At 39.6% G+C, this 103,857-nt stretch overlaps 2 protein-coding genes and 1 long non-coding RNA gene across 3 annotated transcripts; 1 reads left to right on the top strand and 2 right to left on the bottom strand.

Moving 5' to 3' along the window:
* Positions 1-1,666: 1,666 nt before the first annotated feature.
* On the bottom strand, positions 1,667-10,739 carry sgk2b (serum/glucocorticoid regulated kinase 2b). Its single transcript, XM_062985241.1, has 12 exons — positions 10,498-10,739; positions 10,290-10,365; positions 8,930-8,993; positions 8,676-8,707; positions 8,512-8,569; positions 8,295-8,378; positions 6,607-6,738; positions 6,387-6,499; positions 5,758-5,977; positions 5,500-5,655; positions 2,621-2,710; positions 1,667-2,484 (listed from the first exon to the last, which is right to left on the bottom strand). Exons 1-12 carry the CDS (start codon positions 10,562-10,564, stop codon positions 2,350-2,352), a joined length of 1,227 nt encoding a protein of 408 aa, XP_062841311.1. The 5' UTR covers positions 10,565-10,739; the 3' UTR covers positions 1,667-2,349.
* A 9,254-nt stretch (positions 10,740-19,993) lies between these two features.
* Positions 19,994-22,349, bottom strand: LOC134301293 (uncharacterized). The gene is made up of 2 exons (XR_010007430.1): positions 22,202-22,349; positions 19,994-21,971 (listed from the first exon to the last, which is right to left on the bottom strand). It is a non-coding gene; the product is annotated as an uncharacterized LOC134301293 (long non-coding RNA).
* Positions 21,921-100,143, top strand: ptpn3 (protein tyrosine phosphatase non-receptor type 3). Its single transcript, XM_062985942.1, has 26 exons — positions 21,921-22,107; positions 54,484-54,649; positions 54,989-55,096; positions 55,934-55,976; positions 57,120-57,198; positions 57,284-57,328; positions 57,474-57,526; positions 57,637-57,754; positions 59,219-59,306; positions 59,456-59,544; positions 60,115-60,178; positions 60,265-60,395; positions 60,484-60,609; positions 62,915-63,028; positions 63,926-64,019; positions 65,717-65,794; positions 67,293-67,349; positions 67,449-67,605; positions 73,490-73,653; positions 73,761-73,851; positions 77,561-77,625; positions 85,329-85,469; positions 85,756-85,884; positions 98,998-99,143; positions 99,227-99,362; positions 99,468-100,143. Exons 2-26 carry the CDS (start codon positions 54,506-54,508, stop codon positions 99,543-99,545), a joined length of 2,538 nt encoding a protein of 845 aa, XP_062842012.1. The 5' UTR covers positions 21,921-22,107; positions 54,484-54,505; the 3' UTR covers positions 99,546-100,143.
* The last annotated feature ends 3,714 nt before the right edge of the window (positions 100,144-103,857 follow it).

Raw genomic sequence — 103,857 nt, 5'->3', positions numbered from 1 at the left:
GTGTGTTAGTGTGTGTTGTGCTGGTATGAGTGGATCAGACACAGCAGCACTGCAGAAGTTTTTAAATACAGTGTCCACTCACTGTCCACTCTATTAGACACTCCTACCTAGTTGGTCCACCTTGTAGATGTAAAGTCAGAGACGATCGCTCATCTATTGTTGCTGTTTGAGTTGGTCATCTCCTAGACCTTCATCAGTGGTCACAGGACGCTGCCCACGGGAAGCTGTTGGGTGGATATTTTTGGTTCGTGGACTATTCTCAGTCCAGCAGGGACAGTGAGGTGTTTAACAATTCCATCAGTGCTGCTGTGTCTTATCCACTCATACCAGCACAACACACACTAACACACCACCACCATGTCAGTGTCACTGCAGTGCTGAGAATGACCCACCACCTAAATAATACCTAAAAAATAAATAGTAAATAGTGGTCCTGGGAGAGTCCTGACCATTGAAGAATAGCATGAAAGGGGGCTAACAAAGCATGCAGAGAAACAGATGGACTACAGTCAGTAATTGTGGAACTACAAAGTGCTTCTACATGGTAAGTGAAGCTAATAAAATGGACAATGTGTGTAGAAATGTTAATGTTATGGCTGATCAGTGCATACCACTTATATGGCAGGAATGTTTTAGAATCCCCTCAAACCAGCTACGTCCTAATTATAACTAATTTTGGATAGTAGTTTGAGGTAAAACTGCATATTAAGTCTAAAGTTTATTGCCATTATAATGAAACAAACCCATGTCAGTTGACCCAGCTATCCCCTCACACTCAAAATTAAACTAAAGCAAAACTAAAAACAAAATAATAAAACTCAGTATTCTGTCATCTGTAACAACTATTTTATCCTAATCAGAGCAATAATGTGTCTGGAGCTTACCCAGAAGCATTGGCTACAAAGCAAGAATGTACACTGGATATAATTACAGTTCATTGCAGGACATCACACGTTTATCCATTTACCTAGGCCTAGGACAATTTAAAATAATCAATGTATTTTCTGACGTATGTATTCTGAATTCTGAATGTATTTGGAAGGTGGGATGAAACCAGAGTAGACACACGCGTAGACACACGCACAGACATGCCAAACTAGTCTTTTAAAGTAAAATGTGTCAATGAAGCCTCAAGACATTGAGCTGCACCTATTCGCAAATAAAGATTATTTTTTTGTCTAGATTTTGGCCTTTAAACTTATTTAAGTTATTTAATGTAACTCAATGTTTAAAGGCGTGTGAAAGTATTGCTTAACTTCATATGGAAACATTTGAACTGTTGTGAGATGTTTGTATATAAGAAAGGCAAATAAAATGTCAACAATTGCTAAAGTTGATTCTTTAATCTAGGAGGCACAGTGGCTCATTGGGTAGCACTGTTGCCTCACAGCAAGAAGGTTCTGGGTTCAATCCCACGGTGGAGTGGTCTGGGCCCTTTCTGTGTGGAGTTTATATGTTCTTCCTGTGTCTGCGTGGGTTTTCTCTGGGAGTTTTTGTTTCCTCCCACAATCCAAAGACATGCAAGTGAGGTGAATTGGAGATATAAAATTGTCCATAACTGTGTTTAACATTAAACTTGTGAACTGATGAATCTTGTGTAATTAGTAACTACATGTTCTGTCATGAATGTAACCATAGTGTGTAAAACATGACGTTAAAATCCTAATAAATAAATAAATGATTCTTTAATCTCGGCCATAATACAAAATGCCATTAGAATACAGTAAAATACATACTAAAATACTGTTAAGCTAATACATAAATACGTCCTGTGAAAGGCTAATAGAGGTCATTTTCTTAATCTTCAACCCTAATAATCCTAGAACAATTTAAAATAATTCTAACTGCTAAATAAAAATGCTGGAATTTGTGTAAACTCAAGTATTTGTTTAAAAAATTGCATTGCAGATGCCTTATTTAAAAATTACAATATGCAAAAAACAAGACATTTTATTTATTACAAACTTAACACAGTTAACTTCTTAATATTTGTGCTAATATTCTTACATGTACAAATTTGTATCATATAAAATGCTAACTATCTTTGTAAATTCATTTATTAAAAAAATCCCAACACAAAATACACAGATATAAAAGATGAAAACCACATTGCCATACCATAAGAAAAGAATAACAGTGCAGTACAACAATTATTTGCAAATGTAGTGGTCCAAAGAGTTCCTAAGTATTAACCAATAAATAAATAATTTTCAAAAACCCTTTGCACTTGATGTGCTTTTTGGTGAAAATACATATAAACTCTTAAGAGGTATAGTCATTTTAAATTAGGCACAAAAAGTTCATATTGTAATCACATGACAGTAACATTTTAACTCTGTGTCCGCTGATCTACAGAGATACAAAGTTAGATGTGTAACTAAAGCCAGAAAAGGTAACACCAGCCTCCTCACACACATCCGAAGAGTCTGGAACAGGAAGCTTTGTGAATGCAGGGTCAATGTTTGTCATGTCATCAGGGCCAGACTGAAAAAAAAAGTGTAGTCTTTTTTATGGTGCATAGGTTAACAACTGTACGGTAGCCAAACAGAGAATGCCAAAACAATTTGTATTTATCTTCTGTTCATAAATAAATGTCCTTACAAGTCAGCACATTACTTACCAGTGAGGGAATGAAAGGGGGTGGGATTTTCTTTGCCACAAGGTCATCCCATTGGAGGGAGGAGAAGAACGAGTGACACTTCAGCTCTGCCTAAAAAAAGAAGTGGACAGTGACACTTAAACCTAGTGTACATTACACAACCTAAAAAAACCTGCTGTACTATATTACACACACTTTCAAGTTGCAATCACTTGGGCTCAGTCTTCTTGTGATTATGTGGAAGTGCACAATATGAATTACTGATATGGGATGTTTTAACTGCCAGTGCAGAACACCTAACAACATTTTGCTGTCAAGCACATACTATATAAGGCCAAAGGTACAGTATATGGACCCCAACAGTTATTGAGTTGAGGTGTTTCAAGGTTTAGAAAAAAACTTTTGTTAATATTTAAACTTTGTGGCAACAGTTTGGAAAAAGCCTTCTCCTGTTCCAGCATGAACTGTGTCCCTGTGTATAAAGAGAGGTTCATACAGTCATGTGAAAAAGTTAGAACACCCCATGAAAACCTTTGTCGTTTTGAACATATTTAAACAAATGAACATTTGAGCTTCATTTGAACAGTATTGAGAGATGGAGCTTATATAACTAAACAAATAAAACTGAAAAAATTACTTTTAAACACAAGTTGTAAAATGTAATAAACAAAAAAGAAAATTTATTGTGAGGAAAAAGTTAGGACACCCTATGTCCTAATAGCTGGTGTTTCCCCCTTTGGCTGAAATAACCTCAATTAGACGTTTCCTATAACCATCTACCAGTCTCTGACATCGACTGGAAGAAAGTTTTCCCCACTCCTCCATGCAGAATTTCTTCAGCTGTGTGAGGTTTGATGGGTTTCTTGCATGCACAGCCAGTTTCAAATCACTCCACAGCATCTCAATAGGATTAAGATCTGGGCTTTGACTTGGCCATTCCAGAACTCTCCATTTATGTCTTTTGAGCCATTCCTTGGTGGATTTACTTGGATGTTTTGGGTTGTTGGCATGTTGCATGATCCACCTCCGCTTCAGCTTCAGTTTTTGGACAGATGGTCTTAAATTTTTCTCAAGCACCCTCTGATACAGTGAAGAATTCATTGTGGATTCTATAATGGAGAGCATGCCAGGCCATGCTGCTGCAAAGCAGCCCCAAACCATGACATTTCCACCTCCATGCTTCACAGTTGGTATGAGGTTCTTGTTCCCAAATGCTGTGTTTGGTTTGCGCCAAACATGTCTTCTGTTACTGTGCCCAAATAATTCAGCTTTGGATTCATCTGTCCAAAGCACATTGTTCCAGAAGTTCTGGTCTTTGTCTAGGTGTTCTCTGGAAAACTTTAGTCTTGCCCTGATGTTTTTTTCACAGCAAGGGTTTCCTCCATGCTCACCTCCCATGAAAATCAAACTTGTGCAGTCTCTTTCTGATGGTAGATGCATGTACCTTGACATCAACTGTGGCAAGAGCTAGCTGTAGGTCCCGTGATGACATTGTAGGATTATTGGAGACTTCTTTACGCATCTTGCGGTCTGCTCTTGGGCTGAACTTGCTAGGACAGTCTGACCTGGCCATGTTGGCAGTTGTTTTAAATGTTTACCACATGTAAATGATTTTCCGGACAGTGGAATGGCTGATTTCTAATTGTTTTTAGATCTTTTTAAATCCCTTCCCAGACTCATATGCATTTACAACCTTATTTCTGAAGGCCTTAGAAAGCTCTTTAGATCTCACCATGGTGATAACACTCACTTCAACAATCAAGAGCAAACCAAACTAATGTCTGAGGTTTAAATAAAACTCCAATGTACCCTAACGATGGTCTAATCATTGCAGCTGATATGGTGCACCGGATTCTAATTTTAGACATTTTAAGTAGTAATAAATGTGGGGGTGTCCTAACTTTTTCCTCACAATAAATTTCCATTTTTGTTCATTACATTTTACAGCTTGTGTTTAAAAGTATTTTTTTAACATTTTATTTGTTTAGTTATATAAGCTCCATCTCTCAGTACTGTTCAAATGAAGCTCAAATGTTCAAATGTTTAAATATGTTCAAAAAGACAAAGGATTTCATGGGGTGTCCTAACTTTTTCACATGACTGTATATCCATGGTTTGAGGAGTTATATTACAATATATTATAATATATACAGTATATTAGAATTCCAGTGGCACCTATATTAGAAACAAACCCTCCCCTTGCTTGTTTACCAAATGTAATTGATTAGACAATTTAGTAAATGAAACAGGCTTTATTTTATCCAGTCATGTTAAGCATGAATAAAAAATAAAGTTTTTTTTACAGGAACACTGTTATGTACAACTATTTCAGAAGAACTAAGAAAAAGAAGTTGTATCAGCCTGAAAAGGGCTGCAAAGTCATGTCTGAGCTTCAGGATATCCTAAACCTTAGTATAGCCAGGTCTCTATATGAAGGGAACCATGGATATTGGTAATTCAGAAGTATCTGCTAAAATGTCTCAGACACAACTCTTAAAGATCTTAGAACAAATGTTTAGATGAATGGTTAGGCAAAGATTAGAGTGTTAAAAAGTTTAACCGGCACTTATTTTCATATATAAGTGATATGTTAATTTAATGAAATCGTTTTTTACAATAATTTAGTAAATGTATTGTAATATGCTTTGCTCTATAATCTGAAATCATTTAGTCTGACAAGTGCACAAATACAAAGGCAATAAGAATATTTGGAGGAGACTTTAGCTTAGAAGTTGGAGGAACAAACCAGTGTCCAATAGAATCAAAAGTAAGAAGTATTTGTCTTACTAAATTAAGCGGAACCAAATATAACATAGGAACAGTGGTGACTGGAAAAATCCAGGTAAAAATTGTCTAATGTGAACTAAGCATTAATACAGTCACTATGTGTTCAGACTTACAACATCCCGTTTAGCTCCTAGCCTTTTAGCTCGATCTTTGTGTAACAGTCTTTTGAGAAGATCTCTTCCACTCTTTGACACCCCAGTCTTTAAAACCAGTGGCTCATACATAATATTGCCCAACATCTTCATGCGGTCTGGACTGTAGAAAGGTGGCTAAAAGGAAACACACTAACATTCCTTACTATTTAAACTACTAAATGTATCATGAATATATGCTTTTGTTCAGCTCACTTAGCTATTTGTGTTTTTACTTACCAGACCATAAAGCATTTCATGTAGCACAGCTCCAAGTCCCCACCAGTCCACGGTGCGGTCGTATTCCTGCTGAAAAAGAACTTCGGGAGCCAGGTACTCTGGGGTTCCACAAAAGGTTCTGGTGGTTGCACGGCCCGCTATACCTTCCTTACACAAGCCAAAGTCTGTTAGGACCACATGGCCAGCAGAATCAAGCAAGATGTTCTCCGGCTTCAGGTCCCTGTGTTTGGTGAAACAGGTACATTATGGTTATTTTTTTGGAGTGTATGCAAATATATAATTTTATATGTATCCAAATGCGTTGCTTATGCAAACGTGCCACCCTGTATTCCAATATTTTACTGTTCATTTAAGAAATTGTGTATGCCCACTGAAACATTTGCAATCACACCACACAAACAGTGGTAAGTTACATTTTTGAATGACCAAACCCATTTAACTAAGAACCTAAAAGTACATTAAAACTAATTTACAAATGCAGTTTAAAAAGGTAAAGTAACTTTAGGTAAGTAATTAAGGACATAATGTAGCACATTATTACCCACCATTAGGTGTTGGTTTAGACTGCAGCATTTAACTTAAGTACTATTTAAGAAAACCCTAGTTAACAGATATGGGTGTTTGTTTACCTGTAGACAATATGCAGGGAATGTAGGTATCCCAGAGCACTGGCAATTTCTGCAGCATAGAACCTGGCTCTAGGCTCCCTGAACACACGCTCTCTTTGGAGGTGGTAAAAGAGCTGCCAACAAACACACATTGACATTGTTAGAAAGTCTGCCAGCATTCGCTTCCAATAAACACATGCATCCATTCATAAACAGCGGTGTGTATTTTGTGTGTACATACCTCTCCACCGCTAGCATAGTCTAAGACTAGATAAAGCTTCTCTTTGGTCTGAAAGCTGAAGTGAAGTCTCACCAGAAACGGATGATTTAGAGTCTTCAGCAATACATTACGCTCGCACATGATAAGGTCTTCCTGTTAAAGTTCAAAATATTAAATTATACTTTAATAAATACAGGAAATTTTTTTAATTACTTAAAATACAGGAAATCACAAAGGCTTCTTAATGCGTAAGAATGTTAGTTTTAACATTATTTTTTTAAGTTATTTATTTGTAAAAGCCAAAGATATCTAGACCAATGGCATAATTGTGTTTGTATCAGCAGGGAATCATAACCTAGAAGGCTGATTACTTAAAAGTCAAAAGGCAGTCTGTGGAAAATCTGTTCATCAGTTCACAAGGTTATATCAAACACAGTCATGGACAATTTAGTATCTCCAATTTACCTCACTTGCATGTCTTTGGACTGTGGGAGGAAACCGGAGCACCCGGAGTAAACCCACACAGACACGGGGAGAACATGCAAACTCCACACAGAAAGGTCCCAGACCGCCCCACCTGGGGATCGAACCCAGGACCGTTTTGTTTTGCTGTAAGGCATCAGTGCTACCCACTTAGTCAACTGCATAACTGCATTTATTTGTTAAAGAAGGTCATGTGTTTTTAACAGTATGCCACACCATTTTTTCTTAAATGATAGGTACGCTGCATAAGAAAAACAGTTAAAATTAGGGATGCATCAATAAAAAAATTTCCCAACCGAGTACAAGTACAAGTGCATGTATTTTTTTACTTGTCGATACCGATACCAATACCTATTTAGAATGATGGAGTTAATGAGTTAATTGAGTTGGAGGTTAATAAATATTTTTGCAATGTTGGTGTTTTGTTATGTTTTGTAGAAAACGATCAAGTCAGAAATACTGTAAAACATGTGTGTGCCGGTGTATTCTGATATAAACTATATTATCCCCGTCCCACCTGTTTACACTCCTCTCCTGCATTTCCCCTCACACCGTATCCTGCGTTCTCATTGGCTGTTCGACATGTCACTCATTCCCATTCGCACATCTCAGATCAGATATCTGACGTGATAGAAAACTCGATCTGGTCGCCGAGCGCCGACCAGTCGCTGAGCGAAAATTAGGGCAAAAATCGTGTAGTGTGAACCAGGCATAACGCAGCAATGTGCTCTAGGAACACGGTATCGGATGTTTAGTAGTGGAGCCTCGTTTGCAAGTACGAGTACAAGTTAATGAGCGCGGTATCAGGCAAATACCCGATACCAGTATTGGTACTCATGCATCTCTAGTTAAAATGCATGCAGATTAAATATCAGCATTGAGATTGTACAGCGTTTGTGCTGGCAGTAATAAACAGGATTTGCATGTATTCATTGATAAGTATTTATGTTCACTGACGCTGTTCTGAAAACAAACTGCTTATATGAATATGATTTTATTAAATACATAATTATGTAAATCATTCACACTTCTGCTTCTGCTTAATGCCAATAGAATAATACCCATAAAATGAGGTCTTCTTTCACATTGCTAACACTGCTGTTATATCAACTTAAAGGGAACTACTTAAAGTACTTAAAATGTATACACACAGGGCCTGCTAGTACCTCATGCCTTAAGTGCCTGCACACACTCACACACAGACACACACACACAATAGGACCCACCGCTTCTTTCTTTAGGACGATATGCTTCTGTAAAACTTTGACTGCGTAGTGTCTGTTGTTCTCCCTACGTTTAGCCAGTAGAACCTAGGCAAAATTATATTAAAACAACCTTTAGTGGAAAAACAGGTGTTTGACATGGTCATAATTTAACTTCCTTATGTTATTAAGCAATATATAGGAATTAGAATGTACATGCATTAAACAAAATAAGTTTTACCCTCCCAAAACTGCCTGTCCCAATTACTTTTAGGTAGTTAAAATCTGCTGCCGACACCCTATACACAGAGAAAAAAATATACATGGTTTTGTAAATGTACAAACAATACTGTAATAGCCTCTATCTGTTATGTACCCCAACACACAATAGTGTAGCCCACTTACCTTTGCAGCTCCTGTGATGTATTGGTAAAACACTGCGATTACAAAAAAGAACAAAAGAAGAAAAAAGAGAGGTTATGATAAATACAATTCATCATTTAAAACCTATGTAGTGCACTTAAATGAAAATGTAATAATTCTATTTAGGATCCAATCTAGTTTACTAACTTTATGTTTCCTGTACATTTGAACAGCTACCAATATTGGCTATATCTTATAGTAAACAGAGAAGAGTGGATCATGTGCATCTCACTTACAGCAGCTGCTGCAGACTCATCAGATAGAATTCCTGCTGGTCTCAGAAAGCATTCAGAATTCATGCTACAAGGAAAGTCATAGAAAGTTAACATTTAGTGTAAACCAGCTATTAATTACTTCAACTAATGCACAAGTTAGATAACTCTGCAGAGTTATATTTACAACATTTACATTTCTATTCAAATTATTCATTTATTTGTTTGAAATACACTAGACAAAGAATTTGAAAATTATCTAGTTAAAATGTATGGTCATAAATTGTCCAGCCTACTAAATAAGAATTACTTTTTTGCTGTTGTTTTATTATTATTATTATTACAATGAATAATTCTTGTATGTCCTTACAGTGTCATGTCAAGCATGTCCTAATTAGGCTGACTAATTCTTGACTTCACTTCACTGTTTTATGCAAAAAAGAAAAAAAATCTAGCTTTTTCTATTACATGCTTTACATTGTAAATGTAATTATATAGACAATAGAACCGCTAAAAATTAGACGAGGTTATAATGGAGCAGTAAGCGCCTTGCCAGAGGTACTAGCTGAAGCCCCGCTCCTGCAGTGTTATAGAGAATGAACCCACTGACATGATACTTGACAAGTAGGCGAATGAGTTTGTTGAAGTAGAGATCACCACACCTTACACATTTACAGCAATATTCAAAATGGCAACAAAAGAATACTAAGCGACCAGCTGAATTCCCAGAAACAGTAAAAAGTACAGCCAAAAGAGCCAGCCAAAAAAAGTACAGGCATAAGACCTCTAGCCCAACGTATCGGCCTTAAAAGCAAAATAAGTGGACGCACAAACAATATGTAGGACAGGAGATTAGTTAGCAACAAGCTAGCCAACATGGCCGATATATAAAGGACGCTGACAGGCTGCAGCGAATGACCACTTATTGAGGCTATACTTGAAGTGCTGAATAAAGGATCCAGCACTGTCAGTGATCTGCACCTCAATGACCCCTGCCAGCCCATAATGGCATGACAGGTGGGCATGATACCATACTACAAACCCCCTGCTGGTCTATAAGACAGAACTGCCCAATACACAAGGTCATGTATTAAGACCTACTCATAAAGTGACAGCACAGTCAAAATCATAGTACACTTCTCATAAGCCAGAAGGTTTTATGAAAAGAAAAGTTATTTTAGAGGCACGGTGGTATTTCTATACTCACTACAAAAATAGAAAACAGAAAAAAGTAGCAAAGTAGATCATTTTATATTGACATTATTTATTCAGATATATAATCATTAAACTGTAATAACATTCTAGTTGTAGTTACATACTGTCTGTAAATACTGTACCAATTAAAGCATGTGTATGCAAAATATATTATTAATATAAAACTTACTGGTTGTAGACTGGAATGCTGGTCCCAAGTTTCAGAGAACATTCAGTCGAACATTTCTTTCTTTCTTTGATTAAAGCTGTTAATTCAAATAAACAAATGTTATTAATGGATAAATAACGAAACAATAATAAATAAACTTTTACATTAATACAGAAATTTAACATAACTGTTAGCCCTACACACCTAAATATGTGAATATTTTCCTTACCAGTGAAGAATGAGACAATTCCCTTCATTTTAGCATAAGTTACTGGACTTTTGGTCTTTCTCGCCATGTTTAGCAGCAGCAGTAGTAGTGTGTGCGCCGGAGCGGTTGGTCTGAGCAGGCTGGTTCGGTGGTGGTATAAGTAACTGTACGAGCTCGTGAACAGCAGGCAGGCTCGCGCCTCGCGCTGTACCGGTCAGTTCTGGTTAAGCGCTGCTGCGGTCACGTGACGGATATCGTCTATTTGTTGCTATGCGCGTTGATTGAGGGAATGATGACGCCACGTTCCCGCTATTGGAGTGTTCAAGTTCTAAACTTAAACCCGGTCTCTCAGTTCAGGAACATCTCGCTCTCTCTCTCTCTCTCTCTCTCTCTCTCTCATTCCAATGAACTTTGGCACTACTGTTTGGCACTACTTTGGCACTACTTGTACTACTGTTACAGTTACTATTACATAAAGATTTTACAAACCACAGAACAATGAATAGAAAACATCTCAAATATAATAACAGCAAAATAAAATCACAAAATAAAAGCACTAGTTGTTGGATGTAATTAACTAATAATAGAAACCTGTGCAAAGGTGAGACACGACAGTAAATATGTTTTGTGGGACATTTTTGGCAATTTAGCATATTTTATCCAAAGCGACTTACAGTTGAGACCATATACAACGATCAGGCATAACTTTATGACCACCTCCTTGTTTCTACACTCACTGTCCATTTTATCAACTCCACTTACCATATAAGAGCAATTTAGGCCTGCTTTTGCCCTGTTCTTCAATGGTCAGAACCCCCCAAAGGACCACTACAGAGTAGGTATTATTTGGGTGGTGGATCATTCTCAGCACTGCAGTGACACTGACTTGGTGGTGGTGTGTTAGTGTGTGTCATTATAAAGCCCTGAAACACCAAAAGCTGAGCAAACATACCAGTCCCCTCATCCAGCTGGTCCTGAGTCACTGCACCGATACACCACTAACACACACCGATACACCACTAACACACACCGATACACCACTAACACACACAGACAATCTAATAACACACACAGACACACCACTAACACACACAGACATGTTACTAACACACGCCGACACACCACTAACACACATTAACACAACAGAGACTCAGGAACAGGAGAAATCTGCAAACCCAATTAGAATAAACCAAATTACACAAAGACTAGAACTAAATATCTGAATTATTGGGAAACTGAAACTAAAGCTCAAAGTAAAATGCAGTGCTATTTGGCCCTAAACAGACACTACAGTGCAGCAGATTATCTGAGCACAGTATCCGACCCTAAATTAAGAAACACCCTGACGAGGTACAGACTGAGCGCACACGACCTGGCTGCCCCGGGAAGAGAGGTTGTGCCAGCACTGCACTCTCAGTACAGTAGAGGCGGAGCTGCACTTCCTCACTCAGTGTACCAAGTACCACCACATCCAGTCCCAATTCTTCCCTAAATTTAATAATGTCATCCCCAACTTTACCTCCCTCCCAGACCCCGACAAACTGCCCCAGCTACTGGGGGAGCACAGAGAGAGCTGCACACTAGCAGCACTCTATACACACACCTGCCACCAGGTGAGGGACAGTGGGTGATCATGTCCCATACACACACACACACACACACACACACACACAAACTGATCGTTATTACTACCTCATTATTGTAAATATTATAATTTTTATTGTTATTATTTTGCACTGTTTTTATTAATATTTTATTCTATTTTATATTTTTTGCACATGTAACTGTTTTGTATATTTTTGTTCTATTTTTATTTTTATTATTTCTTTGTAATTTGCTTTGGCAATACGAATGTCCTTATTTGTCATGCCAATAAAGCTTCTTTTGAGTTTGAGTTTGAGTGTGTTGTGCTGGTATGAGTGGATCAGACACAGCAGCACTGCTGGAGTTTTTAAACACCTCACTGTCACTGCTGGACTGAGAATAGTCCACCAACCAAAACTATCCAGCCAACAGCGCCCTGTGGGCAGCGTCCTGTGACCACTGATGAAGGTCTAGAAGATGACCAACTCAAACAGCAGCAATAGATGTGCGATCGTCTCTGACTTTACATCTGCAAGGTGGACCAACTAGGGAGGAGTGTCTAATATAGTGGACAGTAAGTGGACACGGTATTTAAAAACTTCAGCAGGGCAGCAGTGTCTGGTCCACTCATACCAGCACAACACACAGTAACACACCACCACCATGTCAGTGTCACTGCAGTGCTGAGAATCATCCACCACCTAAATAATACCTGCTCTGTGGTGGTCCTGTGACCATTGAAAAACAGGGTGAAAGCAGGCTAAAGAAGCATGTAGAGAAACAGATGGACTACAGTCAGTAATGGTAGAACTACAAAGTGCTTCTATAAAATAAGTGGAGCTGATAAAATGGACAGTGAGTGTAGAAACAGGAGGTGGTTTTAATGTTATGGCTGATTGGTGTACATTGCAAGCAATTGAGGGTTAATGGCCTTGCTCAAGGGCCTAACAGTGGCAACCTGGAAGATGTGGGGCTTGAACCAGCAACCTTCCGATTACTAGCTTTTTACCTTAACCTTTTAGCTACCACTGCCCTGATAGTGTGCCTAATTTTCTTCAATTCTTTGTCTTCAATATGTCTAATCGCCAGATTGATGCCTCCATTACTGTGAGTATGTTAATTCCAGGAAGGTGTTTAATGCTGTTTGTGTTTCACAGCTTCTAATTGCTTTTCTGGATTTCCTTTGAGCTGTGTTGGGCCCATTTGTAAAGTCTGATATTATACAGCTTACTGGGCTGTGTGTGTTTCATTATTAGTCTAATGAACATAGTAATGTGACTGTGACCAGACTGATGGGTTTATGGTTTAACTGTAAATGCACTGACAGAGAATGGATCTGTTTGAAGTCTGTTTTTTTATCTGTATAAATAATCTACTTTACTACTGCCAAGAGATGAGCAAAAAGTCCCCAAAGGGTCCCCTCGTAACCTCCCGTTGACAATATACAGATCCAGGCTTTGGCAGAGTTACAGCAGGTCCTTTCCATTTTTGTTGATCTGTAAGTCTGAGTTTCTGGGGTGCTATTGTTTGAATACGCAGGCGTTACCTTGTATAGTGTTGAGGTCGGGTAGAGATCCAGTGCGAGTGTTTAGGTCCCTACAGATCAGAACATTTCCCTGGACCTGGAAGCTGGAGATTTTAGTGTAGAGCTGGAAGAGGATCTTCTCGTGATAATACAGGGAGTCGCTGGGAGGAATGTACGGGAGAAATTTACATTGCCCATAGAAATATATTCTTCAGACTGTTCAGAGTAAGTTTTTACTGATTTTATCCATTTTAAAGTCTACTTTTGTAAAGTTTATGTGTTTGGATAATTCAGATTTAAACCATATTCTGATTTCACCGGATTCTTCAGCTCTCCTAATTGCTGGATTGTTAGTAGAGGAGATAATAATTTCTTTGTAATTTTTGGGACAGTGTGTGCACGAGGTTGTTGGAATTGCATAATATCTGTTCTTTTGGTAGCCAGCCAGTACTGACTGATACTGGCTTAGTCTGTGCTTGTCCAGTGTAGCTGTCAGGTTTCCGTCACTAGGCTTAAGCACTAGGCCACACTGAGCAACAGTCAAGCATTTATGTACACTTGTAGGAAAGACACACATTTGCACTGTCATATCTAAGCCTACTTATTTCTCTTTGATATTTTCATTCATTCTTATATTTATACATACAGGCGGCACGGTGGCTCAGTGGGTAGCATTGTCACCTCACAGCAAGAAGGTCCTGCGTTTGATCCTCAGGTGTGTGTGTGGGGGGGGGGGGGGGGGGGGGGGGGCTTTTTTCTTTTGTGGAGTTTGCATGTTCTCCCCGTGTCCACGTGGGTTTCCTCCGGGAGCTCCGGTTTTCTCCCACAGTCCAAAGACATGCGGTCAGGTTAATTGGAGATTCAAAATTGTCCATGTTTAACTTTAAACTTGTGAACTAATGAACCTTGTGTAACGAGTAACTACCGTATCTACCGTATTTACCAAAGTGTAAAACATGATGTTAAAATCCTAATAAATACATTTATACTTACATGTATATATCTTTTATAATTTATATTATCATTATCTATATATTATTATTATCTGTATATTACTACTATTATACACATCCATACCTATATCTGATAGTATATTTTTATATTTAATATGCATACCAATATATACCTATATGCATAAAGTAATGTATGTTATGGCTTCTATTGTCGTGGGTTTGATCTCAAGGTGGGGCGGTTTGGGTCCTTTCTGTGTGTAGTTTGCATGTTCTCCCCATGTGGGAACGTGGGTCTACCGTTCCTGTTATGAATAACCCTAGATTTTATAATACATTTTATTTAACAAATATGCAAAGCTAGTAGGGCCACTGTAACTGTTATACTATTTATTTATGCCTGCACCAAGAAGTACAGGCAACATTGATTTATTTGAATCTGAAAGATGATTCCCACTAACACAAAGATACATATTACAGCTATCACAGCATTAAGGAAATGCTTTTACGTCAACAAACTTGGATGCCTTATGGACAACCAAACATAAATTTATGTTATGGAATCCATTTTTAAAACTGGTGACATGATAAATAGGAGTGGAATGTAGCAGGACCTGTATCAGTTGCACACTTAGTGAGTTTTCCCAGTACATGAAGCAGTGGGCAGAAGTTAGCATGAGCACTTTGACTTACCTGCGACTTTACAGCTCCATATGCAGAAGGGTTTGATGCACTGCATATTGTGACACATTTACCTCATTACAAATAATAACATTATCTGCAATTTTAACCACAGTAACCTTTCTGTTGGTCTGTATTAGATGTTACAACCTGTCCTCTGTCATCTAATGTTTTGCCTCGTTAGTGTACTTTCATATGTTTTATGGTGACTAAATAACTTGTTAATGGTAACTAATGCCTTAAGTAATATTTGTTATTTTGGAAGTAGTGAAATATGTAGTATCTGACACAAGGTTAAGGATTTGACAGTGTAATTATTTAAGACTAAAGGTATTTCTTAAAAAAAAACCCAACAACAATGCCGCTCAGGTGGCGCAGCGGTAAAATATGCTAGCACACCAGAGCTGGGATTTCGAATACATTGTATCAGATCTCAGCTCTGCCATCTGGCTGGGCTGGGCGGCTACATGAACAACATTTGGCTGTTGTTCATCCAGGGAGGAAGCCGGATAGGGACCTCATAACTGATGCAATAACAACCACTGCTGGCTGATTGATGGCGTCTGCACAAAGTAGAGGATGTGGCTGATCAGGGTGTGGCCCTCCATGCACAGGGCTGATTCGCATATCAACTCGGCTGGTGCAGGTGAAAAAAATGCAGTCGGCTACTGCTCACGTATCGGAGGGTGTTTGCTCTCCTCAATCAGGGGTCAGCACCAGTAGAGATAACACAATTGGGTAAAAATTGGACGCGCTAAAAAAAAATCAGGAGAAAATGCATTAAAAAAAACAATAAAAATGAGCTAATTAAATTATGACTATGCCTGCCCCACTAGTAGGTGTTCTAGTAGATTTTCTTTCCTGTCCATTAAAAAGAAAATCAAGAGAATTTGAGCTCTGTGATGGATTGGCACCCTGAAACTGGACACACAGCGACCAGGATATATTGTTTGATTAAAATTTAATGAAAATGAAATGAGCAATTTCCATAAATATACTTTTTATTTATGTTTTCAATCAATCAATCAAGAGACCTTATTTACAATATAGTGAGTAAAAAATAATGAAGGAAGAATAAAAGACCCAAAGGCAGTGACAAAAATAAATAAAAATGACAATTTAACACAAATAAATCAAAAACAAGAACACACAGAAGTGAAATCAGAAAATTATTAATAGAAATATAAATTGCCTTAAGAATAAAAAAGAGGTAAGCTTTAGATTGTTCTGCGTGTTATTTTAGGTTACAGCTGCACAGAGAGTGAAATAGGATTTTCCAAGCTCATTAAAAACAGCTGGCAGCTGCAATGTAATCCATTCTTTTGTGTTCTGCAGGAGCCTGTATTAAAAGTAAGCAACAAATAAATGTAAGGTGGTAATAAAAACATTAAAGATTATAAAAAAATTCAATGCATTTTATGCCTTACAGAGAGTTAGGCCCAGCTCTCATACATGTGTAAAATGCCATTTTAATCCAAGACTGAGAAAAAAAAACTGCACAATGGTGTTGGATTTTGTGCACTTGCTTTATAGTAATTAAATGCTTATAAGTCCTTAACCTTAAGTAGAGTTAAGGTCCTTAACCTCAACTCTACTTAAAAGTTTCTTTGTTTGTTTATTAGGATTTTAACATCATGTTTCACACCTTGGCCACATCCATGACACGAACGGTAGTTACTCACCACACACGGCTCTTCAGTTCACAAGTTTATATCGAACACAGTCATGGACAATTTTGTGTCTCCAATTCACCTCACTTGCACGTCTTTGGACTGTGGGAGGAAACCGGAGCTCTCGGCGGAAACCCACGCAGACACGGGGAGAACATGCAAAAACCACACAGAAAGGACCCAGACCACTCCACCTGGGGAATGAACCCAGGATCTTCTTGCTGTGAGGCGACAGTGCTACCCACCGAGCCACCCCTGCTCAAAAGTACTAAATTGCCCTGAATTAATTTTTCTATGGGCAGCAAGGTGGCACTGTTGCTTCACCGCAAGAAGGTCCTAGGTTCGATTCCCAGGTGGAGTCCTTTCTGTGTGGAGTTTGCATATTCTCCCCGTGTCTGTCTGGGTTTCCTCACTGCTATCTAGACCAGTGGCTCTCAAACTTTTTGTATAAATAAATATATATAATAATTAAATAATAATAACAATTAAATACATTTTTAAAAAACCATTGGCTTTCATAGATTCATTTTATGAAAACAATTGTTTTAAAGTGAAAGACATTAGTATGCATTTTATTAATTAAACAGTTTTTTATTAGAGATGAAGCACCTAATGGATCTGGCTTGTAACACACAGTCACTTATGTTTAGTTTCTCCACCAGAGGCAGCTGTTAACACAGTTTTAACCAACGACAGTGCTTCATTCAGCTTTAAAATTAGGTGTGCTAGTAACTTGAATTTCTTCAGTTTAAGTGACCAGTCAAGTAGAAAATGCAATATAATAACAGTAATATAATAATATAATATAATTACAGCAGGTTAAGTCTTAATTAGTTGGTCTTTTTACACATTCAAAGCAAAGGTGAGGAACAGAAAGATAACTAATTACATTCTAACTAAGTACAAAGGGCTAAAGGTTGTGCTATCGAAGTAGTTAACCTGTAGAAATGAATCTGTCTTTAAATTGCACTGGTATGACAAATAAAATCTACATTTTATCAATTTGGCAGGTTTATACACCAATCAGCCATAACATTAAAAGCACCTCCTTGTTTCTACACACATTGTCCAGTTTATCGGCTTCACTTACCATATAGGAGCACTTTGTAGTTCTACAATTACTGACTGTATGTAGTCCATCTGCTTTGTAAGCCCCCTTTCATGCTGTTCTTCAATGATCAGGACTCTCCCAGGAGTACAGAGTAGGTATTATTTGGGTGGTGGATCATTCTCAGCTCTGCAGTGACACTGACATGGTGATGGTGTGTTAGTGTGTGCTGTGCTGGTATGAGTGGATAAGACACAGTAGTGCTGATGGAGTTTTTAAACACCTCACTTTCCCTGCTGGACTGAGAATAGTCCATCAACCAAAAATATGCAGCCAACAGCGCCCCATGGGCAGCGTCCTGTGATCACTGATGAAGGTCTAGAAAATGACCAACTTAAACAGCAGCAATAGATGAGTGATCGTCTCTGACTTTACATCTACAAGGTGGACCAACTAGGTAGGAGTGTCTAATAGAGTGGACAGTGAGTGGACACAGTATTTAAAAACTACAGCAGCACTGCTGTGTCTGATCCACTCATACCAGCACAACACACACTAACACACCACCACCATGTCATTGTCACTGCAGTGCTGAGAATGATCCACCACCTAAATAATACCTGCTCTGTCATGGTCCTGTGGGGGTCCTGACCATTGAAGAACAGAGTGAAAGCAGGCTAAAAAAAGTATGTAGAGAAATAGACAGACTACAGTCAGTAATTGTAGAACTCCAAAGTGCTTCTAAGTGGAGCTGATAAAATGGACAGTGGGTGTAGAAACAAGTAGGTTAAAATTTTATGGCTGATCAGTGTATAATACTCTGTTTTTTCATCTGGGCTACTTAGAAACAGTACATGACTTGCATTTAGGCATTAATAATGATATAAGTTGCCAAACTTTGACCTTTATTATAGTTTAGAAATTTTTGTGTACATTCAAACACCACGTCACAGGCCCCATTTTGAGAGCCACTCATCTTCATCTTAATATGATTTTTACATGTCTTTTAAGCAGAATACCTATTAAACAAGAGCAATGTCAGTATGGCAACACAGGAACTAGATTTTCAATAATGGAGATTGAGGTTTAGCTAATTCCAGCTCTATCAGGTTTAATCTTTAAACTTGCTGTATGGAACACAGCTTCTCTGTAAATTAAAGTGTTTCATACAAGTTTTATAATAATTAATTAAAATAGATTATTTTAATGTAAATGAATCAAAACTGTCTTTATTTAGGCATTTTAAAATGGTGGAGAGGGAGGTGATTTAAGCTGCATTTTATGTAGACAAGGGTGTAACCCTAATCCTAGATCAGTTTTTATGTTTGGGTTAATATAAGAAGAGGGAGGTGATCGAAGATGATGTAAACTGCATTGTTTTATGTAGGCAAGGGTGTAACCCTAATCCTAGATCAATTTTTACTGTTGAATTAAAAACAGAGTACAGAAAACTGTCTTTTACTTAGTATTGTTATTTGTAGTCTTAGGTGTCTTGCGTACAGTGATTAAATCAGGCTTTTTTAAACTGACTGGACAAATTGACTGTAAGATCTTGCATCCTAGACTCTTCCCATGGGTTTCAACCTTTAATAAAAAGAGCCAATTGCTTATAGTAAATCAGCAGTAAAAACCCAAAAAGAACTTTGAGTTGTCATGCCAAGATTCACTTAAAATGAAGCAAATAAGGGGGCTGCAAGGTGAAGCATACTTATTAAACAGTATGTTTCATTGGCGTCATTGGGAGACTAGTCATTTTTTTGGTAGACTATGTAGTATTTGGGATACAGCAACTTGTATGCACTTTAACTTGACCTCACATTAGTGTCTGATCTTTAATATTCTTTTTGATCCAAAAAAAATCTTAGAGAAGCGGAGGCTGTTATGGGGTCTACTCTATATTAATACCCCTTGGTTAATAATTGTACACCAAAATGCCCATGGTTAGGTGTCTACATATTATAACCATTATACACCGAATAGGCATAACATTATGACCACTGACAGGTGAAGTGAATAACACTGATTATCTCTTCATCACGGCACCTGTTAGTAGGTGGGATATATTAAGTCAAGTCAACTTTATTTATATAGCGCTTTTTACAATAGACATTGTCTCAAAGCAACTTTACAAAATCCAGGACCAACAGATACAAAAACCCCTGTTGAGCAAGCCGAGGGCGACTGTGGCAAGGAAAAACTCCCTGAAAATTACAGGAAGAAACCTTGAGAGGAACCAGACTCAGCAGGGCCCATCCTTCATGGGTGGCCTGGAGGATACTTTAAATAAATACACGATTTACACAAATCATACAAACACAGAATTAAATGATCTAAAAGTCATAACTGGTAATAAATAGATAAATAAACAATTAAATAATAATAGAGTTGTTATCCGCTCTAGTCTTCAATAAAGTCTGTAGTGATTTCTTGTCGTTGCAATTACTCCAGACCCGTCACATCTGACAGGAGAAGCATCGTTGTCCCGGCAGTCTCGACTTCAATCCTTAACCTCGGCGGGTGAACAGGTTTCCATCAGAATGCCCTCGGGGTAAAACAACAGAGAATATATTATAATATATTAGGCTGCAAGTGAACATTTTATCCTCAAAGTTGATGTGTTAGAAGCAAGAAAAATGACTCGGTCAGAGCATCTCCAAAACTGCAGCTCTTTTGGGGTGTTCCTGGTTTGCAGTGATCAGTATTTATCAAAAGTGGTCCAAGAAAGAAACAGTGGTAAACCGGCGACAGGGTCATGGGCGGCCAAGGCTCATTGATGCACGTGGGGAGTGAAGGCTGGCCCGTGTGGTCCGATCCAACAGACCAGCTACTGTAGCTCAAATTGCTGAAGAAGTTAATGCTGGTTCTGATAGAAAGGTGTCAAAATACACAGTGCATCGCTGTTTGTTGCGTATGGGGCTGCATAGCCGCAGACCAGTCAGGGTGCCCATGCTGACGCCTGTCCACCGCTGAAAGCGCCAACAATGGGTACGTGAGCATCGGAACTGGACCACGGAGCAATGGAAGGTGGCCTGGTCTGATGAATCACGTTTTCTTTTACATTACGTGGATGGCCGGGTGCGCGGGTGCCGGGGACGCTTACCTGGGAAACACATGGCACCAGGATGCACTATGAGAAGAAAGCAAGCCGGTGAAGTCAGTGGGATGCTTTGGGCAATGTGCTGGACAAACAGGTTAAATCCACGGTGGCCCCACATCGCAACCTACAGGAGTTAAAGGATCTTGGTGCCAGATACCACAGCACACCTTCAGAGGTCCAGTGCCTCGACAGGTCAGGGCTGTTTTGGCAGAAAAAGGGGGACCAACACAATATTACGAAGGTGGTCATAATGTTATACCCAATCAGTGTACATAGGCCCTGCACCTTGCAAAAAGTAGACTTGGGTTGTGGTGCGTAATAAGTTGACTTTGATACTGTGGAGCCAGTTCATGTACCACTTAATGTTAGCAGAGGTATGTTGGCAGTCAATGCAGGGTTAATAAAATAGGACTAATATGATAAGACTTTCTGTTTTTGTGAGTGCTCGAGCTGCTGCATTCTGAACTAACTTGAGCTGGTTGACAGGTTTACCACAAAGGTCTGTTACTATCGTTCTAAACGTTTTAAGTTCTACATGTATAAACCGGGTTTCAGGGTAATAAACAAAGTATTTTAGTTCCACTTTTTTATACAAAAAAGAAAGGCTTTTAACGTTACTGCCAATGTGTGTTTGTATAGGAGCGCGATGTTGTTATCGAAGTGTTTATACTCAGGTACACGTGGGCGTGGCGATTCGCGTGAGCCAGCGCCCTGACACGAGCACGCGCACCTGAAATGCTTTCTTCTTTATATGGTAAAATCTTTTCTTTATTAAAGGTGGTGAAATATCAGGAAGAAAAGTCTGTCAGCCTGACATAACTGTAAGTAGTTGTAGTAGTGGTGTGTTAAAAGCTGGGCATGTAACTGTCCGTAGGGCAGCTCAGATATCAATGAACCGATCTTGCTAGTCTCCAGCACCGCGGTGACGAAAGCTGCATTCCTGAAAAAAACCAAACAAAAAACTTAGCGGAAGTTTACCGACACCTGCGAGTGGCTCTAACATGGAAGCGACTGTCTTGTCGAGAAAAATATCAAGGCTACACCGAGAAGCGTAAGGAAGTGGACTTCAGTCGCAAGTAAGTCCTTATATAGCTTATAACACTTATGTCACAGTTCTAGTGTAGCGGTCACACTGAAAGTTTACAAACTTCTTTCTGTCAGTCCACCCACCAAACTTCTCTCTACATTAAGCTGCCTCGAATGGCGTCCGTTTCGGTATTTATGCTTCAGTTTTTTTTTTACTTAAACTTTGACTTAAATGTAGTTAACGACTGTATTTTGTTGACGTGTTTACATAAAACGAGTGTTCCTTTAAACTCCGAAACTCGCACATAGATTTCTGATACTTCTCAACAGACCAGAATGTAAGGCGGGGTTCAGTCCAATTAGAAACAGCGAAACATTGGCTAAATCCCAAATAGGACACTAAGTTTCATGTCGTCCACTACGTAAGACACATGAAAACCCCTTTTAAAGCCCTATCTAGTGTGCGTTTATAAGCAGTATGGATGTATTTGGGATTCATCCAAGTCTCATCTGAAAACCAAAACAAACATCGAATACAGTACAGAAACAGCAGAAAAAATACAGGATTGTAATGAAAAGTAATTAATCATATCTATGCAGATTTACTTACTGTTCTAAATATTTGCCTACATTTGAATTTAATTTGAATATAATGCTTTCGTTTTTCTTCTTCTTGTTTAATGCTGAAGAACCTACGTACAGTACATGGCAAAAACAATGTTCTAATTCAAACTCTAGGGTCCATACATATAAGTAAACAAGGTAATGAACGTTGATCCATGTTCTCCTTCCAGTTAAGGATGATCTAATGCTGCTTTACTCAGCATGGTACCCTATGGAATGGCACGTTTTTAAACCAGTGATCCAACATTTAGTGTTTTTTCCGTTGCCAAATGACCCGTACTGTACCTAAGTAACCGTGCTAAATTTGGTTACACCTCTTGACCAGGGTGCATGAGTGTACAGTGCAGAATGTACAGCTGTAGCCTAGTGCAGCTGTAGCCTAGTGGTTAAGGTACTGGACTAGTAATCATAGGGTTGCCGGTTCAAGCCTCACCTCTGCCAGGTTGCAACTGTTGGGCCCTTGAGCAAGGCCCTTAACCCTCAATTGCTCAAACTGTATACTGTAACTGTACTGTAAGTCGCTTTGGATAAAGGCGTCTGCTAAATGCAGAAAATGTAAATGTGAAACAAAATCACCACTCGAGTAAAAGAATACAAGCACTGTTTTTTTACACCATACTGCAATATATTTTATTTAAACAATGTTTACGATTTCGAGAATAAAGTCGAAACGATTTCGAGAATAAAGTCGAAACGATTTCGAGAATAAAGTCGAAACGATTACGAGTATAAAGTCGAAACGATTACGAGTATAAAGTCGAAACGATTTCGAGAATAAAGTCGAAACGATTACGAGAATAAAGTCGAAATGATTTTGAGAATAAAGTCGAAATGATTTTGAGATTAAAGTGGAAATATTATGGCCATAGCAATCTCCTTGTGTTAAATGAGGGATGTACATGATATGGTAAAGTTATACATTCGTATCGTTTCACAAATAAAGAAATCCCCAATCTCTTACCACATCAGCACCCGTTTGTTATTACTGTAAGGACGATGAAACTGCTTTGTAATAAACTGTGTTTATTTAGAAGAACGTGTGCCACTGGTGCGCTCGGCGTCTGCGTCGTCGCCAGTACTTCAACCGAGCCTTATGGACTTGTACCATAAACTAAAGCCGTATGGCGTCACTATAAATGGTTGCATTGACGGGTTTAGTTGTCATGTCATGTGAATGGAAGTGAACAATACAAACAGCCACCCAAAAATAATCGCTGGTTACTGGTTAACCACAGTAATTTTGGAGGTCGGTCCAGGTACTGAGACCCGTGCTTCTCTGAACTGACAAGCCTATGACGGCTGCACATATGGCTCTTTGGCCATAATATTTTGACTTTATTCTCATAATATTTTGACTTTATTCTCGAAATCGAAACTTATATGACTTTATTCTTGAAATCGAAACTTACAAATATTTTTCACAGTGGCCCTAATACGCCATCTCTTGCCTTGTATAAAGTCACAGTTGTAAGTCACGTTTAATGAAAAATTTTTGTTTCTGAATGTTGTAAATGTTAATGTTTTGCTCATGACAATTATAAAGAATTGCTATTTGAATTAATATAGCCTCCCTGTCAGCTTGAACCAGTGTGACTTTTCTTTTCTGACCTCTTTTAACAGGACATTAATACCAGCTGATGTGTTGCTCGTTTAATGTCTTTACTGTGTAAACAGTAAAGTGTTGTGTGTAAAATTTCCAGAAAATTGGCAGTTTCAGACATCCGCGAACCAGCCTGTCTGGCACCAACAAGAATGCCACAGTCAAAGAATTCCACAACATTGGATTTGATTTAAATGTAATTGGCGTTTTAGCTACCAGTTTACATGTAATCACCCATAATGAAGTGAAAATGTTTTTACCAGCTATTCAAAACTGAATCTGAGCAGTTGATTCTGTTTGTCATGGCAGACTGTGAACTTCTGGTGTCTCCACAAATGTTCAGTGCGATTTAAGGCTGGGCTTTGAATAGGCTGCTCAAGAACATTTAGAGACTTGCCCAGAAATTACTCATTGGGTGTTGTGTTAAAAATTAAACTGATGCCCCATTGTGAATCTAGGGTTAGTGTGTGCTCCGGAGAAAGTTTTTTTTCAGGGATGTTCCTGCATTTAAGTACATTCATCTTCCTGTCAGTTCTTACCACCCAATCTCACTGCCACTGAGAAGCACCCATATAGCATGTTGTTGCTACCATCATGTTTAACTGTAGGGATGGTGTTATCCAGTCTATGTACAGTGCCTGTGTTTAATCAGACGTGGTGCTTGCAGTTCTGCAGAGTTTACTTTTCATCATATCAGACCATGTTGTCCATGTTGTCCTCATGTTGCCAGTTTAGCAAACTCCAAGTGGGCTGTTGTATGTTTTTTACTCAATAGTGGCTCCTGTCCTGCCACTTCCTTAAAGGCCTGACTTTGGCTTGATGGTCTGTCCAACTGGTTCTCTTATCTCTCCACTAGTACACTGGTTTCTTTCTTGCCTTACAGACTAAGGTCATTTTTGCCTGGATGACCATCTTTCAAGCCAGCTTTAGGAGGCTGTTGTGGTTCTTGAAACACCTAAAGCCTTAGATATCTTTGCCTTGATTTGGTCCTTGGACATCATGGCTTAGTCTTTGTTCTGACACTGCAGTGTAATTTATCATAGACCCAAGCATATGCCTTTCCTAACTTTGGCAACACTTGACTCAATTTAAGGTATAGACACATGCACCTGACAATAAAGCGTCACTGCAAGGGTTATGAATAATTTTGTAAATAAAATATTTCAGTTTTTAATTAATTATTTAAAATCTTTGTTAACATGTTTCCCCATCAATGTAAATGATTAAGTGTGGATCGATGTGTTAAAATGGTATTTATAACCATTCAAAATTAAATTCACAACACAAAGTGCACAAACAGTCAAGGGGTCTAAATACTTTCTAAATCCAGTGTAGTTTAAACCTAAACCTTAAAACTACAGCTCTTAAGCAGTGTCTGTATGGTGTTTATACATTGCACTGCTGTTACATGACTGGCTGCTAATGAGTTCTTAGGCTTCAGTATTCTGAAGATTTTTTACTGATTCTGCACACCTGTAACCACATGTCAGTGTGACTACATAGCAGCTGTAGCAGGGATACAATGTTTTATGGTCTGACCTGCATTTTAAGTTCTGATTTGTTTCAATTTCATTCAGTTTTAAAGAACGAAACCAAAGCATAAACCACAGCCCGAAGCAGTATTAGGTGATAGCACATATAGGTGAACACATTCATTGGAGCAGGAATCGCTTCACTTGATCACAAGTAAACAGAAAAGGCAGAAATTTACCAGGCAAAAAAAGAGATTAGTGCTGGACTGCAGCTACACCAGCTACTCAATCCACCAGTGAGCTACAACCCAAGCCCTTAAAAAAGAGCTCAGAGCTGGAGCCCATTCCAGCTTTTCAATGGGCGCAAGGCACACAGTAACACCCTGGACGGGGCGCAGGGCAGACACACATATACACTCACACACACACACACACACACACACACACATCCAATTAACCTGACTGCATGTTTTTGGACTGTGGGAGGAAACCGGAGCTCCTAGAGGAAACCCACACAGACACGGGGAGAACATGCAAACTCCACACAGAAAGGACCCGGACTGCCCTGCCTGGGGATCGAACCCAGGACCTTCCTGCTGTGAGGTGACAGTGCTACCCACCGATGAAAATACAGTACATAAAACAATGAACAAACTGAACTGTAACACCTGTCCTGCCATAAATAACACACACACACACATATATGTATATACAGTGTATCACAAAAGTGAGTACACCCCTCACATTTCTGCAGATATTTAAGTATATCTTTTCATGGGACAACACTGACAAAATGACACTTTGACACAATGAAAAGTAGCCTGTGTGCAGCTTATATAACAGTGTAAATTTATTCTTCCCTCAAAATAACTCAATATACAGCCATTAATGTCTAAACCACCGGCAACAAAAGTGAGTACACCCCTTAGTTAAAGTTCCTGAAGTGTCAATATTTTGTGTGGCCACCATTATTTCCCAGAACTGCCTTAACTCTCCTGGGCATGGAGTTTACCAGAGCTTCACAGGTTGCCACTGGAATGCTTTTCCACTCCTCCATGACGACATCACGGAGCTGGCGGATATTCGAGACTTTGCGCTCCTCCACCTTCCGGTTGAGGATGCCCCAAAGATGTTCTATTGGGTTTAGGTCTGGAGACATGCTTGGCCAGTCCATCACCTTTACCCTCAGCCTCTTCAATAAAGCAGTGGCCGTCTTAGAGGTGTGTTTGGGGTCATTATCATGCTGGAACACTGCCCTGCGACCCAGTTTCCGGAGGGAGGGGATCATGCTCTGCTTCAGTATTTCACAGTACATATTGGAGTTCATGTGTCCCTCAATGAAATGTAACTCCCCAACACCTGCTGCACTCATGCAGCCCCAGATTATGGCATTCCCACCACCATGCTTGACTGTAGGCATGACACACTTATCTTTGTACTCCTCACCTGATTGCCGCCACACATGCTTGAGACCATCTGAACCAAACAATCTCATCAGACCATAGGACATGGTTTCAGTAATCCATGTCCTTTGTTGACATGTCTTCAGCAAACTGTTTGCGGGCTTTCTTGTGTAGAGACTTCAGAAAAGGCTTCCTTCTGGGGTGACAGCCATGCAGACCAATTTGATGTAGTGTGCGGCGTATGGTCTGAGCACTGACAGGCTGACCCCCCACCTTTTTAATCTCTGCAGCAATGCTGACAGCACTCCTGCGCCTATCTTTCAAAGACAGCAGTTGGATGTGACGCTGAGCACGTGCACTCAGCTTCTTTGGACGACCAACGCGAGGTCTGTTCTGAGTGGACCCTGCTCTTTTAAAACGCTGGATGATCTTGGCCACTGTGCTGCAGCTCAGTTTCAGGGTGTTGGCAATCTTCTTGTAGCCTTGGCCATCTTCATGTAGCGCAACAATTCGTCTTTTAAGATCCTCAGAGAGTTCTTTGCCATGAGGTGCCATGTTGGAACTTTCAGTGACCAGTATGAGAGAGTGTGAGAGCTGTACTACTAAATTGAACACACCTGCTCCCTATGCACACCTGAGACCTAGTAACACTAACAAATCACATGACATTTTGGAGGGAAAATGACAAGCAGTGCTTGGACATTTAGGGGTGTAGTCTCTTAGGGGTGTACTCACTTTTGTTGCCGGTGGTTTAGACATTAATGGCTGTATATTGAGTTATTTTGAGGGAAGAATAAATTTACACTGTTATATAAGCTGCACACAGACTACTTTTCATTGTGTCAAAGTGTCATTTTGTCAGTGTTGTCCCATGAAAAGATATACTTAAATATCTGCAGAAATGTGAGGGGTGTACTCACTTTTGTGATACACTGTATATATATATACAGTGTATCACAAAAGTGAGTACACCCCACACATTTCTGCAAATATTTTATTATATCTTTTCATGGGACAACACTATAGAAATAAAACTTGGATATAACTTTGAGTAGTCAGTGTACAACTTGTATAGCAGTGTAGATTTACTGTCTTCTGAAAATAACTCAACACACAGCCATTAATGTCTAAATAGCTGGCAACATAAGTGAGTACACCCCACAGTGAACATGTCCAAATTGTGCCCAAAGTGTCAATATTTTGTGTGACCACCATTATTATCCAGCACTGCCTTAACCCTCCTGGGCATGGAATTCACCAGAGCTGCACAGGTTGCTACTGGAATCCTCTTCCACTCCTCCATGATGACATCACGGAGCTGGTGGATGTTAGACACCTTGAACTCCTCCACCTTCCACTTGAGGATGTGCCACAGGTGCTCAATTGGGTTTAGTCCATCACCTTTACCTTCAGCTTCCTCAGCAAGGCAGTTGTCATCTTGGAGGTTGTGTTTGGGGTCGTTATCCTGTTGGAAAACTGCCATGAGAAGGGAGGGGATCATGCTCTGTTTCAGAATGTCACAGTACATGTTGGAATTCATGTTTCCCTCAATGAACTGCAGCTCCCCAGTGACAGCAGCACTCATGCAGCCCAAGACCATGATGCTACCACCACCATGCTTGACTGTAGGCAAGATACAGTTGTCTTGGTACTTCTCACCAGGGCGCCGCCACACATGCTGGACACCATCTGAGCCAAACAAGTTTATCTTGGTCTCGTCAGACCACAGGGCATTCCAGTAATCCATGTTCTTGGACTGCTTGTCTTCAGCAAACTGTTTGCTGGCTTTCTTGTGCGTCAGCTTCCTTCTGGGATGACGACCATGCAGACCGAGTTGATGCAGTGTGCGGCGTATGGTCTGAGCACTGACAGGCTGACCTCCCACGTCTTCAACCTCTGCAGCAATGCTGGCAGCACTCATGTGTCTATTTTTTAAAGCCAACCTCTGGATATGACGCCGAACACGTGGACTCAACTTCTTTGGTCGACCCTGGCGAAGCCTGTTCCGAGTGGAACCTGTCCTGGAAAACCGCTGTATGACCTTGGCCACCATGCTGTAGCTCAGTTTCAGGGTGTTAGCAATCTTCTTATAGCCCAGGCCATCTTTGTGGAGAGCAACAATTCTATTTCTCACATCCTCAGAGAGTTCTTTGCCATGAGGTGCCATGTTGAATATCCAGTGGCCAGTATGAGAGAATTGTACCCAAAACACCAAATTTAACAGCCCTGCTTCCCATTTACACCTGGGACCTTGACACATGACACCAGGGAGGGACAACGACACATTTGGGCACAATTTGGACATGTTCACTGTGGGGTGTACTCACTTATGTTGCCAGCTATTTAGACATTAATGGCTGTGTGTTGAGTTATTTTCAGAAGACAGTAAATCTACACTGCTATACAAGCTGTACACTGACTACTCTAAGTTATATCCAAGTTTCATGTCTATAGTGTTGTTTCATGAAAAGATATAATAAAATATTTGCAGAAATGTGTGGGGTGTACTCACTTTTGTGATACACTGTATATATATATATATACAGGGGTTGGACAAAATAACTGAAACACCTGGTTTTAGACCACAATAATTTATTAATATGGTGTAGGGCCTCCTTTTGCGGCCAATACAGCGTCAATTCGTCTTGGAAAGGACATATACAAGTCCTGCACAGTGGTCAGAGGGATTTTAAGCCATTCTTCTTGCAGGATAGTGGCCAGGTCACTACGTGATGCTGGTGGAGGAAAACGTTTCCTGACTCGCTTCTCCAAAACAGCCCAAAGTGGCTCAATAATATTTAGATCTGGTGACTGTGCAGGCCATGGGAGATGTTCAACTTCACTTTCATGTTCATCAAACCAATCTTTCACCAGTCTTGCTGTGTGTATTGGTGCATTGTCATCCTGATACACGGCACCGCCTTTGGATGCACATGGTCCTCCAGAATGGTTCGGTAGTCCTTGGCAGTGACGCGCCCATCTAGCACAAGTATTGGGCCAAGGGAATGCCATGATATGGCAGCCCAAACCATCACTGATCCACCCCCATGCTTCACTCTGGGCATGCAACAGTCTGGGTGGTACGCTTCTTTGGGGCTTCTCCACACCGTAACTCTCCCGGATGTGGGGAAAACAGTAAAGGTGGACTCATCAGAGAACAATACATGTTTCACATTGTCCACAGCCCAAGTTTTGCGCTCCTTGCACCATTGAAACCGACGTTTGGCATTGGCACGAGTGACCAAAGGTTTGGCTATAGCAGCCCGGCCGTGTATATTGACCCTGTGGAGCTCCCGACGGACAGTTCTGGTGGAAACAGGAGAGTTGAGGTGCACATTTAATTCTGCCGTGATTTGGGCAGCCGTGGTTTTATGTTTTTTGGATACAATCCGGGTTAGCACCCGAACATCCCTTTCAGACAGCTTCCTCTTGCGTCCACAGTTAATCCTGTTGGATGTGGTTTGTCCTTCTTGGTGGTATGCTGACATTACCCTGGATACCGTGGCTCTTGATACATCACAAAGACTTGCTGTCTTGGTCACAGATGCGCCAGCAAGACGTGCACCAACAATTTGTCCTCTTTTGAACTCTGGTATGTCACCCATAATGTTGTGTGCATTGCAATATTTTGAGCAAAACTGTGCTCTTACCCTGCTAATTGAACCTTCACACTCTGCTCTTACTGGTGCAATGTGCAATTAATGAAGATTGGCCACCAGACTGGTCCAATTTAGCCATGAAACCTCCCACACTAAAATGACAGGTGTTTCAGTTATTTTGTCCAACCCCTGTGTATATATATATATACAGTATATATACAGTATATACTGTATATTAAACATGCTGCAAAATTTGAAATAAATAAATTAATAAATAAATTGAAGCTATGTAATGGATTGGTGCTCTGTTCTGCCTTGCGTCCAGTTTTTTCTGGTGGTACCCTACCCACCAGGATAAAGCAGTTGATGTAAATTAAATGTTAATACTGCTAGGTCACATGTATCCAGCCCATACACAATGTTGCTGATCTAAAAACCTACCGCTAGTTTGTATGACCTATTTTGAGTTACAGCATGATTAAAGTATAATTCACTAACAAATTGCTTTAGCTGTGATGTGTTATATAAATATAAATACTACCCCGAGATGTGTTCAAGGTGTTTTGCAACCATGATAAAAACTCGGTCACACAAGCTGAGAGAGGGGATAATTTTGTTTCACCAAAAGGGCAATGGGTATAAGTAGATTGTCAAGACCTTGAACATTTTTATAGACACCATTGGGAGTATTCTCCAGGAGTTCCAAAATTATGGCACATCAGCAAACCTGCCTGGTGGTGAGAGAAAGCCCACAATTTCATTTAGAGGCTTTAATCTCACCAGGACAATAAAAAACCCTGTGTTGCTGCAAAATACTTACCGGCTGACCTGATAAAGGCTCGGACAAATGTCTCAGTGGCACCATAAGAAGATCAGTTAACAAACAAGGAGGTCATGGCCGGGCTCGATGCATGCCACTCTTGATCAAGACACCAGAAGGAATTTAAATAGGCCTTTAAAGTTCAGGAACACAGTTTTATGTAGTGATGAATTAAAACTGTAAATGTTTGGTTATATGATTTAGCAGTTTATCTAGTGCAAGAAGGGTAAGGATTATGACTAGGGCACTACTAAATTCACTGGAAAATGTGCTTAATTTCACTGACCTCGTTATTCAAAAATCACAGATTTCACAGAGTTTTAAAGCAAAGTGCCACATTTCAGTCATTAACTAGCACTCATAAATGGAAGCTACAACACACAGCATAGCCTGTCATAATGGTTTAATGCAATGGGCAATTAAATTTTCCAAGGGGCCACATTAGAAACTGTTACTGTTGTGGAGGGCCGGACCAATAGGGTGAACTTAATTCTGCTCAATATTATTAAGATTTCTTTTTATTGCCTAAATTTTACAGTTCTGATAAGCTGTTACTGTTAAAATAGATGTTACAATCAGAAAATGAAAATCAGGCAGAGTAAAATCATCAACATTATTTCACAATTTAATCAACTTTCGTGCTGTTGCTATTTGGGTATCACAAAGCTGATCTTAACTGCTCCAGTCCTGGATGTGTAAAACTTTATAAAAAGTCCGTGTTGGTTTGCAGTTTAGTTAGCAAAGCTTCAGATGTGACGCTCTGCATCGTTCAAGATTTAAATTGTGATCCTTAAACAGCTTTACACCTGACTTTTGAGGTTCATGTCTTGTTAAAAACTCTATCATCTCTGTCAGTCACGCTCAGTTCTGTTCGCCGACACATCACGGTGAAACTGGACACACTCGTCTCACACACACGTAAATCGAAACTTGCGGAAATGTAGAGAAATAGCGCTCCCGCCAAAATAAAAACAATCCTGTTATATGGCATGTGCGATGTACGTTTATTTACGTTTAATTGCCACTGACCTCATGCGGGCCGTTTGGGGATGGCGGGCCGTACAATGCCCAGGTCTGGTTTAATGTAAACCTCATCCAGCGACAGTGCAAGGCTTCATGTTTGGAAATTCTTGTCTGTGTTTTGACACAACCCCTCTCTTCATACACAGAATTGAATAGTGAGTTTTCAAAAACATTTTGACTAACTGAGTGCTATCTAAATGGCCAGAGGATTGCTTGTTCTCCCGACTTTTAGTGCATCCAATTGCCCGATGGCATCATGCTTCCTCTCCACTAATGTTGATCCCCACTTGGATTGAGAAGAACGAAGCTAACCCACGCCCCCTCCAACACGTGGGCAGCAGTCGCACTAGGCAAGCGCTCATGCGGATCAGCCCTGTGTACGGAGAGACACACCCTAATCAACGCACTTCTTCCCCGCCCCTGTGCAGGCACCATCAGTCAGCAGCAGAGGTCATAGTTGCATCAGTTACGAGGAGACATTACCCCACCACTATGTGAACAACAGGCCAATTGTTGTTCATGTGACCGCTCAGCCCAGCAGCATGGCAGAGCTGATGTATTCGAGATCCCAGGTCTGGTGTACTACTGGTTTTACCGCTGCGCCACCTGAGCGGCCTCCTAGTGCATATTAACCAGTAAACGTGAGCCTCTTAAATGAAACATGTTAAATCATCAAACACAAACGTTAAGTATTAAATTACACAGCAAATTGGGGCTAAGTGGGTAGCACTGTTGCCTCACAGCAAGAAGGTCCTGGGTTCAATCCCCAGGTGGGGCATTCCGGGTCCTTTCTGTGCAGAGTTTGCATGTTCTCCCCGTGTCTGTGTGCGTTTCCTCTGGATGCTCCGGTTTCCTCCCACAGTCCAAAGACATGCAAGTAAGGTGAATTGGAGATACAAAGTTGTCCAGGACTGTGTTCGATATAACCTTGTGAACTAATGAACCTTGTGTAATGAGTAACTACTGTTCCTGTCATGAATGTAACCAAACATGACAATAAAATTCTAATAAACAAACAAACACAGCAGATTGCATTTTACATGGGAAACGGCTCATTTTAGGGTTCATCCATCAATTTTCACGGCCATGAATTAGGTAGGGCCTTACTTATGACCAAAAGGATTCTATCCCCACGGTCAAGCATGGAGGTGGGTCAGTGATGAGGGGATGTTTTTTTTGCCACAGAAACTGGCAAACTTGACCCTGTGACTGACATCACAGATTCACAGGAATACCGAGGCATTTTGAGGAGCAAGGTGATGCCTTTTGTGTTAAAATAGTGATGAAATGACTTTCCAACAGGATGGAAAGTTTTCCAAGTCAACCAAAGCTTGGTTAGGGAATCAGTCCTGGAATATTCTGAAGTGGCATTTCAGTCTCCAAATTTAAATCTCAAAGAAAATCTTTTGTGAGGTTTAAAGAAGGCAGCAGTACCAGCAGCATGAAAGCCCTCAAACCTCATTAAGCTGGAGGCTTTTGAACGAGAAAAATGGACGAAGATTCTGTAAGAGAGGTGTCAGAAGCTTGTTAGCACTTATTAGAAAGTTTCAAAGCAAACAGTTGTTTCACCAAGTACTGAGGCTGGGAGTTGAATCATGGTGCACATGAACTTTGTGAAGAGAACAAGATGTTTTCTGTTTAATTTTTGTATGCATTTTTCCCCTTTTCTCTCCCGATTTTTTGCGCGTCCAAATTTTACCCAATTGCGTTATGCTTCCTCTCTACTGGTGCTGACCCCCGCCCTGATTTAGGAGAGCGAGACTGTCACACGCCCCCTCTGACACGTGTGCAGTAGCCGACTGCATCTTTCACTTGCACGAGGCGAGTTCATATGCCGATCAGCTTTGTGTACGGAGCGCCACACCCTGATCAACATTATTCCTCGACTCTGTGCAGATGGCATCAACCAGCCAGCAGAGGTCGTAATTCACTCAGTTATGAGGAACCCTGGTCCGGCTTGTCCTACCCTATGAACAACAGCCAATGTAGCTGCCCAGCCCAAGGCGGATGGCGGTGCTGAGATTCGATATGATGTATTCGAAATCCCATCTCTAGTGTGCTAGCGTATTTTACTGATGCGCCACCTGAGCAGCTCCATTTCAATTAAAAATTATGTCAAATTATAACATCAAAATGACTTTTATGGATAAATAATTATTCTCTCTCTGTTTACTGAGACCTCTTGTTTTCATTTAACCTTAGACACATCACCATAATACCTTTTAAGGTGAGGGGATTGAATATTTCAGATTGCATCTGTGTGTGTGTGTGTGTGTGTGTGTGTGTAAACCAGGAAGGGATAACTATGTATTTACAGCACCATAGATTTCAGTTCTGTGGTGATAATAATATCACATCAGATGAGGTCTTGTCAAAAATGACTTGCGTGCTAGACTCTTGCGTGCTAGACTCTTGGTACAAGATGAGGAATACATTTTGACATCCTGGACAGAGTGCCAGTGCATCACACTCTCACCTACTTATAGTGTGGGGCAGTTTTACAGTCTTCAGTCTCCTTACCACATGGTTAAGCAGGGGTTTTGAACCTTTTTGGACATGCGCCCCCTTTCGTGTGCCGACCTCAAACTAGGGTGAGCTAACTTTTAGCTCCACGGGAAGAACTAGTCTAACTTGGCTACCGCTCTGTGGTAAGAGCCAATTTAATTAAGCCTCCGACCTGTAAGGAATGTCAGTCACACAAAATGTTCAGTAGTAGCTGGTGTTTATTCGAAACCGCAGCCATCACTAATAACAGTAAAAACAGAGAGCTGACTGAGAAAAGAAACTTACACTTCACTTTATACGAATCGACTCCTGACTTACTTATTGACACAGCGATATTGTGAACAGAGCATCTCCCACTATACACCTCCCTTAAAGACACAAACACACATGTCCTATAACAGTGGTCATTGTTTTTGTCACTGATTTATCTTTACTGTTAGCCCTATTTTTAAGTTTTTTTAAGACTGTACTGGATACCATTAAATGTGCGTGTGTGACCACTCAGGTGGCGCAGTACGCTAGCGCACCAGAGTTGGGGTTTCGAATACATCGTATCGAATCTCAGCTCTGCCTTTCCGACTGGGTTGGGCAGCAGCATGAACAACGATTGGCTGTTCAGGGTTAGAGGGTAAAGAAAGTCGGATCATAGGTCCTCATACAGGGCTCTAGACTAACGTTTTGCACTGGTTGCACTGGTGCACCTAACTTTTTTTCTTAGGTGCACCAGCACAAAAGTTAGGTGCACCCAAATTTTCGACCACATCGCATTTAACACCGCAGTTTTACAGGTTCACTTTTTTTTTTTTTTTTTTTTATCACTGTCCATACAGGCAATATTGACTTGGAAATAACTAACAATCTGGTCAACATGGCCTCGTCTGATGATCTGTTTGCTGCTGCCTGCCGCTGAAAGGCAGTGGGGAGAGGGGGACACTTGGGCAGTGCATTTATCGCGGCATGTAATGTGTTTTATAGATGCATTGGGCTTTTTCAGCCTTTCAATTCGAAATGTATTAGAACCAGTCACAAATATACTATTGCCGGTCACTGTCTTCTTTACAGTTCATTATAGTATTACAGACTAATTATAGCACACTTATAAAAATTATAAAAATAATAGAGTAAATGTGTATGTATGTGTGTATATCTATTTATATGTGTGTGTATATTTAAAATTATATGTATATGTTTGTGTGTGTGTTAGAGTGTAATCTTAAATGCAGTGCATTATATTATCGGCTTTACTGGATCTTTTACACAGATTCCCAAAATCGCTTGTGGTGCACTTACTGCGTATTTTGACTACATGTATTGTAATATATTTTGGTCTTTTAGTTATTTTTATATTTTACTTAACGAAAATATTGTCGTGTTTTTACTTTCACTATCGCAGCACTTTACCGCTAGCATTAGCCCCTTGCTACTGTAGAGGGTCGGCTCACCTAGCCGCTGTCCGGTGGGGATGCTGCGGGTCTTTTGCTGTGCGGTGGTGGAGGTGTGGGAATAAAGGCACACGACAGGGTCGAGTCACTTTAACTGTTTAGTCAGGACTTAAGTGAGTGTTACAACACTTTACCGCCGAGCTCCAGAACCCGAACTTCCATTCTGGGGACATCCGGCGAGTCTCATATACAAAACTAAACTTACTGCAGAACGTCCGAACACACGTGTATAAACCTGGTGCTGCATTCTGATTGGCTGAGCTGAATGTCGCTCACATATCACCGCTACAATATTGTCCCGCCCTTCACTATCTCTGATTGGTTTAGACCATGATATTGGCCTAATGTGTATCTGTTGTTTTTTTTTCCCTCGGACGCCTGGTCGCACCGGTGCGACCTGAGATTTTTTTTAGTCGCACCATTGAGAAATTAGGTCGCATGTGCGACCAAATTGGTCGCACTCTAGAGCCCTGTCATAACTGGTGCAACTGCGGCCCCTGCTGGCTGACTGATGGCGCCTGCACAGGGCTGAGGAATAATGCTGATGGGGGTGTGGCCCTCCATACACAGTGCCCGTCAAATGTATGAATTCGACTCGTGCAGGTGAAAAATGCAGTCTGTAGTGACTGTACGTACCGGAGGGGGCGTATGTCAGTTGAGAGGCGTCCTCAGTCAGCGGTGAAGGGTCGAATCAGTATAGAGGATGCAATCAGGGTAATTGGACATGACTAGATTAGGGGAGAAAAATTGGGGGAAAAAAGTGGGAAAAATAGAAAATTGTGTGTGGTCAGCGAGATAAATCAAATATGTCTCCTGTGGGTGAAAAATGAATTGCTTTAGTTTTAGAAGTAAAATCTTGTAATGTCATGCCCCCCTGGACAGGTACTCACGTATCGGTTGAAAACTCCTGTGGTAGAGTACCAAGTACCCAAAGGAAACCCACTACACCTTGAGATAAGGTCAGAATTCAGCTGTGTGGCACCAGCGTTTGCTAATGTAGCACCTTGATAGAGAAATATTCTTGCCATTAAAATGTTCCTAATTTCCTAATTGAGAGCATAACATTAAGACAATGCATTTTACATCTCATCACTTAAGGTGGCATTTTTAATGATTATGCTCCTAGCTGGAAGGTTTTGCTGTCAGATTTTACTCTGGAATTTAATTATCTTTGGAGACAATTTTTTTGTATTGAAAATTTTTTATATGATTACATTTTTATAAAACATTTAAATGTTCATAAAAGGGGAAATCAGTCTTGTGGTTATTCATTAAAGACAGGATGAATGAATCTAAAGTAATGCCAAGAGAATTAGTGCTTTTGGCACAGAAAGTCGAACTGTCAGGCTAATTTAGTTTGCTTGCATGCAGACGGTAGTCGAGTTTTAATTTTTGTAAATGAGGGGGTCTCTCTGTAAGAGGGGTCACTGTTTCAGAATGATGTTTGTTTGTTTATTAGGATTTTAATGTCATGTTTTACACTTTGGTTACATTAATGACAGGAACGGTAGTTACTTATTACACAAGATTCATCAGTTCACAAGAACAGTTCTTAAACATTAAATAAACAATAAAAATTGTATTTATTGCAACAGTTTCACAGCGACTGATTCCATCATATATTGTGTCATTTTTTGTGGCTAAACAAAGCTTATAGTACTTACTTATAGTATAGTAAACTTTTATTATATATATGGTACTCCGGGTCCTTTCTGTGTGAAGTTTGCATGTTCTCCCCGTGTCTGCGTGGGTTTCCCCCCCGGAGCTCCGGTTTCCTCCTACAGTCCAAAAACATGCAAGTGAGGTGAATTGGAGATACAAAATTGTCCATGACTGTGTTTGACATTAAACTTGAACTGGTGAATCTTGTGTAACCAGTTACTACCATTTCTGTCACGAATGTAAGCCATGTTTAAAACATGATGTTAAAATCCTAATAAATAAATATAGATGGTGAAATTAAAACTTTTTAGTAGGGCTGGCTTGATACCACTTTTTTTATGTCCGATACCGATACTGCAAATTGAGTATCTGCCAATAACGATACCAATCCGATACCGTCAGTTCTCCTCTCAAACAACTAAGCAGTAATTCAATGCACCATGGTTAAACTAGCTATCTAAATAACGATGCTCAGACTGTGAAACAAATATTCTAAAGGAATAAATACATAATCTACAATCACACTTATACAAAACTGCTGGTTTTTTTTTTTACTTTTACACACAGAACATTTAGAAGCATTTTTGGCTTGTTTAACAAAAGTGTCTACAATTGGAGGATGTGGATGTCAGTCAAACGTGATGGACCAGTTAGAATTGATGCAGAGTTAAAATTTTCGGTTAAAGTTCTGTCACGTTTTTAGATTATTAAAAACCAAAACGCGCTTATTAAAAACCCTGCTGGATTTTAAAGAGAAAAATTGGAAAGGGTGTAGTTTGTTTTATTTTATAACACTAATGGATTAATCGTTGAGGATGTGAGATATATAAAAGCCAGGACAAGATAGGTTTTCTTTATCTCATGCGAGCGATGTATCATTTATAAAGTGATTTTTATTGTGTTTAAACAGTGTGTTTAGTTGTGGCAGTAGTAGATTATTTTTATTGTGTTTAAACAGTGTGTTTAGTTGTGGCAGTAATAGATTATTTTTATTGTGTTTAAACAGTGTGTTTAGTTGTGGCAGTAGTAGATGATTTTTATTGTGTTTAAACAGTGTGTTTAGTTGTGGCAGTAGTAGATGATTTTTATTGTGTTTAAACAGTGTGTTTAGATGTGGCAGTAGTAGATGATTTTTATTGTGTTTAAACAGTGTGTTTAGTTGTGGCAGTAGTAGATGATTTTTATTGTGTTTAAACAGTGTGTTTAGTTGTGGCAGTTGTAGATGATTTTTATTGTGTTTAAACAGTGTGTTTAGTTGTGGCAGTAGTAGATAATTTTATTGTGTTTAAACAGTGTGTTTAGATGTGGCAGTAGTAGATGATTTTTATTGTGTTTAAACAGTGTGTTTAGCTGTGGCAGTAGTAGATGATTTTTATTGTGTTTAAACAGTGTTTTTAGATGTGGCAGTAGTAGATGATTTTTATTGTGTTTAAACAGTGTGTTTAGTTGTGACAGTAGTAGATGATTTTTATTGTGTTTAAACAGTGTGTTTAGTTGTGGCAGTTGTAGATGATTTTTATTGTGTTTAAACAGTGTGTTTAGTTGTGGCAGTATTAGATGATTTTTATTGTGTTAAACAGTGTGTTTAGTTGTGGCAGTAGTAGATGATTTTTATTGTGTTTAAACAGTGTGTTTAGTTGTGGCAGTTGTAGATGATTTTTATTGTGTTAGACAGTGTGTTTAGATGTGGCAGTTGTAGATGATTTTTATTGTGTTAAACAGTGTGTTTAGATGTGGCAGTAGTAGATGATTTGTATTGTGTTTAAACAGTGTGTTTAGTTGGGGCAGTTGTAGATGATTTTTATTGTGTTAAACATTGTGTTTAGATGTGGCAGTAGTAGATGATTTTTATTGTGTTTAAACAGTGTGTTTAGTTGTGGCAGTTGTAGATGATTTTTATTGTGTTTAAACAGTGTGTTTAGTTGTGGCAGTAGTAGATGATTTTTATTGTGTTTAAACAGTGTGTTTAGTTGTGGCAGTAGTAGATGATTTTTATTGTGTTTAAACAGTGTGTTTAGATGTGGCAGTAGTAGATGATTTTTATTGTGTTTAAACAGTGTGTTTAGTTGTGGCAGTAGTAGATGATTTTTATTGTGTTTAAACAGTGTGTTTAGATGTGGCAGTAGTAGATGATTTTTATTGTGTTTAAACAGTGTGTTTAGTTGTGGCAGTAGTAGATGATTTTTATTGTGTTTAAACAGTGTGTTTAGTTGTGGCAGTAGTAGATGATTTTTATTGTGTTTAAACAGTGTGTTTAGTTGTGGCAGTTGTAGATGATTTTTATTGTGTTTAAACAGTGTGTTTAGTTGTGGCAGTAGTAGATGATTTTTATTGTGTTTAAACAGTGTGTTTAGTTGTGGCAGTAGTAGATGATTTTTATTGTGTTTAAACAGTGTGTTTAGTTGTGGCAGTTGTAGATTATTTTTATTGTGTTTAAACAGTGTGTTTAGATGTGGCAGTAATAGATGATTTTTATTGTGTTTAAACAGTGTGTTTAGATGTGGCAGTAGTAGATAATTTTTATTGTGTTTAAACAGTGTATTTAGATGTGGCAGTAGTAGATGATTTTTATTGTGTTTAAACAGTGTATTTAGATGTGGCAGTAATAGATGATTTTTATTGTGTTTAAACAGTGTGTTTAGTTGTGGCAGTTGTAGATGATTTTTATTGTGTTTAAACAGTGTGTTTAGTTGTGGCAGGAGTAGATGATTTTTATTGTGTTTAAACAGTGTGTTTAGTTGTGGCAGTTGTAGATGATTTTATTGTGTTTAAACAGTGTGTTTAGATGTGGCAGTAGTAGATGATTTTTATTGTGTTTAAACAGTGTGTTTAGTTGGGGCAGTAGTAGATGATTTTTATTGTGTTTAAACAGTGTGTTTAGTTGTGGCAGTAGTAGATGATTTTTATTGTGTTTAAACAGTGTGTTTAGTTGTGGCAGTTGTAGATGATTTTTATTGTGTTTAAACAGTGTGTTTAGTTGTGGCAGTAGTAGATGATTTTTATTGTGTTTAAACAGTGTGTTTAGTTGTGGCAGTAGTAGAAGATTTTTATTGTGTTTAAACAGTGTGTTTAGTTGTGGCAGTTGTAGATGATTTTTATTGTGTTTAAACAGTGTGTTTAGTTGTGGCAGTATTAGATGATTTTTATTGTGTTTAAACAGTGTGTTTAGTTGTGGCAGTAGTAGATGATTTTTATTGTGTTTAAACAGTGTGTTTAGTTGTGGCAGTTGTAGATGATTTTTATTGTGTTAAACAGTGTGTTTAGATGTGGCAGTTGTAGATGATTTTTATTGTGTTAAACAGTGTGTTTAGATGTGGCAGTAGTAGATTATTTTTATTGTGTTTAAACAGAGTGTTTAGTTGGGGCAGTTGTAGATGATTTTTATTGTGTTAAACATTGTGTTTAGATGTGGCAGTAGTAGATGATTTTTTATTGTGTTTAAACAGTGTGTTTAGGGTTGGCAGTAGTAGATGATTTTTATTGTGTTTAAACAGTGTTTTTAGATGTGGCAGTAGTAGATGGTTTTTATTGTGTTTAAACAGTGTTTTTAGATGTGGCAGTAGTAGATGATTTTTATTGTGTTTAAACAGTGTTTTTAGATGTGGCAGTAGTAGATGGTTTTTATTGTGTTTAAACAGTGTTTTTAGATGTGGCAGTAGTAGATGATTTTTTATTGTGTTTAAACAGTGTGTTTAGATGTGGCAGTAGTAGATTATTTTTATTGTGTTTAAACAGTGTTTTTAGTTGGGGCAGTAGTAGATGATTTTTATTGTGTTTAAACAGTGTTTTTAGATGTGGCAGTAGTAGATGGTTTTTATTGTGTTTAAACAGTGTTTTTAGATGTGGCAGTAGTAGATGATTTTCATTGTGTTTAAACAGTGTGTTTAGATGTGGCAGTAGTAAAAAAAAATTATTGTGTTTAAACAGTGTGTTTAGTTGTGGCAGTAGTAGATGATTTTTATTGTGTTTAAACAGTGTTTTTAGATGTGGCAGTAATAGATGATTTTTATTGTGTTTAAACAGTGTTTTAAGATGTGGCAGTAGTAGAGGATTTTTATTGTGTTTAAACAGTGTGTAGTTGTGGCAGTAGTAGATAATTTTTATTGTGTTTCAACAGTGATTTTAGATGTGGCAGTAATAGATGATTTTTATTGTGTTTAAACAGTGTATTTAGATGTGGCAGTAATAGATGATTTTTTTTGTGTTTAAACAGTGTGTTTAGTTGTGGCAGTAATAGATGATTTTTATTGTTTTTAAACAGTGTGTTTAGTTGTGGCAGTAGTAGATGATTTTTATTGTGTTTAAACAGTGTGTTTAGATGTGGCAGTAGTAGATGATTTTTATTGTGTTTAAACAGTGTATTTAGATGTGACAGTAGTAGATGATTTTTATTGTGTTTAAACAGTGTGTTTAGTTGTGGCAGTAGTAGATTATTTTTATTGTGTTTAAACAGTGTGTTTAGATGTGGCAGTAGTAGATGATTTTTATTGTGTTTAAACAGTGTATTTAGATGTGGCAGTAGTAGATGATTTTTATTGTGTTTAAACAGTGTGTTTAGATGCGGCAGTAGTAGATGATTTTTATTGTGTTTAAACAGTGTGTTTAGATGCGGCAGTAGTAGATGATTTAGTTGAAGTAGATCAGTGTGTTTTAATTCCTGAATGGCTGTTGCGGATCAGTGGCACATGTTAATGATGTCATCAAGAGTGAGTGGCAATAAACAGCACTGTGTTGGAACATATCTTCGTGTGTTTTTTGCTTTACACACAAACAATGGCCTTATTTACATGAAGTGTTATTTACATTAAGCAACAGTATCGGATTGGATGACACGTTTTTTTCCTTCCGATATCCGATCCAGTGATTTGGGCCAATATTGGACGGATCGGTGCCAGCCCTACTTTTCATATTCCATGTACTAATGAATGTAGAATAAGCCACAGACATATAAAAAGTCCCAGTCATACAAAAAGTAAAACATACCGTAATATACCATGAAACCGTCAGAATCTTAAAAAATACTGTGATACAAATTTTTGGTCATACTGCCCAGCCCTAGTGTGTGACAGGTATAACTGACTGCACTGTAGCTGTGAACCTTTTTGACTTAATGGTTGTTGCTTATTAAGTAACAAATCGGCATCACTTCCAAGCGTACTCTTAATCTTCACTGTGCTTGTGTTTTACTATTGTATTTTTTTACTAAAGTGAAATGAGCAGATTATTCATCTACTGTAGATGTTCTGTTCATGTGTAAAATGTGCACCAGCATAACATTATTTTCTGTTAGTCCTGGACTGCCGCTTCCACAGTTAGTGACCTTGGGTAGACCATAAACATTAACTTCCAGTGATGGGCTTGGAACATTTGCAAGTATAACAAACAGTAAATGGAAAAAACCTAAACTGCAGTTTGCTTTGGCTTTAATATAGGCACACACAGACAGTTTGGAACAGCATGCTGCCTGTCTATCAGAAACATTGCAGTGGTCTATTTATTACTAAACACCATGAATCTTGCTTTAAGTCTGGTATTTGTAAAGCACTGCTAGGCGTAGTATTGGTTATACACTATTACAATTAGTTAATACTAATTACACATTACAACTCTTACAAACAATTTTGTGTCAAGTGTTATGACAAATCAGTCAAGAGGCTTTTTGAAAGAAAATAATTTCTTTTTTTTATTAAAAAATGAACACTTAGCATTTAGCCCAGTTGTAAAACCAACTTTAAGTGGCCAGTTTTTAAAGAAATAAAAACAAGGAGTGTTTCCATACAGAACTACTACTAATTCTACATTCCATGGTCTTGCCCAACTGCTGGTGCTGGTGAATCACTCAAGTACTCAGGTTTTTCATTTGGGCATGTCAACAGAGAGAACAAGGTCCATAGTATCTGTGTAATAAGCTTTAAAAACATTGCTTACAAAAATTGTATTATTGGGTTAAGTTTTCTCTAAAACACCACTCCAGTATTAGTTTTTACTTTCTTTCTTTTTTTTTTTTTTTACTGTATTTTATGATTTTAAATGTTTACATCCCATTTACCGTACATTTGGCATTAAGCAGATGCTTTTATTCAAAGTGATTTACAATTGTAAGCAGTTAAAGTATAAAGGTTGTGTTCAAGGGCCCAACACAGTTAAAGTTTAAGGGTGTGTTCAAGGGCCCAACACAGTTAACATTTAAGGGTGTGTTCAAGAGCCCAACACATGTTAATGATGTCATCAAGAGTGAGTGGCAATAAACGGCACTGTGTTGGAACATATCTTCGTGTGTTTTTTGCTTTACACACAAACAATGGCCTTATTTACATGAAGTGTTATTTACATTAAGCAACAGTATCGGATTGGATGACACGTTTTTTTCCTTCCGATATCCGATCCAGTGATTTGGGCCAATATTGGACGGATCGGTGCCAGCCCTACTTTTCATATTCCAGATCTGTAAATCACTTTGAATAAAAGCATCTGCCCAACACAGTTAACATTTAAGGGTGTGTTCAAGGGCCCAACACAGTTAAAGTTTAAGGGTCGTGTTCAAGAGCCCAACACAGTTAAAGTTTAAAGGTGTGTTCAAGGGCCCAACACAGTTAACATTTAAGGGTGTGTTCAAGAGCCCAACACAGTTAAAGTTTAAAGGTGTATTCAAGGACCCAACACAGTTAAAGTTTAAAGGTGTATTCAAGGACCCAACACAGTTAAAGTTTAAGGATCGTGTTCAAGAGCCCAACACTTGCAATTTGGATGTGGAGGAGCCACCAACGACTTTCTGATTGCCAGTCTAGTATCTCAACTAAATTATTACTAATTAAGAAACCAAGAAACACTGGGTGCAAGGCAGGGATACCCTGGACAGGACACCAATCCGACTCCACCCGAACTTCTTGTTATTTCGTTTAAAATGTAAAAACAGTATCTATTAATTCCTACTAAACTGGGCAATAGTAACCACAATAGTAACAATAGTGGACAGTGTTGGCCTAGTGGGTAGAGCGTTGGGCTAACAATCGAAAGGTTGAGAGTTCAAATTGTGGCTCTGTCATGCTGCCACTGTTGGGCCCTTAAGCAAGACCCTCAACCCTCTCTGCTCCAGGGGTGCTGTACAGTGGCTGACCCTGCACTCTGACCCCAGCTTCCAAACAAGCTGGGATACGCGAAGAAAGAATTTCATTGTACTGTACGTCTGTGTATGTACAGTGTATCACAAAAGTGAGTACACCCCTCACATTTCTGCAAATATTTCATTATATCTTTTCATGGGACAACACTATAGACATGAAACTTGGATATAACTTAGAGTAGTCAGTGTACAGCTTGTATAGCAGTGTAGATTTACTGTCTTCTGAAAATAACTCAACACACAGCCATTAATGTCTAAATAGCTGCAACATAAGTGAGTACACCCCACAGTGAACATGTCCAAATTGTGCCCAAATGTGTCGTTGTCCCTCCATGGTGGTGGTAGCATCATGGTCTTGGGCTGCATGAGTGTTGCTGGCACTGGGGAGCTGCAGTTCATTGAGGGAAACATGAATTCCAACATGTACTGTGACATTCTGAAACAGAGCATGATCCCCTCCCTTCGAAAACTGGGCCTCATGGCAGTTTTCCAACAGGATAACGACCCCGAACACAACCTCCAAGATGACAACTGCCTTGCTGAGGAAGCTGAAGGTAAAGGTGATGGACTAAACCCAATTGAGCACCTGTGGCGCATCCTCAAGTGGAAGGTGGAGGAGTTCAAGGTGTCTAACATCCACCAGCTCCGTGATGTCATCATGGAGGAGTGGAAGAGGATTCCAGTAGCAACCTGTGCAGCTCTGGTGAATTCCATGCCCAGGAGGGTTAAGGCAGTGCTGGATAATAATGGTGGTCACACAAAATATTGACACTTTGGGCACAATTTGGACATGTTCACTGTGGGGTGTACTCACTTATGTTGCAGCTATTTAGACATTAATGGCTGTGTGTTGAGTTATTTTCAGAAGACAGTAAATCTACACTGCTATACAAGTTGTACACTGACTACTCTAAGTTATATCCAAGTTTCATGTCTATAGTGTTGTCCCATGAAAAGATATAATAAAATATTTGCAGAAATGTGAGGGGTGTACTCACTTTTGTGATACACTGTATATATGACAAATGAAGGCATTCTATTCACTTGACTGGTGGGTGGCACGGGGTCTCTGTGGGTAGCACTGTCACCTCACAGCAAGAAGGTCCTGGGTTTGATTTCCAGGTGGAGCGGTAAGAGTCCTTTCTGTGTGGTTTTTGCATGTTCTCTCTGTGTCTGTGTGGGTTTCCTCTGGGAGCTCCGGTTTCCTCCAACAGTCCAAAAACATGCAGTCATGTTCTTTGGAGATACAAATCTGTCCATGACTGTGTTTGCCATTAAACTTGAACTGATGAATCTTGTGTAACTGCCGTTTCTGTCATGAATGTAACCATAATGTGTAAAACATGACATTAAAATCTTAATAAATCAATAATTATTTGCACGTATGCAGATGTTAAATAGTAAACGTAATGGTAAATTAAATAGTAAACGAGCATTATATATCACAGTTGTCCTGTTGAGCAGCTGGAGTCTTGTGTCAATCAACAATGGAGAAAAAATTCACTTGCAAAACTACAACAATTCATGTCTTTAGTTACCAAACCATTAACAAGTCTCATTATAAGAATGCTGATGAAACACAGTGCTCTGTTCCAACTTTTTTGGGGTGTGTTGCAATAATTCGATATCGATATATATCGCGATAGAAAATGTTTCAATAACGGTGATATGATTTTTAAACAAATTCGATCGATATGCATTACATCAGTGCGCTTTGCCCGTGTTAATTTTTTGCGGAAGCATTTCTGCTCGCAGGTTCCCACAGGGACGCAATTCAACAGCGCACCTCAAGCGAGTAGTTCTCCATCAAAACAGTGCAGTTACACACTCAACATTAATGTCAACCACCAACACAATTACAGAAAAAGTACTAGTACTGAGTACTAATACCACTTATTAATATTACTTCTTATTAGTTGTGGCGCGCTACGAATAAAGGCACCAACGGGATATTCGCGTTCCACTGTTGCCAGATTGGGCTGTTTTCCTCCTAATTGGGCGGTTTTTTTTTCAAAAACAATTTAATAGCATTTAAATAACACTTCTATTGAAAAGAGAATATTCCGTTTTAAGAAGCCCCAGCATTGTAGAAGGCTATTAAAAGTAAAGTCAATTTTCAATGCTGATTTAGCTTAATAGTGTTGGTCAGAATGTATCATATTCTTGAAAGAAAATAAAAATTTGTTTTCCATGCATTCACACTGGCATGTTCTGGGGTTCAGATGAGTCTCATCAGTACACACAAGTTTGCAATCAAATGATTAAGTATTGCAAAGGAATATCTTTGAAATTCTGTTAAGGTTATAGGCTATATTTTAGTTTTTCACAGGGAAAATGAGAAAAAATAAAAAGCTTATTATGCTAGGCTTGATGTAATTCTACATGGTACTCACTGCCTGTATAGGTAAACGAGTGAGTGACCAAAACACTACTAGATCAACAGCTACTAGCCACATACAAAAATAAGGTATCAGACAGTTTCTGTGCCACCCCTGTGTGAGCAATGGTCTCAGTCTGGCCACCCCTATGGAAATTGTCTGGCTTTGCCACTGTCCACAGTTGAAAAAGAAGCAGATGAAATAGCTGAAAAGAGATGAAGGACTAATTCAGTCGTGTATTCAGCTTGTATTTCTTGCCAGAAACCAGAAAAGAGGTTTGCAGGTACAGCCATCCAATTTTGGTGTTTTTGGCAGTTTTTCTGACATTTGTGTTATTCATATCGATATCGGAATTATATCGTATCGACCGAAATTAGGAGTTATATCGTGATATAAATTTTAGCCATATCGTCCAGCCCTAATTGCAGGCATCAAATTCTAAATATGTTTATAGTTACAAAATATAATGAAGTTTATCAGTGAAAACATAGGACATTTTTTGTTTGTACTTTTGTCTGTTAAAAAGAAAAAGAATGAACAAATCACATTCTACATTTTACTGCAGTTTACATAATGTCTCAAGTTTTCTGGAAATGGATTTTGTAAAGCAGTTGGTGTCCTCAGGTCCTAAAAGATTACAGGGGGTGGCACGGTGGCTAAGTGGGTAGCACTGTCGCCTCACAGCAAGAGGGTCCTGGGTTTGATCCCCAGGTGAGGGCGGTCCGGGTCCTTTCTGTGTGGGGTTTGCATGTTCTCCCCGTGTCCGCGTGCGTTTCCTACGGGTGCTCCGGTTTCCTCCCACAGTCCAAAGACATGCAAATGAGGTGAATTGGAGACATTAAATGTGTAAATCCAAGACAGTGTTTGATATAACTTTGTAAACTGATGAACCTTGAGTTTGAAACTACCGTTTCTGTCATGAATGTAACCAAAAAGTATAAAACATGACATTAAAATCCTGATAAATAAACAAACAAACAAACCTAAAAAATTACAGAACTTTTTTTTAAAGGAATGTGTTGCAGGCATTGTTATTTTTATGCTGCTTTTAAATAAATATATATTAATTCCAGATTCATATAGTTTTGAGTTTGGGGGTTTAGCTCTGGAGTGGCTAATTTAACACTGTTGCAATCAAAGACAGCCCAAGAAAAAGTTCTGGCAGCCTTTTTGAATCAAAATCTCACAGTGTGACGGCTGCTGCAAGGCTCATCTGAAATCGAGCAGTTGAAGGACAGCAGAGAATGACGCAAAGCTGTATGAAACACTGTAACTTTGTTATGTGGTTTAAATAAGTGATTCAGCTAGTGGTCATGTAAAATACCAACTTTAATTACATGCATTAATTCACACTAATATACAAACGTTGGCCTGAGCCATCGCACAATTGCATTATTCTCTTTAAAGAACAGACCTTTCATGTTGTCTTTTTTTACCCAGCTTCTTTACATTTATGAGCAAGCAAGTGATGTTTTATTTATTATGTTGTATATTATATTATTATCTTGTTTTATCTATGATGAATGTTGGCATGATGATGGCTAATTTTCTTGTGATTGTGTATAATTCACAGGACTGAAAGAATCTTATCATAAAAACAGACACAATATTTTAGAATAATCTTATATAGTGTCACAGGTCATGATCCTACAAGAGCACTAAACTCAGTTTTTAAAATCAGCAGTAATATAATATTGGAGTAGGATATCAATTGAGATAAAGTCCAAAACCGCCAGAACTATTGTTAGACTTTCATTTTTTACAGTAAAACACCGAGGTTAAGGGCAGAATTTACCTTAGTACAAGGAGGCATTTACTGGCCAGGCAATCATGTTCGCATGCATAATTGTATGTTTGGAGTGTGACGTTGGAGGGGACACTGGAGGAAGGGGCTGATTTTAAGTTTCATCTTCAGAACTGTGAGATTTAACTAAATTAGATTTTGAAAATCTAAGGGTTAATGACCCTGAAACTGAAAACAGCCAAAAATGATGAAAGCCCCTTTTACCCATTATCTAAAATTATTTCAAATCACAACCAGTATGTGTCATACTATTGTGTTGTCTAATTTAAGGATGCAAATCCTCTAACTGATAAACGAGTGTCATTAGCCGATGGTTAACCAATAACCAACAAGCTTATAGCATCACATTGCAATATAAATCAAATCACAATGTTTTCTATCAAGTGTTTATACTGTATTTAATGGAAAAACAGTGTAGCACAGTTAATGTAGAAGTATTTTAAAACGGTGGCACGGTGGCTCAGTGGGTAGCACTGTCGCCTCACAGCAAGAAGGTCCTGGCTTTGATCCCCAGGCGGAGTGGTCCGGGTCTATTCTGTACGGAGTTTGCATGTTCTCCCCGTGTCTGCATTGGTTTCCTCCAGGAGCTCCGGTTTCCTCCCACAGTCCAAAAACATGCAGTCAGGTTAATTGGAGACACTGAATTGCCATATAGGTGAATGGGTGTGTGTATGTGTGTCTGCCCTGCGATGGACTGGCACCCCGTCCAGGCACCCCCCCCCCTCCCCGCAACCCTGATTGGATAAGCGGTTAAGTAAGTGAGTGAGAGTGAGTATTTTAAAACAGCAATGTGAACAGTGTGACTAGTTAGTTCAGCCTTTTGAATTAATGTCAGAAGCAAACAGTTTATTACAGGAACTTACTAAGCATGCTTATCATAATCGATAAAGATGCAGTCGGTATTTTGAATCTCTTTCTAATAACATTAGTGTTGATAACTTTAGATTAGCAACGTTTTACCTGTATACTGGGGCATGATGCAAAATATCACACAGATCCACATGCGACATCTATTTGTAATTTGTCTGTTTTTATTTTTTAATAGTTTGGTCTTTTATTTAATACATTTGTTTTTCTATTTGGATTAGATTACCAGCACTTTTTCTAAATGAGCCTGTGCACCTAGCTGGCACATGCACACTAAGGGTGGGTGAGTCTCAAATCATTAGTCTTAACAGTAGTTGGAAATAAACTTGACAGAATTAATGGAACGTTGACTTCTTTGTCAGTTATTGGTAAAGCGGTTTATCACAATTATCCCTAATCCAATTATTAGGGATATCCCGATCCGATCTCAAAGATCGGAATCTGGGCCGATCAAGGCATTTTTTAACCGATCTTTGTTTTACGTCAGCATGTCCGCTGTGTGGAAATACTTTAAATTGGAAAGTGAAACAAGTCCAACAGCGAAGTGTAATGTCTGCAATGCGAGCGTTTCACGAGGCGGTAGGAGCAGAGCTGCGTTTATTACTGTAGAATTTTACTATTTATATGGTGTGTGAGTCAAGGATCACTCCGGTTTACGAAACAATAACTTTTAATCCGAGTATGAAAACTTCAGGACCATAACATACAGCTTTTACGAGTTCATGTGTTACAAGACTGAACGACATCTCAGTATCAAGCACTCTGATTGGCTTAGTTATGTAACCGAGCGTCGTAGTGATGCACTTGCGTAATAAAAAAAATAAATACACAGTATATTCACACATTGTCAGGAGCATAACACTATTATTAACTTCTTCTGTTACGGTACCGAATAGCGGACAGCTAGAGTCATCGCGTTAGCCAAGCACGCTATTCCATGCACTATGGAAGCCCCAAAGGGTCAAAACACACTCACTTCGCATAGAAACGTCCATCAAGCCATTGTCACAATACAACCACAGAAAAGTTTGTTACAGTTACAGCACGCATACAAGTACGGTGGCTCATAAGAAACAAACCAGATATCATTTAACCAAACAATCTACAATTACTACCAATTTGATACAGCACCTAAAAAATAAATAAACACTTAGTCGAATACAGTGAGTTTATTATTATATATGAAAAGAGGAACCGGCTGTCCGCTAACACGGCAGAGATGCTGATATTCCTCAAAAAGAACCTTCACTTCATTTTGAGTGTTCTAGTTTTACTACTACAACGCTGCACTAAGTTTGTTTACTTTTATTTTGTAAAAATAAAAGAACATTAAGCAATAGCTTGGATGCAGGCAATTCAGTTGTTGAACATACACATTGGATTAATTTGAATAACTGTAATGTACTTGAAGTGTGCACTGTGTGAACAGTATTATCTAGTTCTTATCTAGACAATATCTAGAAAATACAAGTATCGGTTTGAGACTCAGTATCGGATCGGGATCAAAATTAATGATCGGGATTGGGAACAAAAAAACGTGATCGGGACATCCCTACCAATTATCCAAATTATTAACAAGCTGCTAGATTTAGTTTTACATATCATTGTTTGGCATTGTATTGTAGTTTCTAATCAGGGCAGTTGTAGCCTAGTGGTTAAGGTACTGGACTAGTAATCAAAATCACTGGTTTAAGCCCCACCTCTGCTAGGTTGCCACTGCTGGCCCCTTGAGCAAGCCCCTTAACCCTCAGTTACTCAGACAATATGCTGTCACAGTACTGTAAGTCGCTTTGGATAAAAGTGTCAGATAAATGCCTAAAATGTAAATGTAATCATAGAAAAATCCCAAATTGGTTATTTGTATCATAAAAGCTTTTGTATTACCACAATTTGAACTTTAGTATTTAAATGTGTGTGGTGAGCGTGTCTGTTTGTAATTCGTTTGGCTGTGTTGTGACACTGACTTTTGGTCTCTAAATAGTGAAAATGCTTTACATTCCTAAGCTATGCTGCATGATGTGGAAAGTGGATATTTAACAACAGTTGAGACATGTTAGTGTTTGGGTTGCATAATAGATACACAATTATATAGTGTGAGAAATGTTTATTGGCATTTCTAAAATATCCAAGGTTTAACACACAGGGTGGAGTCAGAAAGTATTCAGTGTTCCCTTGATTTCTTGCACAGGTGACTGTAGTGTGAATATGAAAAGTTATAATAGATATAACTGATATAATTTTTACCCATCCATTCATACTTGTTGAAAGTGAAAACATGTTGGGAGTTTTTGGGAAATTAATTAAAATCATAAAGTGTAATGTCTCATTCACAAAAGTATTCAGATCCTTTATTAGTGGACAATAGTAGCCCAGTGAGTAGAGCTTTGGCCTATCAGTTAGAAGATTGTTGGTTCAAATCCAGGCTCTGCTATGCAGCCACTGTTAGGACCCTGAGTAAGACCTTTAACCCTGTCTCACCATGCGCCCTGACCCCAGCTTCCAAACAAGCTGGGATATGCGAAAAAATAATTACATTGTACTGTACATGTGTATACACTGTGTGTATACACTGATCAGCCATAACATTAAAACCACCTCCTTGTTTCTACACTCACTGTTTATTTTATCAGCTTCACTTACCATATAGAAGCACTTTGTAGTTATACAATTACTTACTGTAGTCCATCTGTTTCTCTGCATACTTTTTAAGCCTGCTTTCACCCTGTTCTTCAACAGAGCAGGTATTATTTAGGTGGTGGATCTACCACCTGCTGGATCACAGCAGCACTGCTGGAGTTTTTAAATACCGTGTCCACTCACTGTCCGCTCTGTTAGACACTCCTACCTAGTTGGTCCACCTCGTAGATGTAAAGTCAGAGACGATTGCTCATCTATTGCTGCTGTTTGAGTTGGTCATCTTCTAGACCTTCATAAGTGGTCACAGGACGCTGCCCACAGGGTGCTGTTGGCTGGATATTTTTGGTTGGTGGACTATTCTCAGTCCAGCAGTGACAGTGAGGCTGATCCACTCATACCAGCACAACACACACTAACACACCACCACCATGTCAGTGTCACTGCAGTGCTGAGAATGACCCACCACCCAAATAATACCTGCTCTGTAGTGGTCCTGGGAGAGTCCTGACCATTTGAAGAACAGCATGAAAAGGGGCTAACAAAGCATGTAGAGAAACAGATGGACTACAGTCAGTTATTGTAGAACTACAAAGTGCTTCTATATAGTAAGTGGAGCTGATAAAATGAACAGTAAGTGTAGACACAAGGAGGTGGTTTTAATGTTATGGCTGATCGGTGTATATGACAATTAAATGCCCCTTTATCTCCCACCCTGTTCTAACCGTAGAATGGTGTGTCCCCTCTGACATAGAATAAATCAGAAGGGTGAATTGACTACTTTCAGTCACCACTAGCTGTGCGTACATTTGAGTGTGTTGTGCCCTGTGAGGATCTGTGTCCAGGATGGAATTTTGCCTCACCTTAGTGACACTGATTAGGGTAAAGTTGTTAATAGAGATGAATGATCATAAAATAAAACTTGGTCATTAAGGATAATTCATATTATTATTTTTTGTATTTTATCATTTTTATTTTAAAAAGTGGGCGGCACTGTGGCTCAGTGGGTAGCACTGTCACCTCACAGCAAGAAGGTTTTGGGTTTGATTCCTAGGTGGAACATTTTGGGTTCTTTCTGTATGGAGTTTGCATATTGTCCCCTTGTCTGCGTGGGTTTCCTCCGTGAGCTCAGTTTTCCATCCACAGTCCAAAGACTGAATATTGTCAATGACTGTTTGATATTGAACTTGAACTGATGAATCATGTGTAAGCAGTCACTACCTGTTCTGTCATGAAACCAAATTGTGTAAAACATGACATTAAAATCCTATATAAATAAATAAACATTTAAAAGTAAATGGCATGTATATTGGAACATTTTGGAATGACAACTTTAGTCATCAAATTGTATTAATGTAAAAAATTACATGCTTGTCTTTTGGTCATTACAGCACATAGTATTCACACATCTCTGCTTTTATCTATTATGGTAAATAAACTCTATCGTCTTTGTGTTCTCTGTTTTGGCAGGTCTGTTTTAGTGTGGAAGAAGATGACTTCCCCATGGTGTGCACTTGGAAACAAAATTAGCTCACTTGGTTTGGTTGATATTTCCAAACACACACACATGCCAAACTCTGGCATAGTATGTATTGTGCTTTTTCCTGACAGCTCAACACAAACTTTCACAGTCAGCGTAAGTACAAATGAGTGTGTGCTCGAGTGGTGCAAATTAGAGCCGTGTGTGTGTGTGTGTGTGTGTGTGTGTGTGCTGATTAAAGAACTAGAGAAGTGTCTCAGAAGTATGGAGGGTGAGGATAATCATATTCTTTTACAACCTTGGCTTGATTGTGAAAGGGCACATGCTGACTTACTTAGCCAAACTGCAATAAAATATTCTGATGACTAAAGCTTGGAACAAACATGACACATTCTCTTATGATAAGCTGCTTTTTTATTTGCATGCGTCATTGATTCATGGACCTTGGTTAGAATGTCTTCACATTTGAAATGTTTTTTTTTTTTCTGTGTGCAGAAACACGATGCTGGGCATGTTTTGTTTGACCTTGCTTGTGAACATCTGGGCATAACAGAGAAGCACTATTTTAGTCTCCAGATCAGTGAAGATACCTCTTCTTCACCTGTGAGTATGTATGTGTGGTAACTACAGTACAGAGTAGGCATGTGTTGAGAAAACGTCATTGTTTCTCAAATATGCAATGATTCTGATTGCAATTTTGTGAGAGTTTATAAACAGTGGCAGAAAATTTTGAATGGTGCTCAGGTTGCGCAGTGGTAAAACATGCTAGCACACCAGTGCTGACATTTCTAACTTGTCGGTTTGAAACTCAGTTCTGCCATTCGGCTGGGTTGGGCGCATACATGAACAATGATTGGCTGTTGTTCATACAGGGTGGGAGCTGGACAGGTAAATCCTCTTAACTGATGCATTTACGACCTCTGCTGGCTGATTGATGGTGCCTGCACAGTGTTGAGGGATAATGCGTTAATCAGGGTGTGTCTCTCTGTACACAAAGCTGATCGGCATATGAACTCACATCGTGCAGGTTAAAGGATGCAGTCGGCTACTGCACACGTGTCGGAGAGGGCGTGTGTCAGTCTCGCTCTTTTCAATCAGGGCGGGGATCCGCATCAGTAGAGAGGAAGCATAATGCAGTTGGGTAATTGGATGCGCTAAAGTCGGGAGAAAAAGGGGAGAAAATGCATAAACAAAAAAATATCAAAAATACATAACAAGTGGTAGCTCAGCAGTTACTGGACTTGTTATCAGAAGTCTGATGGTTTCAGCCCTATTACCTCCAAATTGCCAGTGTTGTGTTTTTGAGCAAGGCCCTTAACCCTTAATGTAAATGTAAACATTTAAATGCATGATGATGAAAAACCTGTTAGCATTATGTCATTAAATAGCCTTACTGATATGGTAGTGAAATGTATTTACATTGGACCTCTTGAATTTCAGAGGTGGCTGGACCCCAGCAAACCTTGCAAAAAGCAGTTTAAAGGTAAGACAACACAAACTTAAAGAGACATACAAGTATATATACACCAATCAACCATAACATTAAAACCACCTGCTTGTTTCTACACTCACTGTTCATTTTATTAGCTCCACTTACCATATAGAAGCACTTTGTAGTTCTACAATTACTGACTGTAGTCCATCTGTTTCTCTGCATGCTTTGTTAGCTCTCTTTCATGCTGTTCTTCAATGGTCAGGACCCCCACAGAACCACTACAGAGCAGGTATCATTTGGGTGGTGGATCATTCTCAGCACAGCAGTGACACTGACATGGTGGTGGTGTGTTAGTGTGTGTTGTGCAGGTATGAGTGGATAAGACACAGCAGCACTGATGGAGGTTTTAAACACCTCACTGTCACTGCTGGACTGAGAATAGTCCACCAACCAAAAATACCCAGCCAACAGCGGGCAGCGTTCTGTGACCACTGATGAAGGTCTAGAAGATGACCAACTCAAACAGCAGCAATAGATGAGCGATCGTCTCTGACTTTACATCTACAAGGTGGACCAACTAGGTAGGAGTGTCTAATAGAGTGGACAGTGAGTGGACATGGTATTTAAAACTCCAGCAGTGCTGATGTGTCTGATCCACTCATACCAGGACAACACACACTAACACACCACCACCATTGTAACTGCAGTGCTGAGAATGATCCACCACCTAAATAATACCTACTCTGTGGTGGTCCTGGAAGAGTCCTGACCGTTGAAGAACAGGGCGAAAGCAGGCTACAAAGATATGTAGAGAAACAGATGGACTACAGTCAATAATTGTAGAACTACAAAGTGCTTCTATATGGTAAGTGAAGCTGATAAAATGGACAGTGTGTGTAGAAACAAGGAGGTGGTTGTAATGTTATTGCACACACAAAGCAAATGACTTTATAGATGCAACCATAACAATGTTACAACATGATTGATGCCTGTAGCCTGACAGAGGGTAATGGGAATAAGTCAGGCTTAAGATGCACATGCTTTAGTCACACTGTCACTGTGTTATAATTCTACCTCAGTAACAGTAAGAGCAACAAAACATTGACCAGTGTAACTTCAAGGTCATAAGTTTGATGAAATGTTTTCTCCGTTTGCCTTCGTCTCTCACTGTGCCACTCTCTGTGCCCACAGGTTCTGCGCCATTCTATTTAATATTCCGAGTGCGTTTTTTTATCTCTGACCCCAACTCTCTTCAGCATGAACAGACCAGGTGCGTGCTCGTGTGTGTGTGTGTGTGTGTGCGTGAGTGTATGTGTGTGTGTGTTTGGGTCTAATTTGAACTGTTTTCTTTGCAGGCACTTTTATTTTTTACAAATTAGGAAAGACATTCGGGAGGGCAGGTAAGATCTAGTAGTCATACTGGTATGTAACTTGAATGTGAAACCAAAATGTGATTTAGTTAATGACCAGGTTTATCTGACCAATTGTCTGGTCATTCTATTTATTACTGTTGACTGATTTTATTGTAATCTCCTTTAAATGCAGATTAAAATGTCCCTTAAGCTCTGCTGTGGTACTGGCATCTTATGCTGTGCAGTGTAAGTTTCATTCAGATATTAAACAACACAGTAGAGTTTTACACTTTTGACTGGTAAACCAATTAACAAGAACAACACTAACAGTTTAATGCACTTTGTTTAATACACAGCTGAGATTGGAGACCATGTCCCTGAGTCTTCGGCTGGGTATCTTGGTTATATTTACTTTATTCCTGATCAGGACAAGGAGTTTCTTGGCAAAGTGGAATCTCTGCACCCTCAGCACAAGTGTGTAAATACTCTGTGTGAACGTTGTACTTTAAGTGTGTGTGTGTCTGTCTGAGAGAGAGAAGGAGGTATTATTATCTTTAATGTTATATATTACATCAACATCAAACCAAGGAAGACACATAGACCAAGTCATTCCCACAAGATGGGGAGTCATTCCCCCCCCCCCAGAATGTGAAATCTGCCAAACACCTGTTACGATGAAGCACATCCTGATAGAATGCCCCAAGTACACAAAGGAAAGACAACAAATACACATTCCTAAAACCACACAAGAAATTCTTACACAAGAACCTCACAGCCATAAAAATGAAAATACAAAATAGACCCATAATATAAAGACAAGATACAATAAGCAGTTATACCAATCATGCCATTAAATGACACAAATGTGTTAAACATGTCGTTAAAATCCAAACAAACTAACAAACAAAAATGCCACATTGGTATTAAATGTTTTTAGTGGATGAAAGGAAGCTAAAACTTGAGAGTGCAGGCCAAATACATGATATGCATTATATCTATGTACAGTCCTGTAGCTCTAAGGTCTTTTTTTTTTTTTTTTAGGTCTTTTTTGAACTTACTCTTTTTATTGTAGTTTTGTGTTCAGCACAGTAATTGCAGGCATTGTGCAGATATGCAACAGATGAATGTGTTTTACGAATAATAATTTAGACATGATAGGTATACACACATTACTTTGTATCAACCGTCTTCAGCATATACAGATCTCACCTGTCGTACAACAACTTCTCTGTCTGTCTGTATTAAGTATAAAATTATTCTTTTTACCTTTAAAATTCTACATGGTCTTGCTCCTACCTACCTTAGATAACTTATTCAACAATATGTTCCCTCTTGCACCCTTAGATCTTCTGGCACTGGACTTCTGGCAGTCCCGCGATTTAAACTAAAATGGGTGGGTGGCAGATTGTTCAGTGCTGCTGCTCCGAATCTTTAGAATTCTTTACCTCAGTCTCTTCGAGACTGTTCTACTCTCTCCTCATTCAAGACTCAATTATAAACTTTTCTGTTTTCTTTACACTTCTCATAGGGTTTTGTGTACATATTGTAACATGTCCTTGGGATTGTGAATGGTGCTATATAAATTGATCTTATTGAACTTACTTGTATTGAACTTAAATAAATATTATTACTTTAAATGCTATTTTGCTCTAATTAAAGATCTTGTCCTCTGTAGAGCGGTTAGTTAATCAGATAATATTGAGGTAGCTTAGCGGTTAAGGGATTGGTCTAGTAATCAGAAGGTTGCCGGTTCAAGCCCCCAGGTCCTTAACCCTCATTTGCTCCAAAAATTGTGTTCAGTTATAATTGTAAGTTGCTTTGGATTAAATCATCTGCTAAATGCCCAATATGTAAATATTTATATGTTAGTGGGTTGTGTGAATGTGTGTGTGTGAGGGGAAGAGAGAGTGTCTGACTATTTGCACTTTTGTCTTTTAGAGGACTTTCTAAGAGCGAGGCAGAGTTGTGTTATCTGAACACGGCTCGAACGTTAGACCTGTATGGAGTCGAGCTTCACAGTGCACAGGTAACACTTCCACAGTATTACATCAGAGCTTACTATGCACAAGCTCCATTTATACTAGACTGTAAGAATGAAGGATGGTAATGTGTGTAGTACTGAAAATGTCATGGCTAATTACCTTCTAAATTTGTTTTAATGGCTTGGCTCCTCAGGATGCTGGTAATCCATCACTCTGGATTGGGATTGCATCAGGTGGTGTGGCCATGTTTCGGAATTTGGTTTGCTCTAGCTTCTTTCCTTGGTAAGTTATGGTATAATCCAACTGACTTCTTTTCTTTACAGTTAATAACATGCATGGTTTTACATAATTGTAAACAAACACAGGACACTGATTTGAACTTACATTGGGCTTAAGTGACATTGGGTTTAAGTGGTTCATTAATGTAAAATTTAGGGTTTTAAGGAGACAAAAGATGATATGGCACAAAGTATTTGAAAAACTTTTCTTTGTTGATTATGTGGAGTGCACTTTACAGTAACCATTTCTAATGTTATATTTGACTTGTTACTGTTATGTATGGAAAGTAAGAAGGCTGAGTGAATTATAACCTTAAAACGGAAAGAAACGTTTTGCTTTGTGCAGATACCTTGTGTTGATGAATGTCATAATGAAAGTGCTGTGAATACAGTTTTACTTTAATTTTTGACATTTTCATCTTCTGACCTGTAACCATTTAAATTGTTTTAGTTTACATTTGAAATGTATGATTGATTGTGGGGGTGGGGGTGGGGGGTTTAAAACAGGATAAAGAAAGCTTGTATTTCGTATTAACAAATTCAATACATTGTTACTAATCCACTTCACTACTAGGATCAACATTATCAAGATTACGTTCAAAAGAAAAAGATTCTCCATCCACCTACGCCGGAAACATGTAAGAATGAGTTAACTATGTTGTTCTGTTATAATTTAAATATGTTGTCAAGTACAAAGTTTCTAATTTGATTTAATGTTTTGAAGGGGGAGGTTGGGCAGCAAGTAGTTTCTCTTTCCATGCCCAGCTGTCGTGCCTCTAAGAACCTTTGGAGATCCTGTGTGGACCATCACTCTTTCTACAACAGGAAAAACTCCCATGCCATCTCCAAACCTAGGTACACAGTCATAAAGCTTGCTCCTTGTTTGTTTCCATTATAGTTTTTTGTTCCATCACTAACTGTTTCTGTGAATGTTTTTGTTAAGGTCTGTCCCTCTGTATCGAAAACTGGTAGGTGAGGTCATGTGGAACCCGTTAATTAAGTCTCATTCTACTGAACATCTGGAAACCAAGAGTCTTCCTTCAAGATCTCCACCCAGTACACCTAACTGGTACTATATTTATTCTGTTTTCCACAGAAATTGGTTATTCATTTACAGGAGCTGAACATTTTCACTAAAATGTGTGATGCCAGTCTTTGTCACCAGAACGGCTTTATCTATTATTGGAGTCTTGCCATACAAGTTCTGAATGTTTTAGTGGGTAACGGGGGCATACTTAGACCTCAGTTTAATAATTTAAGTAATAAGATAAATAACTTCAGCCGTATGTATGGTGGCATCATCATCCTGAAACATTGGATCATTCTTAGAGTACTGTAGTGTGTTTCCAACCCCTCATGTTTGTTGCTATGCACAGTGCAAAGCAATAAGTGGATTAAATGATTTCAACATGATAGCTGCTCATTACTTTACGGTTCACTAATAAGATTAGCAGCTAGTAAAATACATTGTGTGTTTAATGTATACATTAGATTCCTCTAGTGGAACATGCTATTTTTATCATTGCTCTTGGGTTTTTAATGCTTTTTACACCACGTTCTGTGTCTGTGCATTGACTTTTGATACAGTTTTAGAATGGTAGCTTTGATATAAATTCCAGGGCATTGCATTTAATTTTCTAATAGTTAATAGAGGACCACTTTTCTTTATTTATGTTTCTTATGGCTGTATTCAGCAGCTATTCCGTAAAAGTGATGTCTGGCCTTGTCAGTGAGCAATTCAAACACCATTTATTTGGCCTTTCTGAAACTTTGTTAGTTTCCTTATGTTGCTTTAAAATCTCATAAATTAATGTTGCAGTAAATATAATTAGATGTCAGACAGATTAAAGCTGATACATAATAATTGGTCTTAAAGTTGTAATGAACAATATTCATTTGTCTTTTGAAGTGCAATGTAGTCACTTTAGTTGGAAATATAGGTGGATTATTGCTATTCAATTGGTAATACTATTTTATTACTATAATTATTAATAATAAAATAATTATTTTATTAATGGGTCACCAGTCCAATGGCAAAAGTGTAAATACACCGACCAGGCATAACATCATGACCACTGACAGGTGAAGTGAATAACACTGATTATCTCTTCATAGCAGCAAGTGAACATTTTATCCTCAAAGTTAGAAGCAGGAAAAATGGACAAGCGTAAGGATTTGAGCGACTTTGACAAGGGCCAAATTGTGATGGCTAGACGACTGGGTCAGATCATCTCCAAAAGTGCAGCTCTTGTGGGGTGTTCCCGGTCTGCAGTGGTCAGTATCTATCAAAAGTGGTCCAAGAAAGGAACAGTGGTAAACCGGCGACAGGGTCATGGGCGGCCATGGCTCATTGATGCACATGGGGAACAAAGGCTGGCCCGTGTGGTCCGATCCAACAGACGAGCTACTGTAGCTTAAATAGCTGAAGAAGTTAATTCTGGTTCTGAAAGAAAGGTGTCAGAATACACAGTGCATCACAGTTTGTTGCGTATGGGGCTGCATAGCCACAGATCAGTCGGGGTGCCCATGCTGACCCCTGTCAGGAATGGTTTGAGGAGCACAGCCACGAGTTTGAGGTGTTGAGTTAGCCTTCAAATTCCCCAGATCTCAATCCAATCGAGCATCTGTGGGATGTGCTGGACAAACAAGTTTGATCCATGGAGGCCCCACCTCACAACTTACAGGAGTTAAAGGATCTGCTGCTAACATCTTGGTGCCAGATACCACAGCTCACATTCAGGGGTCTAGTGGAGTCCATGACTTGACAGGTCAGGGCTGTTTTGGCAGCAAAAGGAGGAACAACACAATATTAGGAAGGTGGTCATAATGTTATGCCTCATCAGTGTATAACCCTACAAAGGTTATACAGAACAGGAAATTAGCTATACATTTACTAGTTTCTGAAGGTTGCTTAATATTTTCAGTTAAGTAAATCCTTTATTAGCCTGTTAGGACTTTATAGTGACCAAAACTGACACATACACGATTGAACACGTACATGTTTATTAACACATTAGAGTGTAATGCAGATTAATAAAGGGGACGTAATACACAATGTACAGTAAATTCACTCTTTCAAAAGGAAACAGGGATTAAACAATACCAGAATAATAAGCAGAAGGCAGTTCAAAAAACAACTAACAGAAAACTAAGCAACAATAAGTAGTGAAGGGTCTTAAAATATCAACAGTAAATTCTACTGTTCTAGAAGTCAAGCTTTGTTTCTGTAATTTTGTCCAACCGCTGTACATACTGGTTTATTGTAAAGCGTGTTATGGTAAACAAATATTTTTTTATGAATTAAAAATCATTTTGTTACTTCTGTGTAATGTGACTTTTAGATTAACTTATGGTGCTATATTGTCTGATTTTAGGCGATGCCCTCGTTTGCGACATGACTTTCGTATGCCGCGTCCGTCCTCAGTGGACAATCTTACCAACGAGATGAGTTATTTAACTGAGAGTGAAGATGTGTTCTATAGCTACAGGTAAAAAAACGTATGTTTGTTCTGTGTGTATATATACACCAATCAGCCATAACATTAAAACCACCTCCTTATTTCTACACTCACTGTCCATTTTATCGGCTTCACTTACCATATGCTGTTCTTTAATGGTCAGGACTCTCCCAGGACCACCACAGAGCAGGTATTATTTAGGTGGTGGGTCATTCTCAGCACTTCAGTAACACTGACATGGTGGTGGTGTGTTAGAGTGTGTTGTGCTGGTATGAGTGGATAAGACACAGCAGCACTGCTGGAGTTTTTAAACACCTCACTGTCACTGCTGGAATGAGAATAGTCCACCAACCAAAAATACCCAGCCAACAACACCCCGTGGGCAGCGTCCTGTGACCACTGATGAAGGTCTAGAAGATGACCAACTCAAACAGCAGCAATAGATGAGTGTGACCGTCTCTGACTTAACATCTACAAGGTGGACCAACTAGGTAGGAGTGTCTAATAGAGTGGACAGTGAGTGGACACGGTGTTTAAAAACTCCAGCAGCTCTGCTGTGTCTGATCCACTCATACCAGCACAACACACACTAACACACCACCACCATGTCATTGTCACTGCAGTGCTGAGAATCATCCACCACCTAAATAATACCTACTCTGTATTGGTCCTGTGGGGGTCCTGACCATTGAAGAACAGGGTGAAAGCAGGTTAAAAAAAAGTATGTAAAGAAACAGATGGACTACAGTCAGTAATTGTAGAACTGTAGAATTGTAGAAGTGCTCCTATCTGGTAAGTGGAGCTGATAAAATGGACAGTGAGTGAAGAAACAAGGAGTCACGTTAATGTTATGGCTGATCGGTGTATACCCTAATTGCCATGGTGGTGTTCAAGTTCATTAACAACACACATACCTGTTTAATAAAGGAAACCTCAGGAAGATGAAAAGTCCAGCAGTTTGCAATCCCAGTCTGATGACATCACTTTAGATGAGGAAGACTGGCAGAGTGTGTGGGATAAGGTAAGTGAAGACATTTTAAATTACCCAGGGATTCCAAAAATACACGTTGTACATGACACAAACTTGATTAATTAATTTATTTTACTAACCACTTTATCCTGGTCATGGTTGTGGTGGCTGTGGAGTGTGCAGGTTGGATGCACTTTCAGTAAACAGACTTGTTACCTGTGCTCAGCTATGAGAGTGAAGTACTTTTACTTTCACTTTATTGTACTTAAATACACAAAGTTAAAATGTAACAATGGGAAGGTTGCTAATGTGACATGAATACAGGTTATTTGCTGAATTGTTTTAATAGTCACCTACTAAAATAAACAGCGGTGCTCATTTAGTCATTTCTGGGAACTGTGTAAATGAATCAAGTTTTAAAAAAGTGCCTGCAGAGCATTTTAGTTGTACTTCCTGCATCCTGCCGACTAGAGAAGAGAAACCTGGGCTGTTTACATTTTTGTGGGTCTGAGAATAAGAGTTGTTTCTGTTTTGGTTTTTATATATAGGTTAGATACAAATGGACTAGGTTGAGCTGGTGTAAAAGCATCGTAAACTAAGCAGCACCTTTCTTCAATTTTAATTATTGACAGCATTTAAAGTATGATTGAAGTGACAAATGTTTGTTTAGATGTGTGAGTAGGTTTTTTTTAAACCTATTTATGGATTCCTCCCCCAATCTAGTCATTTTTAATTAACCAGTTGTATCTCTCCTCTGCTGCTGCAGACCTCTACACGAGGAGGGTAGTACCTAACACACATCCCTTTTTTATTTAACTTTTTTTTACCTGCATGAGGCAGGTTCACACATGGATCAGTGTATAGAGTCATTTTATTAGTCGTGTATTTTTATTTATATATTTATTTATATAGCGCTTTTTACAAAAGACATTGTCTCAAAGCAACTTTACAAAATCCAGGACCAAGATACAAAAACCCCTGTTGAGCAAGCCGAGGGCGACAGTGGCAAGGAAAATCTTCCTTAAAATTACAGGAAGAAACCTTGAAAGGAACCAGACTCAGCAGGGCCCATCCTTCTTGGGTGGTCTGGAGGATACTTTAAATGAATAAGATTTAGCAATAAATAAATAAATAAATAAATAAGAGTTATTATTCAGTCCAGTCTGTAATAAAGTCTGTAGTGAGTTCTTGACATTCTTGGTGCATTTTTATGTGTTTTTTTCCCCATTTTTCTCCCAATTTAGTGTAGTCAATTTGTCTTCCACTGTGGGGATCCCTGATTTTTTGCAGTTGAGGAGGGTATATATTGCTGCTCACGCCCTTAATGGAACCCTTTTCCACCCATGCACTCTGCACAGGCGCCTCTATCCGCCAATCAGGGTCCTTACACAGCGATTGAAGACCCCACCCACATAGTCGCCCACTAGATGGTGCCCAGCCGACGGGTGGCAACGCCGAGTTTCAAACCGAGTCAGTATCTCGGCGCTGGTGTGCTAGTGGAATATCCCGCTGCACCAGCTGGCTGCCTAGTTGTGTATTTTATTAAATATTTGTATCTGCTGATGGGATACAGACACAGCTCTCATATTACTGTTTTTCTTAGATAGTCTTTAAATCCACACAGTTTTTGTAACTTTTAAAATGGCTTTTTATCAAAATGCTAATATTTTTTTCCATTGGGGGGAAGACTTTATTACATTTTAAGGTCTTTCTCCCTCAGTATGTATTTAAAAATATCTCTTTTATAGAATATGGCAGCTGATGGGGAGCTACTGCTAGTCAGAATCAGCCCAGACAAGGATGGCAAATTTGGATTTAATGTCAAAGTGAGTGTACTTTTTGCATTTTGGTGTGTATAGTGCTGTTAAAGTAATTGCTCTTTTTGTGCATATTTGTAGCCAAACAACTGTTCTGGGAAACATAATTGGATTTACTAAATAAACAGGGCAGCACGGTGGCTAAGTGGGTAGCACTGTTGCCTCACAGCAAGAAGGTCCCGGGTTTGATCCCCAGGTGGGGCGCTCCGGGTCCTTTCTGTGAGGAGTTTGCATGTTTTCCTTGTGTCAGTGTGGGTTTTCTTCTGGGTGCTCCGGTTTCCTCCCACAGTCCAAAGACATGCAAGTGAGGTGAATTGGAGGTACAAAATTGTCCATGACTGTGTTCGATATAAACTTGTGAACTGATGAATATTGTGTAATGAGTAACTACTGTTCCTGTCATGAATGTAACCTAAGTGCGTAAAGCATGACATAAAATCCTAATAAAACTAAAAACTAAATGAACAAATTTTGTCACACTATAAAAATATTGTATAAAAATATATTATTTAAGCAAACACTGCAGCTTAATGTTCATTGTGTTTTTGTGTTAGAATTTATCATTTAGCTTATTTTACATCATTTGTCTTTGCAAAACTGCATGAACTCTTATGCATGAAACCATGCTTAGCCAGGTTTCAGTACCTTTAATAAGTCACATAAAAAGGCAGAGTATATATATATATATATATACAAGGTGTCTTCAAAAAGTTTCCGCACTCATATTTCATTAAGAGAGAGCTTATAGTCCGAATTGCGGCATTTGATTTCTACCTTTTTGGACGCTTAAAGAAGCTTTAAGGGGAAGAAGATTTTCATGTGATGATGTGAACACACCGGTGCATCCATGGCTACGCACTCAACCAAAATCATTTTTTACTCATGGCATTAAAAAGTTGGTACGAAGCTAGGAAAAATGCATCGGAAGGAGACTATGTAGAAAAGTGATGTCACTTGTTTCTGAAATTTTTAATAACTAGAGTTTAAAAGTCCTGAAACTTTTTAAAGAACCCTTGTATATATAAATTTGCTTTTGTAATATTTTGTGTGTTAAATAATTCCCCAGCTGTATAACCCAATTACACCTCAGCTCTCAACCACAAACAGATTGATTATGTTCTCAAGACTTTTCTGAAAGAGATTGAAATTCACTTTTCCATTCCCTGATTCAGCAAAGCCTTCTATATATGCCATCACACTATCACTGCCATGCTTAACTGTTGGCGTTTTGTTAGACATAATGACTCTCTTCTTGTCTAAATACATTTGATCTGTCTATTTATAGAACATTATCCCAAAAGGTTTGGGACTTTTTCTGTTGCAAATGTCAGATGCGCACTAATGTTTCTCCTGGGCAGCAGTGGTTCCATTGTCTGTGTGTGTGTCAGTCTTTTGTTTATTTGCTTGGGTAGGACTGTGTGTGTGTGTGTGTGTGTGTGTGTGTGTGTGTGTGTGTGTGTTCAAGTGAATGTTTAACACGACTGATTTTAATTGGTTGTTTCATTAGGGAGGTGTGGATCAGAAAATGCCTTTGGCAATCTCTCATGTAAACCCTAACTCACCGGTAAGGATTGCCAACAGATTGAATTTGTAATTTGTGTACTCTTGCATTATGTAACAGTACTCCCCCCCCCCCCCCCCCCCCCCCCCCCCCTTGTTGCAGGCTGCCCGCTCTGAGCCTGCATTACTGGAAGGAGATCAGGTGCTGTTAATAAATGGACGTGACATTTCAGAACACACACATCAGCAGGTGGTCATGTTCATTAAAGCCAGCAGAGAGTCCCATAGCAAGGAACTTGCTCTGCTTGTACGGCGAAAAGGTAGGAGCACTTGTTCTTCTGCTCATACTGACATAGCCAATCTCAGGCCTAGAGCATGTACCAGTCTGGCCTACCTAGGCTACGTTCACTACAGTTCTGTGAAAAAGTATTTGCCCTCTCGGTTTTTTCTGGGGGTTTTTTTTTGCCCCAATTTGTCACTTTTAAATCTTTCAGATATTCCAACTAATTATAAGATAAAGACACAAGTAAACACAAAATGCAGCTTCTAAGTAGTTGTTCCATTTATTTGAGATAAAGATTTATTTAAAACCTATATAATGCATGTGAAAAAGTAAATTCCCACATAAACATAATAACTGGTTGTGCCACTCTTGTTAGTAACAACTGCAATCAAAAGTTTGCGATAAGCATTTTGTCCCGCTCTTCTTTGCAGAATTGTTTTAATTTGACTACATTGGCAGGTTTATGAGCATGAACGGTCTCACCACAGCATCTCAACAGGATTCAAGTCAAAACGTTTACAATGCCACTCCAAAACTTTAATAATGTTTCTTTTGAGCCATTTAGAGGTCAATTTGCTTGTGTGCTTCATATCATTGCCCTGCTGCATAATCCAACTGAGCTTGAGTTTTAGGTCAATAACTAACAGGCCCATTTTCGAATAGAGAGCAGAATTCGCGGTTCCATCAGTTAGAATAAAGTTCTTTAGGTCCTGAAGAAGCAATGAAGCCCCAGATCATCACACTACCACCACCATGTTTGACCTTTTGTTTAATGTTCTTATGGTGGAAAACAATGTTAGCTTCATGCTAGAACAGAATTCTTTAATGGGTTCAAGTCAGTACCTTTAATAAGTCACATAAAAATGCAGAGTATATATATATATATATACAGTGTATCACAAAAGTGAGTACACCCCTCACATTTCTGCAAATATTTTATTATATCTTTTCATGGGACAACACTATAGACATGAAACTTGGATATAACTTAGAGTAGTCAGTGTACAACTTGTATAGCAGTGTAGATTTACTGTCTTCTGAAAATAACTCAACACACAGCCATTAATGTCTAAATGGCTGGCAACATAAGTGAGTACACCCCACAGTGAACATGTCCAAATTGTGCCCAAAGTGTCAATATTTTGTGTGACCACCATTATTATCCAGCACTGCCCTAACCCTAACAGGTTGCTACTGGAATCCTCTTCCACTCCTCGATGATGACATCACGGAGCTGGTGGATGTTAGACACCTTGAACTCCTCCACCTTCCACTTGAGGATGCGCCACAGGTGCTCAATTGGGTTTAGTCCATCACCTTTACCTTCAGCTTCCTCAGCAAGGCAGTTGTCATCTTGGAGGTTGTGTTTGGGGTCGTTATCCTGTTGGAAAACTGCCATGAGGCCCAGTTTTCGAAGGGAGGGGATCATGCTCTGTTTCAGAATGTCACAGTACATGTTGGAATTCATGTTTCCCTCAATGAACTGCAGCTCCCCAGTGCCATTAACACTCATGCAGCCCAAGACCATGATGCTACCACCACCATGCTTGACTGTAGGCAAGATACAGTTGTCTTGGTACTTCTCACCAGGGCGCCGCCACACATGCTGGACACCATCTGAGCCAAACAAGTTTATCTTGGTCTCGTCAGACCACAGGGCATTCCAGTAATCCATGTTCTTGGACTGCTTGTCTTCAGCAATCTGTTTGCGGGCTTTCTTGTGCGTCAGCTTCCTTCTGGGATGACGACCATGCAGACCGAGTTGATGCAGTGTGCGGCGTATGGTCTGAGCACTGACAGGCTGACCTCCCACGTCTTCAACCTCTGCAGCAATGCTGGCAGCACTCATGTGTCTATTTTTTAAAGCCAACCTCTGGAAATGACGCCGAACACGTGGACTCAACTTCTTTGGTCGACCCTGGCGAAGCCTGTTCCGAGTGGAACCTGTCCTGGAAAACCGCTGTATGACCTTGGCCACCATGCTGTAGCTCAGTTTCAGGGTGTTCGCAATCTTCTTATAGCCCAGGCCATCTTTGTGGAGAGCAACAATTCTATTTCTCACATCCTCAGAGAGTTCTTTGCCATGAGGTGCCATGTTGAATATCCAGTGGCCAGTATGAGAGAATTGTACCCAAAACACCAAATTTAACAGCCCTGCTCCCCATTTACACCTGGGACCTTGACACATGACACCAGGGAGGGACAACGACACATTTGGGCACAATTTGGACATGTTCACTGTGGGGTGTACTCACTTATGTTGCCAGCTATTTAGACATTAATGGCTGTGTGTTGAGTTATTTTCAGAAGACAGTAAATCTACACTGCTATACAAGCTGTACACTGACTACTCTAAGTTATATCCAAGTTTCATGTCTATAGTGTTGTCCCATGAAAAGATATAATGAAATATTTGCAGAAATGTGAGGGGTGTACTCACTTTTGTGATACACTGTATATATATATATACGTATATATATATATACACAAGGGATCTTCAAAAAGTTTCTGCACTCTTATATTTTGTTAGGAGAGAGTGTATAGCCCGGATTTAGTGGCCTCTGACTTCCGCCCTTTTGGACCGCTCAAAGAAGCTTTTAGGGAAAAAGATTTTCATGTGGTGATGATGTGAAAGCAGTGGTACATCCATGGCTACACGCTCAACCAAAAACATTTGGTTTATGCTGATGCTGATGGCATTAAAAAGTTGGTACGACACTAGGAAAATGCATTGGAAGGTGACTATGTAGAAAAGTAATGTCACTTGTTTTTTTAAAGAACGCTTGTAATTCCACCTTTGATTAGTCTATAGAATATTATTCAGAAAGTCTGGGGGTCATCTATTTGTTCTTTGGCAAATGTGAAACAAGCCTTTGTGTTCTTTTTGTTAAGCAGTGGTTTGCGTCTTGCAACTCTCGCATGCTCGGATGCCATTATTGTCCAATGTATTTCATATTGTTGAATCATGTACATTGACCTTAACTGAGGCTTATGAGGCTTGCGGTTCTTTAGAGGTTCATCTGGGTTCTTTTGTGAACTCCTGAATGAAATGATCGTGTTCTTAGTGAAAAATTGGTAGACCAGTCACTTCCGAAAAGATTTACCAATGTTTTTCCCCATTTGTGGATAATGGCTCTCACTGTGGTTTGGTGGAGTCATAAAACCTGTGCAGTGGATTTGTAACCCTTTCCAGACTAGCAGATTTGAATGAGTTTCTTTTGCATATGCATTTGAATATTTTTAGAATGTGATTGGTTAATTCTCTTGAATTTGTAACTCTTAAAAGTAGCAAGAAAAGATGTCCAATGTTTTCACTGATCAAATAAATTGTATTTTGCAAATATGAAGAAATTTAACATTTGATTCCTGCAACACATTTAGAAGTTGGGATGGAGGCTTGTACCCATGTGTTGCATTATCTGTCCTATTAATAAGACTTGATGCATTGTACATATTTAAATAATCTGGAATGCTGGCAGACCAGTCAAGCACTCACACTCTATGCCTATGAAGTCTAAAATGCTAATATATGCATTGGCATCAAGGATACCTTCATTTATGTGCAAGTCACCACTGTTGTGACTTTTGCACATGATAACAGGGACAGTGGTAGCCTAGTGGGTAGAGCTTTGGGCTATCAACTGAAAGGTTAAGAGTTCGAATCCCAGCTTTGCCATGCAGCCACTGTTGAGCCCTTGAGCAAGGCCCTTAACCCTCTTTGCTCCTGGAGCGCCGTGCAATTGCTGACCCTGTGCTCTGACCCCAGCTTCCAAATAGTGCTGGACAATAATTCGATATCGATATATATCGCGATAGAAAATGTTTCAATAACGGTGATATGATTTTAAAACAAATTCGATCGATATATATTACATCAGTGCGCTTTGCCCGTGTTAATTTTTTGCGGAAGCATTTCTGCTCGCAGGTTCCCACAGGGACGCAATTCAACAGCGCACCTCAAGCGAGTAGTTCTCCATCAAAACAGTGCAGTTACACACTCAACATTAATGTCAACCACCAACACAATTACAGAAAAAGTACTAGTACTGAGTACTAATACCACTTATTAATATTACTTCTTATTAGTTGTGGCGCGCTACGAATAAAGGCACCAACGGGATATTCGCGTTCCACTGTTGCCAGATTGGGCTGTTTTCCTCCTAATTGGGCGTTTTTTTTTTCAAAAACAATTTAATAGCATTTAAATAACACTTCTATTGAAAAGAGAATATTCCGTTTTAAGAAGCCCCAGCATTGTAGAAGGCTATTAAAAGTAAAGTAAATTTTCAATGCTGATTTAGCTTAATAGTGTTGGTCAGAATGTATCATATTCTTGAAAGAAAATTAAAATTTGTTTTCCATGCATTCACACTGACACAATGGTCTCAGTCTGGCCATCCCTATGGAAATTGTCTGGCTTTGCCACTGTCCACAGTTGAAAAAGAAGCAGATGAAATAGCTGAAAAGAGATGAAGGACTAATTCAGTCGTGTATTCAGCTTGTATTTCTTGCCAGAAACCAGAAAAGAGGTTTGCAGGTACAGCCATCCAATTTTGGTGTTTTTGGCAGTTTTTCTGACATTTGTGTTATTCATATCGATATCGGAATTATATCGTATCGACCGAAATTAGGAGTTATATCGTCCAGCCCTACTTCCAAACAAGCTGGGATATGCTAAGAAAGAATTTCGTTGTACTGTACACCTGTTAATGAATTAATGACAAATAGAGGCCTTCTATTCTATTCTATTCTATTCTATTCTATTAACAGTCTATAATGGTATATAATGGTTCTGTTTGTCTCTGGCATGAAGAGTTGGACAGCATTTTTTTCTAAATACAAGCTGAAATGTTGAATAATCTGACCACAGCACACATTACCACTTTCTTTTGGTTCATCTAAGTTGACCTTGGGCCCAGAGAACTCAGCAGTGCTGCTGTATAGAATTGATGTATGGCTTTCTCTTTGTTTAGTAGAGTTTCAGGTTTTATTTGTTGATGGAATGGCAGACTGTGTGAAGTAAAAGCGATTTTTCTGAATACTTTCAAGCAGTGGTTTCTGTCCTTCACCTACATGGACTGAGATTTTCTCAGATTTCTCTTAAATCTTTTCACAATATTATGTACAGTAGATTAAATATAAGCAATCTTATGCTGAGAAACAATCTTTTTAACTGATTAAAAATTCTCTCTTAAGGTTTGGCTTGAAGTTCTGAGTTAAGACCCATCATTGCTTGCACAGACTTTTGGTTACCTTGAGTGGATTTTATACCCAATCATGATTCCCTCACCTGTTACCAGTTCACCTGCTCATTATGGAATGTTTCAAAACTGTAACCTGGATATTTGATCAACTTTTCACTCTTAGTTTGACTTTGTCCCATCTTTTTTGGAGTGTATTGTAGGTGTCAAATTCTAAATGTGTTTCTGTTTACAAAATACAATAAAGTCGATCAGTGAAAACATTGAAATCTTTCTACTTTTCTTTCCACTTTTGTCACTTTTGGGATTTGTTTTAGCTAAGGAGGCCTTTACTTTTTAACATAGTAATATACTGTATGTTCCAGTGCCAGGTAGGACGGAACAGCATTTTATTCTTCACCATCTAAAAAAAGCAATTCACATTTACTTTGCTATATTAAAATTAGTTTGATGATCTGAAACATGTAAGTGTGACAAATAGAGGAACTTGGGAAGGGGCAAATACTTTCACAGCACTGTATATGGCTGAAAGTATGTGGCCATCACTTCTTATTATGAAGCTCAGGTTTTTCTCCCACACTCATTGCTAACCGCTGTGTGAAATAAAATTATATTAAACTAAATTATACAATAAACCCTTTTTTGTGCTCTGGTTCATGCTGTAAAACTAATCACATCTGAATGTGCTTTAATTGAACCAAACAAACGTTCTGTTTTCAGGCGTCTCTGTAAGAGCCGACACCCCCCTGCAGTTTGGTGCTGCTCTCAGTCTTCCAGAAGAAATTCCTCAGTCTCCAAGTCATCCACCCGGAGAGTCACTGGAAGAGTCCATGGCCCGTCTGGAAAAGGGGCTGAACTCTGGCACTTTGCTCATGCAGTTTGAGGTTAGTATATGTAAGCTTGCATATGAATGAGTAGATCCCTGCCTGCCTGAAGCATGTGTTTTGGTTTCCTGATGGTGATGCTTGCATGTTTGTGTGGATTGATATAGAAGCTGAACAGGAAGAAAGCTGGATTGTTAATGTCTTGTGCAAAGCAGCCAGAGAACATGGACAAGAATCGGTACAAAGATGTTTTACCATGTAAGTTCAATTTAAATGTTTCTGACATGTATCTGACAGCCAAAACTATTGGTCTTTCTTCACGGCACACATTACTGAATATATACACAGATCAACCATAACATTAAAACCACCTCCTTGTTTCTACACTCACTGTCCATTTTATCAGCTCCACTTACCATATAGAAGCACTTTGTAGTTCTACAATTACTGACTGTAGTCCATCTGTTTCTCTGCATGCTTTGTTAGCCCCCTTTCATGCTGGTACAGATGCTGATACTGATAGAGTGTTATTTGGGTGGTGGATCATTCTCAGCACTGCAGTTACAATGACATGGTGGTGGTGTGTTAGTGTGTGTTGTGCTGGTATGAGTGGATAAGACACAGCAGCGCTGGTGGAGTTTTTAAACACCTCACTGTCACTGCTGGACTGAGAATAGTCCACCAACCAAAAACATCCAGCTGAAGGTGATGAAGGTCTAGAACAGGGGTCAGCAACCTATGGCACTTGTGCCAAAGCTGGCACTTGAAGCACGTTTGCCTGGCACGCTGATTGGTAAGAGTAAAAAAATGTATTTAATGCTCAGGGCTGTGCCTCATTAGTTGGATCCGTCTTAACACCATATGCTCACTCTCGACACCTTGATTAACTTTACCCATGAATTACTCCACCTTAACTGCCTCCGCCACCTCCACCTATGGCCAGTTAAAGTTGAATAATTTATGCTAGTTAAGGTTAATCAAGGTGTCGGGCTGTGTTGATTAACTGATTAACTGATTAATTGATTGGTGTCAAATACATAGCTACAGTTTGTGTTATATGACTGATGTATCCCATGGCGCACTTAGTACTTCATCTTAAATAAATTTTTTTTAATTCGGCACCGAGTAAAAAAAAGGTTGCCGACCCCTGGTCTAGAAGATGACCAACTCAAACAGCAGCAATAGATGAGAGATCGAATCTGACTTTACATCTACAAGGTGGACCAACTAGGTAGGAGTGTCTAATAGAGTGGACAGTGAGTGGACACGGTATTTAAAAACTCCAGCAGTGCTGCTGTGTCTTATCCACTCATACCAGCACAACACACAGTAACACACCACCACCATGTCAGTGTCACTGCAGTGCTGAGAATGATCCACCACCTAAATAATACCTGCTCTGTGGTGGCCCTGTGGGGGTCCTGATCATTGAAGAACAGGGTGAAAGAGGGCTAGCAAAGCATGCAGAGAAACAGATGGGCTACAGTCAGTAATTGTAGAACTACAAAGTGCTTCTATATGGTAAGTGGAGCTGATAAAATGGACAGTGAGTGTAGAAACGAGGTGGTTTTAATGTTATGGCTGATCGGCGTAGGTGCCTTTTTTTTAGCCAGTGGTACAGTGCTGAATGTTCCATTTCAAGTACCCAATACTAACAGAGCTGTGCGTTTTTCATTTGGCCAGAGGAAGAAGTTTTATTACTTTTAATATTTTATTAGGTTTGGCATCAGCAGGACCTCTTTGAACCTGGTGGGTATAACAGAATTTTTTTGCTGGTTTGTTACGCCTGCTTTGTGACATCATACTCACAGACAAACATAAAAAACACAGAATATTCTTGCATGTTGGTGCCAGGATTTTGCTTTAAAACAGCATTGTGATATTTCATTTTTTACACCAAACAATGCAAACAGCACCAAATTTTAATGCAAACAGCACAAACAGTGTTATGCTGTTATTTTTATTTCAGACAATTTTTTACAACCCTAAATCAGAAAAAGTTGGGACGGTATGGAAAATGCAAATATTAAAAAAACAGTGTTCCTTACATTTACTTTGACTTTTATTTGATTGCAGACAGGATAAACCTGAGCTATTTTATGTTTTGTCTGCTCAACTTCATTTCAGTTATTAAACATCCATTCCTGCATTTCAGGCCTGCAGCACATTCCAAAATAAGTTGGGACAGTAAAGCATTTACCACTTTGTAATGTTGCCATTCCTTTTCACCACACTTAAAAGACGTTTTGGCACCGAGGATACCAAGTGATTTAGTGTTTTAGCTTTTATTTTGTCCCATTCTTCCTGCAAACACGTCTTAAGATGTGCAACAGTACGGGGTCGTCATTGTCGCATTTTTTCGTTTCAAAATTCTCCACACATTCTCTATTGGGGACAGATCAGGACTGCAGGCAGGTCCAGTACCCGTACCCTCTTCTTCCACAGCCATGCCTTTGTAATGTGTGCAGCATGTGGTTTTGCATTGTCTTGTTGAAAAATACAAGTCCCTGGAAAAGATGACGTCTTGAAGGCAGCACATGTTGCTCCAAGATCTCAATGTACTTTTCTGTATTAATGCTGCCATCACAGAAGTGTAAATGACCTTTGCCAAGGGCACTGACACAGCCCCATACCATGACAGACCCTGGCTTTTGGACTTGTTGCTGATAACAGTCTGGATGCTCCTTTTCGTCTTTGGTCCGGAGCACTCGGCGTCCATTTTTTCCAAAAAAGACCTGGAATGCTGATTCATCTATATACAATACACAATACACGTTTCCACTGTGTGATGGTCCAGCCTAGATGCCTTCAAGCCCAAAGCAAGTCGACGCCGCTTCTCGACATGATTAACATAAGGCTTCTTTTTTGAACAGTAAAGTTTTAAGTGGCATTTGTGCATGTAACTCTGTATTGTAGAGCTTTTGCCAAAGTAATCCCTTACCCATGTGGTTATATCAGCTATTGTTGAGTGGCAGTTCCTGAAGCAGTGCCGTCTGAGGGAACAAAGATCACGGGCGTTCAACGTAATCTTACGCCCTTGGCCTTTAAGCACTGATTCCTTGAATTGTGTAATGATATTATGCACTGTAGAGGGAAAAATATGCAAATCCCTTCCAGTTGAGCAGACAAAACATAAAATATTTTGGGTTCAAACTGTCTGCAATCAAATAAAAGTCAGAGTAAATGTGAGGAACACTGCATTTTTTATTTTATTTGTATTTTTCATTCTGTCCCAACTTTTTCTGATTTGGGGATGTAAATATGACTGACATCTGGCTTTCGTACAATTGCATATGTTAACTGTTAAATAGATTTTCGGTTTAAAATAGGAACTTGCCATTGTGATGGGTCTTGTTCTGGTGGAAGCTCAGTGGTTAAGATCAGTGATCAGAAGATTGCTGGGTCAAGCTCCATCACAGCCAAGTTTCCACTGTTGGCCCCGAGCTGGTCCTTTAACCATAATTTGTTTGCATGGTATTAATACACAACTAAGTTGCTTTGGATAAAAGCATCTGCTATATGCTGTAAATGTTGTTCTGGTTTAAAGTTGTGCCCCGAGGACATACAAACATGACTGAAAAGATAAGAGCATCTACACAATGAGCACATTGTCATCACATCAAAAACATCATGTTTGATACAAAGCTCTCACTGCTCAGACAACAAAACCATTCTTAATATTTATCAGAGCTAGCATGGAAAAAATGAATGTGCTCATGAAACTGAAATATGAAACTGACACTTTTAATAACTGCTACAACCAAAATGACTTTGACCTTTATCATAACCACGTGTCGTAGGGCATTTGTCACATAAGCTTGACTAAAATGGCTTACACATTGCCTGTGTGTAGAGATGGGAAGTTTAGATCTAAAGCTCTGTAGAAACTAGTGGGAGGATTTTTCAAAAGACATAATCACTAAATCCCTAATTCATTTTTTACTCTGTCTCCCTCTCTTTCCCTCAGATGACATCACCAGAGTGGTGTTACAGGATGAGGAGGATAATTACATCAATGCCAGTCATGTAAAGGCAAGCAAACTTACACACACTCAAACTCACAAGCTTACATACTTCTTCATCTGTGATTTAGACATTGGTTCGGAAACATTTGTTATGAACACAAGTAAAGTGACTGTTTATGAGTGTTTCTCCTGATAATAGTTTTGTGTGAGTAAATTGACTCGGCATGCTGATTCATCTGACCACAATACACGTTTCCACTGTGTGCTGGTCCATCCTAGATGCCTCCGAGCCCAGAGAAGTCGACGCCGCTTCTGGACATGGTTAACATAAAGCTTCTTTTTTGCACAGTAAAGTTTTAAGTGGCATTTGTGCATGTAACTCTGTATTGTAGTGCTTGACAAAGGTTTGCCAAAGTTATTTCTTGCCAAAAACGTCAAAAGTGGTTATATCAGCTATTGTTGAGTGGCGGTTCTTGATGCAGTGCCGTCTGAAGGATCAGATGAAGGGCCGTCTGCCATCTGATAGTTGTTTTGTGTGAGTAAATTGAGGAAGTTTATTGCTTTAAGTGGGCTCTGTGGGTAGCACTGTCGCCTCACAGCAAGAAGGTCCCAGGTGGGGCGGTCTGGGTCCTTTCTGTGCGGAGTTTGCATGTTCTCCCCTTGTCTGCGTGGGTTTCCTCCCACAGTCCAAAACATGCAGTCAGGTTAACTGGAGACATTGAATTGCCCTATAGGTGAATGGGTGTGTGTATGTGTGTGTGTGCACGTGTGTCTGCCCTGCGATGGACTGACGCCCTGTCCAGGGTGTTACTGTGTGCCTTGCGCTCATTTAAGGGCGGCACGGTGGCTAAGTGGGTAGCACTGTCGCCTCACAGCAAGAAGGTCCTGGGTTCGATCCCCAGGTGGGGCGGTCTGGGTCCTTTCTGTGTGGAGTTTGCATGTTCTCCCCGTGCCTGCGTGGGTTTCCTCTGGGTGCTTCGGTTTCCTCCCACAGTCCAAAAACATGCAAGTGAGGTGAATTGGAGATACTAAAATTGTCCATGACTGTGTTCGATATAACCTTGTGAACTGAAGAACCTTGTGTGAAGATAAACTACCGTTTCCTGTCATGAATGTAACCAAAAGTGTAAAACATGACGTTAAAATCCTAATAAACAAAACAACAGCGCTCATTTAAAAGCTGGGATAGGCTCCAGCACCCCCCCCCCCACCCCCCCACCCCCACGACTCTACTTGGACAAGCGGTTAACAAAGTGAGTGAGTGAATGCTTTTAGTTATTATAATAATATTAATATTATTATTATATTATTATATAATAATAATAATATTACTTTTAAACATTTTTAGCAATGCATTTGTTATCTATATTAAATTCAGGATAAGATTGTTTATTAGCTTATTCATTAAAGGCTTGGACACCAAGAATTGAAATGACCACAGTTCAGTGTTTTACTGTGACATTTTGGAAGTGGACTTCAGTTCAGAGTTTACTGACATTTGACAAATGCAGTTTTAAATGCATCTTTTTTTACAAGGATAAGAATTTGAAACAAACAACCTGGGTCAATGGAACCATCCTGCTTTCTTATATAGTGGTTAAGGTACTGGACTAGTAATCAGAAGGTAGCTGGTTCAAGCCCCACTACTACCAGGTTGCTGCTATTGGGTCCTTGAGCAAGGTCCTTAACCCTCAATTGCTCAGACTATATACTGTAACTGTAATATAAGCCACTTTGGATAAAGGGGTCCGCTAAATGCTCGAAAATGTAAATGTAAAAAATGTAAATGGTCTTAGCAGTACAAGCGTCATGGTGATTTCTGGAAGTCATCAAAGCCCCTACTATTAAGAAAAAAAAAACATTTGTAGAGTTTTATGCTTACCCAGATAGAGCTATCCAGCATAATAAAACTGTCTCACAGCACAGTCACTGAAACATTTAGTGGCAGGGCTCTAGACTAACTTTTTACACTGGTTGCACTGGTGCGCCTAACTTTTTTTCTTAGGTGCACCAGCACAAAAGTTAGGTGCACCCAAATTTTCGACCGCATCGCATTTAACACCGCAGTTTTACAGGTTCACTTTTTTTGTTTAAATCACTGTCCATACAGGCAATATTGACTTGTAAATAACTAACAATCTGGTGAACATGGCCTCGTCTGATGATCTGTTTGCTGCTGCCTGCCGCTGAAAGGCAGTGGGGAGAGGGGGACACTTGGGCAGTGCATTTATCGCGGCATGTAATGTGTTTTATAGATGCATTGGGCTTTTTCAGCCTTTCAATTCGAAATGTATTAGAACCAGTCACAAATATACTATTGCCGGCCACTGTCTTCCCATGCTCTTTACAGTTAATTATACTGTAGTATTGTAGACTAATTATAGCACACTTATAAAAATTATAAAAATAATAATAGAGTAAATGTGTATGTATGTGTGTATATCTATTTATATGTGTGTGTATATTTAAAATTATATGTACAGTGTATCACAAAAGTGAGTACACCCCTCACATTTCTGCAGATATTTAAGTATATCTTTTCATGGGACAACACTGACAAAATGACACTTTGACACAATGAAAAGTAGTCTGTGTGCAGCTTATATAAGAGTGTAAATTTATTCTTCCCTCAAAATAACTCAATATACAGCCATTAATGTCTAAACCACCGGCAACAAAAGTGAGTACACCCCTTAGTAAAAGTTCTTGAAGTGTCAATATTTTGTGTGGCCACCATTATTTCCCAGAACTTCCTTAACTCTCCTGGGCATGGAGTTTACCAGAGCTTCACAGGTTGCCACTGGAATGCTTTTCCACTCCTCCATGACGACATCACGGAGCTGGCGGATATTCGAGACTTTGCGCTCCTCCACCTTCCGCTTGAGGATGCCCCAAAGATGTTCTATTGGGTTTAGGTCTGGAGACATGCTTGGCCAGTCCATCACCTTTACCCTCAGCCTCTTCAATAAAGCAGTGGTCGTCTTAGAGGTGTGTTTGGGGTCATTATCATGCTGTAACACTGCCCTGCGACTCAGTTTCCGGAGGGAGGGGATCATGCTCTGCTTCAGTATTTCACAGTACATATAGGAGTTCATGTGTCCCTCAATGAAATGTAACTCCCCAACACCTGCTGCACTCATGCAGCCCCAGACCATGGCATTCCCACCACCATGCTTGACTGTAGGCATGACACACTTATCTTTGTACTCCTCACCTGATTGCCGCCACACATGCTTGAGACCATCCGAACCAAACAAATTAATCTTGGTCTCATCAGACCATAGGACATGGTTCCAGTAATCCATGTCCTTTGTTGACATGTCTTCAGCAAACTGTTTGCGGGCTTTCTTGTGTAGAGACTTCAGAAGAGGCTTCCTTCTGGGGTGACAGCCATGCAGACCAATTTGATGTAGTGTGCGGTGTATGGTCTGAGCACTGACAGGCTGACCCCCCACCTTTTCAATCTCTGCAGCAATGCTGACAGCACTCCTGCGCCTATCTTTCAAAGACAGCAGTTGGATGTGACGCTGAGCACGTGCACTCAGCTTCTTTGGACGACCAACGCGAGGTCTGTTCTGAGTGGACCCTGCTCTTTTAAAACGCTGGATGATCTTGGCCACTGTGCTGCAGCTCAGTTTCAGGGTGTTGGCAATCTTCTTGTAGCCATGGCCATCTTCATGTAGCGCAACAATTCGTCTTTTAAGATCCTCAGAGAGTTCTTTGCCATGAGGTGCCATGTTGGACCAGTATGAGAGAGTGTGAGAGCTATACTACTAAATTGAACACACCTGCTCCCTATGCACACCTGAGACCTAGTAACACTAACAAATCACATGACATTTTGGAGGGAAAATGACAAGCAGTGCTCAATTTGGACATTTAGGGGTGTAGTCTCTTAGGGGTGTACTCACTTTTGTTGCCGGTGGTTTAGACATTAATGGCTGTATATTGAGTTATTTTGAGGGAAGAATAAATTTATGCTGTTATATAAGCTGCACACAGACTACTTTTCATTGTGTCAAAGTGTCATTTTGTCAGTGTTGTCCCATGAAAAGATATACTTAAATATCTGCAGAAATGTGAGGGGTGTACTCACTTTTGTGATACACTGTATATGTTTGTGTGTGTGTGTGTGTGTGTGTGTGTGTATGGGGCTCTAGAGTGTTAGAGTGTAATCTTAAATGCAGTGCATTATATTATCGGCTTTACTGTATCTTTTACACAGATTCCCAAAATCGCTTGCGGTGCACTCACTGCGTATTTTGACTACATGTATTGTAATATATTTTGGTCTTTTAGTTATTTTATATTTTACTTAACAAAAATATTGTCGTGTTTTTACTTTCACTATTGTCGCACTTTACCGCTAGCATTAGCCCCTTGCTACTGTAGAGGGTCGGCTCACCTAGCCGCTGTCCGGTGGGGATGCTGCGGGTCTCTTGCTGTGCGGTGGTGGAGGTGTGGGAATAAAGGCACACGACAGGGTAGAGTCACTTTAACTGTTTAATCAGGACTGAAGTGAGCGTTACAACACTTTACACCGCCGAGCTCCAGAACCCGAACTTCCATTCTGGGGACATCCGGCGAGTCTTGTATACAAAACTAAACTTACTGCAGAACGTCCGAACGCACATGTATAAACCTGGTGCTGCATTCTGATTGGCTGAGCTGAATGTCGCTCACATTTCACAGCTACAATATTGTCCCGCCCTTCACTATCTCTGATTGGTTTAGACCATGATATTGGCCTAATGTGTGTCTGTTGTTTTTTTTTCCCTCGGACGCCTGGTCGCACCGGTGCGACCTGAGATTTTTTTTTGTCGCACCACTGAGAAATTAGGTCGCATGTGCGACCAAATTGGTCGCACTCTAGAGCCCTGAGTGGCCTGAAGAGTATCTGAAATGACAGCTTTTTAAGACAGTTTAGATTATCATTCCCATATGATCAGCATTATAAACCTGTTTAGATACCAACAAAACATTTGTATCCTGTCTGTAAGCCTGCATTTGAAAACATTAATGTGCATACCACGTACATGCGTACATCATCGCTTTCTAACTTTAGCCCTATTTTCTGTTTGACAAATGATGGAAATCGAAGGGATTAACTGTGGTCAAAACTTATTATGTGGCCATGAGAAAGCTTTGCTTGGGGCTCGATTTCCTGGTTAAGCCCTGCTTAAGCCTAGCCTGCTGGGATCTTTAATTTCCTACAACAAGTTTTCTGTGGAAAAGAAACTTTTATAAGGTCTGGTTCTAGAGACATGAGAGATGTAAAAAGCCTAAGGCCAGGTTTATATTTGCTATTAAATATAGTACATATCAAATATTCTGTTTCTTTGACTTTTTGCACCTTTTAATGTGTGTGAATGAGAGCCAACAATTGTACACTGCATTGTCAGAACAAAGTAATAAAATCCAAGGAACTGTGGGTAGATCTCCATAATCGAATTGTTGCAAGGCATGTATCAAGGCAAAAAATGAAGCAATAAAGCAAATAAAGCAAAATGCTGAAAACTTTGAATGTCATTGAACTTTCACGGAATTGGCTATCCAGCCATCTTGGGCATCAAAGCAAGAAGGGTCTTGGTCAGGGAAGTAAGAACTCAACAGTTACTCTAAAAGCTCTAGTTCTGTGTCAAGTACTGTGCAGAGTTTGGAGAACCTTTTGTACAGTCAAGTATGTCTGCAGCATTTTACAAATCAGGTCATCATAGCAAAGTGGCAAGACAGAAGCAGCTGTTGAGCTGAAATTTGCTAAAAGGCATGCATGCTATTGAGGAAATGCTTTCCCTGGTCTCATGAGAAACAATTGAACTCTTTGGAGAGAACAGCAAGCACTATGTCTAACTAAAACAGGCACTGCTTAAACCCTGGCTTATACCATCCTATGGTGAAATATAGTGGTGGCAGCATCATGCTATGGATGTGCTTCTAATCGGCAATGACAGGTAGGCCAGGAAGAATTAAGAGACGTTGCCAATTACACAAAACCTAATTTGGCTTCAGGGCAAGTGTCTGAATGTCCTTGAGTAGCCCAGACAAACACAAGATTTAAATTCCAGCAAAAAGCTGTAGAGAGACTTGAAGATCACAGTTCACAGATGCACACCATTTAATCTAACAGAGCTTGAGCAGATCTGCCATGAACAATAGGATAAATTGCCCAATTCCACATTTGCAAAGCTTGTAGAGATGTATTCAAGAAGACTTGGAGCTGTAATTGCTGCCCAAGGGGCTTCTACATAGTATTGAATAAGAGATTCTGAATAGTTTTATGAATAAGAGATTCTAGTTTGTGATTTTAAGTACATTTTTGAAAAACCTTGTTTTCACTTTGTCATCCTGTGTGTTAATAGTAGATGAAGGGGGGGGGGGGGGATAAAATCCCCTTTTCTCTTGCTTATAATAGTCTTAAATCATCTAATTGTATCCAATTTCCTGGTCACATTTTGCTTCCTCTACTCTTGCTGACCTCCACTCCACAACTAAAGAGGGCTGTGACTAACACACATGCGCAGTAGCCAACAGCTTCTTTTTGCCTGCACAGGGCGGGTTCATGTGGAGTCACACGCTGATCTCAATTATCCCCTGTCAATCAGCCAGCAGTTATGAGGAATCTCCTCCAGCATTCCCACCCTCAGACAAGCCAATCGTTGTACATAAAGAAGCTGAGATTCGAACTTGCAAGTTCTAAATACTTTCTGAATGTGTGTGTGTGTGTGTGTGTGTGTGTGTGTACACATATACAAATTGGCTGCAAAGCCTTTTTTTGTTTGGCTTGTACGTGTCTTTAAAATAAATGTGACATGTTAAGAAGCAACACCCAATAGTACAATATAAAGGAATTATCAGGAGCATTCAAAGCTATTCTAACCTGTTTTTAAATGCCTTATGTAGTATCATAAATAAGTGTTATGTAAATAGTTTACATGCATGCAAGTAAGAACATCACACTTTAAATATGATGTTTGCCCCTCAACTAATTTGTTCTATTTTTGCTCATTTGTCAGTGTTTTTAGCTGTTTTAGCGATACACCATTTAAACAAAAACTACTTAAACAGCTAAACAATATATAACTATTATAACGTGTTTTCTCCAATTTCAACATAAAATGCCACTTTTAATGACTAATGCAGGATTGTTTAACCACTTTTAATTCTTAACCCTTGGAATGGGTAAAGATTTCTCTGGAACGCTGCCAGAAATAGGTGTTTTGCATTACATTATGTTTGCTGCAGGTCAATAATAGCAAAAGGATGCTGCACTAAGTACTACAGACATGTCATGAAGGGGTTAAACAATCCTGCATTAGTCATTAAAAGTGGCATTTAATGTTGAAATTGGAGAAACCACGTTATAATAGTTATATATTGTTTAGCTGTTTAAGTAGTTTTTGTTTGATTGGTTTATCGCTAAAACAACAGCTAAAAGTTTGTTAATGTTGCTAAAAAACTTAATTTACCTGCACTGGGTCAGTGGCCGCCTAGTGGGTAGGGCATTGGGCTTTCAACTGAAAGAATGAGATTTCGAATCTTAGCTCTGCCATGCAGCCACTATTGGGCCCTTGAGCAAGACCCTTAAGCCTCTCTGCTCTAGGGCTGCCATACAATGGCTGACCCTGCACTCTGACCACCTACTGCACATACTGTACACCTGTATATGTATGACAAATAAAGGCATTCTATTATAATTTACAAAGGGGTTAATGGCAGCTATATATATACAGTATATTTGTGTTTGTGTATGTGTTTGCGTGTGTGATTTAGACTGAGCCAGTGGGTAGCATGCTACGATACATGGCAGCACAGGGCCCGTTGCCCCACACCTGTCTTCACTTCTGGAGGAGCGTATGGGAGCAAGACGTCAGCGTTATCATCATGCTGACCACACTGACCGAGAGAGGACGGGTAGGTTTGACATTGATTAATTAGTTTCACATATTGAAAGATACACGACAGTGATAAACAGCATCGCACCATTATCTGACTTTAGAACTTATTGCACATTAGACACACAGAAACCATTCACATACTCCTAACACACAGCTTATTGTGAGAGCTGTATTCTTGAGCTCCGCTTCACAGTTGCTTGGTAACCATGTGGTCTAAATACTTAATGTTTTGTTTCTGTGTGTGTGTGTGCATGTGTACCCGTGTGTGTATGCTTTGCTTAATAATCCTGGCACCATTTCAGGCTAAATGCCATCAGTATTGGCCCCATCCTCCTGAGGTGAAGGACTATGAGTATCTTCAAGTATGCTGTCATTCAGAAGAGTGCAACTTGGCCTACGTCACCAGAGAACTGACGCTCACAAACACTCAGGTAATGCACAGTAAGAAAATGTTTAGGATTCAGTGGAAGTGTAAATTAAATATTGCATTAATGAGTCTGTCTAATAACCTAGTGAGCTGCCTTGCTACCTACTGCCTACTTGGGCATCTGCCTAAGTAAAGAGGATTCTAATAAGACATGGAACTCACGAGGCAGATTATTTAGACGCACTACTTAGCAATTACGTCACCACAGTTTTAATTTACTATTCTAACCCAGTTAGCCTCAGGCCTTGCAAACCAATGGGCTGAGGCAGCACAGCCCTAATTTGGAAATAAATAACACTTGCACACATTTATACGAATCAAAAAACAATGAGAACTCATTTACACTTGAAAAGAACACGTTCAGCCGCTCAGGTGGCGCAGCGGTAAAACACACACTGAACACCAGAGCTGGGATCTTGAATACATGAACAATGATCGGCCTTTTGTTCAGTAGGGGTGGGACATTAAAAAGCCGGGTAGGGACTCTCTCATAACTAACGCAGTTACGACCTCTGCTGGCTGATTGATGGCGCCTGCACAGAGACGGGAAAAGAGTGCTGTCAGGGTGTGTCTCTCCGTACACAGTGCTGATCCGCATTGCACTCGTCAAAGTGTAGATGACAAAATGCATATGGCTGCTGCCCTCGTGTTGGAGGGGGCGGTAGTTAGCTTTGTTCTCCTCAATCAGAGCGGGGATCGGCATTGGTGGAGAGGAAGCACGAAAAAGGGGAGAAAATGCATAAACAAAATATATATAAAAAAAGAAAAGAACACGTTCGTCACTTTCATCGTCCACAAAATTTGTAATTGTTTGTGAGAAAAGTTGTGCCGCGGGCACCCAAGTGGTACAGCGGGATATTTCGCTGGCACCCCAGCGCTGAGATTCTGAACACCCCAGTTCCAATCTTGGCTCTGCTACCAGTCAGTAGGGCGCCATCCAGCGGGCACAATTGGCAGTGCCTGCAGCAAACACAAATTGACCACCATGTCTGCTGGGTGAAGGAATGACCGGATCAAGAGGATGGGGTCTTCATACGCTATGCATGAACCCTGGTTAGCAGACCGAGGCGCCTGTGCAGAAGGGGTCCGCTAGGACTGCACACGCTCGGAGGACACGTGAGCAGCAATATACCCTCTTTGAACTCAATCAGGGATCCACAGCGACGGAAGGCAAATTGACATGAGAAAAAGGGAGAAAATGCCTTCACCGCTGAGGAAGCATTGGATGCTCCATTGTCATTCAGTCAGATTATTACTCAGAATTAAGGCACCTCATTAGGCAGCATTTTTAAGTATTTAAGAATGTCGACAGCTTCTTCTCAGGAGCGTGTAGGATGACGTTAAATGCATTTTTGTAGAGAGATCACTAGGTTTTTAGACAGACCGAATGCAGCTAGTATGCAGCTTGAACCAAACTTTTTTTTTCTGTTTACAGTAGTCCTGATGCAATACACAAATTCCACATTAGTACACAGTGCTGTTTTTGCACTACAGTACATATGTAAAGATTTAAAAAGCCAGTAGTGTTGTTGGACGCAAAGTAGTCAACTGTACACAGGAGGATTAGCACACTATGTGTATAAACAATATAGAGGTCTTCAACTGTACACCTACAACATGTGTTAACAGGGTGTATGTGCTTAATAAAGAGGACTGTATGTGTAAACAGTTGCTGCACCTAATACACTAAACCAGTACACCCACTCCCATGTCGCTATCTTGGTACTGTCATCAAATTGCTGAGAATGCTCACCACTCTAATAATATCTGGTCCCTGTGGGGTCTCATTGATGGATTGAGTGATGATCATAATTGTCTCAGTTTGCCCCTGTTTATTGCAAATTTGTCACTTTAAATAGACGCAGATCATTAAACAACATAATAAATAAAGGAAACTGACAAAACAAGCTATTTTGTCATATTTTTAGGCATAATTTAATACCTAAATCGCCTCTGTGGGAGTAAAACAACAAGTATTTTATTTAAATGTATTTTTAACAAAGCCAGACTTGATTTCACACAGCCTGGAAAATATAAATCTCACTCATCTTAAACCTTGCCATTAATGTCAAGCAGTCACCTCAAAACATATACAGGATCACTGTGCCCCACGCTAAAGAAATTCTGAAATAACTGTAGGACTCAACTATACCACAGTTAGAGCTATTATCTTTAAATAGAGGAAAATTGAAACACCTAATGCCTAGTTCACACTACATGATTTTTGCTCTGATTTGCCGGCTCGGGAGCAACTCAGTGTTCACACGGCGATCTAAACTCTGCTCTCAATCACTATGTGTGAACTACTCAACAACTCGATCCGAGTGGCTCGGCCGAGCGCTCGGCGACTGAAGATAAATATCTAGCTTGCTAGATATCTGGATATGAGTCAGCTGACTGGCAAGGCAATGAGTGTCGAACAGCCAATAAGAACGCAAGATACAGGGTGAGGGGAAAAGCAGGGGAGGAGTTGTAAAAAGGTGTTACAGAGTCACACACACTCAAGTTGTACAGTATTGCTGACCTTATCGTTCTCTACAAAACATAACACCAACGTTGCATTGCAAAAAATATTTATTCACCTCCAACTCACTATAGAACAAACAACCCCTGCTGGTCACATCAGCGCACAAACTTTTGATTGCTCGCGTGCACGTGCATTTTTGGAGGTGGTATCATTAAACCCCTTCTCGCGTGTGTTTTTGTGACAAAACGTAGTTTGGGAGACCATAAAATCTCATCTGTGATTCCAGTTTGGGATGGATCATGTAGTGTGAAACCCCCTATCGCCGATCAGTCGTGTAGTGTGAAAGCCACACCGACTTGAAAGACTCCCAATTACAAGAGATCCAGTCGTGTAGCGTGAACTAGGGCTGCACGATATATCGTTTCAGCATCGTCATCGCGATGTGTGCATGCGCAATAGTCACATCGCAGGACGTACAATGTCACTTAATGCAAATTAAATCAAATACGTAATTCTACAACTTTTTTGCTGCTTGACACAAAGCGAAAATTCACACCGTTCTCATTTTCCATGACATATCTACCACAGTGTTCGAAAACCTAGTGAGCTGCCTTTGCTGTCTTACTACCTACATATGCAGCTGCCTCAGTAGAGAGGATTCTAATAAGTCATTAACTTTTATAAGGCAGGTTATTCGAACGCGCTACTTAGCGATTCCATCGGGTTTTGCGTTTAGCATTTAGCATCTTGCCATTAAAACCAATGGAATGAGGTGGGACAGCGCTAACATGTCAATATAACATCTCGATTCGTGTACAGAAAACAGTTACATTTGCTGACAAGCCCAAACTTGCAAATAAAAACACTCGTTAAAAATCAATAATTATTTATTTACGTTTGAAAATAACTTTGTCTGCACCGTCAGCCATGTTTATTTTTCTGTGAGAGAAGAGATGCCGCAATGAATTCTGGGATTGCCTTCATCACTAAGGACGCTTCCGATTCTCACTCGTTCTTGAGTCAAAATAACATTGAAATATTAAGATGCCTCAGTAGTGAGCTCAGTAAGGCATCTCGGATTTGGAACAGGTGTATAGCTGCTCTTTTGTTTTTATAGTTTTTTTTTAAATAATGTTACTACTTGAAGAGGTTTTGATTGTGAAATAAAATATTAAATGACCTCTTTTGTCAATCCTGTTAATTCCCTCATGTGATATTGAAGCTTTCTTAGTTTAATGCTCAGTTTCAGCTGGGTACAAAGATGTAGCTTGTCATAATCTTTTGTATCCCTTGTAGGCACCACCCTTTTTTACAGATGAGCCCCTTATTTAGAGTAAGATACATGCATTATTAATATTATTAATAATGTGGTGAAAATTCCTGAATTTTTTTTATATCGCAGGGAAAAAAAATCGCAATGTCAGTTTTTTCCAATATCGTGCAGCCCTAGTGTGAACTGTACAGCGATCTGACGACTTCTCGTGTAGTGTGAACTTGGCATAGGAGTGGCTCACCTGAAAGCCATCCAAGGGCTCAGTAGTCACATTTACAGGAAGTCACAAAACACACTAAGAATCTTACTAACTTACTAACAAGCCTCAGCTAATGGTAATACTATAACTCCATGTGACACAGTTAAAAATTGGATCTTTTTAATACCGGAACCACTGCTAACCAAGAGAAACGTTTGTTCATGTCTGATCGTTACTTGAAAGCACCTGGATGATTTCCAAATCTTTTGGAACTGTTCTATAGACAGACCTTTATAGACAGTCCCTTTTTTGGACATCAAGGGTCTCATTATGTCAGGCAAAAAAGCAATCACAACTAGGGATGTAACGATACACTCTATCTACGATGCGATGCGATTCTGGGTTCACTATACAATTTTTTCAAAATGAAATTGAAGACAAATTATGACAAAGTTTCCTTTTATTATTTCTCTTAAAAAATAAAAGAAAATACTGTATTTGTGCTTATCTTTTATTTATCTAAATAATAAATGTTCTTTTATTTCTGAGGTAGGTACAAACTATGCAAAACAATGCTGCACATTTCCCTTTTTGTGTAAAAAAAACTTAAATGAAATTTTAAAACAAATCCCACATTATATAAATAAATGAATAATACAAATAAAAAAAGTATCCTTACATAGATAAATTTGGCTGGAAAATTTCGAACCTGGCAACCCTGTAGTGACGTCAACCAGATGAGGTGAATAGCACCAGTGCGCTCTGCTGTTTAAAGTGAATATCGATTCATTATACATGTAAACCGATTTGAATCGTTACACATGTGAATCGATTTTTAACTGTCTTGTGGTGCATCGTTACATCCCTAATCACAACATTTAATGGTAAGAAGGGCGGCATAATGGCTAAGTGGGTAGCACTGTCGCCTCACAGCAAGAAGGTCCTGGGTTCGATCCCCAGGTGGGGTGGTCCGGGTCCTTTTTGTGTGGAGTTGGAGCATGTTCTCCCCGTGTCCGCTTGGGTTTCCTCCTGGAGCTCCGGTTTCCTCCCACAGTCCAAAGTGCAGGTGAGGTGAATTGGAGACACTAAATTGTCCATGACTGTGTTTGATATAACCTTGTGTAATGGGTGACTACCGTTCCTGTCATGACTGTAAACGAAGTGTAAAACATGACGTTAAAATCCTAATAAACAAACAAACAAATAATGGTTAGAACATTATATTTACAGTCAAACATTGAGCTAGTAGTGTGATGGAGTGTCAGTAAACTGGACAACATGCGTTTACAGTGGTATCTTGAAACTCTATGTCATTTGGTTCTGGGAGTGGCGTTAAGTTTTAAAGTCTGAGTTTCAAGGTATTTTTTTCCCATAAGGATGTATGGGAAACCTGTTAATGCGTTCCATGGTCTGGTGCATATATTTTAGTCTAATGTAAAGTAATGAGGTTGTTGTTGACACTTATGCACTGAAAATAACACAGATGTAATATGAAAAACATTAAAATACAATTGAAAACAGTTAAATACAATAAAACCTGCTCTTTACCTTTACTTTATTGTTTCCTTATGCTTCTTAATCATGGAGATGCTTGATCTTGTAATACTGTAATACCATATTCCATACAATAAAGGCGCATTCACATGAGAAGCAGCAAAACCGCTTTTGCTCTGGCTGTGCTGGTGTTTCCTATGGAGTGTAATGGTGCACAAAGCTTAATGTGACTTTTTGTACTAAAACAACAAACGAGGAATTTCATTAGTGGAGAGAACTTATGAGCAGGAAGAGAAGTTTAGTGTTTCTATGTTGTTCTTGTAATACATTAAGTCACATTAAGGTAACAATATGCATTTTAAACTCTCTCAGAAAAAGCTGATTCTCACAATTTCTCAGCACCCTGAGCTGTAACACAAGTTTAAAAGTGAAACATGAGGAAAATCCAGATGAACACAGATACATGTGGACCCTTTGAGAGTAAATTTGATGGTTATTCAACACAAATGCTTATTTGTGTCATATTTGCACTTTGATGACGTTTTACTGCACAAAGTGGCAGATGCACACATGTCGAAGGTAAAGTGCGAGTTTACGGGTACAGATTTCTCAACAAAGGGCGCAGAGTTTCAAAGATTTTGAGTTTAGGGAACATTGAGTTACAGGGTACCACTGTATATTGGTAACTGTAAATTTCACACTATCAGAAACTTTTTAGACAAAACATAAGACTTTCTGTTTAGAAGATGATATAATTGGATTAATTAGCAGGGTGAAGTAAGAATAAAAGTAAGCTCAAATTTAAATGACTAACAAGAACCAAAGTCTTACATCTGACAGCCGATTACTCAGGGATGATTAAACTGTCATGATGGCTATTGGTTGTGTTTTTATGATGTTTAATTCGATTAGTCAGATTTTTTTTTTACTGGTCTCTCAGTCTCAGTTGGTGTCTCATAAAACATTTCTTAATATAACTGTAATATACACCGATCAGCCATAACATTAAAACCACCTCCTTGTTTCTACACTCACTGTCCATTTTATCAGCTCCACTTACCATATAGGAGCATTTTGTAGTTCTACAATTACTGACTGTAGTCCATCTGTTTCTCTACATACTTTTTAGCCTGCTTTCACCCTGTTCTTTAATGGTCAGGACTCCCACAGGGCCACCACAGAGCAGGTATTATTTGGGTGGTGGATCATTCTCAGCACTGCAGTGACACTGACATGGTGGTGGTGTGTTAGTGTGTGTTGTGCTGGTAAGAGTGGATCAGACACAGCATCGCTGCTGGAGTTTTTAAATACCATGTTCACTCACTGTCCACTCTATTAGACACTCTTACCTAGTTGGTCCACCTTGTAGATGTAAAGTCAGAGACGATCGCTCATCTATTGCTGCTGTTTGAGTTGGTCATCTTCTAGACCTTCATCAGTGGTCACAGGACGCTGCCCACGGGGCACTGTTAGCAGGATATATTTTTGGTTGGTGGACTATTCTCAGTCCAGCAGTGACAGTGAGGTGTTTAAAAACTCCAGCAGCGCTGCTGTGTCTTATCCACTCATACCAGCACAACACACAGTAACACACCACCACCATGTCATTGTCACTGCAGTGCTGAGAATGATCCACCACCTAAATAATACCTGCTCTGTGGGGGTCCTGACCATTGAAGAACAGCATGAAAGGGGACTAACAAAGCATGCAGAAAAACAGATGGACTACATTCAGTAATTGTAGAACTACAAAGTGCTTCTATATGGTAAGTGGTGCTGATAAAATGAACAGTGAGTGTAGAAACAAGGAGGTGGTTTTAATGTTATGGCTGATCAGTGTATATGCACGCACCTGTATATTGACTTCACATTTTCATTTCTGTGCTTGTGTTGTCATGTACATTCATAAGCAATACACAGGACCACACACACATACATGTATACGTGCACACACAGACTCAATCATTGCTGGAGAAAAAACCCATCTGTTGTCCCGGTTGGTGGGAGGTAATCTCAGCACGGACAGCAGACGGAGGTTATATCACACATTCATCAGCCATACACCATTTTATTTGTGCATGAGCACACATATATTCGCTTGTGGAGGTAAAACTTAAGTAGATTGTGATGTGCTGCTTTTTAAATCGATTTATTATAACCGATGATTAGGCTTCCTTTGTGACCTTGATGCGGCATTAATTCAGGATGTTATGCTAAAGCTAGACATTGACTGTGCTGCTGTGTAACTTGTACTTGTCGCCTCTGACAAAGACTAGTGCCATTTTTAGGTCAGGAATGTGCAGTTTTGCTGTGTGAATTGTTAAAAATTGCTTTTGGAAGAATTGTTTTAATCATTGTAGACAGTGCGATGTGTTGTTTTTTCTGCTCTGGTACACCGGTTCGGCTCATTGAATGTCTCAATAATTAGCTGATTAGTTGGGTCAGGTAGGAAAAAAAAAAAACTAAGTGGTGCGAACAGCCGTCTCCCAGGACTAAGCTTTAGTACATATGCAACGTCTTATTTTTCCTAGTTAATGTCTAGCATGCATAAGTAACATAAGGCTGATTAAAAAAAAAAACCTGAATCACAGTCATTTTAAATCTTTAAAAATGTTTAAGGAAATACCTTAATGTCGTACATCATGATGAGTGTTACATCATGATCTACTCAGCAGTTTATTTAATACTAGTCTACCTGTAAAAATACATTTGTATTTTTACAGGCATAACCAGGCATAACATTATGACCACTGACAGCTGAAGTGAATAACACTGATTATCTCTTCATCACGGCACCTGTTAGTAGGTGGGATATATTACACAGCAAGTGAACATTTTATCCTCAAAGTTGATGTTAGAAGCAGGAAAAGTGGACAAGCGTAAGGATTTGAGCGAGTTTGACCAGTACCAAATTGTGATGGCTAAATGACTGGGTCAGAGCATCTCCAAAACTGCAGCTCTTGTGGGGTGTTCCCGGTCTGCAGTGGTCAGTATCTATCAAAAGTGGTCCAAGGAAGGAACAGTGGTAAACCTGCGACAGGGTCATGGGCGGCCAAGGCTCATTGATGCACGTGGGGAGGGAAGGCTGGCCTGTGTGGTTCGATCCAACAGAAGAGCTAATGTAGCTCAAATTACTGAAGACTTTAATGCTGGTTCTGATAGAAAGGTGTCAGAATACACAGTGCAGCACAGTTTGTTGTGTATGGGGCTGCATAGCCGCAGACCAGTCAGTTAGGAAGGTGGTCATAATGTTATGCCTAATCGGTGTATGGCAGACATCTACACTATATGGACACACTTAGTAATAATGAAATTCAGGTGTTTCATTTAGTTTATTTGCCACAGGTTCCCCAGGTGGGGCAGTCCGAGTCCTTTCTGTGTGGAGTTTGTATGTTGTCTGCGTGGGTTTCCTCCGGAAGCTCCGGTTTTCTCCCAAAGACATGCAAGTGAGGTGAATTGGAGATACAAAATTGTCCATGAGTGTGTTTGACATTAAACTTGTGAATCTTGAGTAACGAGTAACTACCGTTTCTGTCATGAATGTAACCAAAGTCTGTAAAGCATGACTTTAAAATCCTGATAAATACATATTTGCCACAGGTTTATAAAATGAAGCACCTATTCACGCTGTCTGTCTTTACATTTGAGAAAGCATGAGTTGTTCTAAAGAACTGACTTAATTTGAGCTTGGTTTTGTAATAGAATGTGAGTAAGTTAGTCATGACTTTTTCCTCCTAGATATTCCATGATCAGCTGTGAGTGATGATATTTAAAAGTAATTATACAACAGGTAGTTCCGACCTTACAATCTGATTGGATAAGAAGCGTTCTAGCCGTGCTGATATTCGTGATAACGGCACGGTCTTTTCACACCACAATGGTATTACTCCGCTGACGCGTTGCCATTAATGACGAGCTTCATGCACACAAACGCGCACGCAGGCGACACAGACTTTTTTTCCCGGTCACGTTTTAAATCCGTTATCTGATACAATCTAGCGCACTGTGTAGGGAACATAACCAATTGTCTAATTCACTATCTAGTGCACTATGTAGGGAACATATATCCATGATCTGATACACAATCTAGCGCACTGTGTAGGGAACATAACCAATTGTCTAATTCACTATCTAGTGCACTATGTAGGGAACATATATCCATGATCTGATACACAATCTAGTGCACTATGTAGGGAACATTAATGTGTTTGTAACGCGAACAGTTAGCTTAATAGCCCTGTTAGCAGCATCTAGAAGTTCTGTTTTCACCTATATCCTTTGGTGTGTGCGAGAGGTTTTTTTATTTCTTTTTTTTTCCCTTCGGAAGTTCTTGACTTTTTCTTCTTGTTGTTCTTACCTCCCTGAAATGAGTTTTTGCAACCTGGGATGTCTGCTTTGTAGTGTTAAACTTTATATTCGTTGTGGAACTACTTTTTGGCGGAAGGTATTGTCAATATTAAAGCATATTTATTATGAAATTCAGGGCTTCTTTGATTTATTTTCTTTCTTTATTTTGTAAAAACTGTTGTATAAAAGCAATAGAACACTCGAGGTCGTGTGTTATCGCGAATAACATCATGGCTGTGATTTGGTCGCAGGCACGAACCGAAGGTGAGTGCCGTAGATCATCATATATATAATCTATGTATCATATATAAATATAACACACTCCCTCTCGTGTTCTATTGCTTAATTAGGAACCACAGCAGCTCAGCCCCAAAGTGACAGACCCTGTAAATTTACAGAGTGATGTCACCGAGTGCTGAGGTGCACACTGCATAAAAGTCGCTAACGCTTTGCTGACTTAATGCCAGAGGAGGTTTAGAAGTCTTTGTTATTAACATCAGCATGAAAATTGTGCACCGGCAGCTTCATGGCATGAGTTTCCAAGGCTGAGCAGCTGCATGCAAGCCTTACATCACCAAGCACAGTGCACATCTAACAAGTGTTAGATGGAGAGGTGTAAACTCTGGGGCAGTGGAAACGTGTTCTGTTGAGGGACCAATCACGCTTCTCTATCTGGCACTCGTTTACAGGGGGAAAAAAAAACGAAAACAGTATGGTTGCATAAGTGTGCACACCCTCTTATAATTGGAGACGTGTCTGTGTTCGGATTAACAAATCACATTCACACTCATGTTAAATAGTAGTCAGTGACGCCTGCCATCAATTAAACTGACTCTGATTAACCCCAAATAGAGTTTAGCTCGTCTAGTAGGATTTCTTTACTAATTTTACTTAGTTCCATTTTACAGCAACAGTCTTGGTCTGCAAAGAGTTCACAATCAATCTCATTGTTGATTTGTATCAGTCAGGAGAAGGGTGCAAAAATCAAGGAATTACATACACCCTGGAAAACAGTGAAGACAGTCATTAACAAGTGGATTAAATATGCCACAACCTTACCATGAACTGAATGTCCCATCAAAATTGATTAAAAGACGATATGAAAACTGATTCGGACAAATTTTGGGCAACAATCTGTTATATTCTTCATATGTCTGGGTTGAGGTGTGGGGTGGCCAAATGGAACCCTTTTCTTACAAAGAAAAACATCCAAGTCCGGCTACATTTTGCAAAAGCGTCAATCAGGTCTGCCAAAAGAGCATGGGAAAATGTGTTATGGTCTGATAAGTCCAAGGTTGAACTTTTTGGCCATTATTCCAAAAGCTGTGTTTGGCGCAAAAACAACACATTACCAAAAGAGCAACATACCCACAGTGAAGCGTGGTGGTGGCAGCATTATGCTATGAATAAGGCCCTACCTAATTCATGGCCATGAAACTCATGTCACGAACCATGTAATGAGCCATCTCCCGTGAAGTGAGCAGTTTCCCGTGTAATATGTGAATTGCTGTAAAAGTCAAAATGTAAGGTTTGTGTTCAGCGATTTAACATTTTTCATTCACGTAGTGTATGAAATATGAGGCGATCCTAGCAATCATACGGTAATTATGTTAGTGTAACAGACTTTTCTGAGGTGTAGTGATCTGACTGAGGCTGCATCTGAAATCGCATACTTCCATACTAGACAGTACGCTAAAGCAGTACGCGAGAGCTGGTAGTGTGTCCGAATAAGTATTTCGCGAAAAGTACACCCGGATGACCTACTGCGATAGTTTGTGTATAGTTTAATTCTTTCTTTATAAACGCAGCAAACTCTAAAGATGCTCGGTTACTCTAGAAATCGGTTAAACAAAATGTTCAAGATGTCGAAGTATCGGGTAAATGAGTTTGGAAAACTCCCAATCAATTCTGTAGACGCAGAGGGAGGTGTGTCAAAACACGGACATTCATCTTTGAGAGGGAGCTATTACAGTAGGCTGTGCTGTGTATTGTAGCTTCCATTGATTCTATAATTGAATTTATGAGTGTTATTTAATGACTGCCATGAAATGTGGCACTTTTCTTTAAAAATCTGTGTAATCTGATTTTTGAAAAAATCACACGGGTTCCGTGAAATTAAGCACACTTCCCTGTGAATTTAGTAGGGCACTAGCTATGGGGCTGTTTTTTTTTTCTCAGCTGGAACTGGGTCTAGTCAAGATGGATGGAGTTATGAACAGTTCCAAATATGTCAATCAGTTAGTTTTGCATAAAACCTTCAGGTCTATGCTAAAAAGCTGAATATAAAGAGAAATTTCAATTTTAAGCATGACAATGACCCAAATCATACCCCCACATCAACAAAACATGGCTTCACCAGATAAAGAATCCAATTGAAAATCTGTTAGGTGAACTGAAGAGGACTGTGCACAGTAGATGCCCTTACAATCTAACAGATTGATTGCAAAGACTGCAAAGTGAAAAGGTGTCATGCTGATTGACTCCTAACCAAAAGACTGAATCTATCTATTTCCTCGGCTGCTCCCGTTAGGGGCCGGCAGCGGATTGTGATCCGCATTATCGATTTGGCACAGTTTTTATGCTGGATACCCTTCCTAACACAACCCTCCCTATTTATCTGGGCTTGGGACCGGCACTACAATGCACTGGTTTATGTATCATAGTGGCTAGGTACCTATAGGACAATTCAGTGTCTCCAATTAGCCTGGTTGCATGTTTCTGGACTGTGGGAGGAAACTGGAGCACCCGGAGGAAACTCACGTGGAAACGGGGAGAACATGCAAACTCCGCACAGAAAGGACCCGGACCGCCCCACCTGGGGATTGAACCTAGGACCTTCTTGCTGTGAGGCAACAGTGCTACCCACTTAGCCACTGTGCCGCCCACGCAAAAGACTGAATGTTGTCATGAAATCTAAAGGTGCTTAAACAAAGTATTAGTGTAAGGGTGTACATATTTTTGTACATTATTTTGTGTGTTTTTTAATCCCCCCTCTGAAAAAATTAAAATCTGAAAATTATAAAGAGGTTTGCTTATAAAACTAAACATTGTATAATTGATGCCAGCTTTTTCTATGATGTGAAATTAAACAAACTTTCATTGCTGTTTATCCTTATTCACAACTGGAAAACAGGTGCTTAAAACACTGATCTATTGTAAACCTGAAGATGATTGCGTGTGGGTGTGGCTTTGTGTGTACTTGTTTTTATGTTCCTGTTTTCTGCTTCAGTATCTTTGAGGCTAGCAAGGAAAAAACGGCATGCCCAGACATGTCATTTGCTTCCAGCAAACACTCGTTTACACACAGCTTAGCTCTTTTTTTCTCTCTTTCCATTAGCTGGGTCAGCAGCGCTCCATTACACATCTACAGTATGTGGCCTGGCCAGATCATGGAGTTCCAGATGATTCTTCAGACTTCCTAGACTTTGTCCGGGCAATGAGAAGCAAACGACAAAACACTGAACCACTTATGGTTCATTGCAGGTAGACACACACACACAGACAGAGATTCACCTGCTGTACCTGCATGTTTAAGCAAATGATCTGTAAACAAACACTTCCTGCAGTGCTGGGATTGGAAGGACAGGTGTACTAATTACCATGGAGACGGCCCTGATCCTGATGGAGGGGGCACAGCCAGTGTATCCTCTGGAGATTGTCACTTTGCTGAGGGAACAGAGAGCCATGATGGTCCAAACCTCGGTACATACAGTGCACACAGTGTTTTACTGTGCTGTTAGGTTTACACATTGCCATGGCGAGCAGCACCGCCGGATATTTAATCATTTTCTGTATGTGTATTTTCAGTGCCAGTTCAGTTTCGTATGTGAGGCCATCCTGCGTGTGTACAGAGAGAGATTCAAACACAGCCAAACCAGCAGCTGACAAGAGGAGAACAACAGGCACTGATATGCATATGAATATAATAAGAGGAAAAACAAAGGGGTAGTGGGTATGATGGGATTTTTTCTTCATATATTGTATTTCCCCAGTTTTTCTTAGCTCTTCTATTCTCACTGGTGCAGAAAACAAAAAAGATAAGTATATAAACATTAGAATTAACTGTTATATGCATCACGGAGGGGAACATTTCTTAATTTTTGAAAAGAAAGAATTGCTAAAATGTAATTTAAATAGCTTTTATAGGGTGGCTGAATGTAAATTGCCATAGAAAGGTTTCTTGTAATTCCTAATATATAAGTTAGCCAAAGTTGCCTTACTGTGTCAAAGTTAAAATAGTGGTACTAAACCAGAGCAATCATTTAAGCACTTTTGACACTGTTGCACCACCATGCTGCTAATAACCACATTTCTATCTACAGAATTGTACAACTAGCAAATCTGAGCTGTGTCGGTCTTTAAAGAGCATAATAAAAGCACTTTGACACTCTTAGACCTGTATGATTCTACACCACACACACACGAAAATTATACTACAACAATGTCTGTTTATAAATTAATAAAAATGTTGATTTATATTCATCTCTCTTATTTTCTAAAAAGCTGTGTTATACAGAAAGAAAATGCTTGAAAGGGATGTCAGGGTTTTGTCAAGTTTTATCCCCAAGGGCTGGTAATGAAATACACACTGATCAGCCATAACATTAAAACCACCTCCTTGTTTCTACACTCACTGTCGATTTTATCAGCTCCACTTACCATATAGAAGCACTTTGTAGTTCTACAATTACTGACTGTAGTCCATCTGCTTTCACCCTGTTCTTCAATGGTCAGGACGCCCACAGGACCATCACAGTGCAGGTATTATTTAGGTGGTGGATCATTCTCAACACTGCAGTGACACTGACATGGTGGTGGTGTGTTCGTGTGTGTTGTGCTGGTATGAGTGGATCAGACACAGCAGAACTGATGGAGTTTTTAAATACCATGTCCACTCACTGTCCACTCTATTAGACACTCCTACCTAGTTGGTCCACCTTGTAGATGTAAAGTCAGAGCCGACCTCTCATCTATTGCTGCTGTTTGAGCTGGTCATCTTCTAGACCTTCATCAGTGGTCACAGGACACTGCCCACAGGGCGCTGTTGGCTGGATATTTTAGGTTGGTGGACTATTCTCAGTCCAGCAGTGACAGTGAGGTGTTTAAAAACTCCAGCAGCGCTGCTGTGTCTTATCCACTCATACCAGCACCATGTCAGTGACGCTGCAGTGCTGAGAATGATCCACCACCCAAATAATACCTGCTCTGTAGTGGTCCTGGGAGAGTCCTGACCATTGAAGAACAGCATGAAAAGAGGCTAACAAAGCATGCAGAGAAACAGATGGACTACAGTCAGTAATTGTAAAACTACAAAGTGCTTCTATATGGTAAGTGGAGCTGATAAAATGGACAGTGAGTGTAGAAACAAGGAGGTGGTTTTAATGTTATGGCTGATCGGTGTATGTCTGCTCTAGGCTCTGTAAATAATATAAAAACAACAGCAAATTGGCAGCAAACATTTAACCAGTCAGCACAAGGGGCTTTCTTAGAAAAACTGATGGTGTTTGGGTGATACAGCAGTTTAATATGCTAGCCCACTTGAACCCTGGTGTTGGTGGTGCCAGTGGCCTAAGGAAAAAGCCAGATGGAAAATTGCCTCCCTGCTGCTGCAGCAGTGACTCAGACTGTCTGGTAAAGGTGCCATTACATGTATTGGTTGAATACAGAGAACATACAGTATCTTGATAATCTGTATCTCTTGGGGCTCTGTTAAAATCGATAATGGTGTCTATCAGTTAACTGCCACTTAACTGTTTGGCTAGTACAACAGAGAATTTGAGTGAATCTCACCGTAGAATCAGCACTGTTCAGATTTATGTGTGGTGGATCATTCTCTCCATGGTTATGACACTGACATTGTAGTTGAATAATAGTGTGTTGTCACTGTTGGGTTTAGAACAGTCCATTAATCACTAGTATTCAGCAAACCTGCCACTGACACAAAGGTGAATAAACACAAATAGTGCATAGAAAACCTGTGTGTCAGGGCAATGTTTTATTACAAGTCTAAATAATATTAATAATAGGTGGATGAATTGCAAAGAAAAATTGGAATTATTGGTATTAGGTGTAAAGAAGAATGTCTTCATTTGCAACACATACATATACACATGAACAGTACAGCTCGGTTGGAAGTAGACCTGAGCTGGAACCCGAAGGTCACTCTGACAGAGCTCCAGCGTATCCTTGTGGAGATGGGAGAACCTATCAGAAGATCAACCATCCAGGCAGCACTCTACAAATCACGCCTTTATGGTAGAATGGCCAGACGGAAGCCACTCCTTAGTAAAAGGCACATAACGGCCCACTTGGAGTTTGCCAAAAGGCACCTAGAGGACTCTCAAACCATGAGAAACAAGATTCTCTGGTCTGATGAAACCAAAATTGAACCTTATGGCCTGAATACCAAGCGTCACGTCTGTAGGAAACCAGGAACCGCTCATCACCTGGCTAATGCCATCCCTACAGTAAAGCATGGCAGTGGCAGCATCATGATGTGGGGACGTTTTCCAGCAGCGGGACCGGGGCGACTAGTCCTGATAGAGGCAAAGATGAATGCAGCTAAGTACTCCGAGATCCTTGAAGAAAACCTGCTCCAGAGCGCTCTGGACCTCAGACCAGTGCGAAAGTTTACCTTCCAACATGACAACGACCGGAAGCACACAGCCAAGAGAACAAAGGAGTGGTTTTGTAGAAAGTCCGTGAATGTCCTTGAGTGGCCGAGCCAGAGCCCAGATCTGAATCCAATGGAACATCTGTGGAAGGAGCTGAAAATGGCTGTGTACCAACACTCCCCATCCAACCTGGTTGAGCTTGCAAGGATATGCCAAGAGGAATGGGCAAAAATGTCCAGAAACAAGTGTGCCAAGCTCGTAGCAAGACGCCTTGAAGCTGTTATTGCTGCCAAAGGTGCATCAACCAAGTATTAGGCTAAGGGTGTGTACAGATATGTAACCCCTAAATAATTATTGGTGATTGTGTGTGGATGTTTGAGGCAAAAAAAGAACTCAATCTATTATACGTAGAATGAGGCTGTAATGTAATAAAACGTGAAGAAGGTGAAAGGGGTGTGCAGACTTTCTGGCTTGACTGTATAGTATGTTTACAGTTGTATTTTTGATACTACAGCTGGAATACACATGTAGACTTGTCACAGTTGGGTGGTTTGCATTTATTTCAACCGATTATGGAAATGGATCATTTCCTGACATTTTTTAAATGCTTGGTTTTACGAGCTAGGTATTGTATTCTTTATAAAGGCACGCTGCTTCTGCCACAGTTTTGTCATGTGATTGGTGGCAGAACAAGCAGACTGATCTTTACTCTGTCACTGCCTGTGAGAATGTTCTTCCTGTGTTGTGTGTCTTCTACAGGTACACTCTTTACCTCTGAAAAACAAACATAAAAAAGCTGGTTTGGCTGCTTTTAAAAAATTGGCCCAGGAATGAATTTGTGACCTGTACACCATGTTTTTCTGCCTTGTACTCCAGTGTTATTGGGTGGTGCTGAACATACAATGACATGGATCAGCATAGTGCTGTTATATACATGAATGACACAGTCATTTACAGATAAATGAGGAAAAGGAGAAACAATATTAACACTTACAAAAGCAAATACCTTGTAAAACTTGCTTTCTTGCATAAATCTCAAATGGCAAAATGTGCAAATAAAGTTGGAAGATCTGTATGTGTGTTTGATGGACCTTGGTTTGAAGCTGTAAGACAAAAAGTGACACTGCAAAGCCACAACAGACTATCATCACTGTTTAATTGTTGGTGTAATGTACCTATTATACTGTAAAATGCAGAATTGTGTACTGTACTATAAAATGCTTTTTTATTAGTCATTGTAAGACCCTTGTTGTGCAGAAAATTCCAGTTCTGATTGGCGTGTCTATGTAACCGTGTCCTTGTGTATAAGCACCCAGGTGCTCCAAAACAAATGTCACAGCACTGACTTTTTTTCTTCCTTTTTTAAACTTTTGCCTAGTCTTTGTTTTGTGGAATCATGAACAATGAGCTGTTTTTATCTTTCCTGACTTCCTGGATGACTTGCTTCAGAGCCCTTGTAAAAATGTTTTACTTATTTTACATAATCTGCTGTTTTAAGGCAGCACAGAGCAGCATGGGTCATGGGAATTAGATTCAGTGCTTACTTCCAGTTACTTCCTGCAAGGAGTCCTGTATGTTCTTTC

This window comes from Trichomycterus rosablanca, chromosome 23 (assembly GCF_030014385.1).
Source record: "Trichomycterus rosablanca isolate fTriRos1 chromosome 23, fTriRos1.hap1, whole genome shotgun sequence".
In the NCBI taxonomy this organism is placed as follows: domain Eukaryota; kingdom Metazoa; phylum Chordata; class Actinopteri; order Siluriformes; family Trichomycteridae; genus Trichomycterus; species Trichomycterus rosablanca.
This window is presented reverse-complemented; position numbering and strand designations above follow the sequence as displayed.

What these genes read in the sequence shown, in the direction of transcription:
- sgk2b (XM_062985241.1), bottom strand. Translation starts at nt 10,564, where the DNA reads ATGGCGAGAAAGACCAAAAGTCCAGTAACTTATGCTAAAATGAAGGGA. An exon ending in ATGAGTCTGCAGCAGCTGCT is followed by an intron (nt 8,708 to 8,929) that starts GTAAGTGAGATG and finishes TTGTAATCGCAG; the next exon opens with TGTTTTACCAATACATCACA. An exon ending in GGACAGGCAGTTTTGGGAGG is followed by an intron (nt 8,379 to 8,511) that starts GTAAAACTTATT and finishes AATTTTGCCTAG; the next exon opens with GTTCTACTGGCTAAACGTAG.
- ptpn3 (XM_062985942.1), top strand. Translation starts at nt 54,506, where the DNA reads ATGACTTCCCCATGGTGTGCACTTGGAAACAAAATTAGCTCACTTGGT. An exon ending in AAAGACATTCGGGAGGGCAG is followed by an intron (nt 57,329 to 57,473) that starts GTAAGATCTAGT and finishes CTTTAAATGCAG; the next exon opens with ATTAAAATGTCCCTTAAGCT. An exon ending in CACTGACCGAGAGAGGACGG is followed by an intron (nt 85,470 to 85,755) that starts GTAGGTTTGACA and finishes GCACCATTTCAG; the next exon opens with GCTAAATGCCATCAGTATTG.